Below are 122,594 nucleotides of genomic sequence, written 5' to 3' on the forward strand. Positions count from 1 at the left end.
ATAGCTGGCTAGGATCGTTCTTAGAGCTATCAGAAATTGTTTTGTATTTATGTTTGAAGGCTTCGTTGGAAAGCTGCATGATACCCTATTAGTGAGCAGATGGTTGAAATAAAAACCGCATAACTGTATACATCGGATGGGTTCTGCAGTGAGATTGTGTTAATCTTCACCCATTTGGGATCAGGGCCAATGTAAGGCTTAAGTCAAAAACCATTGACTGGTTTTTCAAAGGACTTGCCATGTAGGTCTGCCAACAGAAATGTTCCTTGCTCATAGGTATCAATCACTCTAAATAGACCATCATACCTTAATTTGAATTTACCTGGCATTTTTCCCAGTTTAGTGTTGAACATGAACACTAAGTCTCCTTTTTTTTAAAGCTTGAATTTAATATTTCTATTGATCTAGGTTGCTTTTCTTTTCTGAATAATGCCAGCTGCATGGGAGGTAGCCAATCTATCTTCATCCAATTGTAAAAGTTGCTCCAACCTAACATTGATGGAGTCTTCTGGTGAAAGTTTGTTTTCAATTGCTACTCTAAGACTGCCTGCAACAAACTCCATGGGTACCACTGCTTCACAACCATACACCATCCTAAAAGGTGTTAACCCTGTGGCCACCTTATGTGCTGTCCTGAGTGCCCAAAGCACTGAATCTAAATGTTGATCCCAATCCTATGGGTGATCAACAATTGTTCTTTTGTGAACTTTTTTCATGGTGTTGTTGGAGCTTTCAGCCAATCCATTGGCTTGTGGATAATATGCTGTGGATTTTTTGTGCAACATCGTGTGCATCTAATGGGTTCCTCTATCAAATACAATCTCAATGGAAACACCAAATCTAGTCACAATATTGTGATACAAAAAATGTGCAATTATTCTAGCTTTGCATGTCTTCAATGCTACAACCCCAACCCATTTACTGCAATAATTAGTAGCACCAAGGATATATTGATTACCTGAGAATTTGGTTGGAGGCTCCCACTTTTGAAAAGGTACTAATGGAAGAGTGGGTTGATGTGGCATTCTATCACTATCCGTTGGTCTGTCATCCCTTTGACATGATAAGCATGATTTGGCATAATTGTGTGCAGCTTTTAATACTGTGGGCTACCATAATCCAACCGGCAAGATTTTCTTACCCGTGATATCACCTGAGAAGTGGCCTCCTGCTAGCCCTCCATGTGCCTCTGCTAGCACAGCTTTTTGCTCATGGTCTTTGATACACCTTCTAATGACCTGGTCAAGACCTCTTCTGTACAATACTCCAACAATGATAAGGAAAGGTCTGCTTTGTAACACTAACTTTTTTCTTTGATCCCTATTCAATGTTTTTGAAATCAGTCCATCAGTAAGGAAAAATAAGATCTTGTCATACCAGTTTGGCGGTTCTTCTATCCTTACCATAAATATACCTGCATCGGGGAGTTCATCTGGGATGCCAGTCAGCTGACTAGAGTCTACTCAAATAATCAGCTATGGCATGTTGTTTTCCTGGTCTATGCACCACAGTGTAATCAAACTCTTGTAACAAAAGCATCCATCTTGCAAGCGTTTCTGTTAGTTGCTGTTTATTTACCAAATAAATGAAAGCCTAGTGGTCAACATGAAAATTTACCTTGTTGGCCAGTAAATAATATCTAAACTTATGCAATGCATAAATCATACCAAGTGTCTCTCTTTCTGTAACTGCATAGTTTCTTTCATGTTTGCTTAAGATCCTGCTTGCATAGTACACAAGTCGGAACCATTTTGGTGTTTTCTGTTGCATTAGTATTGCACCAACTGCTGAATCTGAAGCATCCACGGATACCTCAAAAGGAAGAGACCAATCAGGGGGTTGTAGGATAGGTGCCACTATGAGCTCAAAATGCTAAAGCCATCTTCTTGAGGGCTTCCCCAAACGAATGGTTCTGTATCTCTAGTCAGCTTTGTAAGAGTATAATAAATATCTGCAAGGTATCTTAGAAATCTGCAATGCCATTTGATTTGGCCTAGAAATCTTTGAAGTTGTTTGATGTTTTTTGGATCTTTAGCATTCTGAATTGCTGAAACCTTGTTAGAATCAATCTCCATTCCTTGTTGTGATATAATATGTCCAAGTAGAATTCCTCTACAGCAAAAGCACACTTTGTTTGATTTAAACTGAGACCAGCAAATCTACATCTAGCAAAGCATAATGCTAAGTAATTTAAGTGTTCCACCATTTTTCCAAAAACTGAGAAATCATCCAAAAATACCTTCATGAAGGATGTGAGGTACTCTGCAAATACCTCTTGTATATATATTTTTGAAAAGTAGGTGGGACATTCTTCAGTCCAAAAGTCATCACATTTGATGCAAACACACCCCATTCTATGACAAAAGAAGTTTTATCTCTGTCTTCTGGAGTCATTCTGATTTGGTTGTACCCACCGAAACCATCCAAAAAGCTATAGATTTCATGTCCAGCTAGAATATCAAGTAATGAATCACAAAATGGTAATGGGAATGGATCAGTGATAGTGGCTGCATTTAACTTTCTATAGTCTACAAAGATTCTCAATTTTCCATTTTTCTTTGGAACAATGACAATAGGAGATAAACACGTGACATATGTTAGAGGATATATGAAACCAACTCGTAATAGCTTGTCAATCTCTTCTTTTACCAGCTTGGCATGATTTGGGTTCATCCTATATCTGCTTTGTATGATTGGTACTGCATCAGTCTTCAAATTGATTCTATGTTGACAGAATTTAGGATCTACCCCTTTTATATCAGTGTAGTGCCATGTAAAAATACCTTTGTACTACATCAGTAATTCTTTGAGTGCCATTTCAAAAGGTGGAGAGAGATTTAAACTTACCATGACTTTTTGTGGGTTGTCATTATTTCCCAAGTTCATTTCCTCCAAGTCATCCTGCCTAACCCTAGCACTTTTTTGCACTGCCTCCATGATTGCTTGTTCTGCTGACTTAAAAGTGTTGTCCTCTGGTGTATTATGTTTGTTTGCATCAGTGTCTTCTGTTGTATTTTTTTCTGTGAAAACTTGATCCGACTGGTTTTCGACTTTGTTCTGTTTTGCAACAGTCGGATCTGTGTCAAAATATGGTATCTATTGATTTGAATTTGTATATTGATCAATAGTTTTAAGAACATCAATCTCAAAAATAGGATAAATAGTGGGATTCCTTTTGAGGAAAATTTCTTCATCATCTTCATCAAAATCTAGAATCATATTAATTCCCTCTGCTTGTAGTGGCTGTGTTTTTCTTAGAAAACACCTTGAGGATAGGTTGATTTTAGCTTTCTTTTTCCCTTTCCTGATAGTGATTCTCTCTGAGCCCCAATCTTGCTTGACCTTGGCAACTCTTAACCATGACCTACCCAATAGCATTGAGTAAGTAGAATCTTTTTCCTCCATTCGAAGTATGACAAATGTGAATGTGAATGTAAGTCCCATGATTGTAATCTCTTGCCCTCTCAGGATTCCAAGAGGTTGAATTCTCCTTTGGTCAGCCATCCTCACCTGGAATGGAGCTAGAACCAATTCATTGCAACAAAATTTTTTAAATAAATCTTCTGAGAGGATATTCACACCTGAGCCTCCATCAACCAATACTTCTAGGATTCTCTGCTTGCGAAAAATGTCTTAGAACTCAATATACTTACTTCCCGCCTGATGCATTATAGAGTGGTGGGACTAGCGGTCTACCTCAATCAAAGGCAAAGGGAGACCCCAAGTTGCATTGGGAGATGAGACAAAATAACTTAATAGTTTGTGACACACCAATACAAGTGGCATCATTGCATAAGATACGTGACAAGTATAAGATTCATTGAATAATGAAGAAACTAAAAAGTACATAATCAATGTCAACAAAGGGATCCATGGGCTACATTACATCAAGGACTAGAAGACCAAGTGTGGTACTTGTAAATGCGAGACTCTAGTAAAGACCTAAAGCGGTATGACAGTTCAATGTTGTGACGTGTTGCAAGGGATGATCTGATAGCTTGAATGACCTAAATGTCATCAACCTAAATGCTCAAACCAAGAACATGTGAGCTACCACATGCTAAAATAATGTGAAGGAAGGTTGTCTATACAAACATGTACGTAATCCTAGATAACCCCACAAAAGTACATCCAAGTATGGACTATGCAAAATAACCATGAATGAATCTATCTACATTTTGTGTGGTAATACTAAACTAATGTCCAGATATCCCTATTCTAAGGATGATCTGCTAATCTAAGGTGGTGATGACAAATAAATCCAAGTATGATACATTGTAGCAGAACTGAATTGATGTTGTAGTGTCTTGAGGACCAATATCCTAAGCTGAATTGGTGGTAGATAGTGAATCCATAACCAATCCACTACAACATATATCTCCAAAGCCTATAGAAGATACAAAAGGCATATATCTCCAAAACCTATAGAAGATCAAAAGGTCTCATGATGAAGGCTTACTTGTAAATCTATATAATCAAAAGAGAATAAAAAAGGAAAATCTGATCCATACAATCATATGATGTCTGCACGTCACGAAAGTCAAATTGTACCGATGTAGATAGAAGAGCCTCACATTCAAGGCTTATCTATAAATGTGCATAATCACAACATGGACTCTAGTCCATGCAAGCATGTGACGAATCTATTTTTGTTTTGACTCCATCAAAATCGACATTATAAACCGTTGCATACCCTTTGGTAACTAATCTCAAGGTACTCACAGATTTGATCCGGAGTCATAACTGGAATATCATCACTATAATATGATGCAAATAGCTCCATGGTGGGGACTATCTAGTGCTTTATGCTAGAGGCTTACCCATGTTCCATCAAGAGTGTCTACCCATGAGAACAATATAATGATATGCTTCATTGTGAAAGGATCCTGACTATGGGAGAAGCTGATCTTTGAGTATCCATCAATCTAAATATGACAATTTGAGCTATCATTGTGGGCCTTATGCTCAACCTACTCAAACTAGAATACTCCCTCTAAAGAATAACCGTTTTGGTAGACTATAATCCAACTTGCATGGATGTGAGAGGACTATTCAACAAATGCCGGATCCAAGTCATGATGGAAAGAACTAGCATGTAAAAAATGATTGGAAACAATGGATTGGACATAGCCAAGAGGCTATAGAAGGCTGATGTATAGAAGGCTGATGTATATGTGCAATCTTGAAACAATGCCAAAAATAACAAACAATATGACTTTACATATGCAACTATCCCAAACCCAAAGTCATAACCTTCGATACAAGCCGCCGCGGAGGTATTGATATGGAATGTAAATACCACTGATAACCAACGAGGATTTTCTCCATTTGGAGCTAATCCAGTTATTCAAGCAAGGTATGCACTGTCTTGGTGGAGTTCAATCCTCTCTAAGATGTGCTAGCCTACAGGTTGATATGGAAAATGCAACAAAAGATCTTGTCTTCACTCAATTTATGTGTAAGTTTAAAGAGGCTGCAATGGATTAGGAGGTGGTTTTGATGATGAGGTTTGGATTAAACTTTGTTCTAGGTACTGTATATTTTTGTGTTGTGGTTCCATCGAAATCCTCATGGATCCAAAGTAATGGCCATATGAAGTTTTGCTAAACTTTGTCCCAAAAAAAGGATGCCAAAAATGATGATGTGGCATTATGTGTGCATATGCTACATAAATGAATGTGACTGTGTAGCATTAGTGCTTAGATGGCACATAATGGGGCCTTGGATTTGTTCGATTGGCGGGGGATCAAGGTTGTGGGATGTCTTGGTAGGGGATGGACCATTAACCCTACCAATCACCTCGAGTCTCGATGGTGGCTTTGGATGTGGGAGGCCATCCCTTATGAGAAGTACAATGTGACCCGCGTGAGTGGTTTTAGCCATCTAGAGCAAGGCACTCCAAGAGGAGTACAGAGGTGCCTTTCTTCTATTACACTATGCGCATCGATCAAAATCTACAACTAGGCGTGGCTGTTTGGACCCCTTCTAGAGAGCGGCATTGGCTAGAGCAGTAGGTGCCCCTGGAGGTCATTACCAAATTTTGGTCCCACCTATGGACTAGCCTTCATCCGCAGACAAACCACGGGCCAAAAGAAGTATGTAATCATTTGCGGACAATTACATAATTCTTCTGGGTGTCGGCTTAGAGTAGATTGCGACTGGATGGGAGGCGCCACCGATGTGCCAAAAGAGTCCTTGAGATGACACTACACTGTTTGTCTACCTTGCAACATAGATGATTTGGTAGGGGACCCTCCGGATTGTGGCTTGAACACAATGGATGCAGCGAGACTTCACTTGGGGCATGGCAGCTTGGCTAACAAAGGGGCATTACACCTATTCCATTGAGATGGTCTCACCAGCCTACACGATTGTTGGACAGAAAGTGTTACAGATTGAGGTGCATGACTCGATCCTCCATCACGTCAGCAGCATGTACCCTCACCTGAGGATCGTGTTTGCGAGACAGTGTCCAACCTAACTGTTTGGAACATCAAGATTGCCGCTTGCAGTTTGGTGATGAGAGGCCAGCAAGTACCTCCAGCAGCCACCCTTGTTGCCATTCGGCAAGATAGCATCTATACCTTGTGTGCCACATGGAAGCAAGGGACGATGGGTTCTCAAATGACCGCAAAAGGCATGAGTGCTTCCTGCAGATGTATTCTACACATTCACAGATCAAGGAACCTATTGGTTATATAGCCCCCACCCTGGTTCTTGGCCCCTGTTTCTGAGATTCCCTAGGCAGTGAGTTGGGTCCTCTAGAAGCAGGCTGGACAACAGCCAACACTTATTTTTATTTTCTTCAAAAATCAGCTCCACATGGATAGCTGATTTGTATGGGTGGTTTCCTCTCAAGCATTGATAGAAGGTTCTTTTCTTTAGGGGAGGTCCCCCCCAAAAAAAAAATCAATATAATTAAGCATCGATTCTAACACTCCCCCTCGATGCTCAGTTAATACTGCAACAGCCTTAGTTCAGATCTGAAGTTTGAGAACTTGGCTCTACCTACACATTTTGTGAAATGTCACCGGTTTAATGGTTTGGTTGCACAAACATAAGATTAACCAGTCTTTAAATCTGTTCCCAACAAATTGATATCTCAATCTGTTTTTGATCTAGCATGAGGCACAAATTCTTGAAGCAGCTCATACAGTGCTTGCTTTCACAAGAATGATTATGCAAAGCCGTGAATTCACAATCATACTTATCACGAAGCACATGATTTTGCTGTCCGCATTACCATGTCACACCCCCGAAGCTCATCTGTGTCCTCTGTGAAGACATTTCATATCTCAACCCATAGACTCATTAAAAGATCAGAAAGGGGACGTGGAAAAGTACGGTGACCAAAGAAAAAAGAATAATGTGCAGGGTCCACATTTTTGCAGCTCACTTTCAATGCAGTTATTAAAGGTTCGACGCTGAAGTTCTTTTGGGCTGATTATAATTACACAGTAAATTCTTCTTCTTGCAAATCCAACCCAGGGACATGGTAACAATTGCGGACATCCTGAAGCCTCTGGATACTGTTCGGTAAACCCCTCTTGGACATGCCAATGGGGAGCCTTGTTCTCTCTGAATTCTGGAGCTTCACAATTACAGACTTCCTGACCATTCAGATTAACGAGGAACAAAATGCATCAGCTCCACTTCATCATGTGTCTGGTCCGTCTGTCTTTCCTGTCTTTCATTCTTTTCAAGCTTTATACACTGCACAAGACACTGGTCAGTACAGTTTCACATTTAACTAATGAGTATACAAATCTCAGGTTGCTAAGCAAGCTTATTAGGAAATTACAAACCTCATTTCCTGTCTGATTGTTCAATAAATTCAGAAATTGCTGTCGATTCTGAGGCGTTCGATGTGTTGGATCAGTCATTAATATCTTTCCAGAACCACTACAAGAAACATAGTTGCTAAGAGAGATGCTGAAGAGCGACATGAAAAGGACAGCACTTTTCCTCCATTATTAATGTGAGCAAGGACGTACTAAATAATTAAGCTAATGCAAGCTTCATTTTTAAAAAAAATTGTAGCTTGTTAATCCTTAAGTGTAGATTAAAATAATTCATATAATTAATGGCATTTTCATCTTGAACATGGGTGGTCATTCATTGGGGTTGTGATAATAAAACTTGCTCATCGAAGTGATAATAAAACTTGCTCATCGAAGTAAACTAACTTTCAAACATGCGGATGTGGATACGTAGATGACAATGGATCCAGTTGATGCCAATGGATCTAGGGAAGAAGATAAAGATCATGATATGGGAGAACAAGATGGTGGTATGTGATAAAACTTGCTCATCAAAGTAAACTAACTTTCAAACATGCGGATGTGGATACGTAGATGACAATGGATCCAGTTGATGCCAATGGATCTAGGGAAGAAGATAAAGATCATGATATGGGAGAACAAGGTGGAATAAACAACATTGCAAGAGAAGGCAATGCAGATCATGACATTAGGGAAGTAGATGCAAGGGATCATGAATCACCTAATATTATTGAAGAGGTGAAGAGGATCATCTTAGGTAGTATAGACCCTGATGATATAGGAAAATGGGAATAGAACTAGAGATAGACTTATTTAGCATGGTAGACATGGCTAATGATTGATTGTTTTGCTATGGATAGGGCTTCTTATCCTTGGCCCTTTTGCTTCTATACTTGCATTATGTCAAGGAAGTTATGCCATTTTGATGAAGATCCATACTTGCAGGAACATGGAACATTATTATACACAAATTTTTAAAATAGGTATATAAACCTTGAAGGAAACATTTCCCCACACATTGGAGATGAATAAGTGAAATTATGCTCATTGTAGGTACAAGAGCATTAAAAAATGTTGGTCATTGAGCTTGTTTCTAGGCCTTCTGTGACTGTAGTCACCAGTGCATAAAAATGGCAAAATTGATGAAGTAATGTTAGGGAGATTCCCACTTTTATTGGCTTTCCCAACTTATGTTGTGTCTAATTCACTCCTGCTATTCTCATGTTTGGCCTCACTTTTGACCTCCCCACATCGTGTAGCTCACATGGGATTGGGACTTTCTTTTTAGCCTCTCCCATCGTTGCACTTCACTTTTATGGCATACAATATTCTTCCTTTTTCCTTTAAAAGCACTTATATTATGCTTTCCAAAAGACCATATAAAGCTTTGTTGTCCAGAATGCTGCTGAATAAAAGAAAAGACCAACTCTTAGCAATGCATATCAGGGCTCCAGCTCACTGCCTAAGGTAACACGACAGCAGGTGCTAAGAGCCAATGTGGTGGACTTCACAACCACTCAAACCCTCGATCGGCAAAAGTGCAAAAGGTGACTGTGGGCCAAGCCTTCCAGAATTATTTCTTGAGCGAGAAAAAATTGAAGCCTTTCGAAATTGTGTGCAATGCTTTGAGGTTCGCCTAGAATCTTGCTGGCTCTTGTTACGTCCCTAATAGGATTAACCAGAGGTTAACCAATGATTGGAAGATCTAGGGTTAAATCCAGGATCTGGTTAAATTTAACCCAGAGATTGTAACCAGGGTGGAGACTCAGTTAACCCAATATCGGTGAGGCCAAGGGTTATAGCTTGGAGTGAGGTATAACCAAAGGTTGAGACATGAGCTGGCATGGATGAGGTTCAGGCCCTGTGGAGTAGTATAATCAAGGAAAAGCAAGGCTGGCTTCATGGAGAAGCAAGGTGATTCAAGGCATAATTTCCAGAATAGGAGATGCACGCTATAGATAGAGAAGCCACGCATATAAATACATGTCAGATGCTCAGTTCACAGGTGCCCTAGGAGGAGTTCCCAATGACATAGGATCTATAGGCTTTGGACCTGACAAAGTCATCATTCAAGGTAAGGGCCTCAGGCAGGCTAGCTCTAGACCTCAGGCTCGGCCGAGGTTCGAGGTACCGAACCTATGGCTAGGAGGTCAACCCTTAGGGGTCTTGTAACCTAATGACTGTTGTAGATGCTTGAGCAGATTTCAAGGTCAGTACTGGCCTTACATTCATATCAGAGACAATTTGAGAACGCTAAGAATCATCCGCCGCTTGTCTTCATGATGCTGAGTACTTCTATCTTTCACTCATCACATGATACAACGTTAGGATGCAAAAGGCGCACCACACTAGGAGTTGACATCTTCTCAAGGAGACCGAGAAGATGTGTTAGGCTCAAGCAACCATGTGAGGTCGAAAGACAGTTAACGGAATATCTTAGGAAGGGCCAAATCCAACCAAGTAGCTCACCTTGGTCTGCACCAGTTTTACTGGTAAAGAAAAAGGATTGTACTATGCGTTTATGCATAGATTACAGAGCAGCATCCTATGCCTTGCATTGATGAGCTCTTTGATCAATTGCAAGGGGCAAAAAACTTTACTAAAATTGATTTGAGATCACGATATCACCAAGTATGAATTAGGGAAGATGATGTCCCTAAGACATCATTTCATACTAGGTATGGGCATTATCAATATAAAGTAATGCCATTTGAATTAACAAATTCTCCAACAACTTTCATGACACTTATGAATAGTGTCTTAAGGCCATATCTAGGAAAATTTGCTGTAGTATTTTGAGACGATATCCTTATTTAGCAAGCTTCTGGTAACACCTGTCCTCCATATGACTGAGCTTGTTGCAGTAAGTGCACTTGAATGGCTTGAATGTCTTTCCTCGTGCTGGTGGAGTCAATGGCCTAAGTCTTCATTTGGCAAGTGCATGTGTAGTATCCGCTGAATAGGATGGAGATTCTTTGTTACGGCGATCCTTTTCAAGCAAAAGAGACACCATATCTTCAAATGTAGTCGATGCTATGCGAAGTACTTCAAGGGCATTCTCAAAGCGAGAAATCCCTTCCATACTTGTCATCAAGACAACCATTTTGTGCTCGTCATCCAGACAACACTGCAAATTGGAGAGTTGTTGAACTAAAGATTGAATTTTTGCTATATGTGCACTCAAAGTATCAGACTCTTCCATTTTCAGCTTATAAATTTCCATTTTCAGAAATACCTTGGAGTTCGTGATCTTGTTACCAAATATATTCTCAAAGCGTGCCCAAATCTCCTTTGCCTTGGACTTGAGGTCGATGTGATGAATCAATGAATCATCTAGGCAAAGCCCGATGATTGCGATGGCCCTCGAATTGTGTTGCTTCCAAACCTTTCGTGTTTGAAGCTCCGTTGATGCCTGAAGTGCTTCATCATCTTCGATAGCATTTCATGAGAAGGAGTTGCACTTTTGTTTGCCATGTGGGAAATCCGTCCCCCTTGAATTTGTCCACAAGGAGAGAGTTGGTGGAAAGCGAACCCATAAAGCTAGCAGCTAGGAGAGAGAATAGTGATGGATAGAATGAAGGGCACAAGCGAGTTGAGGGAGAAATGGAGGGCTAAGGAAGAAATGGGAGAAATGGTGGGCAAAAGGGAAAAAAAAATGGCGGGCACAATGGAGATGTAGGAGAGGAAGAAATGGCGGGCAAAATACGGGCACCAACTTGCGGGCATTAGCTCCAAGAGAATGTCAGGCAGAAGGAGCAAATGGCAGGCTGCAGCAAAGGTCAACGATGAAGAGGATGGACAGCTCCACGTTGAGCTGGCTGCATCATGCTTGGGCTGTCAAATCATTGAGCTCCGGAACAAAATTCGCGCGCAGAAACAAATTTCGTCACTTCTTGCAAGGGCTGTAACTTTTCACAGAAAACTCAGATTGCAATGATGTAAAAACAAAATTTGTAGTACTCAAGATCCTCTACAACTTTGCTGAAGACACAAAGCCATGATTCTGCTTCTAGATCCGAATAGAAGCATCACATCGTCCGTAGGTCATAGAACGATGTAGCTGAAGGAAGGAGAAGAGAGGTGGCAGATCATGGCGTGGAAAAGAGAGCTCTATATGGAATTGGAGAAGCCATTCCTCTAGGGGAATGAGGGAGAGAGGCTTCAATGTCCTCAATCTCTTGCCTCAACCTCTTGGAAGATAGTCTAGCTCTGATACCATATGAAGATGCAAGACATGGAATGGAATGGAAAGGAAAAGCAAGACTAGGAAAGCATAATGGAAATGAAATAATGCAAAAAAGAAATATACAACTAAGCAAAGTACTTACATATCAAGAAAGGCATGAGACTTGATAAAAATGACAATGAAAGTACAATGCCTTTATAGGATAGGCACACACACAAATGTATATGGGATAAGTCCCATAGTGACACGTGGCACTCTAGGATATAAAGTAGTATAGTACTACTCTAGAACACACTAAAAGTCACTCAAATTGACTCCATTTCCTAACTTCTTCTTCTTCTTTTTGTGAAAATTTTGATGCTGTATATTACAAAATAGATTCCCTTGAGAGAGGAGATCAAGTGTACATCAGCTGAAAATTTCAGTATATAACAAGTATACATTGTAGTCTATGTAACGAGTTTGCAGGCAATCCAAGAGAGATTGCTGCAAACACACACATTCTTTTTGGGTAAAATCCATATACTTCTATATTACAAGAGGCTGTCCCAAAAGTGGAGAGTAGCAAAATACAAGATCAAAAAATTTCATTGTAAGACAAGTAAATAGTGTATTCTATCACACACACATACACGCACACACACACACACACACATAGATATGAGGGCAGTGTGGATCAGCGGGAAGAGACGAGCAACCCTACCGAGCCAGAGGCGCAGAGACCACACACGACACGGAGAGTGACTAGAGCATGCACGATGATCGAGGTTTGGTCCATCTCAGCTCTCCTTAGAGGACACCATAAGAGACGAGGCATCACTCTTGACATAGCCCATCGGATACCGCAAAGCCACCACAACACCTAGTTTCAAATTTTAAGTTTTCAGCTCTCAATTTTGAGTTTTTGAGTTAGCTTAGCATAGCACTCAGCGAGGGCCCTAGCGACCCCCTCTGATTCAGCACACAGAGGCTTCTCTCTCTCTCTCTCTCTCTCTCTCTCTCTCTCCCCCCTAGATGTAGTAATTTTCCTTTCTTGACGTGTACCTTTGTCTCATAGGCTCATGAGGCCTTCTGTAGACGTTAATAAATCTCTCTCTCTCTCTCTCTCTCTCTCTCTCTCTCTCTCTCCCCCACCTCTTCCTCTATCTCTCTTGCCCCATTTCTCTCTTGCCCCATTTCTTCAGCTCTAGCCCTTCCTCTCTTTCCCTTCTGCTCATTCTATCTCGTTTCTCTAATCTGCCCCTACCCCCCTTTTCTACAGTGAAGTGTCCAATGGATTGCTGATCTCTATCGGTTTCTCAAATTCGTAATAGAATGTTCTTTTCTTTGGAAAACATACACACTTACATAGGTATACAATGATTCAAGATACTATGAGATAATATGTGTATAATCAAAAGTATAAAGTCAGAAACTGTGTTCAATAATTGTTGATGGGAGCATTTGGAACTTGCATGAAGGCAACAAACTTAGAATATGAAGCATACCTGCGAATCAGTAATTCAGGCAGCAGTTGTACAATAACTGGCACCGACTTCTTCTCATACAAAACGTCACAAGCCAAAACCTGTTTTAAATGCATAAAGTTGAGATTTCAGCCAATTTGTACACACGCACAAACATGCATGTGTATACATACATACATACATAAAGAGAGAGAGAGAGAGAGAGAGAGAGATACATACATACATACATACATAAAGAGAGAGGAAGACCTGTAAGTGTCCATCCGAGGTCGAGTCTCACAAGTCGTGCACTTTGCGTCTCTGCCATGTCTAGTCCCCTGCTGCCCTGGCTCAGGTCACTCGAGAACAAGTCTGTGACCTCCTCTGAGTGGCTTCTGACGGTCCCTCCTGTGCTCTTCTTTACGCTCATATGAGCTGATCTCTATGTCTCTGGGCCTTGAGGAGAAAACCGGCCACGCGTCATTGATCAGGATGTGCAAGAGCTTCTGAGTGGGCCCAAAATGCTCCTAAAAGGACAGTGATGCCGTCCACATCTCTCATAGTACACAGAGCATCTAAATGCAACTGCTCCTCTATCTCGGTCTCCTGCATATCACATAAACTGCAGATCTCTCACTCACGTGGGATGCCATGTACCTGCATTGTCTCAATCCATAGCCTATGGGAAGATACACGGAACTGTCCAATCGAGATCCTCAATGCATGTGGTACATGAATCTGCGTGCAGCCCGGTATACGGTAAACCCCTCCTCTAAGATCCATAAGCAGTGATCTTTGTAGAAGATTATTTCTACGGAAAACTCAAGAGGTGCTAGCTAAGTCATGTATGTCCTCTCTGAAGGCCTAGTTCACCTCGACAGAATGGATGGAGCCTCAAGTCTAACCTGAAACAGTGGCAACCTGCCCAACTAGCCTATAAACCATCCACATGTCTGAGCATACCAGCTCTTCTGATCCCCCTCAAGCTCCAAGGACATAGATGAAGACAAGGCTAGCCATGGCCGTTCGGATGTCGCGGTACTAAAGTCCGTGACTCCATGGAGATAATTGGCCACTTCGAAGACTGCATCGAGCTCAAGAATGATAGCCCCAAACTCTACTAGTATGATATTTGGGATTGATGGATTCCTATGGATCATCCAAGCAAGCAACAGAACCTGTAGTCTCCCTATCCGGGACCACTCTGGCTCTAACCAAGTCTGTCCCTCAAAAGAGACTGCTCATCAGCACCCAACAGTGGGTGTAGACCATAGTATAAAAATATGCTCTCACACATACAAATCCACACACCCACACATACTTAACCATCCATTTATACAAAGTCTTCGTACTGAGTTTCTGTCGGCACTCCGGAGTTGAAGGGCAGACTCGTCCATGACGAAGGCTAGCACTACAGAAGAAGGCTAATCAAAAGGTAGTCCAAAATCTCTTCATTCAAGCTACAACTGCTTGTGAAGTCTAAACGTTTTCATTTTAGTCAACGAGCATCTAAATCTAAATCTAGTTGATAGGGCAACGCACCATTTAAGATAGAAAGAATTATCACAATACCAGCAGGCCGCAACTTGGACGAAAACTTCACAAGGTGAAATTTGCATGTCCGCTAATACCGCAGAACCATATACCTAGATGAATCCAGGAACATTCCCAAACTCATCCTCTAAAAACACAACATAGTGCAGTTTCAATCTCATGATAGTCACTCACAAGGTTGAAAACCATAAACTCCATCATGCATAGCAGGGACTAGCTACTATGACATCCCCACTGACGTCATCAACGCCCAACAGTGGGTGTAGACTATGTAGTATAAAACTTTGCTCTCACACATACAAATCCACACACCCACACATACTTGAGCATCCATTTATACAAAGTCTTCGTACTGAGTTTCTGTCGGCACTCCGAAGGTGAAGGGCAGACTCAGCCATGACGAAGGCTAGCACTAAAGGAGAAGGCTAATCAAAAGGTAGTCCAAAATCTCTTCATTCAAGCTACAACTGCTTGTGAAGTCTAAACATTTTCATTTTAGTCTCTCCCCAACGAGCATCTAAATCTAAATCTAGCTGATAGGGCAACGCACCATTTAAGATAGAAAGAATTATCATAATACCAGCAGGCCTTAACCTGGACGAAAACTTCACAAGGTGAAATTTGCATGTCCGCTAATACGGCAGAAGCATATACCTAGATGAATCCACGAACATTCCCAAACTCATCCACTAAAAGCACAACATAGTGCAGTTTCAATCTCATGATAGTCACTCACAAGGTTGAAAACCATAAACTCCATCATGCATAGCAGGGACTAGCTACTATGACATCCCCACGAACGTCATCAGCGCCCAATAGTGGGTGTAGACCATAGTATAAAAATATGCTCTCACACATACAAATCCACACACCCACACATACTTGAGCATCCATTTATACTAAGTCTTCGTACTGAGTTTCTGTCCGCACCCCGGAGGTGAAGGGCAGACTCAACCATGACGAAAGCTAGCACTAAAGGAGAAGGCTAATCAAAAGGTAGTCCAAAATCTCTTCATTCAAGCTACAACTCCTTGTGAATTCTAAACGTTTCCATTTTAGTCTCTCCCCAACGAGCATCTAAATCTAAATCTAGCTGATAGGGCAACGCACCATTTAAGATAGAAAGAATTATCACAATACCAGCAGGCCGCAACTTGGATGAAAACTTCACAAGGTGAAATTTGCATGTCCGCTAATACCGCAGAAGCATATACCTAGCTGAATCCAAGAACATTCCCAAACTCATCCTCTAAAAACACAACATAGTGCAGTTTCAATCTCATGATAGTCACTCACAAGGTTGAAAACCATAAACTCCATCATGCATAGCAGGGACTAGCTACTATGACATCCCCACTGACGTCATCAGCGCCCAACAGTGAGTGTAGACCATAGTATAAAAATATGCTCTCACACATACAAATCCACACACCCACACATACTTGAGCATCCATTTATACAAAGTCTTCGTACTGAGTTTCTGTCGGCACTCCGAAGGTGAAGGGCAGACTCAGCCATGACGAAGGCTAGCACTAAAGGAGAAGGCTAATCAAAAGGTAGTCCAAAATCTCTTCATTCAAGCTACAACTGCTTGTGAAGTCTAAACATTTTCATTTTAGTCTCTCCCCAACGAGCATCTAAATCTAAATCTAGCTTATAGGGCAACGAACCATTTAAGATAGAAAGAATTATCACAATACCAGCAGGCCGCAACCTGGACGAAAACTTCACAAGGTGAAATTTGCATGTCCGCTAATACGGCAGAAGCATATACCTAGATGAATCCAGGAACATTTCCAAACTCATCCTCTAAAAACACAACATAGTGCAGTTTCAATCTCATGATAGTCACTCACAAGGTTGAAAACCATAAACTCCATCATGCATAGCAGGGACTAGCTACTATGACATCCCCACTGACGTCATCAGCGCCCAACAGTCGGTGTAGACCATAGTATAAAAATATGCTCTCACACATACAAATCCACACACCCACACATACATGAGCATCCATTTATACAATGTCTTCGTACTGAGTTTCTGTCGGCACTCCAGAGGTGAAGGGCAGACTCAGAAGACTAGTACTAAAGGAGAAGGCTAATCAAAAGGTAGTCCAAAATCTCTTCATTCAAGCTACAACTGCTTGTGAAGTCTAAACGTTTTCATTTTAGTCTCTCCCCAACGAGCATCTAAATCTAAATCTAGCTGATAGGGCAATGCACCATTTAAGATAGAAAGAATTATCACAATACCAGCAGGCCGCAACTTGGACGAAAACTTCACAAGGTGAAATTTGCATGTCCGCTAATACGGCAGAAGCATAAACCTAGATTAATCCAGGAACATTCCCAAACTCATCGTTTCAATGTTGGTTTGTGTGGAAAGAAGTCAGTTTCAATGAAAGCAGTCGGTTTCAATTGGTATCAAAGCACAAGGCTCACGCCCTTTCTCAAGGCATGACGACTTAAGATTGAGAAGGGAGCCTAAGGGCCCATACCATGTGAGAGTAACCCCGATGAGGTTTTTGGTGTCCTCACACAGGAGGATAAGTTGGATGGTACGAACTACTCCCTATGGAGCTTTATGGTTCGCAATATCCTAGTTGGCAAACACTTATGGGACTATGTCAATAGGGATGAGCCACACCCAGAGAATGTGATTGCACCTGCCACTCCTCAACAAGGTGGAGGAAAGGGTAGAGAACAAGCTCAAGGTGCAGGACAAGTGGTAGGTGCAGCAGCTGCTGCAGCGGTGGCTCCTACGCAGCATCAAAAAAGCTGGGATTCACGTGATGCACTGGCACTTTCAGCTATCTCCCTTTCTGTCAAAAGGTTTATCATTCCGCACATTCAGTCATGCAAGACCTCAAAGGCAGCTTGGGATATTTTGGAGAGTATGTTTGCAGCCAGAAATGATGCTAGGGTCTCTTTCCTAAAGAGAGAGCTATCTCACACACATATGGATGAGGGTGACTCAATGAATGATCACCTCACCAAGCTCCAAGATTTGAGGGAACAATTGCTGAACATAGATGAGATCATTCTTGATTCAGAGATGCTTACCACCACTCTAAATTCTCTTTCTGAGTCGTATCTCGATTTTCATACCTCGCTGAATTTGTCATTAAGGGGGGGTGGCAATCCTCTCTCTTTTCACGAGTTGGTAGGACTCTTGTTGCAGGAGGAGAAAACCAGAAAGAACATGGCCACACGGGCTGGCGAGCATGCCGTGCTTTCAAAATTCAAGCCCAAAGGAAAAGGGCAACAAAAGCAACATGCAAATCAGCATACACATCAGCATAAAGCTGATTCCGGACAGCCCTCTCACAAGGGTAAAGGTGATGCAGAGAAGGGCAACAAAAGCAACATGCAAATCAGCATACACATCAGCATAAAGCTGATTCCGGACAGCCCTCTCACAAGGGTAAAGGTGATGCAGAGAAGTCAAAGAAGAAGGGTATTTGTCAATACTGCAAGAAGCCAGGTCACTACATTAGTGAATGCAAGAAGAGAATAGCAAAGGAAAAGAAAAAGGATCCACGTATGGCTACGGTCTCAGATGCATTAGCCCCGCATGCACATGAAGGAGCTGATGTTACAGCCCAACTTTGTGGAAGAGGATTATGCCTTTTTGTCTTACATTTCATATTTTCAAGTGGCTGGTCCAGATACTCCATCCACTCTTGAGGATGACTCTTATGCTTTCCTGACTTGCAGTTTTGACCCTTCGAAAGATGCATGCATTTTCAATGTCAATGAGACATTGAACACATGGTATTTTGATAGTGGTGCATCCAAGCACATCACTTCCAGAAAGTGTCTTTTTGCATCTCTACATGCACCACCCGCTTGGAAAGAGGGTGACTTGTGCAAATAATTCTTCTTATTCAGTTTGTTGAGTGAGTGAGGTTGTACTTACCTCCATGAATGGCACAAATTTCAGAATTTCTGATGTTCTTTATGTGCCTGATATCAAGAAGAATTTACTTTCAGTGTCCTCGCTCAATCAAGGAGGATTTCAGGTCATCTTTGAAGATGACAAGTGTGCAGACCGAGACAAAAAAAATGATTATGCTTTGATGTTGTCTGGCACTTTGTATCGAGATCTTTTTCACCTTAATGTTAATGAGAAAAGATCCGATCTTGCACTTACAGTAACCACTCCCACTGTTGCCATGCAAAATGCGGAGTTATGGCATGCCAGATATGGACACATGAGCTATGGCAGCTTGATGACACTTTAGAAGCAAGCTATGATTGATGCATTTCCTCCTTTGGAGTCACCTCCTCCTCATACCTGGGAAGGATGCATCCTCCGTAAGATGCATAGATTTCCCTTCAAAAAGGATGGTGCAATACGAGCTGTCCAGAAATTACAGCTCATACATAGTGATGTATGTGGTCCCATGAGGACACCTACTTTGGGTGGTTATTTATATTATGTCACATTTATAGATGACTACATAAATTACACTTGGATCTATGGCTTGAAGGAAAAATCAGATGTGTTTATGCATTTCAAACACTTTGTGGCCAAGGTTGAAAATGAGAAAATGAGACAGGACTCAAGGTGTAGACACTTCGCACTGACAGAGGGGGGGGGTATATGTCTCATGAATTTGAGGCATTTTTGAAGGAGAAAGGCATCACACATCAGCTTACAGTGAGGCTTACCCCTCATCAAAATGGCAAAGCTGAGCAGAAAAATAGAGCTCTCATGGAGACGGATAGATGCATGCTCACTAGCAAGAAGTTACCTCACAGATTCTGGCTCGAAGAACTCATGTGTGCCAATTATGTTTTGAATCAGGCTCCCACAAAGGCTTTGAAGACAATCACTCCCTGCGAGGCTTGGCATGGGAGAAAGCCTTCAGTGGATCATTTTCGTGTCTTTGGATGTGTTGCATATGCCCACATGCCTGTGGAGTTTCGACATAAGTTGTCAGATAAGGCACTGAAGTGTATCTTTGTTGGGTATAGTGCAGAAAGCAACGGCTATCGTCTCTACAATCCTGCCACACGCAAGATTTTTGTGAGTAGAGATGTAATTTTTTCAGAGAATTCAGCCCATACACATGCTGAATTCACTATTCCAGCTTCTTCAAATGATGTTTTTGAGGGGTTCCTTCCCATTGCCTTTGGTTCGCCAGCCGATACTCATGCTGAAAATCAGCATTTACAGCAGCCTCCTTCTGTTCCACATGCCCCGATTCAAACACCTGCTGATTTTGTTCCTCCACAGGCAGTGGATGATGTTGTTAGGCAAGAGATTCAAGAGATACATGCAGCAAAAACAGTTCCAAACTGGCTGCTACAAACTCTCAGGGAGAGTAGACTTGAGGCACCTTTGCTTGGTAGGACTCCTAGTGCAGCACAGCACGAAAGGGGGGCTCTTTCCCTTGAATAAGCTTATGCAGGTACTCTTCTTGATGAGGAAGAACCTGATACTTTTGAAGAAGCCAAGAACAATGTGCACTAGATGAATGCCATGCACAATGAATTGCAGTCCATTGAGAAAAATCTGACTTTTCAATGAATATCAGATATTCATTAAGAGGAACATGACTCTTCTTGAGCTATTTTCAACTCAATGACACTTTAGTTGTGTAATGATCTTTGGATGATATTCCCCTTTCTCCATACAGATCTACACATGCCTCAATGGATACTTTTGGGAAGATCACAAAATAGTCCAACTGAGAGTACCCTTGATGTCACAAAAGAAAAAAACCATTTGGTAATCATCATCTTGTATGTGGATGATATGATGCTCATAGACACAAATGAAGAGAAAATTGAAGAATTCAAGAAGGTTCATGAAGCTTCACTTGAGATGTCTGATCTCAATTTGCTACATTATTATTTGGTCATTCAATTTATTCAAATAGATGAAGCCATCGTGCTCAAACAATCTGGCATTGGTGGGCAGTTGATGATTTAGACATCACTGAGCAAATGGGAAGCAAGGATTGAGTTGTGATCATTGGGCTAGAAGTTTAGATGTCTCTTGGGTCACTTTGATCAATGGTAATTTGAAGTCGAGGGTAAAACTGAGAATGTGTGAGGCATGGTGACGTTCCTGCTTGGCTCCTAGGAAACTGAGATTCCTGATATCCTGTTTGTGATTGACGAATGCTCCAATTTTGCATTCCTATAGTAGAGGTATGTGATAGAGGATGCTCTCACTATTTTGTGCCCTACTTGTTGTTGAAATTTGAAATTGTGGGAGTACAAGTGTGTTCTCTTGAGCTGCTAAGATCCTCATTGAAGTTTTGGAATCATTATTGTAACCTAGATCCCAAGCATGTGCACATGTGTGTGCTGAAAAAGTGGTGTATGGAAAGCAATGTAATGTTGGAAGACTGACATGTCAAAGCTGTCAGCTGTAACAAGCCATCCTCAAAGAAAACTGAACATGTGCTGAGCATGATCCCTATATTGGTTCTTGCTCCTGATGTAGCACATATAAGATGTGTTGGATTTTCTTTGTTATCATGTATTTATATAAGACAGACAGAGGTGGCGGCATGTGCTACTCGCCCAATGTATCCTACCCAATAGAATTATATAAACAAAAGGAGAAGAACGAACAGCACCCAAACATTTGGGAGCAACAGTACCGTATAGAGCATGAGTAGTTTGTTTTGCTTAGAGTGCCAGATAAAATGATGTGGACTGCCCAAGTTAATGATATATGCATGAGGAAGTCTATCACTTAGAACTATGCTAAGAAGATGACACAATCTCAAAATTTATCCCAGTTGTTTCCGGTGTGGTTGTGTTAAGTGGTAGGGCTCTAGGGATTTGTTGATGGGATTTTAAGAGGAGAGGCTGCTGTAGACGTCACCCACGGTCCCCCGATTTCTCTTCAACAACGGACAATTAGAATGCTATTGCAGTGGCATAGAATCCTATGTTTCATGCATGCACTAAACACATTGAGATCCATATCATTATGTTGGGAGAGGATATATGCATGAGAGATCAGTGATCTACTGTCCTACACATCAGAACATTGCAGATTTTTTCACCAAGTCCGCATCCAAAGAAAAGTATAAAGCTTTCTGCAAAGCTTTTGGCTTACTTCCATTTGGTCATTTGGTAATTGAGATCACTCCTTGTACACAGGACATTGTCATTGCAAGGGGGGAGTTGAATATATTGTAATATTTAAGGCAGCGGCAAATGTATTGGTTAGTTAGGAGGGTTAGGGGTACTTTCTCCTTCTATGGTTTTGTCCACTAACCACAGGTAGTGGCTGAATTAGTAGTTGAGTGAATTTTGACTCACCCTAGGATTTTAGGGTTTCATCATGTTGATAGCCCTCTTGTATAGGAGCTTCCTACTAGAATTGAGCATCCTCAGTACATTACATGACTCTCCAAAGCTAGGTGTTTCCTGTGACACGTAGGGGATCCCTGGTTTAAAAAGTATGGTATGCTATCAGAATTTAAAAGATTTTGACAACATTAATACCCATATTTTTTTAATTAAAAAGGATTGTCCCTGCACATACCTATCAAATTGAAATTTGACGAGCACAAAGATCCTAATAGGTAAAAGTCAGCTCAACTAAAAAACACTTGTGTGTAAGTAGCAAGTCACATCAACATGGAGTGCAATTTCAAAAGCTTCATTGAAAGAGACCTTATGATCATATAATAAAGGATTCAAATAACTTATTAAGCAGGTTAAGTGTGCATACCGTGTCAAACTTGAGAGTTTCTGTTTTTTCCTCGTACCAATTGAACACTTCTGCCCTGGCTGTTGGTATAGAACCTTTCTCCGGTTCCATGTCCTGCTTGCCTGAAGGTTGAGATACCAAGGAAAGAGAGGAGACAGACTTCCAAAGTGGTAAGGTAGAACTTTCCAGATGCTGAAGCGGTACATCAGCACAGATGTGCTGCATTACCAGGGACAGGTTTGTAATTGCACGAGGCACGTTTGCATGAACAGTTAGAAGGGAACAGAGGAGGGCGAGTGGTTCTTGATCATAATACACAACCTGGAATTTAAGGCGCCAAACTCTATTACCATCACAGCCATTTCCAAAGAGTAATGCAACACCCTTCCCCCCTTAAATCCAACTCAAGAAAACAAACAGACAAACATAATCATTTCCTATATCAACCTTTAAGGTTTTAATTATCATCACCTAGTTGCACTCTGCGTCCTCTGATTGATGTTTTAAATAAGATTGCAACATCCAGAATTCTCACCACTTCAGCACATGTAAAGCAATAAGATTCATTCAGCTTGCACACAATAAACAGAGCAGATTGAAGACCTTGGCATGCTTTGCTGAAGATCACATAGTGATGCATTTCCACATCAAAGTTTTTCCCTAACTCCTATCTTTTCTTTGTAGCAAAGACCATGGGCTATTTCCTTAGAGCATTGGAGACTGGGCTAAGAGTGTTTCCTGGCCCCTTGGAGACAATGTTTTGAGATGTGAAGTATGCTGATGACAATTGGATTTTTCTTGAATCCTACAGGAATTTGGGTAGGCTTCTAAGATCCATTCTTATTTTGTCATGCTTCAAAGGTCCAAAACAACTGGCAGAGTTTAGGTATCGTTAGGACTAATTCACAGGATACTCAAAACATGTCAACTTCTGGGGTATCACCAGCATCCATTAGGGCTCGTCAGTTTATCATCATGGCTGTCAGGTTGTTGGAAGTTTTAATTACCTTGGTAAATCTCGTGTGGGGTTCCTTAGTATGGTTGGAACGTGATTGTGACCAATGGTGTATCTTCATGCATTTCTCTACGTGGATGCAAGGATTCGTGAAAATTGGCTTTTGGAGGTTCTCAAGCATTTTGCCGGCTCGTTGCTCCGCTAGCTCTTCATGAGTCATCTTGCTCCACCGAGTTATAAGGAGTTTCTCACAAGTGGTTCGTCAATAGCATTGGCGCTTTCTCTTTCCTATTTGGTCGTTTTCTTCACCGCTCATGTGCAAGGAGATTAACTCTATAAAGATGTCACTCGCTGTATTGAGGTCTCTACCTATGTGTCATCTCTCTTTAGAAGCCTGTGTGGCTTATCTTTGCGTAGTATTTTGAGCTGCCCTGTGTGGCAACAGATCTGTCTGGTGGTAGCAGTATTTCATGGAGTCGGGTTTGTTGTAAGGTCATTGTATGTGCCTACAAACCTGGTCGGGTTGCGCGACTTGTCTCTTGAGTCTTCTCTTCGATATAGTTTTGAGTTTAGCGTGCCTATTGGCTCTCTGATCTCTGGCATTTCATGCAAGATAACTTTCGGGTGTTTTGTAGTATTTGAAGTTTATGCTTTAAATCCTGACAATTGGTATCAGAGCCATCCTTCCACGGACAACCTATGGATAGTTGGTCGAAGTCAGTATCTAAGTCCAAGTTGCCAGATACCTCCGTGGTAAAGTTTTATAGTAGAAATTTTCCATCGTGGCAGCTGTACATCCGATTTCTTCTTATGTAAAAGGCCTTTGGAGAGTCGTATATCAGGAAAAGCGAAGAAACCTGCAAATAACCAGGATTTGGAGAAAATGTACGCATGGGATTAGAAGAATGAAAGACCTCTAGGATTACTGGATAGAGCCTTAGGTATGGAATACTTCCATCACATAGACATCTGGAAGACCGCTGCCCAAAAGTGGAATATGTTGTGAGACTCTCTTCGGTTCTAGGATGAGGAATTCGAAAATAATGTGCAAACAGGAGCTTTTTAGTCTTCAAATGGTGAAGGAGAATCATTGGCAACAAATTCTAATAAAATGCAGTCCATTATTAAGCAGCTTCAAGCTCTTTCAGTCAAAGGCGAGGATGAAGATGCAAAGGCAGTTTTGATCTCCCACCTCGATACTCAGAAATTGTGACCATTCTAAGTTAAATGCTGATACTTTGAATTTCCAGGATATCGTGTCAATTCTTCTGAGCGAGGAAAGGAGATCCGAGATTGCTGGAAATAGCAAGCCAGCCTATGTAGCCAAGGAAAAGAGGAAAAACAGAGATGGTGGAGGCAAGAAGACTGCATTGGTTTGTGATGACAGTGGACGAGATGGACACATCGACAAATTCTGCTATAAGAAAGCTTTTGACATGAAGAATAAAGAATTAAAGGCCTGCACAGTTGAAGAAGAACAAGAGGCTGGAAATTGTGCAGGACTGGTACAAGCTGATCCACCCATGGTGAATTTGGAAGATGATTATGCCTTTTGAGAAATTCGAAGCTTGTGACAGTCGTAGGCTCCTGTGTGGACATCTTCTCAGTTTTCTTTTTTGGTTTGCTCTTCTTTAAACTTGTGTGGAAAGTTGAGCTTAGTAGAGGTTTCTTTAGTATTTGTTTTTGCAGAGGCTTCTCTCTCAGTTGATTTCCCCTACTCGGTTTATGGGGTGATTGTTGGAAGTTTTGGTTACCTTGGTAAACCTCATGGGGGGTTCCTTAATGTGGTTGGCAGGACAAATGGCGTATCTTCATGCATTTCTCTACGTGGATGAGAGGATTCGTGAAATTTGGCTTTTGGAGATTCTCAAGCATTTGGTCGGCTCGTTGCTCCCCTAGCTCTCCATGAGAGTCGTCTTGCTCCACCGAGGTATGAGGAGTTGCTTACAGGTGGTTCGTCAGTAGCGTTGGCGCAGCTAGGAGATTAGCCCAGCTTTTTCTTTCCAATTTGGTCGTTTGCCTCACCGCTCATGTGCAAGGCGTTTACTGCTAAAAAGATGTCGCTCACTGCGTTGAGGTCTCTACGTGTGTGGTATCTCTCTTTAGAAGCCTGTGTGGCTTATCTTTGCATAGTATTTTGAGCTACCCTGTGTGGCGACGGATCTGTCTGGTGGTGGTAGTATTTCATGCAATCGGGTTTGTTGTAAGGTCATTGTATGTCGCTACAAACATGGTCGGGTTGCACAACTTGTATCTTGAGTCTTTTCTTCAATATAGTTTCGAATTTAGCGTGTCTATTGGCTCTCTAATCTTTGTCATTTCATGCAAGATAACTTTGGGAGTTTATGCTTTAAATCCGAACAAAGTTTTCTGATGGCAACCGAATTTTTCTTGACCTCTACAGGAATTTGAGTACACTTATAATCCTTGTTTCGTCATGCTTCAAACAATAGGTAGAGGTTGGGTATTGTTAGGATTAGATCGCAAGACCATCAAACTTACCACAGATGTCTCGGTCAGTCAGTCTTCGAGGTCTTGGTCCACGCGTCCATTTTTGCCTCTGCTGTAGAAATTGTCCACACAAAGCGGTAAGCACGTCAATTGCCAACACCCTCCTTCTTCGTGAACTTCGTGGCCTTTTGAGAGTATGGGGTGCCTAAATAACTTTGAACCTTAGAGATCTTCTGCAAATTGTCTTCATCATGTTATGTGCTCGGGTTCTCAAGCGCATGAGAACTCAAGCGCTAGATCTCCCCTTGGCTTGGACTATGCACTGACAAATAGTGATAACCCCTAATGATCACACAGTATGTCGCTTTACCGTGTGCTTTGATGCTTCCCAATGAACAGCGACAGCACGTTACGTAACCACCGTGCCACTCTGATGCAAAAATTGTAGATCCTCACACCGCTGATAGACAACTTGATTTCTGTCTACTCTCAGATCTTCAGAACCTCACACCGCTCACGAACTGCCGCACAAACCCTCTGAGACCACCGCTCTGATACGACTTATTGGTAAATGGAGAATATACTTGCATGCAATAATCAGAGACTAGTAGAGAGCGTTAGGAGAAATAAATTTATGAATCATAGACAACACAAGTATATATTAATGGAAAGCTTACAATCAAAGAGCTCTCAAACCTCACACTAGCAGATGCTCATCACTACGGGGCTTGTTGCATCTGCTTACAAAGGGTCCTTGCATCCGCTTACAAAGGGTCCTAGCACTCCTAGCTGATAACACAGCTTTACTCCAAACACTCGAAGATACAAGAACAAGCCACACAATGCTCTCACTGTTCTGAACATATCCAATTATATAGATGCCAATGGAGAGGTACTCGAAGTCGTGGAGAGGTGGAGAAGAGTCACCAGCAGCCTAAAACCAATCTCCAATCGCAGTGCTCCCCCCAAACACCATAGATGCCTGCTTACGGAGCCCAAAGGTTCCAACTCTCATGATAGAGCCGAGCTGTGAACTCCCTTAGCCCCAAGATTTCAAGATCCCCTGGCTATTGTGTCAACTATTCCATCAGATCTGGACCATAGATTATTCCCTATCAATCTCCTTAGATAACTAATGCATGAGCATGTACCAACACGAAGTGATGTACCATGTAGATGCTAGTAAAACCTAGTTCACCCCAAGTGTCCCGAGGGTTAAGTCTAAGATATTGGAGCTCCAATATAGCAATGTCCTAATGTTCTCCATAACTAGAACAAACTAATGGGTGGGGTGGCATCCCAAATATCTCGTCGTGGTATCCCTCTCTATCCAGCTGGATCCAAACTCAATCCCCCATCTTGGCATATGTGCATTGAGGAGTGCACTTGGACTGCAAGGTACATTCAAAGCATTGACTACCATTCAAATGACATACCTCAACGGAAGACATATATTCATCACATGACACCTCCAAGGCTGGCTTTGGCATCATTTTTCTTTGGGAAGTCACAAGCCATGAGTTTGGGCTGCATGCATTTGTAGTAGAGGCTATCCTTCCTCGCTTGCATTTTGTCTACATTCTCCACTTTTGTACAATTCTTGAAAGAAGATGGAGTAGGAGTGGTGGATGAGTTTGCATTCGCAGAAAAGTCCTGTAAAGGTTCACTTTTTGATCATTGGAGAACCTTCTCTTGAAAGGATATTGCATTTTATCTTTTCTTTCTTCGAAGCTACAACATTGCCATCTAAATATTCACAAAAATTATGGCGTCTTTGAGGAGACCGACAAGATGGATGGTGGGTGAAATGCCTGACGTTGAATACCACTGAGTGAGATGATACACTAGTCCCGAATCGCCCATCATATATGATAACAAGGGCCAAGAGAAACCTCCAAATCATCAAGAATAAGGTCTTGGAATTCATCTTAGCCTGCATCTATGGTGAAACATGGAAGGGATGCTAACAGACTTGAGCCATGTATATAAAAAGCCAGCAACAAAGCGGAAACTGTCTCAAACAAGTACTCTAGAAAAATCCAACTTGAATGTACAGTGAAGTGATGTATTGGATACTGTGCCATAAGAGATATATCCAAGACTGCCACCTTTGGTAAACCAGTGCACAAGAAGTTTGGATGCTTTTGCTCCTATCCCATCTATACAATGTCCAGGATTCCTCTTGGTTCTGTACCCTGCAACAACTGGTACGATGCGGAGTGCAACGCTTATCGCTGACAACTCCGACTTGAAACCAAGTGTCACCTCTCGAACACACCAGACACGGTACGCAAGTACCGATGTCTCGTACGTTAGAAGAAGTAGGCATTTCTTCATCGAAATGAGGAGGAGCTGCTGAATATCTTGTATAGCAACAACTCGAAGGAATTTTGGCGGAGCTTCCTTGAGCGTAAGTCTCCATCACCCCTCACCGACACGAGAGTTTGCAACATGTATGCACGCCATCTTTATGATGTCCCACACCAGGCTACTCCAGATCTCATACACACACCTCGTCCCACCACTTGCACGTTGTTCACTAGAGGGGGAGTCAAGGACGCAACATTGAAACTGCACAATGGCCGAGCTAAGGACCACGAGGGGCTGTGCACTGACTTTATCGCATATGGGATCGACACGTCAGCCCCGATCCTAGCAAAGTTATTCAATGACGTTTGCCTTGGCTTCCCCCGCTGGATTTCTGCAAAGCCTTTAACACAGTACCTCGAGCTCGACTCATCACACGCCTATAGGCACTGGGATTTGATCAGGAGATCATCTGGGCAGTCATGGCACTTTATGAGAGAGTCTCAAGCCGAGTTCGGATAGGCGCAGGTTGGACAGATGAGATCTTGAGTATCATAGGCGTCAAACAGGGTTGTCCCTTATCACCAACCCTGTTTGCCTCTACATCGATGAGCTTGAGACTTTCATGGGGGCTTCCAGAGGGACCGGTTGCTCACTTGCCGGGATCATCATCAAAATTCTTCTTTATGCAGATGACATAGCACTCTTGTCGTCCACACCCGAGGGGCTCCAGTGACACCTGGATGCACTGCAGGCTTTTTGTTTATCCCATGATTTGGAGGTCAACCTTGGCAAGACCAAGGTCATGATCTTTAACACCTCTCGAGCAAACATGCACCGGAAGCAGTTCACTTTCAGAGGGTCACCAATTGAGATCGTATCCTCATACACTTACTTAGGTCATCTTCTCCGGCCCGATCTTCACGATGAGACCAGCGATGCAGGCTAGACTGAGTAGGGGATACACCTCACTGGCTCGGCTAGAGAGACAGTGCTTCCACTCCCACTTCCAGGATCCTCGGACCAAGGCTCTTCTCTTCGACTCCTTGGTCCGACCAGCCGGTATGTATGGCAGCCCTTGTTGGGGACCTGACATGTCAAAGATAGAGTGGACACAGGTGGAGCGCCTACAGATCCTTATGCTCTCACGGATGATTCAGGGGAAATCATCTGTACCACATCATATCATTCAGGCCGAGTTTGGTGCTTCTCCACTCCAACTAGATGCAACCTTTCAGACCATCACAAATCTACACCGGGTTAGATCATATGGGGGCTGCACATCCGGGAGACAGAGGTTGCCATGGTTGGCTCTCGATTCCTCCATGAGGTTGGCAACAAAGGGAGACGAGCGATGCTGGAATGCACGGACTCACACATGGTTTGTGAGATTAGGGTTTCACATCGATAGGATACCTCCTTTTCAGTATAGTTTGGATGCCCCTCCGATACTCCCACCCACCATCCCGATCGGGCCACACACCAACCAGGTCATTCGAAAGGATCTCCTGGAGCTACACACCTTTAGGACCTGGTTGTGGAGCCGAGGGAGCTTCCGGTGAAGCTGAGTTTCTACAGAGATCACTAACTTCATATTTCGAAGAAGGGATTCATCACACCACCGGGGTGCACTGAGCTTCATATGCCTCACTCACTACGGATCTCCATCGGACAGTTTCGGGTATCATCACACAACCTCCGCATAGAGAGCGGCAGAGTAGAGGAGATCCCTAGGGAGCATCGCATATGCACATTGTGCGACTATCAAGAGGTTGAGTCGGAGGAGCATTTTATTTTCAAGTGCCCAGTGTACTACGAGATCCGATGTCGCTACCACTGTCTCTTCAGAGACGGCTCCGGGCTCCTTTCCAGATTCCTCGCCTACCCAGATCAAACATGCCTCGCGGCCTTCATTCACGAGGGGGTCCAACACAAAGAGTACTTACTCAGGCGACGGGGCTTGGCCACACCATCAGACACCTCACATAGCAAGATCACAGAGTTCTTCCCATCGAGAAACATTGATCGTCCAGTCTCTAGCCGCAGACGTGACAGAGACCCCGACCGACAATCGCAGCACGACACACGAGGAATCGAGGGGACACACAGATCACTCTGAGGGACCTCCAGTCACTGTTTAGATCTAGGACACATTCCACGGGAGTCACGGTGGCTCTGGTCTTCCGTCGAGCCTCCTCCAGGAGACCGTGACGCACGGCACCCCTTGACGGACGCCAGCGTCCCATCACCGGCTATGCACCAGCCAGGGCGACATGACATACGGAGGATTCCACTCCGCTCCAATCTTTTTTCTTTTCATTGTCACACCCCAATGTATTTGATTATGTATGATCAAACTTAGGACTCAACACGGGTGATGATGCTCGTTTAGTAGCTCCACCCTTACTATGATTTGTATCACGTTTTCTTTCAATCTCATAGACCCATCGGTCTTCCGAAGACTCTGATAAATTCTCTCTCTCTCTCTCTCTCTCTCTCTCTCTCTCAGCCTCCCCCGCCACCCCTGCCAGTCTTCAGCCGCCCTTCAGGTACCCCCGCCAGATCTCTGCCAGCTTTCAGCCACCCCCGCCAGCCACTGACCAGCTCTCGGAGCTGGATCCATCATGTGCACCTCCAAAGTACCTGCGCCAGGGCTCCAAGGCCCCCCCCGTGACCTGCAACAGGGCCCCAAGGTCTCCCGCAATCTGCAACAAGGCCCCAAGGCCCAGCGGGCGGCCCGCGAACTGCGCCAGGGCTCTATGCCCCCCACGCGATCAACTCCAGGGCTCCTAGGTCCCCATGACCTGTGCCAAGGCCTGGGGCCGGGGCTTCTAAGCCCCCCGCCCCCCCCCCCCCCCCGATCTGTAATAGAGCCTAAGGACCCTTTCTTGGCAGCTCAAGGGTTGCTATAGGCAGCCCTTAGGTTGGGGACAAACCCACAGAGACCAAGCAAGAATGACCTGCAAAAAAAGCAGAAAAATCAGTATACTCAGTTACCAAATCTGCTTTTCGAAATTTCCAGAGAAGAGGACATTTGGGATGCTGTCTTCTGGAATATGCAATAAACAGTGAACAGTGAACAGCAAACGCACTGTTGGATCATGACGACACGGAGCTATATAAAAGCTCTCGAAAGTGCAATGACAGTCTACACGGCAGGTTCACCACCCAAGAATACTTCCGAGGTCTTGACTCACCTCAGTAAATTTTGTATGGCTTTGATTGAGAAAGTATATAGCGTTGAGACCACCAATGTGGCACTGTTGGCAGAAAAAGCACACATTGACAAAACATTGAATGAAATCAAAAAACAAGGAGGGCGTATGCAAGAGGAATGGAAGAAGGAGAAAAGCAAGAAAGATGAATAGGAGAAGGAGAAAGAAACATGGGAACAGCCTCAAAGAAAAAATGCAAGCATGGGGACAGAATTACAGCAGCTGAGGGACATGCAAGGGACACCGGAAGGGACGTGCAATGCGATGGATGTGCTGAAATCTGAGAATGAGAAGCTCAAGAAGGAGCTGGCAGCCTTGCAAACTACCATACAAGGGAAGCATGCTGAGTTCACACAGCAAATGACTAAAGGAAATGCATATATGCTAGAATGGAAGAGTGTGGTTAAGAAGGGTGCAGCAGCCCCCAAGAAAGAGATCATCTTTAAAGCTCTGGAGGAAGAGAAAAGAAGGAACAGCAGGGCTTTAAATGTCTTAGTCAGAGGCTTAACAGTTGGAGCCACCCCCATGTCAGATGCCAAGCTTTTTTCACTGAAATGGGAGTCAACCTCACATGCGAGACAGCATGGAGGGTTGGTAAAGTTGAGGCCCCAACAAGACCCCTTGAAATGAAACTCCGAAAAACTGTGAACAAGTCTACCCTCATGAATATGAGGGCAACCTTGAAGGGGACCAGAATATACCTGGATGATGACCTCACACTACTGCAGCAGGAGCATCAGAGAGAGGGGATGGTTCGGGTTATGGCAGCAAGAGATGGAGGTAAATGGGCTGCCTACAGGGATGGAAAAGTGATTATCAGATATAAGAAAAGTAGCCAGCTGAGCTCGGGATAGTGAGACACTCAACAGATGCTCCACACATGAGAGGGTATGGGCGGCACCTACTTGTGATGGGAGCAGTATATGATCTAATCATATACAGGACAGCGGGCTCTTAGGCAGGCACACTTCCGGAGACAGCACTCTACACTAGACCATTTTTTTATCCTGAGAGCCATCATCAAGGAGGCGAAGTCGAGGCGCCAGAAGGTCTACACTTGCTTCGTGGGCTTTTGGAAGGCTTTTGATACAGTCCCTTTCTCTCGCCTGATTAGGCGACTATAGGAGCTGCATAACCCAGAGGTCATGATCTAGGGAGTGATGAATCTATACGAGTCCCTTTTAGAGGGCGAGTCTGCGCTCTTGGGGGGATATCTAATTGGGTTCAGAGCACCATAGAGGTGAAGCAAGCGTTGCCCCCTCTCACCAACTCTCTTCGGGCTATACATTGATGAGATCACATCCTTTGTTGATCGCCTAGGAGGAGAGAGCTCCCTATTGGCTCATTTGATGGTACAAATACTACTATATGAAGATGACATAGTCCTCATTTCATCCTCAGCCGAGGGATTGCAGAAACACTTGGAGGCCTTGGAGATGATCTGCAGAGAGAGGGACCTGACAGTCAAACTTGGAAAAACCAAGGTTATGATCTTCAACACATCCCAAGCAATGCTTCATCGACATCGTTTCACCTACCGACGGGAGCCAGTGGAGATAGTGCAGTACTACACATACCTAGGGGCAGTATTCACGAGACCAGGCTTCACGATAACCCATGCCGCCAGATCACGACTCACACGAGGGAAGGGTGCCTTGGCCCAATTAGAGAGGCAGTGCTTCCAAGCGCATTTCCAGGATCCACCGACGAAGGGCTGGCTTTTTGACACTCTCGTGAGACCGACTGCCATGTATGCAACACCTTTTCGGGGGAGTGACCTTTCAATTACTGAGACTAGAAGAGATTTGAGAGGGGCTACAGGTGATCATGGGATCTAGGATGATTCGGAGTAAATCTTCAGTTCCCCATCAAATCATACAAGCAGAGTTCGCCATGACCTCTCTCAGGTGGACGCCCTCTTCCAGACCGTGACTTTTCTCCACAGAGTTTGGGCCCTACCTCAGTGGAGATTACCGAGCCGACACTGACGATTGGCAGAGAGAGGCTTTGATGCACCATGGTATGCGCGGGTGTCCACATGGTTTGATAGCCACGGTATCCAGATGGATAGGATCCCCCCTTTCAGTACAACATGGATGCGCCACCGAAACTCCTTTCACATGATGAGATTAACCGTATCATACGGTTAGACCTTCTCCAGCTTCACACATCTCGAGCTTGGTGGGGGGATCAGAGTTCCCCACCAAGACCCAGTTCTACCATGACCACTTTCTGAGGATATCGAAGCATGGTCTCATCATCAGGCCCCAGTTACCTCGAGGATAGGAGAATCTCACATGCCTTGCGGATTGCTATCGGACAGATACGAGTCTTGTCCCACCAGTTGCGGATTGAGGCTAGGAGAGCAGCCGGCATACCTAGAGAGCAGCGGGTCTGTAGACTATGTACGATGGGGGAGGTCGAGACAGAGGAGCATTTTCTATGTGTTTGTCCGACCTACTATGAGATTCAAGGGCGATACAACTGTCTCTTTCAGCAGGGGCTCCGCTTCGGACCACTCACAGGACAGATACATTTCCGCGACCGGGTTTGCATTGGGCTCTACCTAATTGAGATGTGGAGACACAGAGATTCCCTTGTGCGGCAGGCCAGAGATAAGCTACTACAGTTGATGCCTCAGGATGCCGAGCTAGACCACGCATAGACACGTGTCACTAATTTTTATGCATCCGAGCCAGCAACACTAGATGAGATCGAGGGGGAGGAGCTCGAGGAGACAAAAGCACTATGGATCAGCAGTGAAACCCGTCACCAGGATGTGGCTGGACGAGAGATGCGGAGACCACACACAACACGTGGGGCGGCATGATTGAGGTTTGACCTATCTCAGTCCTCCTCAGAGGGGACCGCCAGAGACGAGGCATTACTCTCGATGTAGCCCATCGGATACAAAGATCCAAGAGAGCGTGCCCCCCGCCACCGCGGGAGAGAGCCCAATAGAAACAGATATGTGAGCTCTTTGCATCACAGGAGAGGGCCATCAGGCGAGTTATATAGAGCCTCCACATGTACTTAGTGTTAGAATATGAAGCCAAGCTGAGTCAGATTGGTGTGTTCTAGTGTGTTCTAGTGTGAATTGTAGTCTCGTGTGTCCTATGGATGCCACGTGTCAAATTAGGAGTTATCCCATATGCATTGGTGTTCATATGTGTGTGTGTGCTCTATATAAGAGCTGTACGTGTCTATTGTCAAATCAATCAAGTATCAAGGTACAAGCTCTTTGGTCTGCATGTGAGTACTCTCCTTTTGTTCATTGCTCTAGTTATTTCATTTCCATTTCATTATGTGTCCTTTTGAGTATCACTTCCTCTCTCCTTAGCCTACCCCCTCTCTCTCTCCCTCTCTCCACCATGTTCCTTCATGTGGTATCAGAGCCACCTCTCCTACCTTTCCTCTTCCCTTCTCCTAGCTCAACCTAGAGGATGAGGGAGGCCTGCAAATGGAAGCTACCCTCTTCCGCCAAGGTAGAGCTGCCCTCCCCTTTCCTTAGCCTCTCCATTGAAGTCCGATGCTGCTCCAGCCCGCCATCACTTTGATCTTGTACTGGAACCGTCTCTTCAGCGATTGCCGCACCTTCTCTTTGCTGGTCCAGCCTTCTGGAGAGATTTTGGATGAGTTGCGAGAATAGCCTGCTGAAACAAGAAAACAGCTTTTTGATGGGGTGGTTTTGATTTTCTTGCATATTTGCAGTCACTACAGCAGGGCACCTCATCTTGGTGCAAAAGCCCCTTCAAAATCAGCTCCCATCCTCAAAACCACTGCTGGTATTGCCAAAGCACCTCCGGTTTTAGGGTTCCAGCCATCTTTGTTGACGTTTTCTGCTTCAAAACTGGCCGCCCTACTGAGGAGAAGCTTATCCAATACTCACAGCAAGTTTCCAGGTTCATTTCGTGCTGAAATCTGCGAAAAACTGTCAAAACTGTGATAACTTTTGCAATTTTAGCCCAGATTTTCAGTATTTTTTGGAGATTTTGGCATATTTAGCGTCTGATGCACTAGGGCTTACAGTTCTGCATGTTTCTGAGAATATATCAGAAACCCTAATTTCAAAAATTAGGGCTTTTCTGATTCTTTGATTCCTACAGTTTATTACAGCCTCCTCAATGTAAAACTCTTGAGGCTTGCCAAGAAATTTTGTAAAATCGTCACTATTTTGTAACATTTGTTTGGGGACATTGTAAAATCAAGTGAAGTTAATCGACATTTGTAACTCCTTCCGGCACATTGAGAGTCATGACGTGATCTCCCTTGGTAGCTACTCCTATGGCCTTCATCAACACATCATTCGAGGGCATTCTCGCCTGGTTCTTCACAGACATACCTCTTTGCATCAGGATGTGCACACTCTTGTGCGGTAGCTACTTCGGGCTCATGGGTTCTCTGCCCTTGTATGTATAAAATGAATAAAATCTTTTATATTTTTAATGTTTGAGTTAAAGGTTCTCTGCCTTGAGTAGTCTCTCTAAAATGAAAGTTTGGAGCGTCAATAAAGGTCCTCTTCATTGGATTGTCCTCCTAAAATGATGTTTTTCTTTTATGGTGTGTGACTCCATGTTTCTAGTTAGTCCCTGGAGTCAAGAGGGGGATGTACTGTGGGAGCCATGTATTGGCATTGATAGGGTCTAGTTATCAGGCCTGGCATATGAGTTCCAGGATGTTGGTGCATTGGTCTTCTAGACCTCTGAGTTGTTCACGCATCCATGCTAAGACATGAGCCTCTGAGTCATGTTTGGGATGTAAAAGCCATATGAGTGCTCAGTCCAGCCTCTGAACCATGCTTAGACTTCAACCTCTGAGTTGGCATGGCAGCCATGTCTAGTTCAGACATTGCACAATTTAGTAGTCCTGTCACTGTCATGTTCTGTCCTTGGTTCCATTCCAGTAGTCTCTCACCTTGCCTTCATGGGGGGATGTTAGAATATGAAGCCAAGTTGAGTCAGTTTGGTGTGTTTTAGTGTGTTCTAGTGTGTTCTAGTGTGAATTCTAGTCTAGTGTGTCCTATGGATGCCACGTGTCACATTGGGAGTTATCCCATATGCATTGGTGTTCATATGTGTGTGTGTGCTCTATAAAAGAGCTGTACTTGTCTATTGTTAAATCAATCAAGTATCAAGGTACAAGTTGTTTGGTCTACGTGTGAGTACTCTCCTTTTGTTCATTGCTCTAGTCATTTCATTGTGTCTCCTTTTGAGTATCACTTCCTCTCTCCTTAGCCTACCCTCTCTCTACCATGTTCCTTTACTTGGAGCTTTGGTTCTGAGCAGTATTTAATTGCTCTTTTTTCCTACTATATTTTGTATAAACTTTTTGCATTCTTCGCACTTAGCACTCAGCAAGGGCCTTAGTGAGCCCTTTGCTTCAGCCCACAGTGGCTTGTATGGGTTACATATATCTTGTATCTTGTCTCATAGACCCGCGAGGTCTCCTAAAGACGTTAATACACCTTTCTTTTCTTTCTTTCTCTCTGCCCTATGCCCTCCCTAAACAAATGTATTAGCTGGTCTTTTTGCTCTCCCATAGACCTGTTGATCTCTCGTAGAGATTAATAGACGCTCTCTCTCTCTCTCTCTCTCTCTCTCTCTCTCTCACATCACAGCCCGTCGTCCAACGCCCTCCCTCCCTCCCTCTCTCTCTCGTAGCCCATCCTCATAGCCCCTACCTGTCAGCGTAGCCCCTCGTCATCGTAACGTAGCAGCAGCTACATGTCGTCACCATAGCCCGTCGTCCACACCGCCACCTGCCTCCAGCATCGTCGCCAGCAAACCCTAGCCCATCCTTCAGCGCCGCTGCCCACAAACCCTAACCCGTCCTTCAACACGGCCGCCACCAACAAACCCTAGCTCGTCACCAGTCGTCATTCAAAGCCGCCTCCTGCGAACCCTAGCCTAACCTAACCGCCTGTACCAGTCGAGGGTTGGCTTAGCGCCTAACTCTGGGTTTGGCTGAAACCCCTAGTCCAACCCACGGGTTAGGATAAGCTTGGGGTTCTCTCAAGTATGGCCAACAAAGAGTGGCCTTGCGTCCCATCAAAACCCTCCTCAAAATCTCCCTATATCCCAAGGACTCCAATTTTGTTCGGGTGTTGGTTTGTTGGCTTGTGTGTGAAAATGGATAATGATATATGTGTGGAGTGTTGTTTTGAAAGAGCTAAGTCTCTTGGCAAAGGAAATTTAAGGAGGGGTGAAAGGGGTGTTATAAATTGTGCATGGGATTGTTAGGTGACAAAGATGCTATCTTTGTGGGTTGACGTGTTGACGGTGTTCATGAGCTTGGGTGACGGAAAGAGGCCTCTAGATGACAAGTTGGCGATGGCACATGAAGAATACGCTGGTGGAGAGTTCTACGAAGCGCAATCAATAGGGCTGAAGAAGTGACTGGAATGTATGGACTGATGGCGTGGGAGCGTCAAAATGAATAAGAGAGGGAAGATACCGATTTGATGAGAGAGGCCGTTGATCGCACAGGAGTGGCAGAAGGAGAGCAATCGGTTGAGTGGTGAAGTATGGGCTGTCTGCACGCAGGAGTTCGAGGGCTGAAAGCAAAGAGGGCATCTTGGATCGTGTGAGCTCAAAGGCAAGGAGAGGGATTACATACGTACCTCTCATAGATTGGTGCATCACGTTGGTGTATGCTTGTACGACAAGCTGTACAGATATGTTGATGTGGTACGGACTGCTTCCGTTGGTTGGTACGGATGGTTCACAGGCTGCCTCAGATCTGATTCGTGGTTTTGTACGGTGCTGCACAGCTTGGGACATGAGTAAAGTTGTACATTAAGTGCAGCCACTTTGCACTGACGACCAGCTGTTGTGTACGGACAACTTTTGGCTGATGCACGGCTACAACAGAACCAAAGTTTTGGCTGTTTTGTGTTGGGGTTTTTAGTGTGTGATATGAGAAGATCTTGGGCTGTTACATCACCTTCATGATCCCGATTGAGACCTTTGTTTTTTGAGCTTCATCTTCTGAATGGGATTACAGCTTTTTTTTTAATCGTCATCGAAGAGTAGAGGATGGATGCTTGAATGGGTAGGCTTGACTTAAAAGTAGGGGTATCCTTTTTTTTTTAAACATCTTTTTGGCGATCCTGCTAGGGACCGTGTGTCTTGGATTGAGATTGTGTGCACTCGAGACAAGACAGCCTACAAGATTGGCTCAAGTTTTTGTTCGTTTCTATGGTTTGGCAGGGGCTAATAAAACATGATGCAGCAAACTGCTTGAATGCAGGTAATCGTTTGCAAGGAGTGTGGTAGGTGTGGACATAGGGAAACGGAATGTATGGAAAATTTACTTCGAGTGATCCGTCTTCGAGTAATAATCAAGAAAAAATCTGCTCTGAAGAAAAAGAACACCAAACTCAATGCAGCGCATGATCTTACAAAAGAATGAAGTTGTTAGTTTCTTAATGAATGGTAGAAGATATCACTGTGGTTTGAATTGGGAGTGAGCTCAAAGATAGGCCTGGAAAATGGCTCAAGATTTTACTCGATTTTATGGGTTGCCTAATGAGGATCCTTAGAAGTGTTGAGAGCTTGGAGTTTACTGCTTTGATCAAAGACAAGAATGCCCGTGAAGTGTTGTTGCAGATACTATCTTTTGGCCTAGTAGGTGAGGCTCGTACTTGGCTTCAAGATTTTGTGGTTGGCTTTCATGATGAACAGAGGGTACAAAGGAATCCGAGTTATGCAAAGGTGAGGGCAGCTTTTGTGGCACGGTTTGCTTGCATCCCAGATTCTGTTGAGATGGGAGGGAGCTGTGTGCTTTGCAGCAGAATGCTAATCAGACAATAGATTTGGGCAAATTCATGGTGATGTGCAATAAGTGGCAATCAGCTTTGTTGCCAGAGGTCCCACCTCGAGTGATCAAGAAGGATCGTTTTGTCGCAGGATTGAAGCTTGAAACCCGGATAAAGGTGGAGTGCAAGGAGTTGCCCACCTATGAAGATGCTTTGAGAGTAGCTAGGGAAAAGGAAAGGAAACAAAAGTGGTTGGCTCAGTTGAACTGTGAAATGCCTATGATACAGACTAGACCTTCAATTACCTTCCCTGTGATGGACGAACCATCTAAGATAGAGCCTAAAAAGGAGGGATTTTTAAAAGAGGAGATTCATGAGATGTTCTAACTCATGAAAAATCTCAGTCTCAATTTGATGGCAGGAAGGGGACGTGGTAAGGCCTCCTCGTTGGGAAAGGTTTAGCAATTTGACAATGAGAGTAATGCTGAATTTACAGCCAAATTTTGGAAACTCTCTTTAGAGTTACCCGAAAAGAGAGGAAGATAGAAGAAAGATGCCCTATGAATCCCGTAAACGCTGCAAGTGCGTGCCTGCCGATCGAGGTCCAGTGGTCTGAAAGAACTGCTTCGTCATCCTGTCCCCCTGCTATACCCACTGGGCCCGAGAGGAGTGATAGGAGAACTCAGCCTGCTGAACCTCCGTGTCCTGGAGCTCAAGGCGCGTGCTCTCAAATCTGTGACTAAGCCACCGAGATCCTGAGTCTTGCTCCCTGTGGCATAAATGTCTTGTTCTCTTGGCTTAAATTGCCAATACAAATTCGGTCAACGGGAAAGCCAAGGTCTCCAAGCAAGAGGGTGAGGCTTCTACCTCGTCATCCCAGAAATTTACCGTGACTATTGAGCCAATAGTGAATGCTGTCCATTCAGCCAATACCTTTGGGCCTGATGACCTTTTAGGGTGTATGGGTTCATGACTAGGTAGAGAATAGTGGTTCTCCTAGATGATGGATGTAATTATGACTTAGTGAGAAGCCATCGACGTATGATTTCAACCCTGCTATTCATCTGCCATCTCTCTCTCACCTTGCATATAGGTCAAAATAAAAACAAGTACTCTCACTAGGGCGCTCTTCCCCATTGGAGGGACTAATAAGCGTCAAAATTCTGCATGTATTGCACACATATAGGTCAAAACCAAAACAAGTACTCTCACCAAGGCACTCTTCCCCCATTGAAGAGCCTAATAAGCATCAAAATTCTGCATGCATTGCACACATTCACATTCTTGCAAATCCCCGCTTTCACATTTTGTACATAAACATGAAGACATAAGGATCACATTTGGATCATAATCCATGTATGAGGGAAAAAGGGGTGTAAACTCATCGTCTTGCTCTTGCGTGGACTCATTTATCCTTTCATTTCCAAAGGAGAACTCCCTATGAAGATATTCTTCTAAGAAGGCTAAGGTAAAGGTGTAAACTCATCGCCTTTCTCTTGGGTGGACTCATTTCTCCTTTCATCTATAGGAGACTCCTCTCTTCCTCTCACATTTGGATTATAATCCATTGTTGAGTTAAAGGCATAAACTCATTGAATTGCTCTTGGGTGGACTCATTTCTCATTTCATTTCCAAAGGATAACTCTCCATATGAAGAGGTTCTTGTAAGAAAGAGAAGGTAACTCTATTCGTGGGTGTGTATAACTCTCACCTAATCTATCCTCTTCAAGAGGAGGTGGTGGTGTTCATTCTCTCTCTCCTTCGGGTAATGGAGGAAAAGGGACAATTTCATTATCATATCTCCCTTCCCCTTCCATTCTTTCCTTTTACTAATAAAAGAGAGGAAATGACTTGCTGCAATTTCAAAATGGAGGTTTATTTTACAGCAAAAGTCAAATGTTATAGAGTTGGTGGTATTTATCTAACTCCTGCTTTGTTTGTGTCGAAAAACAATCTAAAATTAGCTCTTCTTCCTTCTCTTTTGCTGTAAACTGGTACACTTAATTTGGGTTGCTAATTTTGAGTGAATTAGAGGTCTCGCTACCGGTATAGAGGGTACCTGGTGGGAAGATCATCCCCTCAAAACCTCATTCCAATCTGACTTCCCATTAAGAAGAACGGGGAGGGAGTTCCCTTTTCTTAATGGTTTAAGGGTTTTAAGGGTGCATTCAAACTGGGGGGAAGTCACCCCATTAGGACACCCCGATCCCCGTCCAAAGAGCAGAAATTTCTGGCAAACCTCTGGACTCTGAGACCTTCGACTTTCAGCCTTGGATGGCCAGATGCTTCACGTTCCAAAGTTTCAGAAATGTGTGCGAAGGTTCAAGGATTCTATCCGCCCTAGCAATGCAAGCTACAGGTTGACCTCGCCGAATATTCACGCGGTGCTTTTCGTACATGTGTGTTGTTTGCACGTGTACCTTCCTGCTCGTGCGTCTTGCCTCCCCATTCTCTGCAGTCCGCCCTGTTTGTTCCGCCTCCTCCTCTTTTCGCTTCTTCTCTGCTCCTCCTCTTCCGCTTCTTGTCCCTACGGTGGGTTGTGCAGATTTGCAAGAATGTGAATGTGTGCAATGCATGCCAAGTTTCGATGCTTATGAGGCCCTCCAATGGGGGAAGAGCTCCCTAGTGAGAGTACTTGTTTCTATTTTGACCTTGACCTATCTGCAAGGTGAGAGAGAGATGGTGGATGAATGCAATGTGGTAGAGAGAATGCTATGTATGATCACAATGAAGGGGAGTACCCCGTCATCAATATCCCTTGAGATCACTCAAGCTCCATCTTCTCATTTAGACCTACCCTTAGCCAATGACTCTTGAACCTACCATTCAATGAGCTCTAATGCACCCTTCTCTTTCCTATTGCCCCTAGGACCTAGACACATTTGTGCACATCTTTATTAATAATCATCAGCCAATCTCATATGGTTTAGTGGTACTATTTACACCGCTTAATCGATCATAAAACATATGTTGCACCATCCAATTGGCGCCTAACATAATAATGTTCTAATGACTATTAATTAACTAAATAATTATTTCTCTTGTCATGACAACCAGAGACTCATCAAATCATCCGTGTTGACCTATGGCATGTATACATCCATAAGACATGGATATCCCCCTGCATTAATGTAGGACCAAGATGGCTTTCTACAGAGCATTTCCTCCACCTGAGCGAAAACATCTTTATTCAGGGCACAAGCTACCTACAAAATCATCTTTCCCACATAGTTCGGATCACCATGGGTCAGTTCAAAGTTCATCCCATAGATTCCAGATTAAGATAGAACAACAGATTTGGAGCCATGCGACCCTACAAGGCTCTGCAATCTTTGTGGCACACATGAGGTGGAGACTAAGACGCATATCATCATGTGATGCCCCAAATAGTATGAGATCCGTGGGAGGAATTACTATCCTTTCACCCATGGATACTATCTTTTCACCCACTGATATATGGATATGTGCAGAGTCATTGACTACCCAAACCAGAGATGTGCCACAGTCTTCATATACGAGGTCACCGGATTCAGATCTAGACTCATGAGACCATTACACGACAAGCTCCAAGATGCATGAGAGCACAAACGATTTCTTCACATGAAAAGAAGAGGCTGTGAAGACCGAGACCCTGACCATTAGGCACACTACGTCAACAAGGTACTGGTACACAAGCCCTATGAGCACCTGCCCCATCCAAGGTATCATAAGTGTGCATCTTTCTAGATTGATTTCACTAAAGACCCACCCTAGCAATCTTGGATTTCTAGAGACAAGCGAATCCTGCTTAATCCCTTGAAGACTTATTCAATGGTTCTTGTTCGATCTCTCATGTTTCATTTCTAAGAGGGAAATTCTCGCCTAGGCAAGGTTTATCTTCATAAATAAGATATTGAGACTGATTTCTATTCAATTGGTCAAGTAGTCATAACAGTACCATAATTTTAAAACGCCAAACCATTCTATCATAAGTGGAAGAGATTGTTGTGGCATTATTTTGGGGATTCCACTCTTTGATCTCCATCCAATTAGGCTTATGCTTGAACCTCCTTCTTGTCCAATTTTCAAGAAGAGCTAGATTTCATCTATCAGGATCTAGAGTTTCTATACTAAACAGACATAAGAAAGACTTGGCCACAAGAATAGATGTCGAAGCTTCAGCAGTTGCTTATTTGATGCTTTACTGCATGATCACGGTGATGGAGCATCAAGCATAGTGGTGGTTATCATCATAAAACTTATCTGATGTGTTGCCTTCTCTTCGCTTTGTGCTAGGGTATAGATAAGCCACATGTGTATTAAAGAAAGATCCAGCCTCATATTAGGAGGAACATCCTCACTTCTCAGAATGCTGATCTCTATTGGCATTTTAGGTTTCCATTTTCTCATCTCAGATTCATCGTATTCAACAATTCATCTTGTTCTCAGCACTATCACACACCCAATGGTATCGAAATCTTTATGTCTTACAACATGACATATTTGCAATTAAATACGTTCACATGTCACTGAAGACTATTTTTTTAGTTAATAAGAAGGATCTATTTCTCAAAGAGAGGAAAACATTTCAGAAATTCTTTGACCAGAAAGCTTTGTATGAAGTCCTTCACAAGCTTAGGAGTTTGTCAAGCCAAAAGCCACCTTGACATTCAATGCTCTTGTAGCATGACTCTTCACTCTTGCAATGAAAACAATGTTGGTAAGAACAAAACTAGAAGAACCAATTCCACAAGAAAAGAATTTCAGAAATACATACTTCCAGCATGTTTATGTTCCACATTTTATGAGCGCAGACTTGCCCTCAAAGTAAAAAGAAAGAAAAAGCATTCACAACAAACATATCATTCTCTAAAGAGGCATACCAAGGTGCATTCAGAGTAGCGATTGCAAGCCTTAGAAATTATCATTGTGAGGATGCTGTTTGCACACCATTCTAAATCATCCTTATTCTTATAAATGACACAAAAGGCCATTTTGAACAAATCAGAGACTACTGTATTATCCACACAGCTGACATTTCCAGACATGCACAGGGTTGTTAATGAGGAAGTCGAGACCACCTTTATAAAAGGAAAGAAGTTACCATCTTACATTAAATGGGCAAGAATACATTATAGCAAACTTTGGAACGAAAATCACATCTATGCACTCGCCTCCATTGATAGAACTCATTGCATGATTAGTTTGCTGTCCATGATAAAATTAATTACTGAGATATAGTACACAAAATTACCTCTCTTGCTCCAGCTATTACTGCTGCCAATCCTGCCAGGCCTGAACCAAATTTCAAGTGTCATTCACGTATAAAACACTATTGCTATTCTGTGCATGTGTCTATTTGAAAAAACATTCAAAACAGCTACAAAGGACAAGCTTTGCAATGAAAATCAAGGTGAATTAAGAGCTTATGTCCTCTGTTAGAATTGTTTCCATGGAAAAGAAGTGGCATGTCCCAGGCAAGAACGGACTCAAATCATAGGTTGGAGGACACAAATGTAATCCTTGTCAATGTCAGCAACTTGCGAATTCGACCATGTCAGAAACATTATAGAATTAGGGCGAAGGGGTTTGTCCACTGAGTCAATAATTGCATGGAAACCAAGGAGGTCATGCAGAAACACTCCTGAAAGTAATGAAACCTGGAAGTTCGTGACCCTGGATTCCCTTTTGGACAGACCAACATGGGCAGAGAGATATGATATGATATGATCTGGTGTGTCTTTATTAATTGCCACCAACAGATGTAATTAATAATCCAATATTTTCATCGACTGGATGCATGTTGATAAGTAGCCATCATACGTACATCCAGAAAACTATAGATTGAGACATGTGCAAGGCTACATGTCTTTGCTGATGGAAAGTCTGGCCAAGTTTATGTTAAGTCCCGAAACCAGCAACTCTTTCATAGAGAAAGCCAATTAGTTTGGTCAGCTATGTAAAACAAACATGCAGTTAGTAGGTATTATGACAAGGAAGCTATACTTCTCAACGATGTAAGATGTGCAGATTGATAGATATTATGAAATGGAATCTCTACTTCTTACTGGCATTTTGATGTGCTCAGTGATCAAGTATACATAAGACCTAACTATCTCGGCCGCCTCCTCCACAATGTGAAGCCCTCCTGCTTGAGCTGAGCCTCGTTAGTGTTGAGATCATATCCTTGGTTTCACCCAGGTTGACCTTCATCTCGTGGCCCTTAAAAAAAGCCTGCAGATCTGTAAGGTGCGTCTATAATCCCTGTGATGTGTCTGATAAGCACCGCATCATCTTTATACAATATGATGGGTATGACTCACTGTGCTAGGATCGATCATTGACCTTCAAGCAATGGTGTTGCTCACCTCCTTGGACGATCCCTGTGTGGTGCCAACTTTGCCTGTAACAAAACCATGACTTCCCAAATAAGATTAAGTGCCCTGGTTTGGTGAGATCACTTAGTCCAGTCCGTCCCAAAATACATGGTTCATAACTTCATATCTCCCTAGCAAGACAAGAAATAGAGGATGTGCCTTGCCTGTTTCCTCAAGGACACAATAATCTATGTGATAGATTTTCTAAAATTACTCGTTCAAGAACAAGATGAAATACAAAGTGATAAATTTGTTGACTAGGCGAGAAGTTAGCTGGCAAGTATTGGAGTGCAAAGTTTATAAAGAGATCCATGCCAGGAAATAAGGGGTAGGACAAGAGGCTTGCAGGGAAGAAGCCAGAGGTGCAAGCTTACAACAAAGAAGACAGAGGTGCATGGCTTGTGAGGAAGATAGAGGTGCAAGGTTTGTAGGGAAGAAAAGGGAGGTGCATAGCTTGCAAGGAAGATAGAGATGCAAGGGCATCCAGAGAGTGAGATTGAGAGAAATGAGCGTAGATGCAATTATGATCAAAGATTAGACCATCCACTTTTGGCCAACTAAAATTCATTGGGCAAAGAGTTACCCTTCATCATGCATCATGCCATCTCCATCAAAGTTCTCTTTTTGCATTTGCAAGCCATTTTGTTGTGGTGTGTATGGCACAATACATTTTGAGATGCTAAGAAATCAGCAAACTTTTGGCACGTATCTTCACCCCCCTGTCCATGCAGAGTGTGTCCAGCTTGTGTCCACCTACATTGTCAGTCATAGCAAGAACTTGCTAGAAGCATGCAAAGACATATGATTTGGATTTTAATGGATAAACAAGTATGATGGTTGAAGTCATCCACAAAAGTGGCAAAGGATAAATATCCACCAATAGATGCTCTCCGCATTGGACCACACATATAACTGTGAACTAAATGCAACTTGCAGGCTGCACCCACACTTCCATGTTTGGGGAAAGAAAAATGATGCATTTTTCCAAGTAAGCATCCCTCAAAAACATGTTTGGATAATGCATGCATCTTAGATCAACAACCATGTTTGTGAAAGCAAACCAACCAAGAGGTGACAACTGATCCATGAGTTTGGCAATTGTGACGTGGCATGTACCTGTGACACGTTCTCGAATTGGCATTGACCTCTGCATCTCTCCATCCAATCTCACCTATTCCTAAGCGGAATGGTGTGCAGTGGCAAGTACCTATGATGGAGGTCTACCATCAACATCAAACTCTACAATAATATTCCACAAGTTTTTGGCTACCAACACAAGTTTTTGGCTACCAACACATGACACATCATGTAGGACCACATGGGGTTGTTGGTGCCATCAAGCTTATCCTCTCCTGCAAGCATGCCCAAAAAATGCCTTCCTGCCGTTGAATATGTGTGACAACCAACAACAAAAGAGGTGGCACCTTCCCGACTTAGCAATGACGTCATGTAGTAGAAGCCCAACAAAAGATCAAGCATCAACCAGCATCTGGATACTCATTCAAGTAACAAGGCAACGTATTGAACTGAAGCCCGGCCAACAAAAAAGAAGCAATCCTTCTTAGAACAACGATGCACTAACTAAACCAGCAAATGTCAGTTTTTATTTTATTGTTTTGCAACTTGTCAACCAGCAACAAACTAGGCAATATCCTCCTCCTCAGGAACAGCAAGCTTCTCTACAGCAAGCGTTGGAATGGGGGGACCACCATCAAAAATATGGCAGCCTGAGAAAATGGCAATGGCCCAAAAGAGAGATCGACCAGCTGAGTGAAAAACAAAGGGGGAAAGATCGACGATCTGGTCTAATACCACTGTTAGAATGCAAGGAAGCAGCAGAACAGACAGATACGAACAATACATCAATTGCAAATTGTGTAAAATGAAAGTACAAGTCAACATAATAGCTGACCCTAGTGTAAGACTAGGCTAGGACAAAAAGTCCTAATAGTCACATGATGACTAACTGACCTAGCTGTCCTAATCGGACTACAAGCTAAGTAGAACTAATTGTTATAGGCCTACAAGGCCATACCAAGGTCTAGGTCTAATAGTTGCATAGTGTTCCATTGGTCTTTTTCACCAATCCATTACACTAAGGATAGTATGCTGAAGAGAATCTACGCTTAAACTGGAATTTTGGACAGCAATGCAGGGCCATAGTAAGGAGTTGGCTACCACTGTCTTGGCACTACAGTTGACTACCGCTTTAGCTTCAACCCACCTAGTAACATTTTCTGTAGCTACTATGATGTATTATTTCCCATGACGGGAGCATGATAAGAGGCTCCATCACTCTCTTAGCTTCCGCTCTTCCAATCAATCTTTTCAGCATCAGTCTTTCCCCATTCTGTACAATGTGTCCCCTGGTAGCCTATAAGGTTTTGGCTTCCCATGTAACTTCGGTTGTTCCTATTTAGTCATCTTCTCGGAAGGTTTTCCATCTTGTACGTAATAGTATCCTATCAATCTTCCAACTCTAGTTCTAAACCTATAACATCGCGCTTTTTGTTCTCTGGTAATGTGCAGAAATGTGCTCACCTAAAACTGTTTTGCCTCCTCTTGCAGAGGCTTGAGTGTTTTGTTGGCACCTAGGTTGTTATTGGTGTCGGTATTGCCTGTATTGCTGAGATCTTATCAAGGTAAATTTCCTCGAGCATAATCTATTCCCTTTAGAGTCAAACGAGTCTTTCCAAATGTTCTCCAATCGAACTGTAGATGCATAAGTCATGTATAAAGATCCGTATGAGCTTCCCCAAATAAGGTTCGAACACCTCACACATGAACCTTTGCAAGGTAACAGAGGCATTAACCAAACCAAACAGCATGATTTGAAATGCGTATGTCCCCAAGGGTGTCACAGATGTAATTTTCCTCTAATCTTCCTTTGCAAGCAAATATGGTAATACCTAGCCACTTGATCTAAATCTCATCCTACAAAGGAAGGGGATTAAACATCCCTCTTTGTGACAGCATCATAGAGAGCTGAGGCTCAACACTCTTTGTGATACACGAGGTCGAGGCCAAGGAGCATGTTGTGATGTGTTGTCTCAGATGCTATCAGATCCAAGGTAGGTATCATTTCCGTTCCACTCATGGATACACTAATATAAGCAAAGTCGTTAACTATCCAAATTAGAATCATGCCGCACTCTTCATACACGAAGTCACCTAACTTAGGTCAAGACTCATGAGACCTACCATGGTTTACGGCCCAAAACAATAGGAGACCATAGACTTATTCACAAGAGAAGAAGTGGTTGAGAGAAGCTAGGACCAAGACTTTTAATTTTCAGGGACGCCTAGTCAAAAGGAGACTAGACACAAGTCCCACAAGCACTTCACCCAGTCGGGGTACCATAATTGCAATGCCTCAACGTTGCCTCACGTTGCCCGTGAGTACACCCTACAGAGAGGAGTTGAGGACGCTAGCAACAAATCTTGGACATGTTCCAAAGGAAGTAGGACTCCCAATGGGACCCCAGTTGGGCCCACGTAGAGATTAGAGTACTGGGAGATTCAATGCCTCTCGAGTAGGAATGCAATCATTGATTACACAAATCAGTGATGTATCGCTCTTTTCGTATCAAAGATCACACATCTTACATGTATACTAATACGATAATGATAGATATGAGCCAGCTTCAATCCCAATCTCAGCCCCAAAGAATTCTCATAGCACGTATTTGCATGTGAAAATAGCCTGCAAGTCAACCACCTGGCTCCACATTGAGACCTGGCAATTTTGACACCACCTGACATCACGGTGAGCTAATGCTTTGCACCTATTCTGCATGTGGAAAGAAGAATGTGCTCATGAGGTGCCTCAATATAATAAGATACATTGGAGATTCCATGCCTCTTTGAGTAGAGATTCAAGGATATGAGTAGAGTCATTGGTTGCGCAAATCAGTGATGTGCTACCCTTTTGTATCGGAGATCAACGAACGGATTCTATCCATTCTAAGATCAAAAGAGCCAAATACAGCTTTATAGCCACAAGGGTGTCATCATTCACATTATTGCCCACATCACTCCCTAGCACGTCAGCTCCTACATCACTCAATCTCATCAATAATCTCCCTTTCGTACGGCAGCCCGTACAGTGCATGCGTTGACGGCAGCCTGCAAATCAGCAATACACAATGTTCAAACTATCCCTATAGTTCTTCAAATCATGCGTATATTTGCCGTATAGTATCGTCGTATAATTCTGGAACCTTGCCGTACAGCTGCAAAATCTTCTGTACATTTCCTCAATCCTATCACATAACAACAAATTTGCAGTCTTGGGACAAGACATTGGAGCTTTTGTGTCACACTTCCAGATTTTGTAGCGACATTTGCTCTGTTGGGTCACATTTTCGGACTTTTGCAATATTTGCCCTCTTTCAACTTCCGAAATTGGGGATTTTGGATCTATTGCTGGCAAACTTAAAGATATTTTCAGATTTACACGTTATTTTTTTGCATTTGGGCTCATTACAGTGACATTTGGCGGCTTTGATCTGAAATTTTGGGTTTTTCATTGACATTGGTAAGAAACTGCAGTAGATATGGTCACATTTGCAAACTTACAATTGTTTTTGGGGCTTTTCCACATTTGCCCTCTTTTTGGCAATTTTGCCCTTTCAGCTTTTGAGGATTTCACCAGATTTGCTGTTATTTGTAGTGACCTTTGCTTGATACTACCAAGTTTGGGTTTGATTTGCATTTGTCCTTTGATTGGGTACTTTGCCTTCAGAATTTGGGGCTTTTGCCACATGTACATTGCACTTGGCTCTCGTGCCCCGGAAGTTGCTTTGCAAGGACATTTAGCCACTATTTGTGGGCACATTGTACTCAGACTTTCCTTGGACAGATTTGCAGGTATTTGCCCTTTAATTTGAGGTCACTTTTGCGGGACGGTCTTTTACAGGCCATTGTTTCCTTGGACGGATCCTTGCAGCAGATTTGGGACAAATTGCATTTTGCTCGGTGTTTGACCAGCCTTCTTGGCATTTACAGTTGCAGAGCATTTGCTATTATTTTTTTGGGTTGGCATTTGCAGATTTGCAGTCAAATTTGGAGCAGCCAGCTCATTGCATTTGTAGCCTTGAGGCTTTGACATTTACAGAGCACTCTTCTTCTTTGAGGATTTTTATTTGCAATGGCTCACCATCAATCTCTTGGACTGCTTGCACATGAAGACAAGCTTGATCGTACCAACTATCGCATTGGTCATACTTGGTGTGCCACCTGATGGTATCCCATTCTTTTTGGGGTATAGTCAATGGATCAAAAGACTAGCCCTGTCTCTTCACCACAGGCACCTGCTGCCACCGCAGACACTACCACTTATGGTTCATCTTCCACTATGTTACGCTCAAGTCGAGGTAACATGACCTCGAAAGGGTCAGTCGGCATTTTCCTTTAAAGGATCAATGTTTGTATTATATTTGTTTGGGCTTCATGTAAATGATCAAAAAGGAATCAAGGTCAAGGTCCTTGGTGAAGGTGACATGGCACTAGACTAGGTTGATCTAAGGCTAAGGGACCTAAATGCATGAAATGTGCCAAGGGGCAAATGGTTTTAATGATATGCCAAGAGAGGGGTAAATGATGCATTAAGGAGGGACCCTAAAATGAAGACATGTGGCATACTAGATCCATCTAGAGAATTTTGGGGCTTGGTGGAATTGTGTAAGCAAGAGCCTTCATGTAACGATTCAAAAAAACTGAGAGAAAGCTTACTACTACCACCGAGGTTGGCTGGGAGGACAATCCTTGTGCCTGTGCCCGTGATTCGACGTCAAGATAGGAGTAAACAAGTTTGCACTTAATATTTGGTATCAGAGCGGGTGATCCGAAAAGAGGATGAAGGTGTGGACGAACGATGCGCAAAACATCAGGCTGTGCTCAATTTCGGTTGGCGAGGCTGTCGCTCAGCTTCTTCATTTAGCCTTAGCAAGCTACAGCCGTGAGGCCGTTAGAGGAGCAAGTCAAGGCTTACTGCAAGCCTTTCAACCACGAGGACTATATCAACTTCAGAATTACCAACCGCGCAGGCCTCGACGCCCTCAGCCTCTATATAAGAATCTTTGTGGTCTGCAGCTACTACAGAGCAAGGACGACGAGTAGAGAGTAGTTAAGCCTAGGGCTGATGCTTTCGTCGTGGACGTGAGCATTACAATTTAATTTGTTCTTGATCGCGCACGGACTGGGTGAAGCTTGTGTCTTGTGATCGAATTACATAACGTCTCCGTAGTGTACGTCTGGAAAGAAGATCCAGGTGTTAGGCGAGAAGAAAGCGACTGAGGCGCGATCTAAATTGGAACATGCCAAGCGAGTCCAGCATGCGAGCAGGAGTTCAAGTTCGTGAAGACTGCCATAGCGTTGGCTTGTGAGCGGCTGATTTTAGTCGGTATCAATCAATCGCAACGATCAATTGCTCAGTAACAAATTGACCACGAGGATTTCATAGTTGAGGTTAAAGGAAACTTTTTCCCAAGGTACACGAACTCGCGCCACCACATCAGCCTTCAATTGTAGTTAGCGGATGATCGCACCACCCATGAGACCAGTCTGGCGTGTGTTGATCGCGTGGAGATACCAGGGGGCTTTCGATTTCTTTTTTTGATTTAAGGATTTGAGGTTTCTGAGATTGCAGGAGTTTCCCTGGCATATGGAAAAGTGGTTTTGGTTGCAATTTGATATATGTCTGGTCAGCTATAAATTTGGAAGTTGGGCTTTTGATTTGTAAATACAGTTTCAAGCGGTGTTTTAAAATTTATTCACCCAAAAAAAAAAAAAACCACCCATCGACCTAAATGGAAGTAGAAGAAGAAGCTTCTAGGATGGATCTCGTAGAGTCGGGAGTCCGGCCGACCCCGCAAGTGTCGCGCCTAGCAGGTCATACACTATCTGGTAGAATTGCAATGTTAGAGGATGCCTTGCAACAGATTTTAGCGTAGCAGTTACAAGCAAATGTAGGGCAATCTGAGCTCAGGAAAATGGTACATAGTATGTCTGCTAGACCATCCCGTGAAGAGAAAGGTAAATCTCCAATGGAATCGGAGTCCAGTGTTCATACGATCGAGCCTAGGAGAACTAAGGTGCCCAATATTGCCAATTATAGGCCAAAAAAGTATTATGGTCGGATGTCTGACCGTAGTTCCAATATCATTGAGACCTGGTTACACAAATGGGACGAGGCCTTCGCCATTTGTGAAATCAGGAATGATATGAAGAAAATCCGCGAGGCCACCCATATGTTTAATGAGGCAGCGGATAGATGGTGGATAAAATAGCAAAAAGATAGAGTGGCATTCACTACTTGGGAGGGGTTTAAAAAGGAATTTAAAAAAACACTTCTTACCTCCTGACGAAGCATCCCGAGCTTGGGATCAGTATCGAAACCTTCGTCAGAGAAATTTATAATCCAAGTAAAAGATTTTATCTTTGGATTGAATGATCGAATCAAGATGGAAGTTCGGGCTAAGTATGCGAACACGCTAGATGAAGCAATTGCCATAGCCCTGAACTATGAGGATGCAAAAGGGAACAGACCAAGTGGGTTTGTGCAGGTTGGGACTCAGTATGAGTACCCGAAGAAAACTGGGTTTAAGAAGAAGTGGATTAGCAAAGGGAGTGCCTCACAGCCTAGTGGTCAAGCCAAGCACCAAAATCAAGTACCACCATTGGAATGAAAAGAAAAGTAATACCAATGGCAGCCCAGGCTTGGTCGAAGTCTTCTTTGAACCCAGAGCAAAGGGAAAAAGTGAGAAGAGAAGGCTTGTGTTTTGGATGCCTTCAGCCTCATCAGTGGAAAGATTGTCCACGAAGCAAAGATCATCGGATGGCTGAGATGGTGGTCTCAGAATGCGACGTGGAAATGAAGAGAAGTCCCAGAGCAGAACAGATGCAGATTCAGCTAGCGGGATCTTCTCAAAGGTCAGTATCTTTTTTGTTATGTGTGTCTGTTGCTAAGTTAGTAACTAGTGCACCTGATAATATCATGTCAAAGCCCGCAACAACGGGGTATACAGCCTTTAATGATACGGAGTTCATTAAGATGAAAGGGCAAATAGCTAATCATGATGTCATTGTGTTGTTTGACTCAGCGTCAACGCACAATGTAATTAACTCCAAGCTTGTAAAGAGGCTGAAACTAAAGACTAGCCCATCTAACTATGCATGTACAGTCAGAATGGCGGATGGAAGTTCAACTGAAGTATGGGACCAAAGGGTTACCCAGTTGGAGCTTCAAATTCAGGACTATGCTGAGAAGCTTGATTTTGAAATGACTAAGCTTGCTCATGCAGACATAGCCCTGGGTAAGGCTTGGCATTCTAGGAAGAATCCAGCCATAGATTGGAAAAAGCACATTTATCAATTCAAGATGAATGATGTGCTGTATGTCTTACGAGGTGAAAAAGATATACCTCAAGGACCGTTGGTTTCTGTAATGGAAATTCAAAAAGCTTAAGAAGAGTTTTTGTTTCTTTGTACAGCATCGGTAGAGCCGATTGATGATTCTTCGGCTAGCACTGATGTTGCTCAAAATAGAGAGATGGCCAAGTTGGCTGATCAAATAGCAGAGGAGTTCTCTGATTGTTTTAGGGATGAGCTACCTTATGGGTTACCTCCAGAGCGGAATGTTCAGCATAAGATTGAACTAATCCCGAGGGCAGAACCTGTAAATAGACCTCCCTATAGGTTGAGTTTTACTGAAGAGACGGAGGTGCGAAGACAATTGGAAGAATACCTCAAGTTGGGACAGATTCAACCAAGTTTCTCACCTTTTGCTTCGCCAGTGATATTAAAGAAGAAGAAAGATGATACTTTTCGCCTCTGTATAGATTACAGAGTATTGAATAATATCACTATTAAGCACAGGTATCCGATGGCTCGGATCGATGATTTGCTAGATGCATTACATGGGGCCGTAATTTTCAGTAAGATAGATCTTAAATGTGGCTACCATCAGATCCGTATTAGAGCCAAGGATGTGCATAAAACCGCTTTTAGAGGCAGGTTTGGACATTATGAGTTTTTGGTAATGCCCTTTGGACTTACCAATGCTCCAACTACATTCGTCATGCTTATGAACGATTTACTATGTCCTTATATCGGAAAGTTTGTAAACTTTATTGACGATATTCTCGTATTCAGTAAAAGTATTACTGAGCATTATGAACACTTAAGAATAGTGTTCAGTACTTTGAGGAAAGCCAATCTTTATGTAAATAAAAAGAAAACTATACTGTGTATGGTAAGACTTGAATACTTAGGATTGTCGTGGGCATCGTAACTGGGGGGCCCGTACCAAATGCAGATTGAGCTCCTTGAACTAAGCCATCATTTTCTCTATGTTCTTTTCTATCTGACTCCCACGGGGGACCTGCCACAAACTTGTGTCACAAGCATAGACACTGTACGTTCTGCCTCTAACATGATCTTCCTCTCTTTAGCCAATGCTACTTGCAAAGCAGATGCATAGGACTTTTCCTGCAACCTTCCGCTTCAATCCAAGCTCCAAGCCTACAACAAAGAATCAATTTAGTTTGAGATGTTCAAAGCCCACTTGTGGGTACAAGTGCTGATGGCCTTGGTGGCTCATCGTCAGCATGCACACATGCCTCACCAGGCCCAACGGTCACTATCCTTGTAACCATTGCCTCATAACTAGCCCCCACTGACTCAAAACGAACCTCAAAACTTTTAACAGATTCCCCTTCAGTCTAATCTAGCATAACTACAAATATAGTACTATTATACCACTATCACGGGCTATTGGATTAACATCGCAGTAATAATGACTTGCACTATTTGGGGTGGGTCTTCATTGCTCATGTCTCTAGACATATCGAAAGTCCATCTCAGTCCAGTCCTTGGCTCGCTCTATGTGTCTCGCCCCAGGGTGTTGTGAGGCTTCCATGATAGTGCCTTTTTTGGGGCATATGTTCAACTAGCCATGTTTCTGTTTTCATACTCATCTCAGGCGCATGAACGTCAACCTCGGGGTCACGTATGCAGCATTGTGCACTTCATGGCTCTTCCTTTGTGAAGAAAAAGTCAGTGCTCCTCTGTTATCTGTGCTCATGATCATCTAAAGAGCACACGGGGAGGGGAAAGGAAAGCTAAGGAGGGAGGAGGCTAGGGAAGAGCTATTACAAAGTGAGGTAGGATAGAAGGAAGCAGCTCGTGGTGGGTATTCATCTTCTTAAGCTCTATGGAATTATGTAAATTTCATTTTCGGTACCATGCGTGCAAACCTTTTTCACAGTAGGGGGGATGCTAGAAGGAAGGATGTCATTCTCACTATCATAAGGCAATCGATCTGTCTATTGTAACTTTGGGCTCATAAACACGAAAAAGAAAGAGTCCCACAAGATCCCTCATATAAAAAATATATTGTTGCGACTTCAAAAACCATATTGGGCTTGAGACCGTGGATATCCATCGAGACCCTGTAAGAGTTATGGACTGCCACACATAGCTAGTCATTGGATCTGCATTCTTATTTCGATATCATGCAATTTTCCACATGTGAAAGAAAGAAAAAGAAAATCTTAGAACACAAATTTGGAGTCACTAATACTTAGTTACCTTACCAAGTCCAGCCCCTAGGTCACATACACGTAATTTGGCAACAAGCTGAGAATTCTTTAGGATCTGCCAATAATAAGATTGCACGATTATTCTTCAATGAGCATAAGCTTAGGTTCGCACTCAAAGAGAGCCACAACGATGCTAACATGTTATTCTAGAAGCAAAACGGTAAACTAAACCATGCATGTGAAAAATGTTCCTGCTACATATCCCCTGATGATCTCATATTGGATTGACAAGCAGCTTTAGCACAGGAAAGGCCCGCCTTGTTGTACAGTTTAGAGAGCTTTGGTGTAAATTTTGGGATATCTTAATTAGTTACTAGAATAAGGTTACACATATTGAACAAATGTATGCTGAGCTGCAGGTTTTACCCTTTTGGATATCTTAATTAGTTAATATAACGAAGGTTACATATGTTGAACAAATAGCATGCTGAACTGCAGTAGAATATTTACCTGTTTCAGAAAACCTAAACTAGACATACCTCATGAGATCACATTCAACTTGAATGCCCCTTTAACATAAGACAGTCACCATTTCTTCATTAATCCTAAAAAGCATTTGTGTATATAAACAAATTTCAAATTACAGACACAGAAATCTGTAATGCATGTCACATAAAAAGGTTGTAATACAACAATAGGCCAGCAAGCTGCATGGGTGGGATGAAAGCTGATGTGATGGATATCCAGGCATGAGGCTTCCTTCTAGAGTATAATGACCACCTATATTCCTCTTGAATCTACATCAGTGCTACAGTGATGGACATGCATTCCCATAATATTAATGCCTTCCGAAAGTCTACGATGCATGTTGTTGATCTCGCCTCCTCGATGATAGCCCTCAGAGTGAAGATGTTATCCAGGGTAGAATGTTGTCTCTGGAATCCTGCCTGTCCTAGTGCCCGCTGCCCCGTAGCCTCTGTATGACTGCTGAACTCCCTCTCTAAAACTGATCCATAAATCTTAGTGGAGGTCCTCCAAGCAGGTGGGAAGCCGTGACACAGCCCGATTGAACATATGTGAGGTTAGGGGCACTTTTCCCTCTTTTTAGAGGTTTTTCCCCCTAACCACAGTTAGTTCACTAACTACAGTTAGTGAAGGATAAGGTTTTGTCACTTAGACAAAACCTATCCCACTTCTTGTACTACTCACTTCATCTATTGCAAGCACAACATTCAGCTGTCTAGCTCTCTCTCTCTCTCTCTTTCTAATATTTGGTATCAGAGCAGCTCTCCTTCTCGGAGCTGCTTCCTGCTCCCGCACTTCAGCCTGCTCCAGCCCAAGGTCATCATTCCGTACAGTCCATACAACTATACGGATTCCATACAGCCACACAGTTCTGCTCCTGCACCGCCGTCAGGTCCGTACACCCGTACAGCTCCTGCACCGTACAGCTCCTACGCCACCATTCCGTACTGCAGTGCCGTACAGTTCTGTTGCATTTCGTACCTGCACGTGTGGCACCTGCAAAATGTCCGTACAACCGTACGCTTCAGTCAATGCCGTACCGTTGTACAGTTCCGTCATACAACTGCAGTTAATAGTCCGTACTTTAGTACAGATTTTTGTACTTCTCTGCACCGTACTCCGTACGCACAGATTTCTGTACAGCTGCCATCCGTACTGTTGTTGCAAATCTGTACACAGTACGAATTTGCGTACATTTTGCAGGCTTTTGTACCGTTCGTTGGCGTCCGTACTTTGTGCTGGTTTTCCTCTTGCAGGATGACTTTGCAGGTTTTCCTTTGCAGGTTCTTATCTTTGCAGAGAAATTGGGGCTTTTGAGCTCTTCACAGGCACATTGCATTTTTTGGAGTGCTCTTGTGCAATTTTTGGGCAGACGTTGCAGTTTGGTATGCAGGTGTTGAAGAAATTTGGGGCTTTTGCAATTACACTGCAATTTTGTAGTGAAATTCGGGGCTGTTGCAGGCAAAGTGAAATTTGTGCAACATTTGGGGCTTTCAGACCATTTGCCCTCTTTTGTATGCAATCTCCCACAAGAAATTGGGGCTTTTGCATTTGAGTTATAATTTTGCAGGTAAAAGAGCATTGTGGAAGTTTGCAAATAGTTTTGGACTCAATACAAGTCCAATTGCAGACTTTTGCCACTTTTTGCAGATTTTTGGCCATTGAGCAGAGCTTTGTGGTGCATTTTGAGCCTTTGACAGGTTGTGACAAAAATTTGTCACTTTGGGCATATTTTTCTTTGCAGATTTTACTTGTGCATTTCATATACCAGGAAGGGATTTCACTTGGTCAGTTTGCTGTATTTTTTGAGATTTTCTGGTGCAAATGGCTCAAAACAACTCAAATGAGGTGTTCGGGGTTCTCACACAGGAGGATAAGTTGGATGGCACCAACTACTCCTTGTGGAGTTTCATGGTTCGCAATATCTTGGTTGGCAGACATCTTTGGGATTATGTCCATGAAGATGAAGAAAGACCAGATACAGCGCCTATACCTGTCACTCCTACTACTGGAGGCAGGGGAAGAGGTACAAATACAGCACAGGTGATTGGAGCAGCCGCTCCAGGAGCACCCGCTCCAGGAGCTCCTACAGCAGAGTAGAAAAGATGGGACTCTAGAGATGCACAAGCTCTTTCAGTAATTTCTCTTTCTATCAAGAGGTTCATTATACCTCATATTCCGTCATGCAAGACATCTATGGCAGCTTGGGAGATACTTGAAAGTATGTTTGCAGCAAGAAATGATGCCAGGGTTTCCTTTCTGAAGCGAGAACTTTCTCATACAAATATGGAAGAGGGAGATTCCATGAATTCTCACCTCACAAAGCTTCAGGACCTCAGGGAATAATTGCTAAATATTGATGAAGTCATTCCGGATTCAGAGATGATCACCACCACTCTGAACTCTCTTCCTGAGTCCTATCTCGGTTTCCACACCTCGCTGAATCTATCATTGAGGGGGGGCAGCAATCCTCTCTCCTTTCACAAGTTGGTAGGACTTCTGTTGCAGGAGGAACAAACACGCAGAAATATGGCAACCCAGGCTGGCGAGCATGCTATGCTCTCCAAGTTCAAACCCAAGGGTAAAGGGCAGCATAAGCCACATGCCAATCAGCCCACACATCAGCATAAAGCTGATTCTGGACAGCCTTTAGGCACAGGGTGATACAAATAAGCAGAAAAAGAAGGGCATCTGTCATTATTGCAAGAAGCCAAGTCATTATATTGGAGAGTGCAAGAAACGCATAGCCAAAGAGAAGAAAAGGGATTCCGGTATGGCTGTGTCAGATGCATCAGTTCCACATTCTCATGATGGAGATGTTGCAGCCAACTTGGTTGAAGAGCACTATGTGTCACGGGGGCGTGAAATTCTAAGTACTTTAATGTACTACAAGACCGTGACAACTTTGGTTTTAAAAGTCCAAGCGTGGGCTTAATAATGTGTAATTAAACAGTGTAATTAAACACGGCATGGTGCCTAGCACATAAGTGTAGTTAATCCCTAGGCCCAAAGGCATTCCAAGGAATTAAAAGAGTGGTTGTTGGAAAATGATGATGTGGCATTTTTAATGGGCCCCCTAGAGGGCCATGTACCTTCAGTGGCCCCCCTACAGTTCCAGGTGGCTCTAGTGCCTTCTACATGCTCCTTTGCCATTCCTGGACCTTCCTGGGCCTTCTAAACTTCACATATGTGGTTTTCTCTCTCATCTTCTCCCTTTGTTGAGATTTTGGACTGGTTTTTCAGCCTCCTTCAGCTGAATTCCGTTTTTCTTCATGAATCATAACTCCTCACCCGTTTGGATTCCTCGACTTCCGTTTGGCCCGATGGCTTCCCCTCTGCCTCCCCTTCGTAGTGATATGCTTTTTCCTCCGTGCGTTTGGTAGAACGGGCAGAGCTGAGCACTTCTTTTGCTGATCGAATTTGCAAAAGTGGCTTTTTCTGGACCTTTTTTCTTCTACCGCCTCCTGGGCCTCTCCTCTTGCAAAGCTACAGCTTTCTGTTGAATTTCGAGTGGTCCGCCGACGCGCTGGTTGACTGGTTTTTCTCAGTTTTGGAGGACTTTCCGGCGATGAAACTTCTCCAAAACCTTCTCAATGCATTCCTCTCTGAAGCACGCTTCTTTTGAGCCCAAGAACTCCCACTTCCTCGCGACAGAAGTGCTTCTTTTCGCATTTTTCAGTGGAATTCTTGCTGGTTGGCTCTTGTAAATGCTCTTTCTTCATGCCTTTGCACTCCTCTTTGGCTGAGAATGCAATTAAGCATTGGCTACTATGTCCTCTTGGCGATTGAGGACTTGGTTCGAGTCTTCAGGGCTTGGTGAGTTGTGATTTTGCTACTGCAATTTCTTTTTGCCATAAGCTATTGGTTGGCCTCGTGTGCTGCCTCTTTCTTGGCTCACAGGTGCCCAGGCAGTGCTACATGAGTCATTCTTTGGTTGGGTACTTTGCTGATTTTATTTTGGAGCTTTGAAAAGCTTTGTGAATGCCATCTGGAAACCACTCAAAGAGAGTGCAGCTGGGGTGCAGTAGCTGGGGTGCAGTGTGATTGCATCTGGACAGCCAATGGAATTGCACTCGCAAAAGAGAATGCCTTTGGGTTGAGCCTATGGGTTAAGTGCACTTATGTGATGGTGTTCTATGCTTGAAAGCCTTGCGAAGGCTTAGTGAATTGGGGCTGCGTGCTCAGTTGCAGGGAAGGTCTCCCAGATGCAACTTGTAATCATTTCACTGTGAAATATAAAGAAATACCGAAAGGGGCGCCACGGTGTTTGGGGCCAATCGGGTGCACTTGTCTATGTCTGTTGAGCAGGGGCATTCTAGCCTCCATCCCTTTTTCAGTGGTTTTGTTTGTGAACAAATGGGTAAATGCCAAATGGTGATCATGCAATGGTTAATGGTTGTGATATATGCTTTGTGAGCTGTAAATAAGTGCTGAAGTGATTAAAGGTTTAGTTCCACTGCCCTCTGAGTGATTAGAGGCCGGTTTCATTGGTTCTTTCTCAAGAGGTGGGCCTCGGTAGTTTGGTGGAAGGATATCTTTGCTGCACTTTCTGACAGCTGAATATACAACCATAAACATGGTGAGTACCCATGAGCAAGAGAGCTCCACAACTCCTCAAAGGAGAAGGCAGGAAAGCCTTAATGATCCAGCTAGTGTACAGCTGCAGGGAGCACAACAAATGCCTTTTGAGCAGGCCACACATGAAGCTACAACTGAGCTCAACGGTGATACTAGTTCTAGCAGTGAGTTAGATGATGCTACTATGTTGAATGCACAGCTTGCAAGTGCAGTGACTGCTTTGACTCGGCTGGCTCAAAATTTGGCTCAGATTTTGCAAACAAATGCCAAGAAGAAGAAGAAATCAAGAAAGCACAAGCACGGAAAGAGTGAGTACACACATGCATCAGCTTCTCATGGCGGACCGCACACTCATGCATCATTTTGCCATGAGGGACAGCCATCAAAAATGACTAAAAAGTGACTTCCAAGAGAGAGGAATCGCCCAAAAGAGCACTTGAGAAAGAGGTACAAAAAGTACATCCAGTGCAACAGTATGAGCAGCCAGCACAAGGCCTTGGTTTGGGTATTTCTACTCCTCAAAATCATAATGTGCAGTCCATAAATGTGGCTCAACCACCTCAGCCATATTTGAGGCAACTGGTACAGATTCTATCTTTGATGCTATGTTGATTTCACCACCAATTGGGCATAGAAAACAAGCCATGTATGACAATGTGGGAATGCAGCCAGGCATGCAAGCCACAGTATATGCTCCCATGCCTAATCTTCAGCCAAGCATGGCTCTCCCTAGTGAAGGGAATGCTGCAAATATACAGCCATCTTTGGGACAGCCAATATCAAATGTATATAAAGAATTTAAGGATGGTGGTTCTCATGTCAAGTTTGATACATATAATGGAGTACAGGACAGGTACAAAGCCCTCACATTCCTTCAACAGTTTGATGCTGCATTTCTTGGGGGTTTGTTTACAGAAGCATCCAAGATGAGGAAGGTTGCCACATTTTTGAAAGGCAATGCACTTAAGTGGTACACCAACCTTATGCTTCATGGAGATGCACCTACTACTTGGCTGGAATTTAAGCAAGTGTTCTCTTCTACTTGGCTTACTCCAACTTTTGAAGTTGAAGTACTTTCACACTGGCATGACTTGTCATACAAACTTTGCAAGAATCTTGATGATTACACCCAGAGGTTTTGGGATGTTTTGCTGCCATTGAGCTCTTACAGGCATGTTTCTTTGAAAGAGCAAATAGAGAGGTATTGTTGTGGATTGCCTAGTGAGCTACGTGATTATTGCATCAAAACCAAGGTGGGTTCTATGACTCAATTAATTGAGAATGCAAGGACAGCATATGCATGGATGCAGGAGAAGAATTTGGGCTTTATGGACAGCAAGAAAGAAGACAACAAACGGGCTGCCAAACCCCAGGATAAAGACATCAAATCTGAAAATAAAAATTATGGCAAACGACCGTTTCAAAAGGGAGGAAAAGCCCAATTCAAAGCTGGTCAAAGGCGTGGACAGCCTAATAAACAGCCCCGTACCAAGTTATCTAATGAAGAGAAAAAGTCACAATGGAGCAAAACAAATGTTTCATATGCAAAGGAGAGGGACAAATGTTTTATATGCAAAGGAGAGGGACACCGCTCTTATGATTGCCCATTCAAGAAAAGAGACAGGTCAGATGATGATAAGAATGGTGATAAACAGGCTGATCGGAAGGGCAAAAAGCCTAAACCTTCTACAGGACTTCTTCCGGATGTGATTGGGAGTTTGCCACATGCACATGATGAAGAGGAAATGAAAAAGACTGAGATGTGCAGAGCATGGGGAAAAATCAGAAATCAGAATTGTTTGTTTTTCTTTGATTCTGGGGCAAAGGCAAATTTCATAACTCCTGATATGGCAGGAAGGCTTGGCATCAGCCTGGGGAAATGGGGCCATCCGGCGTGTGTGATATGGCCAACCCTGAACTCAACACACTTGTCACTCCTATCATTGGCAAGTTGAGGATGCATATCCAGGGATATCAGGATGCAGAGGACTTCTACATTATGCCTTTGCCAGAGTGTGATGCTTTGCTTGGGATGCCTTGGATGTACAGGGTGGGGGCTGATGTGCAGATGAGAAACAAGAAGATTTCTTTAACTCGTAGAGGCAAAAATCATGTACTTGATGTTAAGTTGAAAGGAGAGTCCATCCCTGTAGTTTCAGCTTCTTGTATTTCCAATGTAATAAAGCGTCATATTTCAGCGTACTTGATTTTTGTCAAAGAGGACAGCCAACCAGTTCAGGAAGGCTCTACTCTTTCTGCTTTAGATAGAGAAAGGGCTGCTTTTATTTCAGATTTTCAGGATTGTTTCTCAGATGCACTTCCTCAAGAATTACCTCCCAAGAGGCCTGAGGATCATCAAATTGATATAATTCCAGGAAGCTCACCGCCTAATATACCTCCCTATCGTGTCAGTAAGGCACAACAGGAAGAGATAATGTCACAAGTGAAGGAACTCTTGGAAAAGGAATTAATACAGCCAAGTAATTCTCCTTACTGTTCCCCTGTGTTGCTTGTGCAAAAGAAGGATGGCAGTTGGAGAATGTGTATTGATTATAGGGCTTTGAATAAAGTCATAATTAAGAACCGTTTTCCAATTCCACGCATTAATGATATATTGGATCGGTTGGAAGGTTCCTCAATATTCAATCGTATTGACCTTAGGATACAGCCTGAAGATGTCTACAAGACTGCCTTCCGCACTTCATTTGGCTTATATGAGTTCCTTGTGATGCCTTTTGGTTTGACTAATGCACCTGCCACTTTCAATAGAATGATGAACAGAATTTTTAGAGCACACAGAAAGTTTGTGGGCACTTTCTTCAATGACATCATTGTGTTCTCTAAAAATGAGCAGGAGCACAGGAAACACCTCACTATTGTGTTTCAAGAGTTGAAAAGACACAAGCTATTAATAAACACCAAGAAAAGTGACTTCTTTATGCATGAGATTCATTTTCTCGGTCATATAGTGTCAAAGGATGGAGTCAAGATGGATCCTGTAAAAGTTGAGGCCATAAGGAGTTGGCCAATTTTGAAAAATCTGCATGAAGTCAGAAGCTTTCTTGGGTTGTGTTCATACTATCGGAGGTTTATAAAGTACTTTGCAGAAATTGCTTCTCCCTTGCATGCTTTACAAAAGAAAGCTGTACCGTTTCGGTGGGGACCAAAGGAAAATGCAGCTTTTGAAGAGCTGAAGCAAAAATTGTGTTCTGAACCCGTTATTATCTTGCCAGATCTTGCAAAACCCTTCGCTGTAACTTGTGATGCATGTGGGAACAGCATAGGAGGCACTTTGATGCAGGATGGCAGAGTGGTTGCATATGAGAGTAGAGTTCTCAAAGATGCTGAATTGTACTTGCAGACATACGAGAAGGAAATGTTAGCAGTGATACATGCTTTGACCACATGGAAACATTACCTTCTTGGAGCTGATTTTTATGTGCAAACTGATCATCAGTCACTTAGATATTTTCTCACGCAGAGAAAATTATCTGAAAAGCACATGAGATGGGCTAACTTCCTCTCAATGTTTCATTTTCAAATTGTACATGTGCCGGGTAACAAAAATGTCGTGGCTGATGCACTTTCCAGGAAACCACAGCCTGAAGCAGTCTCCAAGAAACCCAGTGTTTCAGCAGTGAGCATTGCTTATAACAATGTGTTAGATGTGATGAAAGATCAGTATGTTAATGATGCTGATTTTTCAACTATTTATGAACAGCTTTCTGATGGTCAAAGGCATGATCACTATATGTTGAAAGAGGGTTTCATTTTGATGCATGGACGACTCTGTGTCACTGATCAAATGCGACAGAAAGTCATAATGGAAAGTCATGCTCCTCCATATGCAGGACATAGGGGAATTACAGCAACAATTACAGCAGTGGAGCAATACTTTTATTGGCCATCTTTGAGGAAAGATGTGGAAGAATATGTGAGAACATGCATGGTTTGTCAGAAAGTAAAGTTTGACAGGCAGAAGGCACCTGGGTTGTTCAACCTTTGCCAATTCCGGATAGACCAAGGCAAAGCATAGCTATGGATTTTGTGTTTGATCTTCCACGTACTCCTACTGGACATGATGGATTGTGGACAATAATTTGCAGGTTTAGCAAACAAGCCCACTTTGTGCCAGTAATAAAGAAAATTACAGCAGATCAAATGGCCAAATTGTTTTTGCAGCATGTCTTCAAGTATCATGGGATGCCTGAATCCATAATCAGTGATAGAGATCCGAGGATGACCAGCCTCTTTTGGAGAGGACTGTTTGAAAATATGGGCACTACGCTGAATTTTTCGTCATCTTTTCACCCTCAGTCTGATGGACAATCGGAGCAGGAAAACTCTACCATCTTGGATATGTTTAAATGCTATGTCTCAGACCACAAAAGCAAATGGGAGCATTATTTGCCTTTGCTAGAATATGCTTACAATAATACGGTGCACACATCCACAGGTAAAGCACCTTTTGAAATAGTGGAAGGTGCCAGGAAGATACCTCCCATTTTGCATACAAAAGAGAAAATCTTCGAAGCTGATCGTTTTGTGGAAAGCCTTGAAGAGGCTTACAAGAAGATCAAATATGCCTTGCAAAGAAGTCAAGACAAGCAGAAAAGAGCAGCAGATAAGCACCGCAGAGAATTGGTATTCACAGAAGGTGATTGGGTTTTGCTGCGTTTTCAGAAGGCAAGGCTGAAAAATAAGAAAGGCAAGGAAAGGTTGTACACAAAGCTGAACATGCGTTACTATGGTCCTTTCCAGAACATTTACAAAATTCAATGCTTACGCTACCGTCAACAAATTTGGCTAATATAAATTAGATTGACAAATATGTGCAATGCAAGCATGCTTCATTGGAGCTTGCAATGAAGTGGAGAAAATGCCACCGGATGTTACTTCGATGACTCCGCCAGCACCTTATGAGAAATCAAAGTTTTTGGGTTCCGGGGGGAGTATGGTCGCAAGGCTGAAACTTAAAGGAATTGACGGAAGAGCACCACCAGGAGTGGACCTGCGGCTTAATTTGACTCAACACGGGGAAACTTACCAGGTCCAGACATAGTAAGGATTGACAGATTGAGAGCTCTTTCTTGATTCTATGGGTGGTGGTGCATGGCCGTTCTTAGTTGGTGGAGTGATTTGTTCTTGTACTACTCCCTTCATCTATTGCAAGCACAACGTTCAGCTCTCTAGCTCTCTCTCTCTCTTTCTAACAGTTCTGTGAGGTAAACAAGTGACAGGTGGTGGGTCTGGGCATAGAGGACATATCCGGTGGTGTCTGCATTTGGTCATCATAGAGAGAACATGCATATGTGTGCCATATATCCAGGTCAGGGATGGGAATAGGTGGCTTCCCTTCCAATAGAAACCCCCATCGAGTGGTTGGGTCTCCTTCTCGAAAAGATCTGACAATCTCATCCATCCCATGTGTGAGGAAAGCCCGCCTCTTATGACGTGTCAAACGTCGGAAGATCCTGTGTGCCTCAGATGACGTCAGGTGACCCAAGAACTGCTCCTATGTGAGGTAGGCTCTCGCCTCTCTGCACTCGTCATCGAACCACAGGTTTTGAGGCATCTTTCCATCTCGGATCCACATGGATCGGGTCGTGGGAAAGTATCTGGTAACGGCGTCCAATACCATTGAGACAAGGGTGTCGGAGGTGCTGGCGAGGTCTATATCATCTCCAAGTAGGGCCGGGAGCTCCCTAGCTAGGTGACTCACGTACACTGGGTCAAGGGCGCGGTCAAAGTACATCTTGTTAGAAACATGGTGAAGGGGGGGGGGGAGAGAGAGAGAGAGAGAGAGAGTTAGGGTGTGAGGAAATAATGCTCAAATGAATACATGAAGAAGGCTTTCATTCATTCATCAAGTGTGACAAGACAAGTGAAGTACAAGCCTTATATACGCTACTCACTCACACACTAGCACCTAGTGCATATGGGATAAGTCCCATGATGACACGTGGCACTCACACACATAGACTAGTACTAGATCACCTAGTACTTCACACTAACACATCACATCACCACACTCTTTGGCTATGATATCTCCAACACACCCCTTCAGAGCAAAGAGTGTGAGACCCAACACGCAAAGAGTAAACCGATTCCCCTTCCACCACAATACTGCAAAGAGCAAGTCCAACTATCCAACACCTTCCGTGTGATAGTGACTTCTCAATCAGCTTGCGACCGGCAAGGGAAAACCATCACTCGTCATCCACCCTGACTCTGAACTGGGTAGTCAATACCATCAACCAAAGTAAAACACAATATAATCATTTTTTGGGAGACAACCCAGGGCAGAGTACCTCTTCTTGACTCCAAATACATTCAATTTAGAGGGACAACTCAAGGCTGAGAACCTTTATTTGACTCAACACAAACACACATAGCATAGGAGCCTAGAAAGCCCAACCCTGGTCAAAAGGATCCTCATCATCAAGAGGGAGGCCATGAACCTCTGCTGTAGCTACATGTATCTCCTCCAAGGGCTCTTCAAAGTTCAGCTTCAGCTTCATCTTCATCCAGAAGATTGGCATGATGCTTATGTTGTTCCTGTGCTTTCTTCTTGAAGGAATGGGCTTCAATGTGTCCTTTCCTCTTGCAAAACCTGCAAATAATGTTCTTGTTGGTCTTCCATTTGCTTGTGGAAGAAAATACATGATCAATAGGAGAGGCAAGAGCGGCTTCCTTATTGCGACGATCCTTCTCAGTGAGGAGGGCCACCATATCATCAAACGCGGTAGTGGCAAGACGAAGGATATCAAGAGTGTGCTCAAAGCGAGAAATGCCATGCATACTCTTCATAAGGATGGTCATCTTATCTTCATCATCAGGCACACTCTTCAAACTTGAGAGTTCTTGAACAAGAGATTGAAACCGGGCTAGATGATCACTCAACTCATCACTCTCTTCCATTTTCAGATCATAAAATTTGAGCTTCAAGAAGACTTCAGAGCTGGTGATTTTATTACCAAAGAAGGTCTTGAGGTGACTCCAAATCTGCTTAGCTATTGACTTGAAATCCACATGATGGATGAGACAGTTAGCTAAGCAAAGATCAATGACGGTAATGGCCTTAGCATTCTGCTGCTTCCAAATCTTTTGGTGTTGTTGATCAAGTAACTCAACCTGGTCATCCTCAACAGTCATCGTGAAGATAGGGCCGGAGAAGATGACCCCCAAGTAAGTGTATGAGGATACGATCTCAACTGGTGACCCACCCAAAGTAAAAGTAAACTCCTTCCGTTGCATGTTTGCTCGAGAGGTGTTAAAGATCATGACCTGGGTCTTGCAAAGGTTGACCTCCAAATCATGGGATAAACAAAAAGCCTGCAGTGCATCCAGGTGTCGCTGGAGCCCCTCGGGTGTGGACGACAAGAGTGCCACGTCATCTGCATAAAGAAAAATCATGATGCTGATCCCGGCAAGGGAGCAACCGGTCCCTCCGAACGTCCCCATGAAAGTCTCAAGCTCATCGATGTAGAGGCCAAACAGGGTCGGTGATAAGGGACAACCCTGTTTGATCCCTATGGTACTCAGGATCTCATCTGTCCAACCTACGCCTGTACGAACTCGGCCTGAGACTCTCTCATACAGTGCAATGACTGCCCAGATGATCTCCTGATCAAATCCCAGTGTCTGTAGGCGTGTGATAAGACGAGCTCGAGGTCCTGTGTCAAAGGCTTTGCGGAAATCCACAAAGCAATAGTATACCCTCTCCTTCCGTGATCTGGCCTCCTCAATGAGTGTGAGAATGTGATCCATAGTCCCATGGTCTCGCCTGAAGCCGGCCTGACCCTCTGCTCTGAGCTCTCTCATCTCTGCAAACAGACTGACCGATGCATCCAATACAGCTGCATAGATCTTGGACATCACATGTCCAATCATGATAGTCCTGTAGTTACTCGGGTCCATGGGATCCCCTACCTTGTGGATGGGGGTGATGGTGTTGAGTTTCCAAGTGCGGGGGAAGCCAAGGCAAACAGCGTCATTGAACAGCTTTGCTAGGATCGGGGCTAACGTGTCGATCCCATATGCGATAAACTCAATGCATAGCCCCTCGTGATCCTTAGCTCGGCCATTGTGTAGTTTCAATGTCGTGTCCTTAACTCCCCCTCTGGTGAACAACGTGCAAGTCGTGGGACGAGGTGTGTGTATGAGATCTGGAGTAGCCTAGTGTGGGACATCATATAGATGGTGTGCATACGTGTGCCAGACTCTCGTGTCGGTGAGGGGTGATGGGGACCTACGCTCAAGGAATCTCCGCCAAAAATCCTTAGAGTTGCTGCTGTACAAGATGTGCAGCAGTAGCTCCTCATTTTGACAAAGAAATGCCTGCTTCTTCCGACGTACGAGACGTCGATACTTGCATACCATGTCTCGTGTGTTCGGGAGGTGACATCTGGTTTCAAGTCGGAGCTGTCGGCGATAAGCCTTGCACTCCGCATCGTACCAATTGTTGCAGGGTACAGAACCAAGAGGTGGTGGTCTAGTGGACCGTGTGGTGTGGGGAAAGATTTGGAGGGCAGCCTCGTGGAGTGTGCGACTAATCAGGGCAGCACGGTCCTCTATGAGTGGTATGTGATCGATGTAGGTTAGGAGTCTGTTTAGGCGTCCAGAGTAAGCCGGTGAGAGGCTGTGATCAAAGTGTATGTCGTGGTAGGTGTCGTGCTTCCTATGTAGTGTGTGTGGTGTGGCTAAGCGTAGGGTGGCGATAGTGAAGAATAGGTATGTGTGATCAGCTCCTGGAGGGAGTGGTGCTACAGTGAAGTCGGTGATACATGAAGTGAAGGTAGGGGATCCCATGATGTAATCTACTACACTAGTGCCCCCCCCCATGTGGGAAGCAAGTAAAACCACCTGAGGAGGGCCATAGGTCGAGCCCGTTGTAGATGATGAGATCATGCATCCTGCCCAAATCAAGGAGCGCGTGTCCATATGGTGTAACAGGCCCGTGTCGGTCCGATGAGGTCCTGGTCATACCTGCTTCGTCTAGGTCCATGTCTGGTAGCATGATAGAGTCGTCTCGGAAGTCCAAGAGTGGTGCTTGTCACGTACTCGTCCTGGTGTTGAAGTCCCCAACAAGGAGAACTTCCCCGCGGGCTAAAAGGTCTGGGATATCTTGATGTAAGGGTGCATATGGCGATGTCTCACCCTCTTCTCGTGCCACTCTGGCAAAGTGGGATGTGTCTGGCGGGAAGTAGCATATTGCTATGAAAAGGTCACGGGTTTCTGTGCATCGGATCCGGATCCACATGAATCGGGAGTGTGCGTCCTTCCTCTCAATGGAGATGGCTCCAGGGAGCGAAGACCTGTACAATACTACGACCCCGCTTGATCCTCGGACTCCTCCTGTATCCCTCATCTAATCCCTGAAGGCTAACTCCCACGTGTAGCCACTGACTATCGGTAGTGGACGCTCTGGGCTCTGGTGTGTCTCCGTGTAAAAGACTATGTCTCGTCCTGTATAAGACTCCGAGAAGTTCCCTGGGTCTGACCATAAGGTACCATTACAGTTCCAAATGGTGCAGTCTAGGGTCTCGGAAACCTGAGTCTCATAGGCCCCGTCCCCCTAGGGGGTACGGGTGGGAGCCCAATGGGTGCCAGTCAACAACCTACCATCTCGGACCACGGCCCATTTTCCCTCCTTGCGGACAACATCCCGCTGCTGCAGAAGAACTCGTCGCTCCTCAATCTGTAGTGGTATCAAATCCTCGTCCATGGACAGGGTGGGATGCTCTCGTAGAGAGGTTCGGCGTCGAAGTGTCGCTAGTCGAGCATGTGAATCTCTAAAGCGAATCACTAGGGGCTGCTCTCGGTTGGGATCTCTCCCAACATGCCATATTCCCTCTATGCCATGGTCAGGGACCCCCATGGTGGTGGTCACAAAGGTGATCGCCTCCTCCATGGGCGTCATAGTGGTGCTGGTGCTGTCTCGCGTGATCCCTCGTATCCGGATGTTGAGGGCCTTCGAAGCCCTCTGCTATTGCTCCTGTATGGTGGCTGAAACAGTTGCCTTTGCAGGCTCCCGTTTCGCCACGTCCACCCATCTAGTCGTCTCTGCTATAGCCGACTATATCGTGGCTATCTGTGCCTCCATCTCTGTGACTGGGATCCCTCCAGGCGTTACTCTGAGGGTCCCGAGCTCCTCTCGAAGCTGTGTGATGTCGTGTCTGAGTCCCTGGATAAGGGTGCCTTGCTCGTGTATAATGCGGGCCTGCTCCTGGGTGTATCGGGCGTGCTCCTGGGTGTAATGTGTCAGCTCTGCCTAGCGGGCCCGGATGCTGTGTATCTCAGCCAATAGGGAGTCCCAAGCATCTGGCCGGGGCCTAAGATGTCCTGGTCCAAGTCGGAACTGGATCTCGAGAGGGGTTGGAATGAAGGTGGGCTAATGAAGGTGGGCTACTGAGGTTATACTGAGGGTGGGGACAGCATGATCTGGGCGGGGGAGTGATATGTAGGAGTAGCGAGGCCGGACGACGTCATGAAGGGTGGCTAACTAAGAGGTAGAGGTGATACGAGGGGAAAGTAATGTGGAGCCGTGGCTGGTGGGGCCAGTGGTGAGGCTACTGGAGAGGAGACCTGTGATGATGATGCAGGAGGGGGAAGAGAGAGGTAGCGTAGATGATGAGGCAGATGATGGTGGTGAAATAGTGGTGGTAACCATAGAGGTCGAGGATGTGGTGAGCGGCATGGGCTTTAGGTGGGCCCCTTTCTTCTGGGCCGCGGTGCTGTCCACTGTCAAACCGCTCCGGTCGATGCGTTTGTTGAAGTCCTCCAGATTGAGTTGCTTTTGTGTTTTCGCCTTGTCACCGTTCCCCTTCCCCATCTCCACGCGTATGCAGATTTGGATCGAGGGGTCTCTCGCCTAGTCTCCTATCCTCATCCCCCTGTTCCCTTCATTATGGGGGCAAAGAAGGGACTGCAGGAGGTCGAAGCTTACTTTTTTTTTTTTTTTTTGGGAAAAAAAAAACTGGGGGAGGTAGCAAGGAGGTACGGAGGGGGTAGCGGGGGGGTTAGCGAGAGGAGTAGCAGGGGGTAGCGAGAGGGGTAGCGGGGGGTGTAGTAGCGAGGTAGCGGGGGGGTTAGCAAGAGGGGTAGCAGGGGGTAGTGAGGTAGCGGGGGGGTTAGCGGAGGGGGTAGCGGGGGGGTAGGTAGCGGAGGGGGTAGCAGGGGGGTTAGCGAGGGGGTAGCGGGGGGTAGCAAGGGTAGCAGAGGGGGTAGTGGGGGGAGTTAGCAAAGGTAGCGGGGGGGGTAGCAAAGGTAGCAGGAGGGGGTCGCCAGGCAGCAGCAACTCATTAGGGGGGCAAGTGCCTCAGTCGCGCCAGCTCCTAGGAGCTGTGTGAGGTGCAAGATAGAGAGCTTTTTTTGCAGTAATGAGAGAGAGAGAGAGAGAGGGGGGGGGGGGGGTGAGGAAATAATGCTCAAATGAAGACATGAAGAAGGCTTTCATTCATTCATCAACTGTGACAAGACAAGTGAAATACAAGCCTTATATAGGCTACTCACTCACACACTTTGGCAACTATTTTTGGCCTGAGCAACAGTGTCTCTCAACGTCTTCATGAAATTTTTTCCATAATCCCGAATAATGGATTGCATTCGAGCAACAAATGCATCCCAAGTATAATCCATATCAATGAGTCTCTGATGTGAAAGGGGCTGACATGCATCACAAACCATTTCCTTGTATTGATCATGCTCCAAATAGATGTTGTTCACAATGAGCAGCCTTCGTTGTGACAACCTATCATCTAGCATTTCATGATACCAATTTGGCAAAATTGACCGTAATTAAAGCCTCAAACAGCAAATTGAAGCTGGTATAGCCCATAAATTAGGGCCTTTTACCCAATTTGACTTTTTCAACCCAACATCGAAGACTCCAAACCAGCAGTTTTGAGAGTCGTGAGTTGAATATCCTACATAGCTGTTCCCATGGGCTACATATACATTATGTTCCGGGGCATTCTTGTCAAGGGATTCACCACCAACATTATTGAAGAGTAGGAAGGTGCACGTGTGCAACAGTTGTTCGAGGAACAGCTCCCCATTTGGGAGAATTACTTTTCTCCATAGTTATTTTCTTTGTCTAACTGGGTTCTCTACCCTTCGTTTGCATAGAATGAAGGAAAAATTTTATGCGTGTGAGAGTCACGAAGAATTCTCTGCCCTAGGTGGTCCCCATGAAAAGGATTGTATTTGTGTCTTTTATGTGTGCGATCCTTGATTCTATAAAAGGCTCTTAAGATATCCTATGTACCCTAGTTAGAAGTCGGGGGTGACACAATGATGGTCTCAGTTGTTGGTCGCAAGCTGATTGAGGGGATAGCTGTGGCACGGAAGGCGTGCACTGCCTGGTCGCATCTTTGCAGTATTGCGGTGGAGTTGGAGATCAGTTAGTTTTTACCAAGGGTCTCACCACCTTCACTCCAAGGGGGGGTCTGTTGGGGAAAATTTTTTTTTCAAGAAATAGACTTCTATTAAGTAAGAGAAAAAACCCGCGAGAGCAAGCTCTAAGCGGAATACATCATGAAATCATGAGGATAAATAAACCCCCTCAAAGTGAGGTGGAAAACAACCAAGACTAGCTAAAAGTGCCACCTCAACCCCATAGAGTCTCAGAGAAGAAAGGAGAATCCTTCCATTCCCTGAAGAAAGAAGCCCTCCTAGCTGAGGCTGCGCGGGAGTCTCCCTGCATACTCGTCCATACGGCCATCAAAGTATGTACGGTATCTGTCCAAATACTAGCCAATGTGTGCGAGGGATGAACCTGAGTTCCCTCCAATGCCTCTGCGATCTGTTGGAGAATTTCAAAGCTACGTACTCTACTTTGAGTGTTAGTTTGAGTGTCAGTGTAAAAGGGGTTGTCGTGGTTTGTCTTGTGTGAGCTTGAAGGGTCATTTGACCTTTGGGGAGTTGATTTGATTTGTGTGTGACATCATCTACGATGTCAGTGAAATCCTCCTCACTGACATCATCAATGATGAATGTGTGTGAGGAAGATAAGGCGTCCTCGACCTATAAAATAAGGCATTGTACTTGCTATCAAAATCAATCAGATTCAGCCATTGCCTCTGTCTTGTCACCATCTCTTTTGACACCTTCACTCTTCACTCTCCCTCTCACGATGTAACTTCTACACCAACTATTATCGCTGACATCTTCCAAGACATCTTTGCATGGTCTCACAAGAACCTGAAAGGAGTTCCTATTGACATTCTTGAGCATTGCATTGACTTGTCACTAAAGAGCCGTACCAAACTCGAAACTACAGTAAGTTCAAGCTAACATTGAAAAGATGGAGCAACCAGGATTGAGTTACCCAAGGAGACCTAATGAGAATTTGATCAATGGTATTGTTATTGCACCCCAAAAACGAAAAAGGGCAAGCTTCAGTTTTGTGTCGATCATAGAAGTTTAAATGCTGCCACTAGATGGGATAGTTTCTTTCAACAAACGACTATTTGAGATAGCTATGCAATGTAGTTACTTTCTAATAATATTAAAAGGGGAGATTCAAATCCAGAATTTAAACATATATGGAAGGTGGTTTAAAATAATAATTAGTAATATCAAAAAAATCCCTTCATTTTGGGATACCACACAAGGCGAGGGAAGCTGCACAAATCATAGGTTGGTATAAAGAGGGGTTTAAGTGGATGGAATCATGGGGTATAACAACTGCTGATATACTAGAAGATGCATGTGAAATAAGAGACATTGTGACACAGAAAATGATACAGAAACTCTGGCAAAACCCAGGAACAAAAATGCAGTTTTATAAGCAAGAAGTTAACTCAATGGACAGCTATGGAATGTAGTTATATCTCGAGGAAGATTAAAAGACAATCAGAACTAGTTCACAATGGGACCTGCTCTTTATTCCTCCATGGATGGCTACAGTGGGTACAACAAGGTCATAGTCAATGAGACAGATCAATCCAAGGCCACTTTGGAGATGTAGTGGGCAACTTACACATGTTGATGATGCCATTTGGACTAGCAAATTGCAATGCCCCAGTAACCTTTCAACATTTGGTTACAAAACATGTCTGATAAAAACTAGGGAGTTCATCAAAATTTTCTTTGATGAATTTTCTACCATTAATGATAAAGGCACCTCACACCTCCATCCCTCAATGCAGCAAAATCATCTACAAGATTTGAAATGGGTCTTCTCTGCAATCAAAGTTTTATTTGATGATTTCTTTACCATTAATGATAAGGGCATCTCACACCTCCATCCTGCAGTGCAGCTAAATCATCTACAAAAGTTAAAATGGATCTTTGACAAGTGCTTTTTCTTGGCACTCAAAGGGGTCATTCTTGGTCACAACATGGCTACAAATCTAGCTAAAGTGGAGATGATTATCAACCTTCCCATTCCCCACACTCCTTGTGAAGCTAAATCCTTATTGGGACACATAGAAAGTTCGTTCAGTTATATGCTGATGTTGTTGCGGCACTACAGAGCTTTTGCGTCAAAAGAATCTTCTGTCTAGATAAATACTCAGCCAGCAAAGGGACGACGGGTAGAGCACCCACAATCCAATTGGGAAGTTAACTTCCACATTCAAGCATATGCTAGTAGATTAGTGAACGGTGATGTCTTAGCCTACTACAAAACATAAAGTGGACATGCCAATGTACTTTCTAACCAGGCGACTTCACGAGGCAGAACCAATTTATAACACCACAGAGAGGGAGGTTTCGGCAATGGTTTACCAAGCCTTTTTAATGTGCAAAGACTTTGGGGTTAATGTGAGCCATTCTTCCATGCAAAATCTTTGTACGAGCTATGCTGATGTCCTCTTTTCACCACTCTGCCATCAGATGTATAAAGGCCTTCATATCTATTACTTGATCCCATGAATTCTAATAAACAGATATTATATAGCACATTTGTGCTTGTGAAGGCTACACCATTCCCATTATCACATAAATCAAAGACCAGAAGAAAGTTCTTTCAAAACCATACTTGACAACCTTCCAGTACTTCAAACATTTTGCATGTGAAACCATCACTAGAATTGTGACATCCCCTTGATTTCCAGCTTGCAAGCATTGGCAGCTTCTACCGCACCACTTGTGGACTAATCTAGTGATTAAAACCAATCCCCTTGATCTGTCATGTGCTTACTAGCACAGGATTCTAGCAACCGTAAACCTTCAGTGGTGGTGTTTGAGAGTAAGCAACTGTCATTTGGTACCATGAGCTGCTCATGCCTAGGCTGCTCCTTAGAAGTATCTGATCCTCATAAAAAGATTTCAGGATTTCATCACCATGATAGTCATAGACCTGCAATTTTTGTAGCCGCTCACGAGTGCACTGTTCATAATATTCAAGAGCATAAAATGACCTCCCAAACTGCATAACATATTTGTTCATCAAATAACAGCAAGAACACTTAATGTAAAAAACTACGGCTGGTTGCCCATACAAAGGCATGTCATGCTCAATAATCTTTGTTGTGAAGTGATGTGCAGACAAATAATTGCTTGTTCAACATTGCTCCATTTATTTGCATTTATGGAAGTGCCATTCAAACATTGCTCCATGTATTTGCATTTATGGAAGCCCAAATTTAATTATTGCCCAAGCTATGGGGGACCCTAAACTCCTTCAATGAAGCGCAGTATGATTCTAGATATCAACTCTACAAATCATCTAGGATGCCACACACTGATACACCTGTTGTAACCGAGTTCAACATCCGACCCATAAAGGCATTATCCAATCCATGTGCTCTACTTGAGATTTTATAGGCATCAACTGATTGTCTAGCAACAATGACTAGGTCTTGCATATCATTGCATCCTCTGCATAGTGTGTTATCCATTTGGGAATATGCATCCACATGGGCATTCAGTGCGACCAGCTGATAGAGCTGCCCCTTAGGTGTGACAAGTGGCAGTCCCTATTAAGCCACTACTTAAGACCCATTGTTCAACTTGCCCAACGATATGGTCACATGCACTTTAGCTTCATTTTTTAATTAATTATTCCTTTTAGACTCCTTAGCACGCCTTTTGGTGGGTCACGTTTACTTTGCCACCTTTTTGAGACTCCCTTCCATATCAGAACTGTTGTGTTGCATGATTAACCATTTCCTTTACTTGGGCACCTCGACTTTTAACAAGGCAGACTTTCTCCATAACATACCAACCAGCTCTAAATGCTCTTACTCATCATCCCCCAAGCCTCGGAAGCAAGAGCCTATCACCTAGGCTATCAAAAGCAATGTCTATCTCACAACACAAACATCCCCTCCATGGAGGATAGCCTGCTAATACCTTAACATGCATGTGGCTTGGAGCAACTATCCTAACATGGATTAGTGTGCTCACGTTTAAGGAATACTTGCTTTTCTTCTCTTTTTGCAAAGAAAGGAACCTTCTATTAATGCTTGAAAAACTTCATACAAAACAGCCCCAAAGGTGCTGAGTATGGAAAAAACCGAAAAGGCTGAAAGAAGAAACCAGCCCGTTCTAGAGAAACCCAACTCACTGCCTAGGAAATCTCTGGTAGGGGCGCTAACAGCTAGGTGGGGGGGCTATACAACCAGCGAATCCCTCGCAGAGTGAAAATGTAGAAAACTCCTACAGGCCAAGCCTTGCAGAAACGTGCACACCTCACGACAGTTGCCCTAGAGCCCGGGGTCCCACGCTCCCAAGTGGAGCGCAGGGTGTAGATGATATCCTGCCAGACGACGACCAAGGTAGCCAAGGGTGGAACCGAAGGAACTTGCTCATGGACACCCCCATTCATATAATCTCTTTGATGGGTATGATCACTGCTACTGCACATGTGGTTCTAAATGGAACTTATTCTCTATCGAGAGGGTCTCTTCCCACAGTGCACACACACCATGGTAAGATGAGATTGGAAAGTGAGTCTCCAAGCGGCTAAAATGTTATGTCTCGCGCACAAAATAGCATACAAAGAGTGATACGGCTTATGTGAGTAAAATAATTTCCTGAGTAAATTAAAAAATCATTTGTTAAACATTTTGTAGAAAATTCCAGAGATTTTCATTTATATAGGTTGACGTTTCCACTTGAAATTAAAGCATTCAAAAATTAAATGACCTGTGTGCCCTTAAGTGATCCTTCTGCTCTGTTTTGCTACTTAATCCTTTTAAACGACGTCATGAAATCCAGAATCACATTGTATGCCCACACTCCAATAATCTGCAGAAAATTCATAGCCACAAGTCTGATCTCTTCCAAATCCCCACCAAGTTGGCAGCCTACCTCCTCTGCAAGCACAATTGCTGATGGCCAGACTCTGCACCAATAAGGATCTCCATCCAGTCTACCTGCCAATGTATGAATTAAAATGCATTGATAGTACATCTACCTGCAGAAGAACCTACTGAAGTCGCATCAATTTAAGCAGATCTGGTGCTATTCCACAACAAAACAGGAATCACCTTGCTCAATGTACATGTTCAAAACTTGATCCACATCCTTTGGTTGAATAATCGCTAATTCTTTCCCATGTACTGAAATCTGAAGGACAGGACCCAAAAAAGGGCTAAGCTCATAAAAGACTCAGCATTCTATCAGTATCCTCAGACAAGCATCTGCTAGTAGTACCATGGTGAAAGCCAGCACAAAGGACACTCGGCACTAACCTTGGGAGACAAAAAAGGCCACAAAATTGGGGGTAAAGTATTAATCAATATAAATGCATGATTGAATTTTCATGAAGTAATACTCTAAGACAATACAAAAACTTAATATTGACAGGAAAGAATTGTTGAAGCTTCTTTTTCCACCAGCTTTCGTAATAAACGTGTGCAAATTGAATAAAAATATTAGAAAAGTAAAATCTCTCGAGACATAGTTGTACTACCTAGATTAAGAGTCAGTCAAGATCTGAACTTTCATAACTTCACGTGGGCATGAAAGCTTTGGAAATATGTAAGAGATCAAAACAGAACTTTCATGAAATGAGATGATGCAAAGAATAAAGTACTTAACCAGCGTACAAAGGATGCATCTGTAGCAGAATTAAATATCCACACAGAAAATGCAAAAGGGAGTGGTCCACCTAAACATTCTTTGTACTTTTATCGGAGAGGATCTCCGCTTTTCTGTATCTTTGTGTGACAAAAGTATCTGTCTATTTCTAACACTTTATGAACATGTTCGAAATAGGAGGATAGAATCACTCACACCTCTCACTGACCTTCAGCTCCAAGTACACTCACAAACACTTGGTACACTCACAGATAGAGATCTATATAGACATCAGAAGAGAGAGAGAAACTGCGGGTATACTCTTCCACAAACTGTAGGTAAACCAGGCTTAGCGTGAGCACAAAACAATCTCCTCAAGGGTGGGGAAAAACTCTGCTGATATCTCTCCTCCAAGAGGTGCTGTCTCTGGCAGACTTCAGTGCTGAAGTGAATGAGGAAATGGGGGGTAGGAGGCCCTTTTTATAGCCCTGATCCAGGGCCTCAAAACCGATTGGAGGGGGCGGACTCAGCCTGCTGCACCCTATACAAGGCCCTGTTGTAGGGCCTTTGCTGCCCTACTGCCAGGCCCCTTTGTTGCTGTGAACCCCCCCCAGCCCCCTATCATCTACTGCCCCTTGTCCCCTCAAATCAGGGGCTCACAAGTTGGGGTCAGTGATTAAACGAGGTGCTCCAACTACTCCCTAGGAAGGGCCTTCGAGAAGATGTCTGATATATTGTCGGCAGTCAGACAGTACATCAGCTCCATGATATCATCTATGATGAGCTCTCGTATAAAGTGGTAGTGGACTTCGATATGCTTTGTCCGTGCATGGAACCCGGGGTTCTTGGCGATGACGTGCAACTTTGGTTGTCACACATGATCACCACCATCGCATCCTCCAAGGTCACGTCCATGTATACTACCAACACCCTTCATAGGGGATGTCCAGTTATCCTCCACAATTACCTTGGAGTCAAGATGGGTACCTTCTATGGTCTTGAACCAATCTTTCTTGTTTGACATGTGCTTCGAGGATCCACTGTAGATGTACCAACAGAGCTCATCCATACCCCGTCACATTTGGCGCATCCTCTATCCCAAGCTCTACTGGGTCCATCTCTTGTACTCTAAGGGGGTCAAATCCAAAGCCTACTAGGCCCACCTGCTTGCACCCCTTACACGCATTGAAGTCACCTAGGAGGAGGGTCTCCTCTTGTCTAGAGAACTCCATGATATCATTGTGTATCGTCTCATATGGGTTGTGGGCCTCTGTGGTTGTCATGTGCATGGTGTACCTAGGGTTGGATAGCAGGTTAACGTGGGTTATAGGAGCATAGGGCTGGATGGCTATTTTTAGCCGAGATTGCTATATATAGAGATTGATTTATATATAGTGTTCGCTTTACATGGAGGGAGCTATTCATAGCATTGTGCTATCTATAGCGGGTTTCCTTCTATATAGAGGGAGGGCCAGTGCTATTGTGTAGATCAGTTGAGCGCTCCTCAACTGATGGATGGGACTTGGACCCAGGCCGGGACTCTGGCCATCTACATGGTGGATCATAGGTGGTGTATCGAAGGTCCTCTGGACGGGCTCAGGTGGTATGGGACGGCTAGGTTAGATACGGGCCTATGGATGAGTCGAGCTGTAGCCCACATGCTCGGGGGTGGTCGGGAGGATCGAGGCGCCTACGCTATGATTCTGATTGTATCAAGGACGAGATTCTAGGTCAGTGATAGGGTCAAATCCTACGGGGTCGTGTCATCTGGTATCAGAGCCGTCCTATCACAATTGAATTCAATGCGAGGTATGCTGAAAAGATGTCTTCCAGGTACGCTTTTTGAGATTGCTCTTGCAAATCTGAATTTCCGCTCATGTATGGGCTGAATTGTTGGCTGATGATGTGCGCTTATGATTGGGATAGTTGTGGAAGAAATAGAAGTCCATAGGCTGTGTGCTCTCTCTTGGTTGCTACGTGTTTGAAAATCATGATTCCCTAAGAAGGGTAGGCGATGAGAAGACTTGATGCTTTCAGCAAGAGATATAAGGATGGATCGTTTCTAACCTATAACTTCCCACGCTTGGGTTGTTGATGTGATTGGTTGTGTGGGGACGCGTGAGAGTGGGCTGGTTAGGGAAAGAATTCGCTCTAGGTTCTCAAGGATGAGATTCCTACCCTAGAGACCTAGATTTGCTGCAGTTGAGAAGTAGGAGGAAAGAGAAAGCGTTCATAAGCCTAGAAAGCGGCTTGTCTGGGAGATTCGGGCATCACAGATAGGGGCGATATGATTGGGGCAAGCGCTTCTTTGGGAAGGAGCGTATGGCCTGACTTTAGCGCGTTTTGGCTATTTTTGGTTGGCTGGAGAAAAGCGGGACATGATCTATTAAAAGCGAGACTGTTTTTTGGTTAAAAAGCAGGTTGCTTTTTTGTTTTTCTCTAGCAAGGAAAGCACTTGTTCTAAATTTAGCGCGTTTTGGCTATTTTTGGCTGGTTGGAGAAAAGCGGGACCAGAGCTATTAAAAGCGAGACTGTTTTTTGGTTAAAAAGCAGGTTGCTTTTTTGTTTTTCTCTAGCAAGGAAAGCACTTGCTCTAAATCAAGCACCCACCCTGAATTCGCCTAGCTTTTGATGGCCCTTCCTGGCTATTTATATACCCGGGATTTCTCTCTCTTTCTCACTTCCGCACTTCAGCGCATGAAGGCGAATTTCCCACCCTCTTTCTGTCTAAGATCAGCCTATCAGATTCCGCCATCTTTCTTGCTGTCCTCTACCCGCCTTCTTCCTTGATTCCATGCAGCACCAGATTCTCTCTTGGGAAGAGCACGTGTTTGGACGCAGCTGTTTTTCTTCTAGTCCCTCTCCCGTGCGAGATATTTTCCAGCCATGGAAGGACATCAAAGTAATGAGACACCTACGTTGGATTACTGTTTTATTGGAGGCTACATCGGAGGTTATTCCTCGTAGACCTCATGACCTGCTACGAGAGATGGATTCCTTGACGGATGAACTCTAGGCAGCTCTTCACTACTATAAAACCCCTCAGTACCAGAAATATATTGAAGAAGGCTCATGCTGTTCTAAATGTAGACAGCTTGTTTTAAATCCTCAGTTTTAACCGACACCCAATTATTTTTGGCTCGACTGGATCTTCTAAGCCACTTTTGGTTCAAGATGTTCCCCAATTTTGTATGAATTGTAAACTGTCTTGTTATTAAATTGACCAGGTTTTGGTTAACTTGGGTTTGATTTGTAACTAGTGGCATCTATAATTTGATGGTTTTTTTCCAAATTATACTTTTCTTGCATATATCTTGAAGTTTTTTAGATATATGGTACATTGATGGTGCCCGAGTATTTGTATATATTAGACCGGATTTAACAAAGGCAATTGGATTTCCCTTTCTCGAATCTTGGTGCATAGATTCATGTTTGGTTTCTATTTGAAGTTTTGATCTCGATGTGATTGTGAGTTATGGCATTTCTTCGAGTCACCGTTTGGACATATGAAGGTTCTTATTGATTAGACCAGGATGAGTCTTGATGGATACCTTCTTTGAATGATGTCCCAAGGTGGGGTCATTTTGATTCTCACTCTTTTAGCCCGAGGTCATGGATAGTCAGGATTCAAGAGTTCTTAGGGATACTACCTACTGGGTTTTCTTCTTTGACCTATTGGTTGCGGTATTGTAACACAAGGGGGTCATATAATCACATTAAGAAAAGGATTGAGAACGGATTCACCACCCTGACTCACTCTGGGATGGTCTGAGTAAAGAGGGATTGGCTACCCTGATTCACTCATATTGTCCACTCAGTTTTTTATTTGCAGTATACATTGGTGGTATGGGACACTAAGGTATGTTACACTTAAGATTCTCTGATGTGGTGGTATAATCGAGCGTGAAATAATACCCAAGGACCTCTAGGGTGAAGTACAAGTAGGTTGAATTGAATTGGGAGCAACCTGATTAGATTTTTTACAAGGGCTGACTAAGATTCTTTACCCTGAGAGAAGCCATGTATTTTTTTTTTGTTCAACCTTGGAGCTCCATAGTCTAGACTCAATCTCAGGGAGAATTACCACATATCTTCTGATGATGGTATGTCAGTGCCTTGTTTGGAACTTGATGTTCCTAGATAAGAGATCCTAAGAACTGGATGATCCTGTGATAGGAGCGGTTTATTGTGCACAAGTTTATACAGGATATCCAATGGTGGAGCTTATTTTAAGAGATCTCGGATTTTATATTTCCGTAGTCTTTGGATCATATAGGATGTTATTCCTATAATGGTTGACTATATACATGTCTAGAATAGTACCATTGATTGGATATAGCCAACTGAATTTTTACTGATTATCCTCATGTAGGGGCATTCCGAGGATAAATCAAGGGGACCATATTTTTTGTCAGGATTTTGCCCATTGATACTTCCATAAAGTTTCTTCCATCATGAGTTATGAACGCATACCTAATTGTTCTGCGATGGAAAGTCTGTCATGTATTTCAACCCAAGAATTTGAATTACAAGGGTATTCCGTTGAGGGATTTTCGGAATACTAAGTAATTCAAGAATTAGGGTTGATAGAAATTGCAACCCAAAAATTGGCCTCGAGGGGTTCAATTGATGGGGTTGTTCGAACAATGATTCCTCGATCTCAACCTAAGATTTTGAGTTCAAGGATACTCAATAGATAAGGTTGATAGAATCATTTACCTTCAGGTACAGATTTTACCATGCTTGTGTACGGATATGTCAACGGACTTAACTCTGTGGATTCAGGCGTTACTTCATTTCTCGAGGAGACTACTCGACGATATGTAACCTTGTTTAGATTGAGAGATTTACTTTCCTTGGGTTGGTTATCACAGATTGTGGCTCTGGCCTTAGATTCTCTTTGATTTGAATCTCATGGAAAGTATAGCACACTCAAACTGATAGTCAGAGTATAGTTATTGGCATTGACTCATATTCACAGAGAGTTTTCGGGCTTTCTGGTGAACTCAGGAGTGAGTTCTTAGAGGAAGGGGAGTATGTCATGTGCATGGTGTACCTAGGGTTGGATAGCAGGTTAACATGGGTTACAGGATAGCATAGGGCTGGATGACTATTTTAAGCCGAGATTGCTATAAATAGAGATTGATTCATATATAGTGCTCGCTTTATATGGAGGGAGCTATTCATAGCATTGTGCTATCTATAGCGGGTTTCCTTCTATATAGAGGGAGGGCCAGTGCTATTGTGTAGATCAATTGAGCGCTCCTCAACTGATGGATGGGACTTGGACCCAGGCCGAGACTCTGGCCATCTACATGGCAGATCATAGGTGGTGTATCGAAGGTCCTCTCGACGGGCTCAGGTGGTATGGGACGCCTGGGTTAGATACGGGCCTATGGATGAGTCGAGCTGTAGCCCACGTGCTCGGGGGTGGTCGGGAGGATCGAGGATCGAGGCGCTTGCGCTATGATTCTAGTTGTATCAAGGACGAGATTCTAGGTCAGTGATAGGGTCAGATCCTGCGGGGTCGTGTCAGTAGTGACCTCATGCACATAGGATGATGTATCCGGGGGAGCATAATCTACTGCAATAAAATCGGCCATGCAGTCATATCAACTAACTGAACTCGTATCCACATGTGCTGCACATGCTCCTCCTTCCGCATCGCAGATATGAGCGTTCTCAGATGCGATCTGAAAAGAACGGCTACTCCCGCAAAGCCTCCTATCCCGCTATCACTCCTCACCTCCTTCATGTGAGCCAAATCCTATGTGTATCCTATCACTATGGGTTGCCCTCACCCTAGAGTCTGGGCTATGCGTGTCTGGTTGCAAGAACATGGGGTTGTCATCTAGGTATGTCCTAGTCTCCTTCAGTGTTGCCCTCATACCCATGAAAGTAGATCTATCCGCTGCAGTCCAGAATCTTACCACCATTGGCCTTGTTAGGGCATTGGTCTTACCCACACTCCAAACTACCTCAAAAGACACTAATACCCAGATCGGTAGTTAATGTTTCAGCATCTCCGATCGCGGTATCACCCATGCCAGTCCTCTAACAAGTACATTCAGGGCTTTTCTTTCCTTCTCTTGTCTTCTTCCGAGGCATCGGATATGAATTCTTTCTTTGGGGATGAGGTAACCTTCTTGACCACTTCCTTCCATTCTAACATCTCTCCCTTTCCCTTAGTTATCTGCTGTGAGAATTCAGCATGCTTGTCGACCATTCCTTTCACAATTTCTTCGTGCTTCCCTTGCTGGTAGCCTGTATGGCTGCCATTTCCTTTCTTGGCTTTTCATTCTCCGATTTTAGCTTTTCCATTGCCTTGCATAACAGCTGAAGTCACCCCTTCATTTCTTTGAGCTGTTGCAGCTCTGATTCCATGGCTTGCATCTTCCTTTGGTGCTGGTCTTTTCTAATTCCCACTCAGCCTTCTCTTTTTCCCACTCCTCTCTATTTTTTTCCTTCCTCCACTCCTCTTCTATCCTCCCCCCTTGCTTCTTCACTTCAGCAAGGACTTTGTCTACGTGTCTTCACACTCAGCAATGCCGCATTTATGGCTTCCAAACTGTCGATTTTCATAATCAAAACTAAACAATTTTCTTAAGGTGAACAAGGACATCAGATGTGGCCTTAGGTGGTGTCCCTACCTTGTAGGCCCTCATAGAATTTTCAAGGGCCTACTTCCCTAATGTGTCTTCTACACAGCCCCCCATGTCATCATAGTGGACACACCGCCTTGGGCGCACAGTCCTGCACTTTTCTGCTATTCCAAAAGACCCTGAATTGCAGTTTTTCCTTTACATAGCAGATTGTTTTGCTTGTAAACTTGTATCCTTGCATGTTCTGTAATTGTTGCCTCTGCCAAAACAGTCCTCCTTCAAAGAGTGCTCAGCAAGTCCCCACCACCGAGCTGGTAACAGGAAACCAGCCGCCCACTATGGGAACCAGTAGCAGCAAGGAGCAGCAACAGTGTGGGAGGGTGTTGGGAGTAAGTGGGGATGCTGAGATGGCAAGCGCACAATCACGACAGGGAATTAGAGACTTAGGGGCAGACTTAGGTAGGCGGGGGGAAGAAGAGGGGAGGAGAGGTTGGGTTTAGATAAGAGGGCGAAGGGCTGGGCAGGGGGGCAAGAAGAAGGCGGGCAGATAGGGGTTCATTAGGCAGGTAGGCGGGGGGTTGGGAGGGTATAGGCACAGCTGCTGGGTAGGGAGTTGAGGGGCAGGGCTGGGAGGGGGCTGGGAGAGGTTGAGGGATCAGGATCGGGACTCCCATTGGCTTGCAGACAGATATGAGTGGAGTTCATAGATGGAGCCGCCCTTGTCCGATGAGGCCATGCGGACTCGTCCGGCACAATGGAAACCTCAAATGCTTCAGGCTCAGAAATTCTTTGATGGAGCTTTTAGTTGTTGTAGTAAGGAGGAAGCCTTTGATGGAGCGTGTTGTTGCTGAGTTCATGCAGGTGCTAGATAGTTGAGGCCCTCTTAGAACTCTCTCTATTCATGCAGGTGCTAAGAGGGCCTCAACTATCTAGCACCTTCTCGCAGAGAGAATGCTCTCAAAGGGAAGAAGACTGAGTGTCAATCTCTTTCTCTCAGATTTCTCTAAAGAAGAATACCTCTCTTTCTCACAAGAAGCTCTCAATCACAATGGAGTGAACGGAATTTCCTCTTACAACGGAAGTGAACTTGCTCGAAGAACACTAAAGAAGCTCTCAATCTCTCAATCACTCTCACGCTCTCACACAAGGATCACCATGCCTCAGCTTCCAAGACAGGGATGCCCTGATACCATAACAAAATATGAAGAGGGTAGAGGAGATGAGTGGAGATGAGGAGAGAGGGCACAACTAGAGAGCACACCACAAATGACTAATTGTATATTAGATTTAGTTGAAAATGTAGAATATATACAAACCCTTTTAGGGTTAGGGTTAGGGTTAGGGCATCTAACCCTTTCCTTTATAGCACTCTATTGGGTTAGTGCTATGCACATATCAAATACATGATGTTGAGCACGGTTTCTGAACAGCCCCCTTGTTGCTCCCTCCTACCCTAACCTTGCTCTAGTGTGCCACCCCTAGCTTCGTTGCTTGAGCTGGGGTGCTGCCTTTCCTGCTCACCCCCCCCCCTGCCTTTTTCCTTTCTCGCATATGCTCGACCTTTGCTCATCAGGTGTTTTTGAAGCAACTTTTCTCACTCTACCTTGGACTGCCAACAATAGAGGGCAAGCCACTCTCTTCAATGCATTGGATAGCTTTTGGAGAGCATTTCATTTGCGTCCAATGCTCTTTAAGTATCATTTTTGCCCTTCCCTTTCTCCCTCCAAGCGGTTTGCCGGTTAGAGTTATCAGTTTGCTCCCTCAATTCAGGCTTTTGGTGCCGGTTTTCCTTGCTGGAGGAAAGTAGGCACGTCTCACTAGAAAAACGGGTTTCCCCTTTGCAGGCTTGAGCAAGTTTTTAGTTTTGATTTTTCCCCAGTGATCTATCATATTGATCTCCCACGTCATGAGTATGGTTATGAGAGGTTTCGGATTGACCTTTGTCTCCCACCTCATGAGTATGGTTATGTGAGGTTTCAGGATAGATTTTTTTCTCTGCCTCTGTTGTTGGTTTTTTGCGGAGGCTTGGGATGGAGACTACTCTCCCACCTCTGCTGTAATGGTCTTGTTTTTAATGGAATATATTACTTCTTACTCTAAGAGTTGTGCCCTTCTATATCACAATGCAGCTGCCCGCAGTATCACTCTAGCAAGTGAAACACAAATTTTTATTTTCATGCCATGAAATGCTACGCCATGATCAAAACATGTACACCATGTAAGCTTTATGGCTAGAGTTCTGACAATGCTAAGGATCCAAGGGGCTAGATCCCAAACTATTGCGGGACACTGTTAACATGGTCAACAGCACCACCATCACCAGTTTTCTGAATTGGCAACGGACCCCCAGGAGCTGGCTGAAGATCTGCTAAGCAGGACAACCAAACTTGGCCTGTATAAGACCAAAACTAGTCGTCCTTTTTACAGCAACAGCATTGGGCTTGGTTACGCCACTAGGGCCACCCATCTTCATGCTGTCCCAAGCCTCCATGGTGAACCTGACATGCAGCCCATGAGCCTCATGCTGCCCATGTGGCAGCCACGTTGCTGTTCTAGCGTGGCAATCCACATGGAATTTCACTTGTCCTCCTTATATGGGGGTTCACAGGTGGGGCAGTGACCAATCGGTAACATTGGAAACAATGGCTAGCATAACAGCTTAGAGCATCTTACTGCAACCTTTTGATGGTGGGCCAGCAGATTCATTCAGCAACCACTTGAGCATCTAGCTGGACACCATCTATACCCAACGCTCGACCTGGAAGCAAGGATAAGAGAGTTCTAGATTAACTTTTGAGCATCATAAGCTGTCCTATAAGCCTAGCCAGCCTATCTACATTCTCATAGATCAAGGAATCTGCTAGTTGTATAGGTGCCTCAATCCGTGTTGGTGCCAGCTCCAAGGTTACCTTAGGCAATGAGCTAAAAGAAAACTGCAAACAGCCAGTCCTCACAGCACCCTTGAGGACAGCTGCTCATTGTCTTTTGTTTCGAGCATATATAAGATATTTAATCGATAGACATCATTACTTTCAGTACTACTGCCAGTTCAATCATTCAATGGGTTCCAAGCCTTCATCAAGTCCAGGATAGTAGACAGGTTCAAAAAGTCCAAGTTCCTTAACAGATCTAGAAGGCTTTGGAATCTGGATCCAGCAGCAGGGTAGGATGAAGTTTCTAGTAGTAGCCCAGGCATCAACCAGACCTCAACAAGGAAGCTTCGTCGAGCCAAACCCAGTTCCAATCTCAGCATCAACAGACATCATGCACATTACTCTAGGGATGACGTGAGCATGCTGCCAGGCTCCAGCAACAGGGCTGCAGAGCATAAGGAATGCAGGAGCAGAAGCTCATGCGATGGGAACACCAATTCTTGTTAATGTTATAAAGAGTGTCCAATTCAAAGAGTCCCATCTATGGAGTATTATATTGACAGCTTCTAACTGGAGACATTTGAACAATTCCAAGAGATTTTGCATGTAAAAAGTCATTTGATATTTTTCATAATTTGATTTTGAGAAGTCTTTGTCGACAAGGTACTTCTGGAATTTATTGCTTCTAGTATCACTAGTCTTGGGACGTTTCACAGCCAGATTCTCTAAAGTGGGGGTTCTTAACTTTGGGGTTTTGAAGAGTTAAATCCAACGTTCGCAGCAGGCAAGAAAAGCAAAATACGGGGGCGTCTTGTTTCTCCGTCGTTCACTTGCCTGCGTTTACTTGCTTTTTTCTAAGGCTGGATTTATGGATGGTCGTTTGGGGAGTCATAACATGGCTTCCATTGGGTGGGGGGGAGATTTCTGCAGCATCTAGTCGACCACAATGGCGTTTTCATGTTTGTTGATCCCACTAAAACCCCCAATGGCTTCAAGACGGGGACTTGAACGTTATAGGCACCCAAGAGAGCAGTTCCTACATCCACATAGGATCTTGCTTGGTAAGAATCGCATCCGAGTGGCAGTTGTGCTATGTAACACAGGTATACAGGGTATGTGGTGCATTTTTCCGTCATTGCAGTAAGCCACAGGTTTTTAAAAAAAATTAATTCTGTTTAAAGAGAGTTAGGTGTATGGATAGATGCAGGCTGGAGTACGTATCACTTAAATGGGAATGTTAATGGGCTTGCCGATAGGATTTGGCTGTACAAAACTGCATTCTGCTGTCGTTGAAGCAGATACTGGTTGGGGAAGAGGGAGTACCTGAATTTGGGCAAGTTCAATGCGCGCAGCTGGCGGGTAAGCTGGAGTGACGAACGGTGTATATCCACGAAAGGGAATCGAGGTGAGGTGAGGAAGAAATCGATTGGGACAAGGTGGGCAAAAACGAAGCAACGAGTGAGCAGCAGCCATGGCATTCAAGCCCCTTGATCTCACTGCGAGTGGGTTTATGTTTTAACTTAGCATGTTTGCCGTGCCACTACAGCCCAAACAACACTCCTCGGCAATCCGACACGTGTAGGTGCTGAGAAAGAGAGAGAGAGAGAGAGAGAGAGAGAGAGACCATATCCATTCTTCTATTCTCTATTCTATTCTTAAAGGACGCTAATCCCAGACGAGCAAGAATGGAGATTCGACGAGCAAGAATGGAGGTTCGCGGGCGGTTCGGAGGCAAGAATGGAGGTTCGGGGGAAGAGGAGGTAGGTTCGGGGGAGGAGGACACTTGCTCGCCGCCATTAGATCAAGATGATCAAGATGAAGAAAAAAAGGGGGAGAGCTTACAGGCCATGACACGTGGCTGTCTGCACTGGACTCTGAAGGAGGGGGCCACAGACTGGACTGTGGGCACGTCACCACCACATGGCCCCAGAGCACCTGAAATGGGCAGAGGCACAGTCCTTAGACTGCTCTGCACTGCGCGCTCAGAGGTGACATGGCATACGATGTGGCCCCACTAGGTCCCCATCATCTCTTATGGCAGATCTGCACGGGGATTTATATGGCGGTTGGCAGCTGGCACGCAGCGGTCTGCAGACGCAGGTGGGGACACATGGCTATTGGCAGTAAGCCTCATGGGGGGCTTGATCTTTGTAAGGTTCAAGAATGCTTGTTATTGGAGGTATTTGATTGGACCATGCAAGGCATGCGAGATGATTGGTTACCTTTGCATGGTAAGTCACGTGGCTAGTGTGGCCCTTCGAGGCTTGGATGCATGGCGACTCTTCAGGAACTGACGTTGCAACTATCTTCACTCTTTTTCCCCAAGCCGCGAGCTTGTGTCTTATCGCATGAGAGTCGCTCCTTGTTACCAGATCTTTATGTAGTTTTTAGGCTCGTTTGTCCAAAGGAGATTTCATTGTTAGCAACAGACCGTTCATGCCATCCGTAGCAAAAGAATATTTTGTCAGCTTTGAAGGAGAAGGATATACTATACAGCTGTTTGTCGTAGACGATATTTGTTGATGCCAAAGGTTCATTTAGTTCCCATCAACCTTGAGGTTCTCTGGTTTGCCACAAAAGTATAGCGCTTCCTTGCTTCAATTGACGTCAAATTGTTCACCTATAAGGAGGTAGCTGCTGGTCTTATGAACGAAGTCAAATTGGGTTTTTTCGAGAGTTCTTGTCATGTTTAAGAACTGCATGGAAGCAGTTGTTACAAGTGATCTTGAGGAGGTCACATATCAAATGTTAGCATGATGATCTTTTAGGGCGACTTCATGTCTAGAGCTATTCTACGTGGCTCTACAAGATTGGTCTACGATGTTGGCAGAGGCATGCAATAGTCAAGACTGGCTGTTGATGACTGCAAGAAGGTTCCTTATGATCCTCAGTGATCCACAAGCGGCAAGTGGCCCTTTAGAGCTCTCTGGAGACCTTACCTTCATGTAACTGCATGGCGGTGTAGCACATCAATATATAAAGGATGAAGACGTTCTACTGGCTTCTCTTTGTCGTGAAGGCTTTGAGCCTTGGTTTGTACTTTGTAAAGCAGCTAGTTGCCTAGCTACTTAGTCTATAGGGTCCTTAGTCTTAGTCGAGTCGTTTTGTATCAGCCAACAAACCCCGTAGGGTTGAGGCTTATCATTTTTAATAGAAGGAGTCAATTGTCTCTTATCCTACTGTGTATTCTACAATTACAAACTCTAAATTATTTGAATAGAGCTTAATTGCCATGAGTGGTATCAGAGCGGGTGATCTGTTCACCTGAGAGAGTTTGAAGAATTCCGTCGTGAGAAATTTTGAGATCAAAGATCGTGTGTTTATCGGTCAATCTTTGAGAGCTTGTGAGGAATCTATCATTGAAGCTTGCAACAGTATGTTGGCCGAAGCTTGTTTCCAAGATCAATTAGGTCTTATTTCACGTATTTATGGAGACGGCAAAGAAGACAAAATATGAGGTCTCATTTGTGAAGTTTAATGGGAGAAATTTCGCTAGTTGGCAGCTCACTGTGGTACATGCAGAAGGAACTGTGGGATATAGTGTCTGGCATGGAGAAAGAACCCCGACCTCAGGAGAAGCTGAGAAATGGGCTTGGATGAAGTAGAGTGATAAAGCCATGGGAAAGATGGGCCACACTTTGGGAGAGGAGTACTTTCACCACCTGGAAATGTCGAAGTCTGCTGCTGCAGCAAATTGAATAATTCTTGAGGCATTATTCAGGGTGAAGATGGGCCATTCCAAAGCCAATTTGAAACAATAGTTATATGACTTGCGTATGGATGATAGTGAGGATCTCGCCACCTTTTTAAATCGTATGCAGTCAGTGCTGAAGTAGCTCCAGGATCTTGGATCAAAGACAAAAGATGAAGATCATAAGGCAATTCTTTTGAAAAGCCTCCCCTCCAAATATTTTGAAACAGTGCGCATTTTACGTCATGATGTGAGGTGGATTTCATCGACTACGTGGGACTTCTTATGGCAGAGGAAAAGCATGAAGAAAGTACATTCACCGGAGATACCATGTATGCAGTGAAGGATAAAAGATCTCTAAGCAAAGATAAGCACACATGCTATTATTGTGGAAAGCCTGGCCATATAGAGCGATTTTGCAACAAGAAACTAAAAGATGAGAAGGCAAAGTGGGGAAAAATAAGTGCTTGTGTAGTTGATGAATCTCCTCGACAAAGTGAGATAGCTAGATTTGTTTCAGACAATATGCCAGATTAGGAGTGGGCCTTTTAAAAGTTCGGCAAGTTTTCGGATTAGAGTAGTGTTCGGATGGTTGATCTAGCTCTTTTGGCTACAACGCTAGTGTTTAGCTAATTATCCTAAATAACAAGTCTTTTGCTAGGCTTTGATGCCTCGATTTTGTTCAGGACTACGATGTCCAATAAGATCAAGGGAGGTGTTAGCATGATGATCTTTTAGGGCGACTTCATGTCTAGAGCTATTCTACGTGGCTCTACAAGATTGGTCTACAGTGTTGGCAGAGGCATGCAATAGTCAGGACTGGCTGTTGATGACTGCAAGAAGGTTCCTTATGATCCTCAGTGATCCACAAGCGGCAAGTGGCCCTTCAGAGCTCTCTGGAGGCTGACCTTACCTTCACGTAACTCCATGGTGGTGTAGCGCATCAATATATAAAGGATGAAGACATTCTACTGGCTTCTCTTTGTCATGAAGGCTTCGAGCCTTGATCTGTACTTTGTAAAGTAGCTAGTTGCCTAGTCTATAGGGTTCTTAGTCTTAGTCAAGTCATTTTGTATCAGCCAACAAACCCCGTAGGGTTGAGGCTTATCATTTTTAATAGAAGGAGTCAATTGTCCCTTATCGTACTGTGTATTCTACAATTACGAACTCTAAATCATTTGAATCGAGCTTAATTGCCATCATCAAACGACAAGATCTATGGTTTGTTTCATTTGATTGGTCATGCCTCTCTTAATTGGCAAACAGTAGGACGATAGTTGTCATTTATTTTTTGGGCACAGAGGTCATTGGATTTGTTGACGCAAAAGCCGTTGATCATGAGTGAGTGTTCTAAATTGTTTTGGCACGTTATAGAACTGCTTCGATGCAATTGTTTCAAATGGTCTCATGGAGGTCATATTTCTGGCGCCAGGAAACTTCGTGTATGGCTCATCAGTTTGTTGGGTGGACATTCACCATTAAGCAAGTTGTTTGGCAAAGTTGTCTTGTTGAGAATATGTAATGGAGGCTCGTGGTTTTCATCAAGAATGGAACCACTAAGGCAGTGGTTGGATCGTTTTGATCGAGCAATGAACATGCATGTATAGGCGATTGTCTATTGGATCTTTGTGTCTTGGTCCTTGATGCGTCTTGTTCGAATGAGGCTTGCTGGACTTGTGATAGTCAAGGGTTGTGATGTAGATGAGTGGGCCTTTTGAGATCTTGGAACACGTTTTAGGATTGCCTTGTAATGGCAATTGTTTGAGATGGTCCAATCTATTGGTAAGATTGACCATGTTTCAGATATTCACGATGCTAGTGCTCATGTCTTCCTTTTGTTGTTGGTGCAATGATTGGGCATTTTTTGTACTCTGACAATGTGTCAAAGTTGCTCTGGCTTCTAGTAAGCGTGCAATTGTTTTGGTGATCTTGGCCCTTAGTGGTGGGTAGATACTTTTCAGATGTTCGAGTAGAGTGTGGCTCGAATTTTTTGTGTTTGCTCCCCATTCGGCTTCTAGGGGGGATTGTTGGCAGTAAGCCTCATGGGGGGCTTGATCTTTGTAAGGTTCAAGAATGCTTGTTATTGGAGGTATTTGATTGGACCATGCAAGGCATGCGAGATGATTGGTTACCTTTGCATGGTAAGTCACGCGGCTAGTGCGGCCCTTCAAGGCTTGGATGCATGGCAATTCTTCAGTAACTGACGTTGCATGGTAGTTACTCATCAGCATGTGCTCTTGACACATAGGTGATCATGGAAGCAATGGTCTTCTACAGAGAGAGCTCAGTCCAACTATCTTCACTCTTTTTTCCCAGGCCTCAAGCCTCTGTCTTATAGCATGAGAGTTGCTCCTTGTTATCAGATCTTTATGTAGTTTCTAAGCTAAGCATCTGCTCTAAGTTGTATGAGTTTGTAGAGTCCTTCAAGTTGTCTTGAGTCCTTTGTAAACTGCAACAAGGCTCGTAGGCATGAGTAGTAGTCCTTTGTAGGTGTCGGATATCATGAGTTTATGTTTTATGCAAAACCTCGTCGTCCTCTTGCAAATACACAGGTACTTAGAGCATGAACTACAACATCATTTCTAATAATAGCATAGTGTAGGATTACGCGCGGGCTGGTCTGCACACGTGGCGGTAGACAAATGGCGAGCAGCCGAGAAGCATGCACCCACGCACCACTGAAGACATGTGGCACGTTCAAACAAAGCAGCAGCAACGATCTGACAGCCTGCGCAGACAGAGGAGGTGGCAGATAAGGGGAGAGAGAGAGACACACACACACACACACACACACACACACACACACACACATAGAGAGAGAGAGGGGGGGCAAGGGAGGGACAGAGGAAGAGAGAGACACATTGAAAGAGAGAGAAAGAGAGAGAGAGAGAGAGAGAGAGAGAGAGAGAGACTTACACACAAGGGGGGAGGGAGAGGGGGGCGGGGGAGGAACAAAGGAATAGAGAGAGACACATAGACACACACACACACACACAAACGAAGAGAGAGAGAGAGAGGGGGGGTGAGGGACAGAGGGAGAGAGAGAGAAGTATGAGAGAGAGAGAGAGAGAGAGAGAGAGTGGCAAGAGGCAGAGCGAGGGGTATATTTGTGTGTGTGGGGGAGTAGAGATAGATAGCTAGATAAATAAATAGAGAGAGAGAGAGAGAGAGAGAGAGAGAGAGAGAGAGAGAGAGAGAGGGGGGGGGAAGAGAGAGTGAGAGAGAGAGAGAGAGGAAGACAAGGAGAGAGAAAGAATTGTAGAGAAAAGGGTCATTGCCTTCCCCTCCGTACCATTGGATTTAATGTTTGAAATTGGTTAAAAAGACATGCGTTCAGAAAGATCTATCCCCTTTATCATTTTGCTTTTTTAAATAATTTATATTTATTTATTTTTCTTTTTGGAGGCCTCAGAGAGAGAGAGAGAGACTATATTATATAAAAAATATTTATATATTTTTTACATTTTGTGTTCAGTTTATATATGGTAGATTGTACAAAGGTGAAGCAACTCAAAGAAATAGTGTGGCGACGAACCCCTATGCAAAAATATTACATGGCGGCCAGGCATGAAACATGGCAAATTAACACATGGACAATGAGAGAGAGAGAGAGAGAGAGCAAGTGGCAAGAGGCAGAGCGAGCAATATATGTGTGTGTGTGTGTGCGCGTGCACGTGCGCGTGTGTGTGTAGAGAGAGAGAAAGAGCACGTGGCAAGAGGCAGAGCGAGGTGTGTGTGTGTGTGGGGGGGGTCGAGATAGATAGATAGATAGATAGATAGAGAGAGAGAGAGAGAGAGAGAGAGAGAGAGACAGACAGACAGACAGACAGGGGGGAGAGAGAGAGAGAGAGAGAGAGAGGGAGGGGGGAAGAGGGAGAGAGAGAGAGAGAGAGAGAGAGAGAGAGAGAGAGAGAGGGAGGGAGGGAGAGAGAGAGAGAGAGAGAGGGAGAGGGAGAGGGGGAGACGGAGAGGGACAGAGGGAGAGAGAGGGACATAGGGAGAGAGGGAGAGGGAGAGAATTGTAGTGAAAAGGGTCATTGCCTTCCCCTCAGGACCATTGGATTTAATGTTTGAAATTGGTTGAAAAGACGTGTTTAGGAAGATCTATCCCTTTTCTCATATTCCTTTTTTAAATACTTTATATTTAATTTCTTTCCTTTTTGGAGGCCTTAGAGAGAGAGAGAGAGAGAGAGAGAGATTCTATATTATATATTTTTTACATTTTGTGTTTAGTTTATATATGGCAGACTGTGCAAAGCTAAAGCAACTCAAAGAAACGATGCAAAGAAACTACATGGCGGCCAAGCATGATATATGGCAAATTAACACATGGACAATGAGAGAGAGAGAGAGAGAGAGAGAGAGATTATACATATCAATGTGTGTGTGTGTGTGTGTGTGTGTGAGAGAGAGACAGAGAGAGAGAGAGAGATTTTATGCCAACTCAAGGCTACACCTTCAAGAAAATCAGGCAAAGAGAGATTATATATATCAATGTGTGTGTGTGTGTGTGTGTGTGTGTGAGAGAGAGAGAGAGAGAGAGAGAGAGAGAGAGATTTTATGCCAACTCAAGGCTACACCTTCAAGAAAATCAGGCAAAATCTTTGCCCGATCCTTCATGGACCATCCAGAAAGCTGCCATCCTCAAACAAAAAAGGATGTGTGCATGTATGTGTGTGTAAGTGTACATGAGTAAGAGACGGGAGGGGCGGATCTCCTATGTTTGAGAGATCGTGTGTGTGCATGTGAGGAAGACACTCAAGAAAGAGAGAGCACATGGGTGTGTTATGGGGAGGAAAATATCATATGTGCACTAAGAGTGTGTGTGTGTGTGTGTGTGCGCGCATGCGCTATATAAGTAGAGAGAGACAAAGAGGTAGAGAAGAGAAAGAGAGAGAGAGAGAGCTTTGCCCCTCGATCAACAATAGAAGGCCGCTCATCTAGTTGAATAGTTTAGACTGAGCATAGAGCCAAGTGATGCGATGCCTACAGTGGAGGGGCCTAAAACTTAAAATTTTATTTCTTGAAATCAAAGACATTTTAAGATCCCACATTGAGACCCAGCGAAGTGGGTCTCTAAGCCATCGTAGATGGGTCAGGTTACTTGTCTTCACAATTTTCAAATTGATCCAAAGCATTTTGTATGGCCATTGTATTCATTACCACACTTTCTTAGGTTTCAAATTGGTGCAAGGTTGATTAGCAATTTTTGGTCATCGTGGTCATCACCACATGTTTTCTAAGGTCGATTTGCAATATCTAGCCATTGTGGTCATTACCAGATGTTGCTATTTTTGAGATAGATGCAATGTTGATTTGCAAGGACTAGAATTTGTGTGTATGTGTGTGTGTGTGTGTGTGTGTGTGTGTGTGTGTGATACCAATTTTTGAATTTACCCAAGGTCATTTTGTAATCTCAAACCATTGTAGTCATCAGTGTATGTTATTACTTTTCATTTTAAATCGACCCAAAGGTTGATTTGTAATCTCTAGAATTCCTCTGTGTGTGTACTCACCCATTATACCAGGGCACATCCTCTCAATTTTCAAATCCACCCACAATCGATTTGACTCAACCTCAACATGTTTTCTTATGACATTGTGGCCATTGACATCTTCTTGAGTTTCAAAATATATTCTTTTGTTAGTTAAACATAAATGAGCAATTACCAATGTAAATGTTCTAAGCTTTGAAATCGGCCCAAGGTTTATTTGCAATCTTTGGCCATTGTAATCATCAGCACATGTTCTCAATTTTCAAATCAACCCAAGGTTGATTTGCAATCTCTAGCGATTGTAATCATCACCATATGTTCTCAGTTTCAAGGTTGATTGGCCATTGTGATCATCACTACATGTTATCAATTTTCAAAATCAACCCCACATCAATTTGCAAGTTTAGCCTCGCGGTCATCACTACATGCTATTAGTTTTAAAACCAAGGGTCCATTCGTAATACCTAGAATGAATGTGTGTGCGTCTGTGTGTGTCTGTATGGGTGTGTTTTCAAATCGAGATGTAGCATTGATTTGCAATTTCAACTTTCAAATCTATATTTTATAATTTTAAGTGACCCATTGTGTTCTATGTATTATTGTTATTGTTTGATAAAGGATTAATAAAAATCACATGCCCATATTTTTGTTAATTAAAATCACTTTGAACAGGGACCCTACTGAATTGAGGGCCTTATCAGTTGTTAATGTGTCAAGAAAAATCAAATGCCTACCTGTGTATTCGTTAACTTGCTTGAATAAGGACCTTGCACAAGTGGGGGTTTGACTAGGTCTACTAATGGGTCAAGAAAAATGAAAAATCCTAAACCATTCTATTAGTTGGACTTGCTTGAAGTTGATTTGCAAGGTTTGGCCATTGTGATCATCACCACATGCTAGTAGTTTTTAAATAGACCTAAAATTAGTTGGTAATCATTGGCCATTATGGTCAACATCACAATTTCGCAGCTTTGAAAATGACCCAAGGCCAATTTTGCAACATTTAAATTTGCCATCATTGTCATTACCACATATTTGTAGTTTTAAAATCAATCCAAGGTTGATTTGCAAACACTAATTGTGAAGAAGGGAGAGTCGAACAATAGCAAGCTGTAAAAGAAGGCCAAGTTTTGCTACCAACAAGTAGAGGAGAGCCCAATAGAAGTGCTTGGAATCTCAATTTAAGAAGGAAGTGGCTCAAGCTTTCAAGCAAGAAGCTATGTCAAAAATCTATTTACCTCAAGCAAGGATCCAAAGGAGCTTAGGTGAAGCATGACAGTCATTGGTGGCTAAGATGAAGAAGGTTTAAAGACTCACATGAGCTTCTATGTGATGGAGCTCATGGAATATTTGAGGTATTGTCAACATGCAACAATAGCTCGAGTAAAGGTGAAGAAAGAAGCAAAGTGCACACACAACAGGGCAATAACAAAATGAAGAAGAAGGCAAATAAGGTCTTCATGCAATCTAAGGCACCATACTAGGTTTGCTATCAAAGTTAGGCTAGAGGCAAGGCACGCAGACGAGCGGGCATGCACACTCTTTTTTGTTGTTGAAATCACTGATTCAATTAATTAATGCAATTTACAATGGTTACCACCACACTAATGTACACAAGTCAGTGCAGGCCCAAGGCCTCGCACCCCCACCCCCATATAAGGAAGCCTATTCGAACCTAGTCCTAGAGAAACAATATGTAATAGAGGCTCAAAACTTGGCATGGGATTGCCTGGAAAAGTTCGAGCATAGACTCAAGGCAAGTAGAGGGTCAGATACCATCCACCCAACCCACTTGACTAACCACCGAGGAGCAAGGGTGCTTAGGGTGCTGGAAAGGGTAGAAGAAGAGGAACATTTCAGCTTCGATAAATCAAAGACTCCAGATTTGATGCAGCGAATGTTCCAAGAGGACCCAGTATTGCAAAACCTACAGGAAGAAGGAGATCCTTATGGTTTCGAGGACCTGCTATCAGTGGAAAGGGAGTCCTCACAGGAACCTTGCGAAAGCACTGGGTTGGTTGCCTTCCTTTTGACTGAGGTAAAAATTCTGATCGCCCCCCCGTTGAGAGGGAATCCCATCCTTTGGCGAGACCTATCGAATTGGATGAATGGACAATTCTTGCCCCAGGCCTTATTAGCCCTAAGATCGACCAATCGCCAGAAGAGGGGCAGAACTTACCCAAGGTTCCCATCAATAAGTTGGGCCAATACTTCGAGCATGATGACACGAACGCAGCTATCCCCATAACCTATCAGCACCAAAAGGTTGATGCCATCTTGGATGGGGGAGCGGGAGTCAGCGTCTGTACCAAGGAATGCTGGGTAAAGTGGGGAAAATCGACACTCGAGTAAACCCATCTAGTGATGAAGTTGGCTGATGGCGGAACTGCAGAACCCTTGGGAGTCCTCATTGGTATTAACATTAAAGTATTCGAATTCAAATACCCCATCAGGTTTGTAGTCATGAACTTCACCTAGTAGCTGGGATATGAAGCTATCTTAGCCAAACCCTTCTTACGAATGTCCAAGCTCATACGCGACTGGCGTACCGATAACATCTATCTCCGCGGCACGAGGAACAAATCATGCGAGTGGACTTGCGTACCTACAAGGCCCACCCATTGTCAGGACACCTTTTCGCTATGGAATATGACACAACCATTCGAATAGCATCCCTGAAGGTGTTCCAACACTCTGAGAGGGAAGAGGATGAAAAAGAGTCCGATGAATTTTGGTATGCACCTCTTCCCGAGCTAGAATTTTCTCAGAACTGGATGCACATCCTGGCCAACATTGATTTTCCAGAGAGAATAGGGTTCCAAATTACAACCTGCGAGCTCGAGAAAACAACGCCAGTGGTTCCCCTTAGGATGTTTAACATGCTCAAACCCTACGAGGTGAGCAAAGGGACAGCAAGGGTCAAATCAGACCTCCACTAACTAGCATACATTGGCACCACTACCACCCACCATGAGTTCTCTTCCAATTGGGGAGCCAGGGTGAGCAAGGTAAGCTCCCCAGTTGGCTCTATAAGTGCAATGAAAGAGCCCCCTTCACGTCCGAAACTCCAGTTATCCAAAAGCTCGGCTAAGGCCAAGAGGACCACTCCTCCTGAAGAAATAGAAGAGGAAGGTGAAGAGAAGGAAGACCTACGACAGGTACCAGCCCCCTACAAGGCCTACACGATCAATCTTATACCAACAAGCCAAGAGATCTCAGGAAGACGGGTGCTCCCAAGGATATGACGGTCCAGCCCCAGTCAAGGAGGTAAACCTGGCTCTAGAAGGGCAGGACCCCTAACCTATGTTCGTCACCGATGATCTCCCCCCCAATGAGGAGAATGCTCTAACAGCTCTCCTACAAGAATACAAGGATTGTATGGCCTGAAAATACATCGATATGAGAGGGTGCTCGTTGAAGTTGTGCAACACACGATACCCATGATGGACGATGCCAGGGCGGTACGACAATGTCCTACTCTATGAATCCCAAATATGTGCTCAATGTGAGGAGGAAATCCAAAAACTCATAGATGCAGGATTCATCTATGAGATCAAGCATACCGATTGGGTTCCAAAAATGAGTATGCCTCATGACCCACCACTTCATCAAGCATTGAGTCCATGTAAGGTAGAGGAAAGGGATCCGGTAAGAAGAATGAAAAGATTCGAGTATGCATGGACTTGAAAAAGTTCACTGCCACCAGGCGCGACCACTACCCCTTTCCATTCACGGAACATGTCTTGGAAAGGGTAGCCGGAAAGGAAGTCTATAGCTTCCTAGACGAATTCTCTAGATACAACCAAGTGTCCACCGCTTCGCAGGATCAACACAAAACAGCCTTCGCAATCGAGTGGGGTGGGTATGCGGCTAGAGTAATGATATTTGGGTTGACCAATGCACTTGCCACCTTCCAACAGATGATGATCACTGTCTTCAAGGAGTACTTGAGGGACTTCATGGAAGTCTTCTTGGATGACATATGCGTGAGCTCGACGTGGGATGATCACTTGAAATACCTAAGACTCGTCCTGAAAAAGTGCCGGTCGTACCGTATATCCTTGAACCCCCTTAAGTGCCAATTCTGGGTTAAGCATGATCTGATTCTCAACCACATAGTGTCCCGAAATGGTATTTCCATGGACCACAACAAAATCAAACTCATCTTGGAGCTACCGCCCCCCACCAATGCCAAGGGAGTACAACTATTTACTGGCCACACATGCTACTATAGAAGGTTTATCTTGTTCCACACAAACATAGCCCGCCCATTATACAAGCTGTTAGTATTCTTTGAGTGGACCGAGGAATGCTAGAAATCCTTTGAAACCCTCAAACTAGCCCTGGCCACCGCACCGGTGTTGAGAGCACTGGACTAGAATCTAATATTCCACATTCATATAGAGATGCCTTCAATTTTGATATCGGGTGTGTGTCAGCCCAACCAGGAGAGCATAACCTGGACTACCCGGCGTACTTTGTGAGTCAGCAACTGAATGAGGCCGAGGTCAAGCAGTCAAGAAGTTCAGGCATTACTTGTTGGCCAACAAGTTCATCTTCTTTGTGGACCACGAAGCACTTCTATACTTGGTCAACAAGCCATGCATGATGGGATGCATCACCAGGTGGATGCTAATCCTCTTGGAGTTTGACTTCACAGTCGTGCATAAAGGGAAGACCCATCTCCTAGCCGACCACCTCTCAAGAATCCCAAATGGCGAAGCTCCAACAGTAGTCGAAGATGACCCCCCCGATGCTTCCCTCATCGAAATCATCCCTGAATGGGCCGCCAAGATCGGTCACTACCTAGCCAATGGCTTACCCCTGGGCCAAGCTCTCAAGAAAGACCAGAGCCAACAAACTCATTACGAACATGGCGCCATATCAGCTAATTGCAAGCCAACTATACCGCATGGGCAAGGACGGCATCACGTATGCAAGCACAAATACATTGAGGTGCTTGAAGAAGCCCATCTGGAATTGCGGGAGGGCATTTTGCCACTAATGTTACAACACGTAAGGTGCTCCAGGCTAGCCTTTGGTGGCTGACTCTCTTCGGAGACGCATGCGAATTTATCAACCGGTGCGACCCCTGCCAGTGTGTGCAAATCCCACATAAGGTGGACATGATGCCCTTAACTGGAATATTAACCAATTAGCCCAAGGGGCATAGATTTTATTGGACCTATAAGCCCAGTGGCTAAAGGAACTGGAGCCAAATAGATTATCTTGGCCACAAATATTACTTCACCAAGTGGGTAGAAGGGAGAGCCACCGTCGTGAAGGCAAATGTGAGATCCACCGCTATATTCTTATACGAGCAAGTTATCACGCGGTTTGAATGTCCCTTAGAGCTAGTTAGCGATCGAGGAACTCATTTCCTCAATGAAACTATAGCAACATCGTGGGAGGGTAATTTGTGGCTCGCTCTGAGATTTATGAGTGCTCGGATGCGCAAGCCCGGACCCTACAATTGAACATGCAACCTAGCTGGTTCTACCATTAGTTCCTCCATCAGTCCTAGGTCAAGTGTTGCCTTAAGTAATGCCATTTGCTTACGCTGTCTGAGCTTGGCGTTACGTATCATGGCTTCTTCGATGGCTTGGCATTTCATCTGGGCTACCTCGACCTTGAGTTCTTTTTCTCTTTGGATGGCTTGAAGGGTAGGCAGCGTGAGTGGTCCATTATATCTCTTCAATTTGCTCGCGCCAAGGTAGCCTTCCATTTCTACTCCATCAACAGTGGCTATTCGGCATGCCCCTTGTGGAGTGATCTCAACCACGCAGTAGGGACCCATGCCTCAATACTTGAGCTTGCACTTGGTATTGTAAACACTGTAGAGGAGTGCAAGATCGCCCTCTGCAAGGTCTTTGTTCTTGAGGTTGCAGTCGAACCGTCGAGCCTTCTCCACCCGAAGGCAGTAGGCTACATGCAACTTTGTCTCATCTAGCTTCTCAAGGTCAATTAAGCAGAACAGAAGGCATTCTTAGTGAGAGCCTTTCTTTGACAGTAAGGTGGAGGCTAGGCACTACATACTCCATTGGCATCACTGCCTCCACTTCCCTTCCTCTTCTCCCTCCTTTCTCCCCTCTCTTCTCCCCTCTCCCCCTTCCCTCTTTCTCTCATGGATAACACACTGCAATAATTCAGAAGTTGCTTGCATGACATAAGTGGACGGCTCGTGCTTGCATTACTCTCACAAGGAAGTAACTTGGGGTAGAGGCTCCATCAGCATTCCTTCAAGATCCCCATGACACGTGAGTCACCGTCGAGACTACACAGTGATTCAAGCTAGATAAATGCCCTAACTCCCAATCCACCATGTTGGAAATCTCATAGGTTAAGGTATCTTACTCTAGCATTGGCTTTGTGCTCTATAAAATCTTTATCTTGAAACTACGTAACCTGTCTGTGCTTTCTATCATGGTCTCCATCTCTCTCTTGCAAGCTATTTATTTGGTCTAATAATGGCTCTCAAAGCACCTAATTAACAAGTTGCTTTTCTTTGATGTTAATGAATGTTTACACTTAGTGCCAATAGAACCTTCCATCTTCTAGAAAAACTATGTGAAAGTGAAAATTGGATTCAATATTTGCATACAAAAAATCTATGTGTTAGGGAAACACGAGATAGAACGCATGAAAAAAAAACAATAAAAGCCACTTCCCTCTTCAAGAGAGTCCACGGTCCCATCTAGCTCTTGTGCATTGTAAGCACAAGGGCCGAGGACTAATCCGTGTGCTCAGCCCTGATGTGGGGCTAATGATAGGAAAGAAGAATAACCACTCAAATGAAAGCAATTAAAATTACATAAGAGGTTTGTTTATATGGAAGTGGCATAATAGTGCCATTGATAATTAAATAATTTTTTCATATAAAAGGGGCATTACTAGTGGTAAAGGTATAAGTATCGATGGTAAAAATGCTAACAATTATGTTATCATCATCTGGCAAATTTTCATCAAATTTGATTACCAATACTACTAACAATTACCGCTAGTATATTGAGCTTTCTCAACGATTCTTTACTTGTTATCAATAGTATTTGGCCACTTACTAGCAATAATTGTCATTATGAGATGTAGCCAATTTCTCATTTTTCTTGAATGACAAGGTGTTATCGTCATTGCATGAATAATTTTATGCAAAGGGTGTCCACGAAAGCAAATCGCATAAATAGTTGCATAATTACATGAATATGCAATCCCTCGCTAGCAATAACTTCATGCATGCAACATTCTCAATGGAAGCACCTATTATACACATTCAATATATAGCACATCATAAACATGGAAGCTAATCACAAAAGAATTTACAAGAGTAGCAAGCTTGCCAACCTTAAAAGGACTCCCTAGAGACTACTAGCTACAAAAAGCCTATCCTTTCAAAATAAAAATAACTTATTGTGAATTTTACTTGTGAATGCATAAAATGCACAAGTAATAACCGTTGCAAGTTTTGACTTATGCTCTTCTTGAACATAATTCTTAAAGCTCGGAAACGTTAAATTGATAGAGTCAACCAATAAAGAAATGAAGTGGGGACTAGTTGATGACAAGATCAAAATGGAACAATAGGGCGGAGCATGATAAAGCAATAGCTACTCCAATGGCTAAGCAATATATCCCAAAAGAGGCACGGTATGAATTTGGAAGATAGATTGAAGGTCGAAACAAAAAGCATAATAGTAGGGAAAATAGATGTCCAAAAGAACAAAGAGACAAGTTTTGTATCCTCTAGCCTTGCTAAAGTTTCTTTACCAAACGTGAAATAATTCCTAAATCCGAACACAAAAATGAAAGAGAGAAAGCTCTAACATAGTAATAAAGACTACACAAAGGTAATCATGCAAGAACATATAGGGCAATCTTAGGGTAGTAGAGATTTTGGAGCCTCCTGGTAAGAATAGAACAGTTAGAAGAGGACACATGGCATCATTTTATGTATTTAGGTGGTAATAAGGAGAGAAGTCATCATTCCATGCATTCTAATCCCTTGAAAAAAACAAGATCCCGTTCTAGTTCCAAGGGTCTTGAGGGAGTGGTCCAACATGGAAGAAAAAAATATTTAAAAAAACTCACACCCACTCACCCAACCATTTGAGCCTATTGAGGGGCACCTTGCCCTAATTCTACACTCCAAGGAGGGATCAATCGTCGTGAGCCACCATCCAAGTAGCCAAGCAACGCACTAAACAGTCATAATAGCTTATGTGCTAGAAGAACAAGATGAATTTCATTCATGTGGCCTACCGAGAGAGAGAGAGAGAGAGAGAGAGAGAGAGAGAGGAGGGGGAGGGGCCAAAGAAGACGAATTCATTAAATGCATGCATGAAAAGCCCTCCAATCACCTTAAAATAAAAAGAAATGGTAGGCCAAAAAGTTCATATCCCATGTAGGAATAATAGATCAACCGTCCTAGCCCTCTCGAAGTGCTAAGGCCCTAAGAAGGCATTTTGGAGTGTGAAATGGAAAAGAAATGCTTGTCCTTGGATAAGGAAAAGAGAAAATGGAATGTCATAAGAAAAGTTGATCTTCACATATCTTCTTCATTTTGCAGCTCGGAAAGTAGTCAACAGCTGGCACACACATTGGACTAGAATAAGAAATGTGTCGAAGATCAACGTCAAGAGGGCGAGTGGCAAGAAAGCGAGTGAGGTAGGTTTCGAACATCGAACTGCAACGATGGAAACGGAGTTAGTTGTCAAATGGGAAAAACGATGGGGACGTACCAGCAGCTCCCAACAGAGGATTTGAAAGCGGGGAGGTCAACCGGATCATATGGACGGACAGTGGTTTGGTAGCAAAAGAACGTCGGGGCCAAGGTTGGCACGACGGCAGCGTCAAAGAAGAGAGCAGTGCCGGTGAGAGGTTGGAGATTGCTGCGCTAACTCTACGTGTCATGTGGTGGGTGGAAATAGGTGAGAATCATGAAGAGGCTTTCGTAGATCCTCAATGTTGTTTTCCGTTGTACAAATTTGATCAGATTAGGAGGAGAGAGCAGAAAATAGGCTGTTCTGATTAGATGAAAGATTAAAACAGAACGGATTTAAAAAGCTGCTTGTCGACGGGAAATCGTCTATTCAAGTACGTCACTGGTCATTTCAAATTACATCACGGGTCACTCAGCAGCCCCGCATTTGTGCTGGGAATTTCCGAGTTCGCTTTCGCAGGAGAGAATAGGAGCACCGTGTCATCTGCCCATGAGCAGAAAAGCAACCGCTGTCAACAACAGCGCGAAGGACGGGGTACGCCCTGCAGGTTGTTGATGGGAGGAGCGACAGGGTATGGTCGGGAGCGACAAAGGGGAGGGTAGAGGGTGTGATGAACGATAACGTGCAGCAGGGTGGAGAACTCCACTGCCAAACGATCGCAATTAAACGCACGACGGGGAGGCGCTGCTACGTGGCCACAAACCAATCGAAAAAGTTTGGATTAACGAGATGTTTTGTGTTGAAGATGACAAAATCGTGCTGCATGAGAGGCATGACAGAAAGAACCGCGCTGTATATAAGCGCACAAACAGAGGCCCTTCAATTCCCATCCACTTTCGCGAGATTACGTGTCGCACACGGGATTTAGTCGAACTTCGGAGCGCGCTTGCTAAAGAAAGCGGTAAAGTCGTGACTTATCTGCTCAGCTGTTTCTCAAAAGCAGAGTCCTGCCGATCCACAACGCACATGCATAATAGCCTATATATGCTCTCTCGCAGCTCGCATCGCCTCTTGAAAAATGCGCAAGGGCACATTCTGCCACCACCTACATAACAGCACTATGCTTCCAGCTTGCTTTTCCACAAACCAAGCAACACCAGTGCTTGTTCCCAATGGCCAGAAGGCAGGCCTGGAGACGTCTGTTCCCAGTTTCTATAAGGTCTTCCTAGAAACTCTCCTTAAGCTAGCTATACGTTCCACTTCAATACAAGACTTTGCTTCTCTCATCAGCACACTTTGTCCCTAGCTTTGTTCACATACTCTCTTTGATAAAAACTGTGTAGCTTTGTTCACATACTATCTTTGGTAAAGATCAATGCTCATATTTTGTTACCAACAAGAGGTTCATATTCTGCTCCGAGGGTTACACTCATTGATTAGTTGGTGAGCATTCTCGTTGATTGGGCAGAAGGTTAGGGGTTGCCAAAACTCGGAAGTACCCTTGGCGCAGTTCTCCTTCAAATTATCTTTACCTTTTAAGTAAAAAATGCCCCGTGTACTCATAGTGCAATGGTGGCTAGAGCCCGGGAAGCCACTCTGGTGCATAAGCCATTGGCCTTAATCAGATCCACTTTCGTCCTTATATTTATTGCGGCAACTTTGGATATATCACAAGTACATGGATGGCCTTGGTCAACTCGGGCACATATGAGATGGCCCTGAAGGTGAAACGAAAAGGCAATATGTGCTTCCTGCTCTTCCTTAATTAACTTCAAGGGGAGCCAGGCATGTTCCATTAAACCTTGAGTTGTCTAAAATACTCAAATATCACCGTCGGGAGACTTGTATGCATTAAATGATACAGATTAATGATGTGTTTGAAGAGCTTTAATAATGTAGGAAAACAAGAAAGCATGGGGAATATAATTACGAAAAAAACTTCAATTACGAACAAAACTTCAGAGGCTTATTGAAAAGAAGACGGAGTATCTATTAACTGGGGTGCCTATTTCGAGACATGTATAATATAATAAATTTACTTTTTGATTATATATATGAGAGCCGCCGGATTGGATACATCCCAGTCATTGTGTTCACTTTTGATTTTGGTGTTCTGCTGTACATCTCTATAGCAGCCTTCCCGTATGTACAACATAGCAAACCTAGCCTCGACCACAATTAAGGGCCAAGGTCATCGGCCACCGTAATAGAAAAAAAAATCAGGAGGCACGTAGGAGCAACGAACCACTTCGGTTGCTGCCCCTTTTTATTACGGGTCAAAAATAGAGTTAAATAATGGCCTGTGAGGCCAGGCTGCTGTGATTATGGAAGCTCTCGTTCTGCAAAACCCACGATTGGGGCCTTTCGCAATAAAACTTTGAAGTGCCGTATCAATGGAGAGCGCAGCCGAGGATTTTCAGCTGTGAGCTTCTAAACCTCTCCTTTCAGCGCAGCCACAACCGCATTCGTGTAATAGTTCTGTAAGAAAATCAGAAGTTTTCTTTGTGAAACTCGAACTTCGTGCAGGAAGAATGGTTGTATTCTCGAACTAGCGCGTCCAGCTCCTTCGCGAGCATGAGCGGTCCACAGTAGAAAACGCCTGTTATCAACATCACCTTTCAGTCATTGGTTTACTTAACAATAACAACAACGACGATAAACCATACTGTGTAAGGACAGGTCTGACTAACCAATTCTCGAATCTTTGTGGAGGTTTGCCACCCGGGAAAAAACTTTCTTCCAATTGGGTCTGGCAAAGTGCGTCCTCACCTGCAATCCGCGAGAACTGTAAGCTATGCAAAGACGAGAAGTGAAAATGTTTAAAATATTTTAGTTCGTGGTGCGACAAGACATACTCTTGTTCCTGACACAATATCTACTCCATTTTTTGCATGGTGCAAAGCTTGGACCATCGTTATCAGGGCAGAGCGGGCATCACCCTCTTCATATACGCTTGTTAGATAGTTATGCATCTCAATGACGGCCTGCACATGTTGGGTGGTATCATGTTGAATGAAAGCTTGAATACATTATTGCCATCTTCATCAAGCCTACAATGAATTCAGCTCAAGCAAATCTGACCTTGTTATCTATTTCGGCGACCTCGTTCATCACCCCCTTGAACCATTCGAAGGAGCCTTGCTCTTTAGTAACCCAGTAGAAATAAGCATTGGTAGGGCAACGGGATTTCTTTTTCTTCCTTGTGTTGGGACTTTCAGAGCACTTGCTAGAACTGCTCGATTCGGAGTATAAACTTGATATCGAATTTGAACTTGATATAGAACTCGTACTTGAATCCTAGATATTGCCACATGTAAATCAGAACGTTTAATTGCATGTTCTTCATCTCTAGCAATTGGTTCAAAAAATCTGAAGCACAACATACAGGAGGTTGCTGGTCTGCAAACTTGATATGATTGAGCATATCCCTCAGAATACTGATGAACGGAGTTGCGCCGATGCCAAGCCCAATTAGCACCAGCACGTCGTATTTCTTGTAATCTTGCGCTGGAGCTCCGTAGGGGCCATCTATTCGAAGCTTAGGGAACCTGCCAATATATTGAATGGTAAAGGTGAGACAACAAGCAACCGGGCTAATTTTTAACTAGAACACGGGACTACCGACGATCCCAGTCATTTACCTTGATTCATCTCCATATTTGTACTCGGCTCTAAGCAGACCACTCTTGCCACCTAGAGGAGGCTCCATGATCTGAATGGATACAGCACGAGTTACTTTTGGCAGTTTCGAAGCCGCTCCAATCGAAAATCGCTCTACTTGCTACAAATATTTACTCTACAGTGGAATATGTGTGGATCTTACCTCGGAGAACAACCTTTTCATTTCTAGGGTCCAATCACCAAGTGTCCGTATGTGGACGCTTAAGAAGTTGTCTCCTGGAGCAGAAGTGATGGAAAAAGGATGCCTGCGAATTTTTCAAATTCGAAGTCAGTGACATCGCTGGCATACTGCTATAAAAACGTGGATTCCAGTACAATTGGATCAATGCGCTAAAATCGTGGATTCCAGCGCTCGTCCAACACTTGGATCAATGCAGCTTACCATTCGAAAGGAGACACTTCCGGACACTGCAGAAAGGTGTACATTCCACTTTTGTATTTGAATCCGGGAGGTTTGGTCATGTAGAGGGCGAGAACGTTCCCAGGATAGATAGCAGCCTGCAAATTTGAGAACGTCAAAACCAAATATTCCCCTGAATTCTCATGGTCTCCTTTCGATTCATGATGACAAACTAAGGAGACAAACCTTGACGATGGTGACGGTGTAATGTCCTGCTCTCAAAGCTCTCAGGGTGCGCTCGCCAGTGTAGAGCAGCAAAGGCACAGCCAGGTACATCCACGTCTGCGCATTTGAAAGAGTTGGACTAAGAGTAGCCGGAATCAAATCATGTGATCTAACGACATGAATGTATAATGGACTGATAACGTAGATATACAATAAATAGAAGACAATGAGCAAAATCCAGACCGTTTTTTGCTTCCAGTCATGACATAGGTATAAGAAGATCGAATGGATGACGAGCAGCAGGTACACTACTATGAACATGTGGTGGGAATACCAAAACGCATTGAACCCCGTCATCCTCTGGAAAGGCCATGGCAATTTCACCAAGTTCCTTCTGAACCACCGGGTTGCCAATACAAATGCAAAGGACATCAGGATCACCATGCAGATCCCTGTGATACCCTCTACGCTCGACACAATGCTTCGATAGGTTGGCTTTCGAAAGTCGAAGTCTGATCCTAGATACTTCTCGAACTTGGCATCGTCGCTGTTCGTTAGAAGAGGGAAATCACAAGCCAAGTGATTCCCAGCATGAAGAAGAACACCAGCGACTATACCTACAGCAATAGTCTGCAAAATGCAAATGTCTTAGCGTTGATGAAAAGCGCTCGAAGCCTCTTGGAGAAGAGCGCCAGTTTGCGGCGAAAAGCAAACAAAAAGAAATGCAACCTCATGAAAGTTGATGGCAAAAACCGAACGCAAAGAAATGCACCTTATGAAAGTTGATGTTGTCGTCAAAAGGAACTATGGATCCCAGCATTGTTGAGCGCAACCAAGTTATGGTATTCCGACAGACAGGCAAAAGGATGAGAGCCATGTTGAGCTTGAGAGTCTCTGCTGCTCCTTTGGCGGTGCATAGACAATAACCCATCACATGAAACGATGATCTCCCCCTGTACTGTAAGAACTTCCAGGTGAACAGTCCAACCATGGCTGCGATCCATAGCAATAGTACCCAGATGCGTTGCCAATTTTCATCAAGCAAATGCATTGCTGCACGAATGAGTCTGCTAAAGCAATTCCTCCTCCTGGGAGCAACAAGAGTCTGGCTCAGAGTTTGGCTGAAATTGCTAGCTCCGTCTCTGCAATAATCTTGGCTGCATTGTCCTTGAAGTAAGGCTTCAAGCTGCCAAAGCTGTCAAGACGAGAGAGATAGCAACCATGTCACGAATCCATGAGCGACTGAAGTCAGGAACACTACCCGACGTCCTATGTACAATCATCTTGGTTCATTGAATTACCTCTATGTAGCCTATGTTGTCGGGGTCCAACTCTTCCATGATCAGAGCAGCATACTCCTCCGCTTGCTCTTTGAGTTTCGATAATTTGTTGGCGGAGGCACTCAAGGCAATAACCTGTACAAAGCAATAACAAATATGCGATGTGATTAACGTAGATTGCATAGACACTCTCTACCTTAGCAGGGAAGAGGCCCATGGTTGTCCAACTCACAGCGCTCTTACCTCTCTAACCTCATCTTCCGAAATACGACCATCTGCATTCTTGTCACACCTGTGCACAGTGGAATATCAACCACGGATCTGCCAGGAACGAGGCTCAAAATCAAGAAGAACAGAGACGACGCAAACCCGGCGTAGAAAAACATCTTAAACTATCAGATGAAGTGGGATCCGGAGGATTACATGTCGAAGAATATTTGGAGGCGAGAATCAAAGCTTTGGTTGGAGATAAGCGACCAAAATTCCTTGAGCTCTTCCAATGTGATGGCCTGCAATACTAGGCCGCGCCTTCGGGCCAGGGCATCGAAAAGCTCAGTTGCGAACTCCCTGGTGTCCTTCATCCCTGACGCGAAAAAGAAAGAAGATGGTGATGTGATTACGAGTGCTTTTCCATAAGCAAACGAAACAATCAAAGCGGACAAGTTAATAACTAACAGTAACACAGAGCTGAGCTGACCGATGCAGAGGCCAAAATCTCCCCGACCGAGCAAGCCATCGGGAGAGGCAAGCTGGTAGAATCTGTTTTCGACCGCCTTCCACTGAGTTGAAGCATCTGTAGCGACTGTGGTCTTGCTGATGAACCGAAGCCCCTCCAAGGCATACTCTGCTCCCGACCTGGACCTTGTTAGAACTTTGCGAGTCCTGGGCACTTGGGAGGCTCGGAAAGGAGGTTCGTCCGTAGTTTGCCTCCCTGATTGACTCCGAGAACCAGGTGCAGAGCTGCTGTTGAATGACATACGTTTCAGCTCCTGAGAAAGCTTGCCCATTTGAGCAGACGCCGTCCTCTTCAAGTCCGAAGAAAGCTCCTGCGACAGTTGCTTCATTCGACCGGAAGCATTCGAGGCCGTGCGCACCAAGTTTAACAGCGAACTCTTCTTCTCCCATTCTTGAGCCAGGAGGTTGCACTCTGGATCGTCCGTGGTGGGTTGAACGCTCCGAAGCAGTATGGAATCGTCTCTCACGTCCAAGGTGACCTCCAGATAGTGCTGGTCCGCTTCTTCCCCTGCGCGAGCCATAACGTCTTCGAGCTTCCATGACGAGGAGCTGCTGTTGCTCGCCATATCCAGATCGAAGGGAGAGTTGAGATATTCATCAATCGGCCCACTCTTGCCAATCTTCCCGAGCAACCCGCTTCTCCGGAAGCTCCCACTGCCTCCTAACCGTTGAGCCATGGCACCCGAACGAGGTGGTGGCTAAAGTGATGAACAGGGGAGCATGCCGATCTGAGCTACTGCTTTACGGGAAGGAAGGGCTGTGATGAAAAGCCCAGCAGGGGAGGAGGAAGGGGAAAGTTGGAAAGGCAATGCACGTGAAAAGCAAGCAGGAAAAGGAGGCGAAAGGAGCTCAGAAGAAGCAATATGCCAAAAACTATGGAAACTTGTGGGGAAAGCTTAAGATCTGAAGCAAGCTGCGAGGACAGCAGTCTTTTGAGGAATGCGAGTGGCGAGGTAGATGAGAAAGCTTCGGAAGGTCACGAATTGAGAAATGCAACTGTTGGGATGGAACAGAAAGCTTCCTGCAAGCTCGTCGTCTCAATTAGCTAATTAAGAGAAATGCAATTGTTGAGTTGGAACAGAGCTCGTTATCTCTCAAATTGAGAGATATGTGTTAAGAACAGAAAGCTTCCTAGAAGCAAAAGGCTAAAAGCAACCTTTCTCATCGCCGAGCATGCAGCAACTACTCCTTCTAGATCGCCATAACATGCAACAAAAGCCCAATTGCCCTCCCAAAATCTCCTCCGGGCTCTAATCCCATATAAACCAAGCTAGATTCGAGGAATATCTAGTCTCGTGGAAGAGAAGAGAAAAGAAGCTGTTTTGACTGCGCCACGAAAAGAATGGGAATATAAGTCAGATAAAGCAAGCAGCTAAAACATATGTTTAGAAGTTTGCGCGTTGTGTGCATTTACGACCCACAGAGGCGGACAGTGGACTGTGGCAGTCGGAGAGAGAGCAAAGTACGTTCAAAGATTTAAATGCTGGCAGCAGTGACCACCCGTATTTGTTGTTGTTTTTTTGTTGTTGTTGTTGTGACAAGGAAGCCGAACGAGGCATGGGTTTTTCCAAAAGCTCAATTTTCCATAGCCCAAAAGCTTTCACCGCTGATGATAGTTCAACTTTCCATAGCCTTTTCTTTTTTGGATACCCCCAGAAAGTTCGAAAAATGCTCAATTTTTCATGCTGATGATGCTTTCAATGCTGATGAAGCTCATAGCCGGAAAGTCTCTCATCAGTGATGAAGCTCAGTTTTGACTACTATTAAAGCTCAACTTTGCATAGCCACCACCATTTTTCAGTGTATCCACCGCCAAAAAGCCCAATTTTTTTTTTCATGGAAAATAAAAAAGCCCAAATTTTCCACTAGTGATGAAGCTATCCATTACGTACTATATTTCAAGAATAATTTCGAAGAAAAATGTGGGTATTTTCCGTAGCCAAAAACCTCAAATTTCCAACCTTTAGGCTTTCACAACTGCTGAAGCTCAATTTTCCACAGCCAAAGGAATGCTGCCTGTGATATGGCTGATCGCCGATCGGAAGTTATTACCGACGGATAATCGCCTTATAAAACTTCTGCGAATAGATACCACGCTGGCATCATCGGGAAATACATTATTGTAGATGACGCCATGCACGTGATGCATGCAACAGATCCCCATCCCCCCCTCTCTCTCTCTCTTCAAAACTTCAAACAAGCTTTAAAACAAATAAAGCTACAGCATGTCATTTTTTTATAACATCTCTGCTTCAAAGCAATCCAACTCCAACCGGTGAGAATCGTCGTAAGCTTTTGCCTTTGCCACCTTCTTCAAACGGAAATTCTCTATGGGCGCCCACACATTCAAACGTAAAAAATCGCACATTGCTTGTCAATAGCTTTCGTTCAGATCAAGCTTTTCACATATATCGCTTGAAATTTCACATCAGACTGTTCACATGCTCGGCATTTCAAAACAAATTCCAGACGCATTGAATACGAGGCAGTGCGCCCAGCTAAGATCTACCCTTTACCAATTCGTTTCTCACTGTGGTAATAAAGGACAGAAATGATCAGGCTGTCCAGCCAAGCAATCACAACAACCGAGTTGCCCGCCGGCCGCTCTCCTTTAATGAGCTTTACGCCTCTCCCCTCCCTTGGCTGGGTTGGTAACTGAGTTGGACCCCATTACACTTCCACCTCACCCCAGCACACACCCCTTCCGCTGTATTGCTCCTCGCTCCCTCCAGAGTCCACACTCTCAACGTGGATTTGCACTATCAACAAACCGCCTCTCAAAGGTCGCCCACGAAAAGTTCGCACCACGTTTTGCTCTCTTATATGGACTCCAAAAAGGATTATCAAAAGAAACGAGAATTATTAAAAGAAACAAGGCACCATTACCATCAAAGCCTACCCTTAAGCCACTCTCTAAAGTAGCTCAAACAAATAATAAAATAAAATCTTCCTACATTTTGTGAAAGGGAATCAAGGAAATGGGTGGACGGCAGAGAAAACTAAGTTTAGCAAATGCATATAGGGAGTGGAAGCTTGCATTAAAAGGGAGGCAACAAGACACCAAGAAGGTTACTTCAAATCGGAGGATTGAAGACACCTAGAAGGGAGGGTCATCCCATTCATTAGCTAAGGGGAGGGGAGCCTCTTCTCATACATTTGAATACTTTTTCATAATTCTAATAAATATGGGCATCATACATTTAATAAAGGCCCCTTAAACCCTAAATGGTAGAGATTAAACTTAAACTCCTACTTAACGTAATATGTATATACATTGATAAATGTGTATACATATATACATTTATCAATGTATGGGGTGACATACTAATGGACCACTTCACTTAACACTACTAATCTAGTCTCCATTGGCAGCAACTGCGGCAATGGCCCCCCGAGTCAGCGAGTACCAGCACGATTGGATTGGCAGGCCATTTATTATGGATGAGTTGGAGGAGGCGCTAAATCAGATGGCCAATGAAAAGTCACCCAGCCTAGATGGTTTGATGGTGGAATTCTACCACGAGTTCTGGGCATTAATTGGGTAGGACCTTACCGATATGGCAAATGCGACGGCAGCGACGGGATCACTGTCTCAAGACGTAAATGCGGGCCTGGTGAAGCTCTTCCCTAAAAAATAGATGCGGCTCAAGGTGGATGATTGGAGACCAATAACCATGCTTAACACTTCATATAAGATTATTGCTAAAGCGCTGGCAATCCGCATTACGGAGATCTGCACGACAGCTGTAGATAATCAGCAAACAGGCTTTGTTAGAGGCAGAGAAATCTACTCCAACATCCTGAATGTAGCTACCTCCATCGACTATGCCAGAGCCTCGGACCAGAAGCTCCTTCTCTTCGACATCGACCTAGAAAGGGCATATGACAGAGTCCGCTGGGACTTCATCGTGAAGGTCCTAAACAAACTTGGTTTCGGCCCTGACTTTATCCGCCGCAAAGTGTCCTCTCTATTTGGGAATGCCTTTATGGTTCTATGCATCAATGGTGGAGCAATAGGCTGCTTTGCCCTCAGAAGGTCTCGGTAAGGTAGGGCTGCCCCCTCACCCCCCTCCTCTTCGCCCTAGCTACTATACCGCTAATGACAATGCTGCAAGCTGCCTTGGCGGACGGATCGATCAAAGGCCTCACCCTTCCAATGGGGGATCTCATCGACTGTCAGCTTTTTGCCGATGACGCAATGGCTCTAATACAAGAAGACGAGTGGAGCGTGGAGACTCTAATGCGGATTCTGGAATCGTTCTATATAGCTCTCGGGTCAAAATGCAACTGGTCGAAGACCTTTCTCCTTAGGACAGCACATGCCCCCCGTCGGCATGGGTGATAGCACTGGGGGTTGATCTGATCCCCAATGGCAAGGTAGTCCGGTACCTGGGAGCCCCACAAAGGGGTCGACATAGGCAAAAGACAGAGATTTGAATGGTTTCTGGGCAAGCTAAAGGCCAAGCTGCGCGCGTGGAGGAGTGGTTTGTCATTGAGTTGGAATGCAAGGGCCCTTGTAGTGCATCACGTGTTGGTAGCATCAACTACCTATGCGGCCTCTATCTAGCACTTCGCCAAAAGACATTGGCTGGAAGTAGAGAAACTGTTTCGCAGTTTCATATGGGCGGAAGAACAAGGCAAAAGAAAGATGCACTATATTCCGTGGGAGCCACTGAAAGCCCCAAAACTGCAGGGCGGCCTCAACCTCCCAGATTGTCACCTCAAGAACGTCGCAATGCTGTGTAAATGGCTTGCTGAGCTTTTCGAAGTTAATGCACCCTAGATTGCCATGGTGAAATTTTTCATAGTCAATGCTAATACCAAGGGTATCGGAAGTTGGCCAAACCTCGAATGGTATGATCGCATCTGCTCCGCCTTCCCGGTCCACATAAAGAACTCAGACATTGCCCAAGGACTAGTCACAGCATGGAAGATCAGAGTTGAGGCTATGGCTTGGAAGGGAAGGTCAGGCCTCCATGGGGACGCAAGCTTGGAAAGCATTTGGTGGTCTACAGCCCTCCCTTGTGAAGGCGAGCCATCCGGGCTCCATGACCTTTGACGAGCGCGTAGCCTCTACAAAAAAGGCATAAGAACATGGAACGACATCTGGGACCCAAGAAAAGGTGACTGGAAATCTGCGGCTCAGATCTGCGAAGCATTGCTGCTCTCGGATGGAGAAGCAGACATGATACAAGTGGTATTGGATCGGATCCCCGACAATTGGCCTACAAACACAGCAGCCTCATCAGATTGGTGGGAAAACCAATGGGTATTGGGCAAAACCTAGTATAGAATGCATCCTCTTCTTACCTCACTCTTCTACCCAAAGGAAACCCCTAAAGAGGGCTTGAATCTCTTGCTATTGCAATTTCCTAAAGTGCCAAATTGATACGTGGAGATCGACATTGTCAGAACATGTTACACAACCAAACAACAGTGAGCATTCCAACCCAGGCACACTCCACTCCATGTTCTCAGCTTCCAACTCAGGCACACTCCACTCCACTCCATGTTCTCAGCTTCGCTTTAACTTTCAACTTGAACCACTCAAACTATGTGACAGCCCATACCTAGAGGAGCATGATACCCATACCTAGAGGAGCTTCCAGATATCTGACCATCTCACCCTGTTGGATGATTTGCACACCTAGGTCCTTCAGCCATATCAGAGGAGGATCTGAACTAGTTCTGAGAGCAAACATTTTGGCCTAGCTACACTTCAACCAAGATGCCTTGCAAAACACGTTCATGGTTTCAAGCCTAGTTGGGATCCTTGAGATGGTATCATCTGCAAAAAGTTGGCTACACACTTGGTTACCTGAGGGGAGAGCCACCCCTTTGATGTACTCTAGCCTGTGCACCTGCTTCTTCAACATTGACATCATAGGAACCGTGCAAATTGCAAAAAGAATGGGGGCGAGGGGGCATCCTTGACTCAACGACCTCCTAGGCTCGAAGCGGCCTACCACTCCCCCATTGATACATAGAATAGCCCCAATGTTCTCAAATAGACACCTAACCTTATTTGAGAAGCCCTGACCAGACTCTAGATGCTCAAGGGTAACCAGAATAAAGTTCCATCTAATTTTGTCATAGGGCTTCTCAAGGTCTATGCCAAACATCACAATTTTTTGACCCATAGCACTAGCGTAGTCAAGGATTGTCCCCACATTTAGAATATTCTCATAGATATCTCGGCCTTTGACAAATCTGTTCTATTCCCTATCCACTACATCTCACTGAGCTCTCGAATCTATATTGCCAAGGCCTTAGTGATGATCTTGTATGAGGTATTTAGCATGGTTATGGGCCTCCAATACCCCACCCTTACCCTACTCTGCCTTTTTGGGAAGAATTTCATGAGCCCTGAATTAACATCCAATGATTGACCACCTTTCTCCACCGCATCATTAGCCATCTTTGTCAGATCCTAGCTCACTGTATCCCAAAAAGCTCAGAATAATTCTACATTAAGGCCATCTGGGCCGGGAGATTTTTCAGTCCTTCAGCTCATCCTTTTCAAATGGCCTCCCTAGGATTTTCTTCTACCCTTCCGAGATCTTGCAATATACCCCATCCAAAAACTTATTTACGTAGGCTGACCACTCTACATCTTGTATGGCCTCCTCCCCTACTACACCGCTCAATTCTTGTAGAAAGGTCTGAGGAATGTGCTGAAACCCGATCACAGCTTCACCATGGTCTCTTTTGATCCGCTCTCTCATCTGGTTCCTCTTGATAGATTGGAAGAAGTCCTTTGACACGGGCAATCCCCAACCTCCAACCAGAGTTGCCTTCTTTTGATCCTTTCGCCTCCACTAACTCCTCCTCCTACAAGGCAACATTGACCTCTACAACACCTTGGCTAGAATTGCGTCTTTTGGGTTGTCCTTGATGGTAGCCATCAAAAGGACCTTGTGGATTGCTGCATCCCATCTAAGCATAGGATCACATATATTGGCCGTTGCCTCCTACCAAGCACGTTTGATCTTCCTGCAAAAATTTTTAGAGGAGAACATGCTTGAGTTAAACTTGAAGGGGATGTCCCTTGCTCTATCTATCTTGGAAAGCATGAAGGTAGCTCCATAAAATTGACACGTGGTTTGAAAGGGAGGTTGAGGCCAAATAGTTCCCTTTGAGCGGCCCTCTCAACCACCATCCTATCTTGTGAAACTCAATATGTATCCAGTCTCCCGATGTGGAATTTAGTTCCCTTCCTGCAGTTGCACCAGGTGAAATCCAAAGGCCTTTAGGAGAAAGTTCATAGGCATTTGTTAAACCCGTACTCTCACAGAAGTTATCCCAAGCCTCACGTTCAGCTTCAGAGATGATAGCACCCATATGCGACCTATCTTTAAAACTCTCAATACAATTCCAATCCCCCCAAGCATTAGGAAAAAAGGGATCTCATTTTGGGGCCTTTTGGCCAAAATGAAAAATAGCTCTCAACCAATGGCCATAGGGCCCACGTCACATGGAGAGAATTTAAAAAATGTGATTTTTTTTTGGAATGTCGGAGCAATTTTATGCATGTACATCTATTAAAAACAAATAAAAAATCTCTTCAAGGTACTAACATGATTCTACTATTTGACAATGTCTTATTCAAAAAGGATCACCAATTGAAATGTGCTTTCCCTCCCAAACTACTCTCCCCTCTCAAAGTAAACCCCCCCCCCTCTCTCTCTCTCTCTCTCTCTCTCTCAGTTGCTTCCTCATACGTGTTCCTTCAACCTCTAGATTGGGTTGTCACTTCTACGAGTTTTTGGTGGCGATGGCAAACCAGTAACTTGAAGTACCTCAAAGAGCAAGGTACAAGAGCAAGCTCTTTGCTTTGTCAATCTCTCTCTTTGAATTTTCAAAAGTTTGCGATGAACAAGACTATGCTTTTGCAAAATGGTGTGTTTATCAGACTAGAATGTAGCTTTTGCAAGTTTTTCGTGGGGATGGCAAACGAATAACTAGACTTGGCTCTACGAGAAGCTATGTTTATCATAATATCGAGGAGCAAGGTACAAAAGCGAGCTCTTTGCTTTGTCAATCTCTCTCTTTGAGGTTTTTAGAAGTTAAAGTTTTAGATAAACAGAGTGTGCTTTTGCAAAATGGTGTGTTTATCGAAATTCTACAGACTAGAATATAGCTTCTTAAAGTTTTTTGTGGGGACAGCAACCCAGTAACTGGACTGGGTTCTACGAGAAGCTATGGTGATCATAATATTGAGGAGCAAGGTACTAGAGCGATCTCTTTGCTTTGTCAATCTCTCTCTTAGGCAATGGATGATTCTCAGGCAATGGCTACTGTTGAGGGGATGGCTAATGCTATGAAGGGTCGGCATCCAATGCTCTAGGATGATCCTATGAAGAAGGTTGATTAGCAAGCTACTTCTCCTTTGCCTTTTTCTCCTCCACCACCTCCTCTACCTTGTCCTCATCTAGCATCTCTGCCAGAATAACCTCTTCTATAATTGTTGAGCTTCTTTTCTAGACTCTTCAGTGTTGGTGCAAAAGAAGCAAGTCCGAGAAGCTCTACAATAGCTTTGGCTCTAAAGTGCAGCGATAATCTACATTGTAACTATAGTCTTTCATCATTTTACAAACAATAATGGAAACTCAGTTTCTCTCGTACTTTCTCTTGTATTGTAACTAGAGACATCTATATTCATGAGTGAAGTCTCTCTCTCTCTCTATATATATATATATATATATATATATATTACAAAATAGAGTCTCATACACAGATGAATTTCAGAAGACGCCATTATGTATTACAGACTTTCAAAAGAGGACAATCTGCCTCATCTCATATAGGAGGCTCTGAAGTAGTAGTTATAGGATCCTTAGGTCCAGGCTCAATATATGGATGGGGAAGGGGTTCCAGATGCTCAGGTCCAGGCTCAATATTTGGATGGGGAAGGGGCTCAGGATCCTCAAGTCCAGGCTCAGTAGTTTGAGAGGCTGGAGGAGGGTTCTCCTGTTCAAACGCAGTAGTTAGACGGGGAAGTTCATGGGATGGTGGAGGCTTCTGAGGTCGGGCCTGAGGGTCCGTAGGTATGGGTAGAGAGTCTTCATCCTACTCCCGAGTGACGTCTTCCTTCATATTTTAGCTTTGTCCCCCATCTAATTTCTTAGAGCTTTCTGTGGGAGAGGAGAGAGCACACACAAAGGGGTAAGGAGACACCAAAAGTGGTGGAGCAAAAGCTACTCCAGCTTATTCCTCTATCATATATATATGAGTATACATGGGCACTGTACAAGTGGGTGGGCACACTGCCCTTTACCCCAACAACCTCCCACTTAAAGGCAGTGTGCCTTTAAGGGAGTATTGTACACATAATACAATCAGCCATAGGCTGAAAAACAAGATAACCAGACCGTCATCCTATGCCCATCGGCACTTTACAATGTGCAAAGTGCATAGAGGATAAGCTACTAGCAGACATCAGGTTTGCAGGATAGAAAATGACAAGCTGTAGATGCCTGTCAACCAAGATCTCATGCCAGATCTCACTGGGAGAGTGAACTCTCACCACCACCTGCTCCTGTGCTAAGTCCATAGCACCCAAACTGTCACTGTGCAGAGAAAATGTCTCTGTACCACCTGTGACCATAAGCACATAACCTACAATAGACCTCTGCTGGTCTACCCAACCTGCATCACTTGCATGCTGCTCCTAGAAGCATAAGGACCTGATGTCCACAACCGCTTCCCTACT

The 122,594-nt window shown here is 44.1% G+C and overlaps 2 protein-coding genes across 4 annotated transcripts; both read right to left on the reverse strand.

Moving 5' to 3' along the window:
* Positions 1 to 7,127: 7,127 nt before the first annotated feature.
* LOC147889641 (uncharacterized) lies at positions 7,128 to 90,365 on the reverse strand. Of its 3 annotated transcripts, none has more exons than XM_087391678.1 (9): positions 90,105 to 90,365; positions 78,775 to 78,853; positions 78,596 to 78,660; positions 56,285 to 56,345; positions 44,567 to 44,607; positions 22,671 to 22,868; positions 13,455 to 13,534; positions 7,806 to 7,902; positions 7,128 to 7,713 (listed from the first exon to the last, which is right to left on the reverse strand). In XM_087391678.1, exons 1-9 carry the CDS (start codon positions 90,252 to 90,254, stop codon positions 7,624 to 7,626), a joined length of 861 nt encoding a protein of 286 aa, XP_087247804.1. In that variant the 5' UTR covers positions 90,255 to 90,365; the 3' UTR covers positions 7,128 to 7,623. The 3 variants fall into 3 exon arrangements, 2 of the variants coding, with proteins under 2 accessions (XP_087247804.1, XP_087247803.1); XM_087391677.1 differs by having other exon boundaries at positions 22,671 to 22,970; XR_015542917.1 differs by lacking the exon at positions 7,128 to 7,713 and adding an exon at positions 13,683 to 14,018 and having other exon boundaries at positions 7,870 to 7,902; positions 22,671 to 22,970.
* Positions 90,366 to 108,688: 18,323 nt separating this feature from the next.
* On the reverse strand, positions 108,689 to 114,042 carry LOC147889642 (respiratory burst oxidase homolog protein A-like). The gene is made up of 15 exons (XM_087391418.1): positions 112,845 to 114,042; positions 112,571 to 112,730; positions 112,391 to 112,439; positions 112,169 to 112,282; positions 111,640 to 112,062; positions 111,111 to 111,497; positions 110,889 to 110,984; positions 110,685 to 110,800; positions 110,445 to 110,547; positions 110,263 to 110,333; positions 110,007 to 110,169; positions 109,703 to 109,918; positions 109,477 to 109,605; positions 109,312 to 109,390; positions 108,689 to 109,220 (listed from the first exon to the last, which is right to left on the reverse strand). Exons 1-15 carry the CDS (start codon positions 113,557 to 113,559, stop codon positions 109,111 to 109,113), a joined length of 2,931 nt encoding a protein of 976 aa, XP_087247544.1. The 5' UTR covers positions 113,560 to 114,042; the 3' UTR covers positions 108,689 to 109,110.
* Positions 114,043 to 122,594: the final 8,552 nt, after the last annotated feature.

The sequence above is a fragment of the Dipteris shenzhenensis genome, chromosome 20 (assembly GCF_047967505.1).
Source record: "Dipteris shenzhenensis isolate YYH24624 ecotype China chromosome 20, Dip_SZ_1.0, whole genome shotgun sequence".
Lineage (NCBI taxonomy): Eukaryota > Viridiplantae > Streptophyta > Polypodiopsida > Gleicheniales > Dipteridaceae > Dipteris > Dipteris shenzhenensis.

Coding starts and splice junctions, on each gene's coding strand:
- LOC147889641 (XM_087391677.1), bottom strand. CDS start 90,254: ATGGCTGCTGCTCACTCGTTGCTTCGTTTTTGCCCACCTTGTCCCAAT. Junction 56,346..78,595: donor CAATTGTGCTTGCAGAGGAG/GTAGGCTGCCAA, acceptor TATTATTGGCAG/ATCCTAAAGAATTCTCAGCT. Junction 44,608..56,284: donor TGACCTAGGGGCTGGACTTG/GTAAGGTAACTA, acceptor AATTTGGTTCAG/GCCTGGCAGGATTGGCAGCA.
- LOC147889642 (XM_087391418.1), bottom strand. CDS start 113,559: ATGGCTCAACGGTTAGGAGGCAGTGGGAGCTTCCGGAGAAGCGGGTTG. Junction 112,283..112,390: donor CGGAAGATGAGGTTAGAGAG/GTAAGAGCGCTG, acceptor TGCTTTGTACAG/GTTATTGCCTTGAGTGCCTC. Junction 111,498..111,639: donor ACAACATCAACTTTCATAAG/GTGCATTTCTTT, acceptor TGCATTTTGCAG/ACTATTGCTGTAGGTATAGT.